This window comes from Carcharhinus amblyrhynchos, chromosome 4 (genome assembly GCF_965287045.1).
Source record: "Carcharhinus amblyrhynchos chromosome 4, sCarAmb.v2.hapA, whole genome shotgun sequence".
NCBI classification, from domain to species: domain Eukaryota; kingdom Metazoa; phylum Chordata; class Chondrichthyes; order Carcharhiniformes; family Carcharhinidae; genus Carcharhinus; species Carcharhinus amblyrhynchos.
This window is the reverse complement of record NC_137327.1, coordinates 15,153,577-15,280,920: the sequence shown is the minus strand read 5'-3', so window position 1 is coordinate 15,280,920 and position 127,344 is coordinate 15,153,577. Positions and strand designations below refer to the sequence as shown.

At 43.8% G+C, this 127,344-nt stretch overlaps 1 protein-coding gene across 1 annotated transcript; it reads right to left on the bottom strand.

Annotated features, from left to right (window-relative positions):
• Positions 1–12,221: 12,221 nt before the first annotated feature.
• LOC145341733 (rifampicin phosphotransferase-like) lies at positions 12,222–112,686 on the bottom strand. Its single transcript, XM_080186594.1, has 35 exons — positions 112,354–112,686; positions 110,554–110,688; positions 109,216–109,340; positions 105,299–105,367; positions 104,243–104,356; positions 99,208–99,323; positions 98,594–98,649; positions 93,764–93,813; positions 92,735–92,862; positions 88,004–88,160; positions 87,729–87,915; positions 85,861–85,967; positions 84,177–84,215; positions 78,510–78,705; positions 77,115–77,250; positions 75,309–75,385; positions 68,816–68,933; positions 67,980–68,080; positions 63,037–63,108; positions 57,082–57,188; positions 55,644–55,716; positions 53,944–54,039; positions 46,295–46,387; positions 44,233–44,361; positions 41,860–41,938; positions 40,305–40,393; positions 38,876–38,938; positions 37,117–37,212; positions 29,729–29,886; positions 29,514–29,649; positions 24,340–24,431; positions 22,839–22,975; positions 18,041–18,220; positions 16,183–16,257; positions 12,222–12,304 (listed from the first exon to the last, which is right to left on the bottom strand). The coding sequence occupies exons 1-35, from the start codon at positions 112,684–112,686 to the stop codon at positions 12,228–12,230; spliced, it is 3,996 nt and encodes a 1,331-aa protein (XP_080042720.1). The 3' UTR covers positions 12,222–12,227.
• Between the last annotated feature and the right edge of the window lie 14,658 nt (positions 112,687–127,344).

The window sequence follows — 127,344 nt, the reverse complement described above, 5'->3', positions numbered from 1 at the left end:
TTTTTTTCTCCAAAGATTTCCTGATCCTTCAGTAGGTCAAAAAGGGACGTAGACAACTTGGTGGAATTTATGGACAGATGAAGTTCGATGCAGAGAAATATTCTGCACTATTCTCCTTACAGTTTACATCCAAGCTCTGTTTCATTTGAAAAATTTGAAATTGTGCGTTGCACATCAAGTTCTAAGTTAAGGGTCCCAAAATTGACCTTTGGAGAACTCCACTACTCACCTTCCTCCAGTACAAGAAACATCCATTACAAACATTAACCACGACACTTTGCTCATGTTGCTACTGTTCCTTTTATTCCATAAACTACGACCATTTTCACAAGTCTGTTATGTGGCACTGTGTCAAATGCCTTTCGGAAGTCCAGGTACACCACATTGATGGCATTGACACATTCAACCCTCTCTGTTACCCCTTTAGAAAGCTCCAGCAAGTCAGTTAAACATGATTTTCTTTTAAGAACTCCATGCTGGCTTTCTTTAATTAACCTGCATTTGGTGATTGTGACTACAAACTTTGACCCGAATTATCATTTCAAGAAGTTTCCCCACCACTGAAATTAAACTGACTGGCTGGTAGGTGCTGAGTTGATCTGCATCCCTTGTTTTGAACTAAGGTGTAACATTTATCATTTTCAAGACCGTCAGGACCACCTCTGAGGAAGACTGAAAAATTGTGTGCCTCTGCAATTTTAACTTTCACTTCCCTCAGTATCTTTGGGTGCACTCATCCATCTGAGTGTCTTATCAACTCTTAAGTATTGAGAACCTATCAGTATCTCCTCCTTTCTAATTTTCAACCTATTTGGTGTCCGAATTACTTAATCTTTTACCATGGTCTGGTTAACATGGTCTTCCTTTGTAAAGACAGATACACAGCAAGAGATGAGAGTGATTGCCGTTGATGTCAAGGCAGGATTTGACTGAGTGTGATATCACGGAGCCCTGGTAAAATTGGAGTTAATGGGAATCAGGGGGAAATCTCTCCAGTGGTTGGAGTCACTCTTAGCACAAGGAAAATGGTTGTAGTGGTTGAAGGTCAATGACCTCAATTCTGGAACATGAGTGGAGGAGTTCCTTAGGGTAGTGTCTTAGGCCCAATCATCTTCACTTGCTTCATCAATGATCTTCCCTCCATCAAAAGGTCAGAAGTAGGAATGTTCACTGATGATGGCACAATTTTCAGCACAATTCCTCAGATACTAAAACAGTACATGTCCACATGTAGCAAGACGAGGACAATATTTAGGCTTGGGCTGACAAATGGCAAGTGACATTCGCAAGTGCCCGGCAATAACCATCCTCACTAAGGAAGGATCTAACTCTTGACAGTTTATTGCATGACTGTAGATTGAGTTATCACCAGATGACCTGATGGTGCAACTATAAAAAAGATCACCACCAGAATTCTGTCATTCCAGCTGCCTCAGAATTGGAGTGGACAAGGGATGGATAATGGAAATGTCCATTGACCATGGGCAGGAATTTCCGGTCTTGCTCAAGTGACACCGTAAAAACCGCCACACATGTCAGGAGTTCCCCTGAGACCACATGAAGGTGAGAGAAGGGTGGAAATTTGCACTTCATGCAAATAAAATATGTGGCTTTGGGTACCTGCATCGGCCCATTTATACCTGTGTCTTTGTGGGGGCATGTGGAACATTTCTTACTCCAGTCTTACTCAGGCCGTCTCCCACAACTCTTCCTTTGTTACATCAATGGCCATATCGATGATGCTTCATGCTCTCATCTGGACCTGAAAAATGTTATTGATTTTGCTTCCATTTCCACCCTCTTTCACCTTCACATGGTCCATCTCTGATACTTCCCTTCCTTGATCTTCCTGACCCTACTTTTGACAATGGACTGACCCCAATATTTATTAAAAACCCACCGATTCCTACAGCTACCTTCACTACAGCTCCTCACACCCTGCTCCCTGTAAGAACTCCATTCCCTTCTCCCAGTTTCTCCATCTACATTGTATCTGTTCCAATGATGCTACCTTGAAAACAGCACTTTGGACACGTCTGCCTTTATCCTCAACCGAGGATGACACCACCACCTCCGCCACCACCCCCCCCCCCCCCCCCCCCCCGCCACTCCCCCACCACCACCACCACTTTGTGTTTGACAAAGCACTCAACCATATTCGACCCATCTCCCGCACCTCTGCCCTCATCCCTTCCCCTCCCTCCCAAAACCTTACATAATCTCTCTTGTCCTCACTTTTCACCCCACCAGCCCTCACATTCAAAGGAGCATCTCCGCCATTTCTGCCAACTCCAGCATGATGATGCCATGAAACACATCTTCCCCTCAGCCCCTTTCAGTATTCCACAGGGGCCACTCCCTCCATAACACCTACCCACCTCTCCATCACCCAGAACCCTTCATCCCCTTCACACGGCACCTTCCATTGCAGTTGCAGAAGACGCAACACCTGCCCCTTTACTTCTCCCCTTCCTCTGTCCAAGGGCCCAAATATTCATTTCAGGTGCAACAGCGTTTCACCTGCACCTCCTTCAATTCAGTTTAATGTATTCATTGCTCCCAATGCGATCTTCTCTACGCTAGGGAGACTAAACACTGGCTGGGTGACAGCTTTGCAGAACACCATCATTCCATCCGCAAACATGACCCCAACCTTTCGGTTGATTGCTATTTTAACTCAGCACCTTATTCTCATGCTCACATGTCTGTCCTTTGCCTGCTGTAATGCTTCGCTGAAGCCCAGTGCCCAAATTGAAATCAGCTTGAATAATGTAATGGCGAGGAGGGTGTAGGATAGAGTTAAGAGAGAAATCAGAAGGGCTAAAAGGGAACACAAGATTGCTTTGGCAGATGAGGCAAAGGAGAATCCAAAGAGCTTCTACAAATACATAAAGGGCAAAAGAGTAACTACTGAGAGAGTAGGGCCTCTTAGGGATCAACAAGATCATCTATGTGTAGATCCAGAAGAGATAGGTGAGATCCTAAATGAATTTACTGTTGAGATAGGCTCACATGTTAGGGAACTTGGAGAAATAAATAGTGACGTCTTGAGGAGTGTACATATAACAGAGAAGGAGGTACTGGAAGTTTTGAAGTGCATCAAAGTAGATAAATTCCTGGGACCTTATAAAGTGTATCCCAGGATGTTGTGGGAGGCTAGGAAGGAAATTGCATGTCCACTAGCAGAGATACTTAAATCACCGACAGCCACAGATGAGGTACCTGAAGATTGGAGGATGGCAAATGTCATGTCTTTGTTTAAAGAGGGCTGCAGGAAAAAGCCTGGGAACTACAGGCTGTGAGTCTCACGTGTAGTGGGTAGGTTGTTTGAATGTATTCTGAGAGATAGGATCCACAGGCATTTAAAGAGGCAAGGACTGATTAGGAACAGTCAGCATGGCTTTGTGAATGGAAAACCATGTCTCACAAATTTGATTGAGTTTTTTGAAGGGGTAACCAAGAAGGTCGATGAGAAAAGTGTAGTTGTTGTTGTCGACATGGACTTTAGCAAGGCCTTTGACAAGGTATCGCACCATAGGTTGTTGCATAAAGTTAAATCTCATGGGATCCAGGGTGAGGTAATTGATACAAAATTGGTTGGATGACAGAAGACACAGGGTGGTTGTAGAGAGATGTTTTTCAAACTGGAGGCCTGTGATCAGCTGTGTGCCCCAGGGATCAGTGCTGGGTCCACTGTTACTTGTCATTTATATTAATGATTTGGATGAGAATTTAGGAGGCATGGTTAGTAAGTTTGCAGATGACACCAAGATTGGTGGCATAGTGGACAGTGAAGAAGATTATCAAGGATTGAAGTGGGATCTTGATCAATTAGGCCAGTGGGCTGACGAATGGCAGATGGAGTTTAATTTAGATAAATGCAAGGTAATGCATTTTGGTATGTTGAACCAGGGCAGGACTTAATCAGTTAATGGTAGGGCGTTGGAGAGAGTCATAGAGCAAAGAGGTCTAGGGGTACATGTTCATAGCTCCTTGAAAGTGGAGTCACATGTGGACAGAGTGGTGAAGAAGGCATTCAGCATGCTTGGTTTTATTGGTCAGGATGTGGATATGCCGGCGTTGGACTGGGGTAAACACAGTAAAAAGTCTGACAACACCAGGTTTCAGTCCAACCTACTTATTTGATAGTAAATTCACTAGCTTTTGGGTTAGCCCCTTCGTCACCTGACGAAGGGGCTAACCCGAAAGCTAGTGAATTTACTATCAAATAAATCGGTTGGACTGAAACCTGGCGTTGTCAGACTTTTTAATGTGTTTATTGGTCAGAACATTGAATGTAGGAGTTGGTACGTCTCGTTGAAATTGTACAAGACATTGGTAAGGCCACACTTGGAATACTATGTACAGCTCTGGTCACCCTGTTATAGAAAGGATATTATTAAACTAGAAAGAGTGCAGTAAAGATTTACTAGGATGCGATCAGGACTTGATGGTTTGAGCTATAAGGTGAGGCTGGATAGACTGGGACTTTTTTTCTCTGGAGCGTATGAGGCTTAGGGGTGATCTTATAGAGGTCTATAAAATAGTGAGGGGCATAGATTAACTTGACAGTCAATATCTTTTCCCAAAGGTAGGGGAGTCTAAAAGTAGAGGGCATAGGTTTAAGGTGAAAGGGGAGAGATTTAAAAATGTCCAGAGGGGCAATTCTTTCACACAGAGGGTGGTGAGTGTCTGGAACAAGCTGCCAGAGGTAGTCGTAGAGGCGGGTACAATTTGTCTTTTAAGAAGCATTTAGACTGTTACATGGGTAGGATGGCTGTCGAGGGATATGGACCAAACGCACACGGTTGGACCAGTTTAGTGGGCGGCATGGACAAGTTGGGCCAAAGGGCCTATTTTCGTGCTATAAACGTTTATGACTCTTTGAGGCAACCCACTCACCCGTTCCTCCAGGCACCATCTATCACTCTATCCGGGTGTTAGAGATGGAAAGGTGGTAGGACTGGAGGGTCTTAATAACATTACTGTTACTAGAGAGGCGGTGCTCGACAGACTGGAGGGGCTGATTGTGGACAAGTCGCCAGGACCGGATGGAATGCATCCGAGGGTTCTGAAAGAAATGGCGGAGGTGATAGTGGATGTCTTGGTGGTTATTTTCCAGACGTCGCTGGATTCCGGGGAAGTGCCAGAAGATTGGAAAACGGCTAATGTTACGCCGTTGTTTAAGAAGGGTGCCAGGCAAAAGGCAGGGAATTATAGGCCGGTTAGTTTAATGTCTGATGTAGGTAAAATGTTAGAATCCGTCATCAAGGAGGAAATAGCGAGGCATCTTGTGAGGAATTGCTTGATAGAGCAGACACAGCACGGTTTCGTTAAAGGGAAGTCGTGTCTGACAAATTTACTGGAGTTCTATGAGGATGTGTCTAGGGCGATGGATAGAGGAGAGCCGGTGGATGTGATCTTTCTTGATTTTCAGAAGGCGTTTGACAAGGTACCTCACAAGAGGTTATTGCAGAAGGTCAGGGGACATGGAGTTGGGGGTAGGGTGTTAGTGTGGATAGAGGATTGGTTGTCAAATAGGAGGCAGAGAGTGGGGGTCAATGGGTGCTATTCGGATTGGCGGATGGTGACTAGTGGAGTGCCCCAGGGATCGGTGCTGGGGCCTCAGCTATTTACCATTTATATAGATGATCTGGAGGAGGGAACCGAGTGTAGGGTGTCGAAATTTGCTGATGACACCAAGATTGGTGGAATGGCAAATTGTGCGGAGGGTGTGGAGAGTCTACAGAAGGATCTAGATAGGCTGGGCGAATGGGCCAGGAAATGGCAAATGGAATTTAATGTTGGCAAGTGCGAGGTGGTCCACTTTGGTAGGAATAATGGTAGGAAGGATTATTACTTACGTGGCGAAAAACTGCAGCAGGCGACGCTGCAGAGGGACCTCGGGGTCCTTGTGCATGAGTCGCAAAAACCCAGCTTGCAGGTGCAGCAGGTGGTCAGGAAGGTGAATGGGATGCTGGCCTTCATAGCGAGGGGGATTGAATATAAAAGTAGGGAGGTCTTGCTGCGGCTGTATTGGGCATTGGTGAGGCCGCAGCTGGAGTACTGTGTGCAGTTTTGGGCGCCGTACTTACGCAAGGATATTTTGGCCTTGGAGGGAGTGCAGAGGAGGTTTACTAGGCTGATGCTGGAGTTGAGGGGGTTGAGCTATGAGGAGAGGCTGAATAAACTAGGCTTGTACTCGTTGGCGTTTAGAAGAATGAGGGGAGATCTCATTGAGACGTATAAGATGATGAATGGGATGGATAGGATAGAGGTGGAGAGACTCTTCCTGCTCAGAAAGGATAGTAGGACTAGGGGGCACAGCCTCAAGATAAAGGGGGGGCGGTTTAGAACGGAGTTGAGGAGGAACTTCTTCACTCAAAGGTTGGTGAATCTCTGGAATTCTCTGCCCGTTGAAGTGGTGGAGGCTACCTCGCTAATATTTTTAAGACGAGGGTTGATGGGTTTTTGATAAGAGAGGGGATTAAGGGTTATGGGGAGAGGGCGGGAATGTGGAACTGAGCCACGACAGATCAGCCATGATCTTATTGAATGGCGGGGCAGGCTCGAAGGGCTAGATGGCCTACTCCTGCTCCTATTTCTTATGTTCTTATGTTCTTATGTTCACTCCTGTGACAGAGGCTTTGATTGTTCATTGGACTCCTCAGTCACCTGAGAACTCATTTTTAGTGTGAAAGCAAGTCATTCTCACCTCCGAGGGATTGCCTATGAAGTACATCAGCGCCAGAGCAAATGAACTGGTTGTTCATTTCATTGCTGCTGTTAGGACTTTGCCGAATATAGACTGGTTGCTAGATTTGTTGACAAAAGCAATATCTGGTTGCCACAATACCAGAAGGATATGGAGGCTTTGGAGTGGGTATAGAAAAGATTCACCAGGATGTTGCCTGGAATGGAGGGCATTAGCTATGTGGAGAGGTTGGAAAAACTTGATTTGTTCTCACTGGAATGATGGAGGTTGAGGGGCGACCTGACAGAAGTCTACAAGATTATGAGGAACATAGACAGAGTGGACAGTCAGAAGCTTTTTCCAGGGTGCAAGAGTCAATAATTAAGGTACGAGGGGCAAGCTTTAAAGGAGATTTACGAGGCAAGTTTTTTACACAGAGGGTGGTGCATGCCTAAACTCACAGCCAGGGGAGCTAGTGGAAGCAGATACAAGAGTGACTTTTAAGGGGCGTCTTGGCAAATACATGAACAGGATGGGGTCGAGGGAAATGGTCCCCCACAGGTTTGGGGGTTCTAGGTCAGACGGGCAGTATGGTCAGTGCAGGTGTGGACGGTTGAAGGGCCGGTTCTTGTGCTGTAAGTTTCTTTGTTCTTGTTCTTTTATCCCTATAGGAACCATGTGTCAGAGACTCAGCCACTACACAATACGATGACCCACTTAAGCCAACTCTTATGCTTTGCAGCCAAATCAATAAGGTTTCTTTGATGTAATTTTCAACAGAAATTGGTAAAGGCTCGTGCTTTGGTGCAAGTGCAGGAAATTGGACTTAGTATGCTGCAGACATCCAGGAAAAGTGAAATGGGAAATAATGGGAAAAGATATGCTCCTACACTGTCAGTGGTACAATATTTTGTACACAGAGTACTTCTCAAATTAGTCTTTCTTTATTAGTTATCAAAGGACACAAAAGCAAATGTGGCCAGATTCTCCCAGTTTCTCCACCTCCATCACACCTGTTCTAATGATGTAACCTTCCAAAATGGTCCTTCTGATATGTCTGCTCTTTTCCTTAACTGGGGTTTTCCTCCCATCTATGGTTAACAGGGCATTGAACTAGCTTCAACCCATTTCCCACACCTCTTCCCTCACCCCTTTCTCTACATCCCAGAACCATGATAGGGTCCCCTTTGTCCTCATTTTCCACCCCACTAACCTCCACATTCAAAGGGTCATCGTCTGCCATTTCCTTAAACTCCAGCACAACACTTCCATGAAACACATCTTCCCCTCACCCCCCTGTCAGTATTCCATAGGGACTGCTCCCTACGGGACACCATGGCCTACTCCTCCATCACATTCAATTTCCCATCCCTTTCCCACAGCGTTTTCCTATGCAATCGCAGAAGGTGCAACAGCTGTCCCTTTACCTCTTCCCTCCTCACCTTTCAAGCCCCCAAACACAGTTAAAGGTTCTTCACAAAAGGGAAGCAGTGATCAAGTGGACAGAAGCTGGTGTGGGTTTATAGAGAGTGGACAAAATTTTCCCATCCCACCCACCACGAGAATGGTACCGGACAGGACCATGGAAAGATCTTGGGCAGGATTTTCTGGTCTTGGAGTGAACGTGGATGGAAAGTCCCATCCAATGGGTGAAATCTTGCACTCTGTGCACAGGTTGCTGGCTGGGGTGAGAAAACTGGTGCGCAACTCTCCAGTGGCACAGCAAGGTTGGCTCTTCAAATACTCTGCACTCAGTATATTAAAAATATATTTAAATGAGGTAAGAGACGTCCTTAAGTCACTGGTGGGGAGTGGTGAAAATCAGAAGATTTCTGATTTGACTTGATTTGGTTTGATTTATTATTGTCACATGTATTAACATACAGTGTAAAGCATTGTTTCTTGCGCACTATACAGACAAAACATACCATTCATAGAGAAGGAAACGAGAGAGTGCAGAATGTAGAGTAACAGTTATAGCTAGGGTGTAGAGAAAGATCAACTTAATGCAAGGTAAGTCCATTCAGAAGTCTTACAGCAGCAAGAAAGAAGCTGTTCTTGAGTCGGTTGGTACATGACCATGGCTTTTGTTTCTTTTTCCCAACGGAGGAAGGTGGAAGAATGTCTGGGGTGCAAGGGGTCCTTAATTATGCTGGGTGCTTTTCCAAGGCAGCATGAAGTATAGACAGGGTCAATGGATGGAAGGCTGGTTTGCAAGTTTGCTGGCTGGTTTACTGGCTTCTAGCTAGCAAGAATCTTGTTTTCTGATTCTCGCGAGACTATTGCGTCTATGTCACTGTTTGCGCTCATAGCTCCATTTGTCTCCTACATTCAGTTTTCCGTACGGATCCTTTCACCACTTTTTTGATGAATTTCAATTGTCACGTGAGGGATGTATATAGCAGAATTCCTTATGGGTCTGTTAGGACCCAGTTTTTCCTGATATATATTGCTCGTATAAAATTGGGTGTTCAGGGCAAAATTTCATGTCTGAAAGATGGCATCTTTGATAGTGCAGTACCCATACTCAGTACTTGAAGCAACCAGCGTGGATTTGTGCTCAAGTCTCGAGAGTGACATATGCACAAACAAAGGAAAAGCTAACAAGAGAGCATTGGTCATCCAGTCCTGTTCCATTTTACAGCCTTGTTGTGCAGGGGCAGGACTGGAAAATTCTGCCGGCGTAAATTTCCGCCGCTATATGTTTTTATAATACCAGTCATAAGGTCCCCTAATTGCTACCTGTGACAAATGGCAACAGTACGTCCAAGAGGAACTCATTACCCAACTGAATAGGCTGCAAGGATATAGTTTCTTTGACCAATCAAATTTTCTGTGGAGTTCTTTGATTTGGTTTACAGTAGCTTTATTCAACTACAGGCTACTTGTCTAGGCATTGGTTAAAGTTTCAAACCATCTGTGATGCCTTCAAATTATGTGGAATTTTCTGGTAAATTATATGTAATTACAACCCTGCCGTTCCTTGTATTCATTAACGGGAATGGCTAGATGTGGAAACGATCTTTGTGCCAGTCTTAAGTGAAATTAGTCCAGACTAATTAGGCAGACTCAATGTAGTTCTTTGTGGCTCTTAATCAACAGCACTTTATTCTATGCTAAGCATCAATCTAGTTTGTTTGGGTTCCAAAAATAAGTACATAGAATGCTAAAGGCAAAACTAGTATTTATCCTTTTGTATCATGCCGTTGAAATGTTTCAAATTACTTCCCTTAATGAAACGTATGGGCACTGTCATCCCAGTTGAGATTGGCATTAAACTGGATCACTCCCCAGAGAGTGAAGACAAAAAAACTAACCCATTCACACTAATGTTCAAATTGACTTTGTTCAGGATTCACTTGATTTTAAATCTTTGCTTTCACAAAAAATGTGTTTAAAAAACAGGTCTGGGTTAGAATGTCCAAAGTATTGTGAAATAATTCGCCAGAAAGCCTATTCCAATGAATGGATTCAAGAGACGCATTTCTGCAAAGAGAGAAGGAACTGAGGGATTTGAGAATAAATGTCATGCCTGCTCACTGCTGATGCACTGGAAGGATATGTTGAGAAATTCTGTTGCATATTATTCTGTATTATTTTCCAAACAGCAGATCACAGGCTGCCAGTGGCTTTGTGGGAAGCTTGTTTTGTCTCCAGGGCTCAAAAGAGGAAAATCTACCCCCAGGATGGCCAACCATAACTTGTTCAAAAAAAGGAACGAATTTATTTCCCAGATTAAAAATCCAGTAAATTTAAGGAATGAAGGGTACCAATAAAACATGGCCTTACCGGCCCTGTACGCCTTAAAGTGAAACTGCAATAGTATGGACGCCAGCATTAATGATCCTTACTGGGATCGAACATTTTGAACTGGTCCCCTCCCCACAACTCCCAACACCCCTCCCCCACCCCAGCCCTCCTCCAATTGATTGATTTTTTTTCTGTTGCTACAATGAAAACATGAAGAGGTAAGGTTAATTTGCATTTAAATTTGTGGCTAAGGCCTCCAGAAACTGTTAATGTTTAATGGTTGTGATACAGGGCTTGTGATAGACATTCAATTCTGCAATGCAAACCTGCCTCATGCAGGGTTACCCCTTTCTTGAGTACAATTTACGTTTAAGTTTTACACTTATTTGTTGGTGTCACAAGTAGGTTTACATTAACACTGCAGTGAAGTTACTGCGAAATTCCCCTAGTCGCCACAGTCCGGCACTTGTTCGGCTACACTGAAAGAGAACTTAGCACGGCCAATGCACCTAACCAGCGAATCTTTCGGGCTGTGGGAGGAACCCAGAGCACCTGGAGGAAACCTATGCAGACATGGGGTGAATGTGCAGACTCCACACAGACAATGACTCAAGCTGGGAGTCGAACCTGGGTTTGTGGCGCTGTGAGGCAATAGTGCTAACCACTAACCGTGACACTGTGCCACCCCACTGAGTATCAGGATGATTTGTGCCAATTTAACTCAACTCACTGGACTCCCCCAGATTCCCACTTTATTCCATCATTAATGCTGGATTGCATCCAACCATGTCTTAACTACCCATTCATTGATATTAGGGTGGCCAAGCACATGCTAATCCATTTATCAAAAGACTGAAAGGGAATACAAAAAGTAGCCCAACATTAAATAATTTTTAAAATGTAATGCAGCAAGAGTGTAAGAAATTATAATAAGAATTATAAGAATGCAAATCTATTCACATTTCTTTTCCTGCTATTAAGTATTAAAATAAAATCATAGAAACCGCCAAAACTGTAATCTAATCATGAGTGGATTTATTTTAAAATCTCTTTTGGCATGATCATTATTGACACTTTATTAGGAATGACAGAAAATGCAAAGCTCTTTATTGAGTAAAACAGAGTTCCCTTTCATTTCATCTGAATTGAAGAATCATGAAATAAGGATCAGATTATAAGGACAGCGAGCTTCATGAATTAATTGGTGCGATTAGCCAAAGAACTGCTTTATATTATCCTTGCATATTCATTCAGATGTCATATCCACCTTCAACTAAAGAAGTCAAAAGAAAAATATTATTTAATTTATGAAGTATCTATAGTGGGGACTCTTACATCACATGAAGGAAGCTATTAAGCCTTTGCCAAATTGTTGAAAGATCTATCCAATTAGTTTCATTCTGCTGTTCTTTCCCAATACTCTGGCATTTTTTTACTTTTCAAATATATGTCCAATTCTCTTTAGAAAGCTACTAATGAATTTGCTTTCATCACCCTTTCATGTAGTCATTCCAGATCAATTATATACTGCAAAAAAGAAAAATCCTATCTTCCTCAGAGTTATAGCAATGTAATTATCCAAGTTACATGGGTAAGATGGGTATAGAGGGATATGGGCCAAATGCAGGCAACTGGAACTAGCTTAGGAGTTTAAAAAAAGGATGGTATGAGCAAGTTGGGCCAAAGGGTCTGTTTCCATGCTGTAAATCTCTATGACTCAATACTGATTTAATTGAAAATTGGTAGCACCCTTTGGAAACTGACCAAAGTGAGGCTACACCTTTTAGCCACAAGAAGCATTTTCAGATTCTTCGACTTTCTGCACTAATCCTTTTTCTGCGTTAAGAATCACAATGTCACCTGTAGAAAGGGAGAAAAATATTTTCATAACACACCAAAAAAGTCAATGTTATATGTCAGAATTCAACCCTTCATTTTTCAAGTTAGTCTCAAATTGAGATTTATTTTGAAATTCAAATTTAAAGTTTATTTTGTTTATTAGTCACAAGTAGGCTTACATCACACTGCAATGAAGTTACTATGAAAATGCAATTCAAATTATCTGTGGAGGTAAAAACAGAAAATGCTGGGAAAACCCAGCATATCTGGTAGCTGCTGTGAAGAGAGAAACAGTTAATGTTACAAGTCCAAATGGCTTTTCTTCAGAAGTGGAACAAAGTAGAAATGTGATGGAATGTACGCTGTGTAAAAGAGGGAGGGATAGATGGCTCAAAATAGAAAGTCAGGATAGGCTAGAGGATGGGAGAGATTAAATGTCAAAGGTGTCATAGAACACAAGACAAAGGGATGGGTAATGATGGTATAAAGACAAAAACTGTTTATAGCAGGATAAAGGTTAGCACTGTCTGAAAGCGAAACAGCAGAATGTGTTAATGGAGAGAAGCAAGTCAGCACTGCCCGAAAGCAAAAAAAGCAGAATATGTTAGCACCAGAGAAAGAGGTCAATGTTGGCTGAAAGCAAACACGAGAACAAGATATAAACTGGCAATGTGGGGATCAAAATCAAGGATAAAGTTTGTGGTCTGAGGTTGTTGTTGAACTCTTGAATCCAAAAGTCTTTAAAGTGTTTAATCAGAAGATCAGGTGCTATTCCTCCTAAGTGCCAGCATTTTCCGCTTTGAGTTCAGACTTCCAGCATCTTGCTTTTATTGTGTGTAAATGTATTTATTTTCTCTTTTATACTTGAAACAGAATGCCTTGACAGCACAAAGGAAGTATATTGGTCATTAGTGCGATTGGATGATTCTCTGACGCAGCCCAAGGCATAAAACCGTTTCAATATCTTTCAATATCAAAGGAAAGGATAAGTGGCCTTATTCCTTCAAATATGTGACTATTCACAAACAGTTTATTATAAATACATACAAATTGCTGGGGACGTAGATTTAAATGTTATTATGACTCCTGCAAAGGATCCATTGTGTATAACTGTGTGAGCCACAATGAGCCAATGACTAATACCCTTGTCATTCTAACAACAAAGACAACAGCTTGTAGTTATAAAACAATCCAAAGTGTTTCACAGGGATGATACAGAGAAGGATATGATCCTGAGCCCACATAAGGTAGTAGTAGGGCAGATGGTCAAAGATTTGGTCAAAGCAAAGAAGGAAAGAGAGGTCAAGAAATGGAGAGTTTATGGGGCCAGAGGTTGGTGGGAGAGGTGAAATTCCAAAACTTAGGAATAGGCAACTGAGTTTTAAAGCATTGCTACTAACAGTGGTCCCTGTAGTCCAACTGGCATGATTGAGGAAGTATTGTTAAATACACCTCATTCATACCACTAACCTGCATATCCACTTTCCTTGCGAGCTCCTGCCCCATCTGGTATCAATGGGTGCTATTCTGGTTGGTGGTTGGTGACTAGTGGAGTGCTGCAGGGATCGGTGCTGGGGCCTCAACTATTTACCATTTATAGACATGATCTGGAGGAGGGGGCTGAGCGTAGGGTGACAAAATTTGCTGATGACATGAAGCTGAGTGGAAAAGCAAATTGCATGGAGGGTGTGGAAAGTCTGCAGAGAGATCTGGATAGGGTGAGTGAGTGGGCGAGGACCTGGCAGATGGAGTACAATGTTAGCAAGTGTGAGGTTATCCACTTTGGCAGAAATAATAGTACGAGGGATTGTTATTTAAAAGGCAAAAAGCTGCAGCGTGCTACAGTGCAGAGGGACTTCGGGGTCCTTGTGCATGAGTCGCAAAAACCCAGTCTGCAGGTGCAGCAGATGATCAAGAAGGCGAATGGAATGTTGGCCTTTATAGTGAGGGGGATAGAATATAAAAGTAGGGAAGTCTTGCTGCAACTGTACAGGGCACTGGTGAGGCCACAGCTGGAGTACTGTGTGCAGTTTTGGTTGCCGCACTTGCGGAAGGATATATTGGCCTTGGAGGGAGTGCAGAGGAGGTTCATTCGGCTGATACCGGAGATGAGGGGGTTGGCCTATGAAGAGAGACTAAATAGACTGGGTTTGTACTCGTTGGAGTTTAGAAGGATGAGGGGGGATCTTATAGAGACGTATAAGATAATGAAGGGGATGGATAGGGTAGAGGTAGAGAGATTCTTCCCACTTAGAAAGGATAGCAGGACTAGAGGACACAGCCTCAAGATAAGTGGGGGGCAGTTTAGATCGGAGTTGAGGAGGAACTTCTTCACTCAAAGGGTGGTGAATCTCTGGAATTCTCTGCCTGTTGAAGTGGTGGAGGCTGCCTTACTAAATATATTTAAGTCACGGGTAGATAGGTTTTTGACAGACAGGGGAATTAAGGGTTATGGAGAGAAAGCAGGAAAGTGGAACTGATCCACTTCAGATCAGCCATGATCTTATTGAATGGCGGGGCAGGCTCGAAGGGCTAGATGGCTTACTCCTGCTCCTATTTTCTTATGTTCTTACGTTCATCTACAACTTTCCTTTCTTGTCCAAAGCATAGCCACCAACCATGGAGTGATAACAATCAGGGATTTTTAAAATGCAAGATTGAGATGAGCATAGATATCATGATGGTCTGTTGGGGTGGAGGAGATTACAGTGAAAAGAAGTGAGGTGAGGCAACAGGGGGACTAGAACACAATGATGAGAATTTTTAAATTGAGCCATTAGTTGAACAGCAGCCAACATAGAGCAAAGGTGATAGGTGAACTGAACTTAGAACAAGCAAGGACATGGGCAATAGCATTTTGGATGATGTCCAAGTGCAGTCCCAGCCAACCGGGATAATGATGGAGGAGTGGAAGAGGATGGTGTGGCCAACTATGTCAAGGACCACCGACAGCTTGAGAAGAATAAGGAGAAGTTTTCTGTTGAGTCAGTTACATTGGATGCAACTTATGACACTGTAAAGAGCTATTTCAGAACTGTGACAGAGGTGGAAACCTGATTGGAGGAATGCAAGCATGTAATTCTAGGAAAGATGGACATCTTTCTTGGGAAGTAAAAAGTAATGGATTTGAACAGGAAAGGAAGGTTGTAGATGGGGCAGTAGTTCAAAAGGAAAGTGGATAGGCAGGTTTGTGATATGAATCATAGAAACTCTACAGTGCAGAAGTGGCCCATCCAGTCTGCACCAACAACAATCCCATCTAGGTCCTATTCTCGTAACCTCACATATTTACCCCATTAAGCCCTCTAACTCACGCATCCCGGGACACTAAGGGGCAATTTAGCATGGCCAATGCACCTAACCCACACATCTTTGGACTGTGAGAGGAAACTGGAGCTCCCAGAGGAAACCCATGCAGACATGTGGCGAATGTGCAAACTTCACACAGACAGCGGCCCACGCCGGGAATTGAACACAGGTCCCTGGAGCTGTGAAGCAGCAGTGCCTCCCAATATTGAAAGGATTCCCAGGCTGATTTTCAGCCCACTGAAGCACATCATGAACATTCCTTCTGTGGCTAACGAGTCCTGTTGTGGGATTTGAACCTGGAGCTTCCAGCCCAGAAGCAGGGGCACTACCACTGCACCACAGGATGTCCTTTGAATGAGATCTATTTAACATTACTTCCTCAATTATGCCGGTCAAACTATAGGGACCACAGTCAGTAACAATGCTTTAAAACTCACTGCAGCATTGAGCACCTACAAGAACACCTTCACTGTGTCTAGTATATAGATTGGTTCTTTCAACCACCCACATTCACACTGCTCACAGTAATCTGTGGGGACAGTGTCATGCTGATAAGTAAACAGAACCATTCAATATTATACAATACTTACCTGATTTGAACAGGCTTGTTGCATGTGCACAGCTCACAATACATGGTAATCCATATTCTCGTGCAACTACAGCACCTGTGAAGAATAGAGCACGGTGATCAATGGAAACAGTTCTTTATGTATCTGCAATTCGAAATTAAATAACTACAAGCATTGCTTGGTCCGATTACAGAATTTCCATTGTGACTGGCTGATATTTTCCACATAATAGATGCTGTGAGTGTGTATGGCATAGGCTGACAACGACATTTTGGCATCAGTGTCTGAGTAAACTAAGACCATGAAAGTTATGCCACTTGTAAATTACTTTCACACCAAAGTTACACCTAAAGTTGAAATCCAGGTTAGATGAGCTGTGGCAATAGGTGTAATCAGTGACTTATGTAGCCTCAGGAAGTCCAAAAACATCAGCATGAAACTGAAAAATGCCAAGTGCAATCACTAGCGTGGAGTGTTGCACTCTCTGAATGTGGAAGCTGGACTCTGAAGAAAGGGGATGAGAGCTTTTGAAATGTGCCTTTAGTGGAGGATGCTCAGAATCAGCTGCATGGACAGAAGGACAAATGATCAAAAGTAGGGAATCAAAGAGTTGCTAAGTACAGTTAGAGAGAGAATGATTGCCAAGTACAGACATGGGAAGCAAAGAGCCAACAGTCTGGTCCTGGCAACAATTGAGGACAAAATCAAGGGTAAAAACAGAAGAGGAAGAATCAAAATAGGCTGGGTGAATAACCATGAGACATGGACTGAAATAAAATTGAAGAAGGTCAGAGGAGAAGCAAGCAATGCCAATGGCCCCTGTAAGGTTATGATAAAAACAGTACTTGGACATCATCCAGAATTCTGTTGCCCATATTCTTGCTAATTCCAAGTTCTGTTCACCCATTTCTTTTCTTCATAATTATGAATATTTACTATTTGGGATTAATATTTATTACTAAATTAATATAGTTCTATCTTCCACTTATTTGTCCAAGTGCTTCTTCTTGAAGACATTATCCGTTATGAGGGGATCAGGTTCCAGGTTCTATACGTACGCTGGTAACTCTTGGCTACTTGGTTATGACTTTGCAGCTGGGATTCTCTGGTTCCACAGCAATGGAAGAGATTTGGCAGAATGACAAATTCTTTGATATGATTATACTTGCTTGTTTTTATAAGTGATTAAATAGTTAAAGGAATTTAAATATAGTGAATGAGATTATCTTTTTTTAAAAAAAGTGAGTCATCAATTGACACTTGGAACTTTATTTCATCTCAGCATGTGTCCTGTTGTCTGCCTATGGTGGATACTAGGTGAGTTGACATGTAGGGTCTAAATACAAAGGATGGTGGGTGTAGACATGAGCTAGTATTAACTTGGCATAAGAGCTATTAGGGACCATGGAGATGAATGATAGGCAATAGGTTGGCATTGAAGCTGTGAAAGGCTGTAGGTTGGTGGGGTCATGGCATAAGGGGGAGTGGCATGGATTGGGTGTGGGGAGTGTGTGGCGAATGAAGGTTGGAGGGCTGGTTTTTGTTCCTAACGACAGCTGGGACAAAGGATTGGAGCACCTTTCAGACAGCCCATCTCCACACTCAGCAGCCTCTGTCGCTAACTTCACATTGTTACCGGGGTCGGTGGATCAGATTCCAGTTAACACCTTCCTCCTCCCTCAGGCCCCCCAGCCTGGAATGAAAATTGGACTATCTGTGATACATTCTTCCTAGTTGGGTTTGCGGATTAGGAATTTTTCCCACTCTACAGTTGGGAGGTAAAATTCAGAGCTTGGCGTCCATTTTCACTTTTTCAATCTATAAAATGTGATTTATTTTTGTCTTAACTAGTGAATAAAGCTTTGTTTATGCTTCTTACCATGTGAGATTAACCCTCCAACCTCAGTGACCAGTCCTCCTAGCAAGGGGAAGTATGGGCTCCAGCCAACGTCTGTGTTTAAAACAATTAAAATGTCCCCCTGACGGATGCAGTCGGCCTCCTGGATTGTTTCCAAAACTCGCGCTGTTCCCTTCACAATCCCCTGGCTCACGGTCAAACCTGTAACACAAATAATTCTACACTTACGTATTTGCAGATCTTCCCTTCTAGCTGATGCGTTTCTCAGATTAATGTAATTCTGGCTTTAAAAGAACTGAATAGGAAGTTCAAAACTTAAATGGTAAAGGGAAAAGCCATCAATCATTTACCTGAGATGGAGAAATGTGGCTTATGCCCTTGGCCACTGCTAAGAAAATAGCCTGATCCTGTTGGCATTTTTTTCTTCTCTTTTGTTTTATTCATTCATGGTGCGTGGACATCACCAGCAAAACTAGCATTTATTGCCCATCCTGAATTTGCTCTTGTAAAAGTTGTAGTCAGTTGCTTTCATCAGTGACTGCAATCTATATTGTAATGATACACCCGCAGTGCTGTTTGGTAAGGTTTGATCCAGTGACGATAAAGGATTGTTGATACAGTTCGAAGTCAAAATGGTGTGCGACTTGGAGAGGGACTTGTGGAGTTCCCACACATTGAGTCCTTGTCGTTCAAGGCAGTTGGTGTTTAGGTTTTGGAGGTGATGTCAAACAGGCTTGGTGATGAGGTGCATTGCATCTTGTAGAGTCAGTCTTTACAAACTGCAGTCACGGTGCCCATTGGTGGAGGGATTGAATATTTCAGGTAGTGGATTGTGTAACAGTCAAGTAGTCTGCTTTGTCCTACAAAGTGGTGAGCTTCTGGAGCGTTGTTGGAGCTGCACTCTTTCAGGCAAATGGAGAGTTTTCCAGACCCGCTGACTTGTACCTTGGAGATAGTGTAAAGGCTTTGGAGAGTCAGGAGATGATGATTCCTTTGCAGAAAATCCAACCTCTGAACTGCTCTTGAAGCTATAGTTTCTATATAGCTGGTTCAGCAATGATTCTGATAAATGGTAACCCCCAAGATACTGATTGTGGCAGATTTGGTAATGGTAATGCTGCTGAATGTCAAGTTGAGATGGTTAGATTCTTTTGTGTTGAAGGTGATCATTGTTTGGTATTTGTGAAGCACACATGTTACTTGTCATTTATCAACCCATGATGTGGAGATGAGGCTTTGGACTGAGGTGGGCACAGTAAGAAGTCTCACAACACCAGGTTAAAGTCCAACAGGTTTATTTGGAATCACGAGCTTTCAGACTTGCTGCTCCTTTATCAGGTGAGTGATGAAGAAGCAGCGCCTGATGAAGAAGCAGGGCTTCGAAAGCTCGTGATGTAAAATAAACACGTTGGACTTTAACCTGGTGTTGTGAGACTTCTTACTGTACTTATCAACCAAGATTCAAAGTCTTCCAGGTCTTTCTACATCTGAACATGGGTTGCTTCATTATTTGAGGAATTGTGAATGATGCTGACCATTGTGCCATTACTGAGTGAACATCCCCACTTTTGACCTTATGGTGAAAGGAAGTTCATTGGTGAAGCAGCACAAGAGGTTTGAGCCAAAGCCACTGCCCTGAGAAGCTCCTGCAGCAATGTCCTGGAGCTGAGATGACTGGCTTCCAACAAACACAACTATTTTCCTTTACGCTATCAGTCCAATCAGTGGAGGGCTTTTTTCCTTATTCCCACTGATTTCAAGTTAGCTGGGGCTCCTTGATGCCACACATGGTCAAAAGCTGCATTGATGTCAGGTAAATCACCCTCTTCTCATTTCTGGTATTCAACTATTTCATGCTAGAACCAAGGCTATAATGAGATTTGGAACTGAGTCTCGGAACCCAAACTAAACATCAATGGCATTGCTGCTGGACTAGTGATCCAGAGACCCAGGGCAATGCTCTGGGGGCCCAAGTTCTAATCCCACTACAGCAAATGGTAAAACATAAATCCAATAAAATCCAGAATTAAAAGTCCACAAAACCATTGCTGATTATTGTAAAAACCTATCTGGTTCAGCAATGTCCTTTAGGGAAGGAATCTGTCCTCCTCACATGTGGTATACATGTGACTCTAGACCATCAACAATGTGGTTGACTCGTAAATGCCTTCTGAAATGGCCAAGGGGTAACTATGGATGGGCAATAAATGCTGGCCCAACCAGAGGCACACACATTCCATAAAACTATTTTTTAAAAATCTGCAGACTGACAGGGACAAATTGAATTTGTCCTGCTTTGTTGGGTAGATCCAGTGTTACAGCTGTATTGGACAGTTTGGCTGGAAGTGTATTCATTCTGGAGCACCGGTCTTCAGAACTAAAGCTGGGATGTTGCTAGGGTCCATAGCCTTTGTTTTATTACACCGCACTCAGCCATTTCTTGATATCAGATAGGGTGAATTGAATTGGCTGAAGACTGGCTTCTATGAAGTTGGATAGTTCGAGAAAACAAGATGGATTCTCCAGCCAACACCATCCAGGACAAAGCAGCCCACTTAATTGACACCAAATCCACCACCCTTCAACGTTCATCACCTTCAAGATGCACTGCAGGAATTCAGTAGTGTTCTTTAGCCAGCACTTTCTAAACCCACACACCAATAGCATCAAGAAGAACAAAGGCAACAGATGCACGGGAACACCACCATCTGAAAATTCCCCTTCAAGTCACTCACCATCCTGACTTGGAAATATATTCAAGTTTATTTGTTAGTATCACAAGTAGGTTTACATAAATACTGCAATGAAGTTACTGTGAAAATGCCCCAGAAGCCACACTCCGGCACCTGTTTGGTTACACTAAGGGAGAATTTAGCACGGTCAATGCAGCGCATCTTTCAGATTGTGGGAAGAAACCAGAGCACCCGGAGGAAACTCATGCAGATATACTTGCCAGAATTCTATTTCCTCACCCGCCACAGAATCAGAGCAGGCAAAAGGCTGACAACAGAAATGTCCACTGACCCCGGGCAGGAATTCCTGGTCTCATTCAAAATCCTGGAATTTCCTCCCTCACTGCATTGTGGGCGCTCCTACACCACATGCACTGCAGCAGTTCAAGAAGTCAACTCACCATCACCTTTACAGGGGCAATTAGGAATGGGCAATAAATGCTGACCTAGCCAGTGATGCACACATCCCATAAATGAATTTTAAAAATTCTTGTAAGAATTCATTGTCACTTCTTAACTGGACCATCTGAAGGGCAACATGACAGCTCAATGACTATCACTGTTCGCCGTGCAGATACATGGAGTTGGGCCGGTGTCTGCGGGAGTTTGCACATTCTCCCCGTGACTGCGTGGGTTTTCCCCAGGTGCTCTGGTTTCCTCCCACACCCCAAAAAATGTGCTCTTAGGCTGACTGGTGTAACAAATTGCCCCTAAATTAGTCTTCCCTCAATCTCCCCCAATAGGTGTAGACAAAGGTTACAGGTAGAGGAAGGCACTCATAATGTTAAATAATGTTGTTGGGCCGAAGGGCCTGTTTCCCGTGCTGTATTGTTCTTTGTTCTTGATCTCGAACTCTAAATTTCTATTCATGAGAGGTGATAATTTTCTGACTGTTAGAGGATGTTATATTGATTTTATAGATTATTTGTTGATGTCTTTCCATCAAATGTAAACTCACATTCATTGTTTTTCTCTTTGCCTCAGGTTTAACTATGCAACATTCAATCTGCCTGTGATTCTGATCGCCTGTCTCGATCTCCCTGAACTCTTTGAAAGCCCTCAACATTTTTCAAGCCTCCGAGCTTCTCTTAGCAGCTAATATTCATATGGTTTTCCCTAAGTCCAAATTTAAATCATTTGTAAACATTGAAAACAGCAGTGAACCTAACATCTGATGAAAATTACTTTGAAGCTTTTTACAGTCTATAATGGGGTTTCCAAACTGCACATATAAACTTCTGTTTCTCATCTGTCAATGAATCCATGTTGCTCCTTTAAAATGTCTCAAACTTGTGTCTCATGACATCAGCTCATAAACTTGTAGAATGGGATAAAGGGCTCAAAAGCCTAAGTGCTTGTTTATCTTATTTTCCTATGAACATCATTTAATTTTCTTCTGAAAGCTCAACAGCATTCTGCCTATTGCATTCCTTACTCTGTCAATCAAGACTTTCACTGAACAGATACATGATGTTGTTAACCATTAACACATGTAGTTCCAAGTGCTTACTGATTTCAGTTTTGTCCTTCAATTTCCTCCTTCTGAAATGGAAACTTCTATAATAGAATCCATAGGATCTCTGCAGTGCAGAAGGAGACAATTTGGCCCGTTAAGTCTGTATGGATTCTCCGAAAGAGTAGCTTAGCCAGGCCCACCCACACTGCCTGTAAACCCGTGCATTTACCATGACTAATCCAACTAACATTTGGACACCAAGGGTGGGATTTTCCAGCTGCATTTGCCCCGAAACCAGGTTTTCATGGTTCTTCCCTTGTCCACTACGATTCTCGTGGTGGGCAGAATGAGAAATTTTGCCCCTAAGAGGCAATTTAGCATTACCAATCCACCTAACCTATACATCTTTGGACTTTAAGAGGCAGTTTAGAATTGCCAATCCACCTAAAATGCACATTTGTAGAGTGTGGGAGGAAACCAGAGCACCCAGAGGAAACTCATGCAGACACGGGGTGAATGTGCAAACTCCACACAGTAACACAAGGCCAAAATTGAAGCTGGATCCTTAGCATTATGAGGCGCCATTGCAAAATATTTACACTATTCATCATATTCGATGATATCTTCTTACCTGTCAGTTTGAGACCTGTTTCTCGGTCCCCATTGGTTCCATTATGATGACGGCCAATAGGAACAGGTTGGCCGCTGTTCACCTCCATAAATGTGAGAAGCATTTGCTTTCCCAGCAGCCTTTTTCGACGCTGAGCTCTGTATAAAGCATTAAAATTTAATAGGCAGCAGCTGCACTATTGTGGGATCTGATTTATACTTCCAGAAAGTTGATACTCGGTATAAACCCTTGCACTTCATAAAATATAAATGACATTTCGAAATTGGGGTCAAAATACATTTTGAAATTGTATTGGTTAGAAACAGAAATATAGACTATAGGAGCAGGAGGAGGCCATTTGGCTTTTCAAGCTTGCTCTGCCATTCGTCACGATCACAGCTGGTCGTCCAACTCAATAGCCTAATGCTGCTTCTTCCCCATAAGCTTTGATCCCATTCACCCCAGGTGCTATATCTAGCTGCCTCTTGAATACATTCAATGTTTTGGTATCAACTACTGCCTTCCCTATAATTCATGTGCGTGATCACAAATGTAAAATCTTCCATGAACTAGTGTAATTGGCAGCATGCTAGAACATAACTGTTTCATATTTTTTTCATTAAAAATTGTTCCTCGACATTTTTGAGCATGGGGTAACCTGTTTTTCTTTTCAAGCGTGTGCAGTAATTGCCAGGCAATAGCTTCTACAGTGGCTAAATGGAGTTCTAAGAGCCTTCCACTGAATATCGCCAGGGGTCAGTCTTCAATGATGTGAGCCATTGATTGGGGTGCACCATAGCTGCAGCCTGAGTTCCATGTAGATGACCTGGTGTTGTTTCTTTAAAATTGGATGAATCACTAAAGATAAAATCAGGATATCCAATCCTACATCTGTGAGTAAACTGCTCTAAGATTACTAAAAATTACTTCAAAAAATATACTAAACTATTTCATCCTTTTAGTGGTGTATGTAAAAATAATGAATAGGAAAAATACTTTACCTTTCTTTTTAATGGAGACAAAACTATAAGTCGGAAGTAATTTGTTTAAACAAAGCTCTCTCAGACCCTTTCAAAACTGTAAAGAGATGGGTGCCAAGAGAGGACTGTTTACATCAGAACAACTAATACAAATATAGATGCTGGAAATCTGATATATTCGCTGGAATTTTGCTGCCTCGCCCACCATGGGAATCGGAGCAGGTGAGGGGGAGAGCACGGGATTTTACAGTTTCAGACGAGTGAGGCCATAAAATTCCACCCACAGAGAGAGAACTTGCTGGAAGTATCCAGCAGATCAGGTAGCATCCATGAAGAAAACAGATGTAAGGAGCAGAATTTAACCAGCAGGAACCCTAAGTGGCCTCCACTGAGGAAGGCCTGTTGGAATTAATTACCCATCTGGCACATAACTGGCTAGCAGCGGGGTGGCCATCCTTGGGAATGAGCACCCTGGGACTGGAAATCTTGCCCCCCACCCTGTCTCCATTATAAGCAGAGTTCACATGCAGTGTGCCCCATACCTCAAGATTAAAGCAGGTGATCTGTGTAGAAGCACTTTTCCAATTTCTGAGTGAGTCAGGAAGAAAAGCAAGTCCTCATCAGGCAGAAAACCCTGAAATATTAATAGTTGGTGAGTGAATTCTTTATTTGATAACCAACTGATTTCCATTACAAACCAAAATTACTTATCACGTTTGAACAATTATTTAAAGTCACAGGATAACAATGGAGAATATGTAGGGATGGACATCATGGCTTCCCTCTGTCACCCACCAGGCCTGTTTTTGGTGGGGGGAGGGGGCAAATAAAATATGGTAGCTGGCTAGTCCATCCTGCCCATGTCCAACTTGATCCCAGTTATATATGAGATGGGTAAAATACCCATTGGCTCACCCACTCTTATGTCTATTAAGGCCCTGATGTGGCCAATCAATGGCCACTTAAGGACTCCGAACTGCCTGCATTGACATAATGTGCAGGGGGCTGGAAGGCAGGTGAGAGTGGAATGGCTGCTTTCTCAGCAAAGTTAATGAAAGGGCTGGGAAGGAAGAGGATATCACATTTTTGGAGTCCCTTGTGTGCATTGGAGGCACCCCTCCCCCCACCAAACATCATACTTTCTCTCTTTGTGCCTCCATGCTTGGCCTTCAAACTTTCCTCCCTTCCTGCACTTGCCTCCAGCATCTATGACAATGCCAGCCGTCTCCATTACTGAGTTCTGGTGTTGCTGGGACTGGCCAATCAGGTTGTCAAGAAAGGCATAACTTTCTTCCACTGAGGGTCAGAATTCTGACCCTGCAGCTTGTCACGGCCACCTGCAGCAGAACTCCACTTTTATTTAAAACCTTTGTCAGACTCAAAATAATCTGCTCCTGAAATTGATTCCCAGTCTGGTTGGGGCAGTAGGTCAGAGTGTAGATTTGCTTGACCGTCACTCCATCCAATTATTGACCAAGAACAACAGCCTCAGAGTATATATTGTGCCTGACCAGTAACCCTTCCAATTATACTTTCCACTGAATTCAGTGTAGATAAATATTCGGTAACTAATGTTCCAACTGAGGTTAAGATTCCCTCTGATACCTTTAGACACATAGCATTTTTCAGAGAAGTCCAGGCAAATCCACCATTACTTGTATACCTGATTGGACAGGTAATACAAGCCTCCCCTGTCCTGTTGAGCCACCATTCTGCCTCCTGTTTGTCTTTCTCAAGGCAGCACAAAGAGTGATTTTGTACAGAGATATCTAATGTTCCAAGGAGTAAATTGCTTGGAAAAATGAGCATAAGGAAAGTTCTTCAAAAACTTCATTCACCCACTGAGGTAACCACCAAAAAAATCCACCAAAATTTTAATGATACATGATTAATTAATAACAATGTGGTAAAGGATTCTTTTGCGGGGAAGCGATCATAACATGATAGGATTTCACATTCAGTTGGAGGGTGTGCAATATGGGCCGCAATTCTCCCATCGCGACCCGCAAGTTTTCTGGCAGGTTGCGGTGGGAGATGGGCACTGGCCTTGAACCGGGATTTGCGCATGCGCCAGGAATGCATGTGCATCTCCCAGAGCTGGCAAACAGTCACCGGTCAGACCATGATGGAAACCAACAGGAAGGCAGGTAAGTCATTTAAATCTTTTTAAAATGTATTTTAAATATGTTTATCAGTTCACTATCGGGAACTTTCAGGTCCCGATTGAATCTCCCACCCCACCAGGCGTACTTCATTCTGGCAGAGTTCAGATGCTCCCCACATTCGGGGAGCTAGCGGGACACCCCACTGGAATGAAGGGGGGGGTGCGGCAATTGGAGCCCCAGAAGATTGGATGGGGGGAGGTGGTGTCGCTGGGCATGGACACCCTGGCAATGCCAGCCTGTCAAGCTCTGGAATGAATAGGCTCCGCCGCCCCACTGGGTTTTTAATGAGATTCACGACTGGGACTTCTGCAGTGCACAGAGCGGGAAGATTCAGATGAGAAGCTGAACTGACAAAATGATCGGGATTTAAAATAGTTCTCCCCCCAGTTCAACACTTGTGGGAGAAATGCCCCATGGTTCTGAAATTGGTGTCTGAAACTTTAATAAAGGCAATCATAAGGATAGGAGGACAGAGTTGGCTAAAGTGGACTGGGAAAATAGGTTAAAAGATGGTGGAGAATGAGTGGCAGATTTTTAAGGAGGTATTTCATAACCCTCAGCAAAAATGTATGCCATTGAAAAAGAAAAGCCTGTGAGAAGGATACACTATCCGTGTCCAATTAAGAAAATACATACAATGTTGAAAAGTTTAATTGTAACCCAATGAATTGAAAACATTTTATAATTGAGAAAAATAGTAAAGTATGAGAGAAAAATAGCAAGAAATATAAAAACAGACAGTAAAAGCTTCTGCAAGTATATAAAAAGGAAAAGCGTTAGTAGCTAAAGTCAGCATTGGTCCTCCAGAGGGTGCTGCTGGGGAAGTAATTATGGGAAACAAAAAATGGCAGTGTCTTTGAATAATTATTTTGTTTCTGTTTTCACAATAGTAGGCACAAAAAGCATCTCAATAATAGTGGAAAAGTGGGTGTAGGGGAGCGATTGTTGGTAAGAGGGAAGAAATTAAAACAATCACATTCACCAGAGAAATGATACTAGAAAGATTAGTGGGACGAAAGGTTGACAAGCCCCTCGGACTAATGACCTGTAGCCTAGTGACTTAAAAAATCTTGCTGCAAAGACGTAGCTACATTGGCTGTAATCTTTCAAAACGCCCCACATTCTGGAAGGTACCAACTGATTGGAAAACCTCGATTGTAACACCTCTATTCAAGAAAGGAGGGAGAGAGAAAACAGGAAACAGTGGGTCAATTAGTATTTGGATTGAGGAGGTAGTAGCGGTACATTTAGGAAATCGCAGTACAATCAGACAAAGTCAATCTGGCTTTGTGAAAGGGAAATCATGTTTTTTAAATTCCATGAAAGAGTTTTTTGAGGAAGTAACATACAGGGTGGTTAAAGGGGAAGCCATAGGTATTGTGTATTTGGATTCCAACAGGCATTTGATAAGGTGCCAAGAAAAAAATTTGCTCCACAAGATAAGAGCTCATGGTAATAGTGTGATATAGCATGGAGAGAGGATTCACTAACAAACAAGAAGCAAAGAGTGTAGATAATGGATCATTTTCAAATTGGCAAATGGACCGGTTTGCTGGGGCCTCACTTAATTGCAATCTACATTCATGACTTGGATGAAGGGATCTATGCATTGTAGCCAAATTTGCTGATGATACAAAGTTAGGTGGAAGAAAAAATTGTGAGGAAGATACACAGAGTCTGCTAAGCGATATAGACAGTGGGAAAAATTGAAAGATGTAGTATGATGTGGGAAGATACGAGTCTCAGCAGTCTGGCAGCAAGAATAGAAAAATAGAATATTATTTAAATGGAAAGAGACTGCAGAATGCTGAGGTACGAAGCAATTTGGGTATTCTTATTCTTTGGGTATCCTATAAGTGTACAGGGTATTGGTGAATATCGTGTACAAAGAACAAAGAACAACACAGCACGGGAAACAGGCCCTTCGGCCCAACGAGCCCGCGCCGCCGTCCTACTATCTCAGTGACCTATTCATGATTTTAGTCTACGCCTAACATGCGAGGATCAGGGAGGTCCAATTTAGGGACAATTTTAGTACCCAATCAATCAGCCTAAAAGCACATCTTTGGGGGATGTGGGAGGAAACCGGAGCACCCGGAGGAAACCCACGCAACCACGGGGAGAACGTGCAAACTCCCACAGACACAGGCCCAAATCCATGTGTCCGCACAGCAACAGAGATAGTCTCTGAGCTGTCATGTTGCCCTCGAGATGGTGTACAGTTTTGGTCTCCTCACTTAGGGAAGGACATACTTTCATTGGAAGCAATTTTGAGAAACCTCACTGGGCTGATTCCTGAGAACAAGAATCAACATTAAAGCTTTGGTTATCCCAATGCCCAGCAACATCAAACATACTGGATATTTCATGGCTATCAATGTGGCTAAAAATCACAAAATGGCCAACCCAATACATTATTTTATTGCCAACTATTAACCCATGACCATGAGGTACAACAGCTATGAATATGCTTTCCCAACTAAGACTATTACTCATTCATTGTATTGAATCCTAGTAGTTAAGTATCAGAATGAAATGCCCATCCAACAGCACTTAAGAAGCTGGACTCCATCAGGACAAAGTAGGCCACCTGATTGACACCCACTTAAAAATTCACTCCCTTCATCAGTGGTTCATTATGGTTGCAGTATGTGCCATCTCCAGGATAAACTGCAGAAACCAAGTCAGGCATTGTCAACTGTGCATCTCAAACTTGCAGTCTCTACTGTCTAGATGGACAAAGGCAGCAGGCACATAGGAACATCACTATCTATATGTTCCCCACCAATTGTGTTCCCTATTCTAGAAAGGATAATATTAAACTTAGAAAGAGTGCAGAAAAGATTTTCTAGGATGCTACTGGGACTTGATGGTTTGAGTTATAAGGAGAGGGAATTCTCCAGGGAATTCTTTCCCTGGAGCGTAGCAGGCTTAGGAGTGATCTTACAGAGGTCTATAAAATAATGAAGGGCACAGATTAGATAGATAGTCAACATTTTTTTTCTCAAAGGTAGGAGAGTCTAAAACTAGAGGACATAGGTTTAAGGTGAGAGGGGAGAGATAAAAAAGTGCCCAGAGAGGCAATTTTTTTCACACAGAGGGTGGTAAGTGTCTGAAGCAAGCTGCCAGAGGTAGTAGTAGAGGTGGGTACAATTTTGTCTTTTCAAAAGCATTTAGACAGTTACATGAGTAAAATGGGTATTGAAGGACATGGGCCACATACAGGCAATTGGGACTAGCTCAGAGGTTAAACAAAAAGGGCAACATGGACAAGTTGGGCCCAAGGGCCTGTTTGCATGCTGTTAACCTTTATGACTCTAAGCCACTTGGAAATGTATCACCATTGCCATTTTTTCATTGTCATTGGATCAAAATCCTGGAACTTCCTAGCAAGATTGTGAGAATACCTTCACCATGTGGAATGCAATGGCTCAAGAAGGTGGCTCAACACCACTTCCTCAAGAGGGAAATTAGGGATAGGAAGAAATGCTGGCCTCGCCAGTGATGCCCACATCCCATGAAGAAATAAACAGGTAAACGTTAATACCCACCTCCTGTACCATTAAATTAGCCAGTTTCCAATAGGCTCTTTTAAAGACATCAGTCATTTTGATTCCCGTGGATTTTCCGAATTCTCTGGTGGCGACAGCTTTTCTTGCCTTTGGTAGTACAAAGGACAGGATAAGCCTGCAACAGAAAGAGAACTCTGTCACCATATCCCAATCATCTTTTACCCGAGTGAAACATGGATTATAGTTTTACATACTTCTGGATGTCTGAAAGTGGTGATTTGATGGAAGCAATTGCATCCCCCGTAGACATTTTTATCTTTCTGGCAACAGGCTGGTTGTTCCGTAAAGCTGCCTGGATGGCGGGAATGATTTTATTTGGGTCACTTGCCCATGATTTCTCATACAATTCAGCCTACCGGTGAGAAAGAAAGGGATTTTAGAAATTGTGAGATGATTGTCACAGAATCACAGAATACTACAGTGCAGAAGAGGCCCTTCGGCCCATCAAGTCTAGACTGACACATGAAAGGCCCTGACCTGCCTATCTGATCTCACTGAATGCTATGGTGTGCCAAGTACACATCCAGGTACTATTTAAAGGATGTGAGGCATCCTGCTTCCACTGTCCTCCCAGGCAGTGCATTCCAGACTGTCACCATTCTCTGGGTAAAACAGTTTTTTCTCAAATCCCTCCTAAACTTCTCACTGTGATCTTCTAATTAGAGCCAGAGAATGAAGCTTCAAAGCAGTTCAGATAGACCATAAATCCATAACACAAATGAGTAGATTAGGCCACTCAGCCCATCGAGTCTGCTCTGCCATTCAATCACGGCTGATATTTTTCTCGTCCCTATTCTCCTGCCTTTTCCCCATAACCCCTGATTCCCTTATTAACCAAGAACGTATCTATCTCTGTCCTAAAGAGACTCAATGACCTGGCCTCCACAGCCGTCTGGGCAAAGAATTCCACGGATTCACCACTCTCTGGCTGAAGAAATTCCTCCTCATCTCTGTTTTAAAGGATCATCCCTTTAACCTGAGGTTGTGCCCTCATAGAATTCCTACAGTACAGAAGGAGTCCCTTCAGCCCATCAAGTCCGTACGAAACACAATCTCACCCAAGCCCTATTCCGATAACCCCACACATTTATTCTGCTAATCCACCGACTCTAGGGTCAACTTAGCGTGGCCAATCAACCTACCCCGCACATCATTGGAGTGTAGGAGGAAACTGGAGCACCCAGAGGAAACCCACGCAGGGAGAATGTGCAAACTCCACACAGACGGTGACCCATAGCTGGAATTGAACCTGGGACCCTGGCACTGTGGGGCAGCAGTGCTAACCACTGTGCCACCATGCTGCCCTCAGGTTATAGTTTCTTGTGCTGGTGGAAACATCCTCTCCAGAGGGCTCTGAGGAGGTGGGGGGGGGGGTGGGTGGGTTGCAGAACTCGCACGGGGGCTTGAAGGCGGCCATTTGAGCTTATTGTAAAAGGTCTTCTTACGCAGGCTAAGTTCATGACTTTTCTAACAAGTTGTGAAACATGAGCCTTGAAAGACCTGGCTCATGAAAGACGTCTTTCCTCACACTCCTTCAGCCTTGGTGACATTCTACATTATGTCCATTGCTTCATCACCTGGAGATCTCTATGTTCCTTGTTTAAACTGGTCTTCTGACAGGAACACAGATTTGAAATTACCTTCCTTATTTTACTTCCTTATTCTTTCTAGGTATATCCAGCTACCTTTAAATTAAGAAAAAGAACTAACTTGCATTTACGAGGCACCTTTTAGATTATTGGTATGTTCCAAATCAGTTAGCAGAATTACACTGTAAATACAGCACAGACAAAGAGCAATTGGACTAATGAGTCCACGCCAGCCTTTATGCATCTCTTGACCCTCCTTCCCTATCAACACACTTCTGCATCAGATGTATATCTAGCTTCCACTATAAAGCACCAATACTCTTTGCCTCATTCTCTGGGTAAGTTGCTTCTTCTGAATTATTTATTTAGTTCCTTAGTGGCTATCTTATATTGATAGCCTTTAGTTTGATTTTCCCCACAAGTGGAAGCATTCTCTCTGAATCTACCATAAAAATGTCCGTTAGATCACTGCTCAGCCTTTGCTTTTCAAAAGAAAAGCCTAGCTTATTCATTCTTTTTTGATCGCTATTGAGTCACAATTTTGCCTTTATCCTTTACAATCTACTTTTTGCACCCTCTTCAGTGCCTCTATATATAAATATTTTATTTGTGCACACAGTGCTCCAAGTGATTGATTTTGTTTATTATTGTCACATGTATTAAGATGCAGTAAAAAGTATTGTTTCTTCCACAATATACGGAAAAAACATACCGTTCATTGGGGAGAAGGAAAGGAGAGGGTGTGGAATGTAGTTTTGCAGTTATGAATAAAATGAAGAGAAAGATCAGCTTAATATATAGGTGATATCCAACCATGGTTTGATGTAAGTTTGGCATAACTTGTACATTTCGCAGTCACTGAAGTAGTTTCAAAATACTGTCAATGTGGTAATGTTGACAAATTTTGAACAATTATGTTTGTACTGCCATAGTCTTGAATTAGTGAAAGTGTTCTTTCTAACTTCTGTTCGTATATCCTAATTTTTTTGCCTGAAACGCTGTTGTGTATATTTCCAGGAAAAAATAGTAAGCATGTTTCCTTAATAAAAATGTAAGTTTTAATCACCTGCATAACTCCAATGCCTAAATCATGACAGCCGATTAACTTATCCTGGTTATAACATTAAAAATTAAAAACAACACCTGCAACTTTTAATGTTATGCAGATGATATAAAATAGATGGTCTGTCTTTTCTATTACCTGGTGATATTAACAGATGTTTCACAATACTTTCATCTATCCACAATCGTAGCACAGGTTAAACCTTTGTTAACACTGGGACACTGTACTTATGTCTAGTAGGTGTTGATAGTTCCCCCAACATTATGATTTGCAACAGCACATAAAGCCCGTCTATCTTTTAGGTTGAATCACTCTATCAGACTGGAAGGAGCATTCGTGTTTTCTATTAATCTTCCTTCCAGTATTTCACCCTATTCTCCAGGGGAAGAGGACAGAAGTACAAAAATCAATAACACTCTGTCAGACAAAAAAAATTGAATTCAGCCCCAAAGAAGCAAGATCAAACATTCCTTTCAGTGAAAATTTCAGTGGCTTCAACACAGTTTCTACTAAAACAAAATTTCAGGCAATTTCCCACAGTAAAACCACAAGGAGTGGGTAAAATGGAAATCCGATGGTAGTGCACAATGTTACTTTTTGGAGTTGGTTGAATAAATCATCAATCTTCATCACCTCTAAAGGGCACTAGTGAGAGCATCTGGAGCACTCTGCACAGTTTTGGTCCCCTTATTTGAAGAAGAATGTAAATGCATTGGAGTGTTTAATTCTTCTAACATTTTTTGGGTGACTTTTGCAGTAACCTCGCTCCAAGCATCTGAGGTTTAAGATTTAAATTGTATTTTTGGATGGTTCCCAGTACAAGGCAACTCGGTCCACACATTTTTCAAGCATAGGAGAAATTATCAATGGATTTTTCAAAGCTTTTTTTTCACACAGTGTCCTTTGGTTCTAGAAAGCGTAAAATGAGTCAATGGGCATGCAAGTGCCAGAGCTTGCCATAGGGGGCATGAAGGGACATAGACGGTGAGTAAAAGGGCAGAGCTCAACATGGAGCCATGAGGGCTCTGAGGAGATGGTGGGGAAGTGGAGGGGAGGGGGGGTGTTGCAGAACTCGCACGGGGGCTTGAAGGCGACCATTTGAGCTTATTGTAAAAGGTCTTCTTATGCAGGCTAAGTTCATGACTTTTCTAACAAGTTGTGAAACATGAGCCTTGAAAGACCTGGCCTAATTCTATGAAAGTTGCAGGGGTGTAGGAAATGACTGGAACAAAGCCAGGTCAGGAGTGCTGAACACGAGACTTCTGACAGGAACCTGCTCACATCCTTTAAAGGAAATCCCCGAAATTATACAGCCCAGGAATATGGTCTGGAATCTGCCCGCTATTTGTAAAGGTCAACCCAAGTCAACCCAGCTTGGTGAAAATCCTAGCCTGAGTTTCCATAAAACAGCTTGGCCGGAATTCTTACATCCCACCCACCACAGGAATTATAGCGGGCGAGTTGCAGAGAATGAGGAACCACCATTGACAGTCGGACGGATTCTTCCAGCTTTTAGACCAGTGCGACTTTGTGTCCTTCACAAATGCAACATAGCTGTGACCAGTGTCTTTTGCTTAGCAAAAGTGTTCTTTTTAAAATGTTCATTATTTGCATATATATGTATACATACATATGTTAGTGCATCCAGCTGATATCTGTCCAGTCAGTGACATTATAAATTAATACTTTATACACATCTTCATAACAATAGTTTTGATGATTTGAAGTTGAAGGGAGGATCTTGTAGGGTGTAGGTTTCACAGCAGGTTGTGGGGTTTCTTGTGGTTGAATATCCAGAAATTGTTAAAACTGGAACAGGTCAAGTACTTTGGCAGCTTCATGACTAGTTTCAGAGTCTCCTTCTCACACTGGCCGACAACAGATGGCTCTTAAAAGGCAAATATGGCACAGTCTTTCTCTGTGGTTGTTGACTTTTTTGTCTTTTTCTCCATTTATCCAAGTTTTCTTCTGGATATTAGGTTAATAAAGGATCTCAGTATCAGAAGCCACTTTTGGTCACGTGGTCAACAGTTATGGTGCACTCCGCACGGCTTAAAGCTAAAAGCTCATTGATATATCACAGGAGATATCACAGTTTGTGGATAACTGGTCTCGTCAGCTTTCTTTTATTGATTTACAAGCCTGGATACATTGAGGCCCAAATTCGCCTCAATGTATCCATTGGCTCTGTGCTTTGAATAAGCTTTAAACAATGGCAGATGTGAATTCAACAGATGACATTAGTCTTGGTATGTGTATTCCAGGGGAAGGTCTCTATCCATGGCTATTTATATTAGATCTTTCTCAAAGTTTGGTTGTCTGTGTTGCTTAGCAAAGGTCATGACCCCTTGGCAGCAATCATAACATTTATCAGTATCCATGTTAGATAAATATAATACAGTGCCAGAAATTTCCATGCAATCTCATTCCATGTGTGAAGTTTTGACTAGAACACGCTTTTACTGTGCATGGCATTATATTAACTCAATGTTATTATAATGATTCATCTCTTCCTTTTCCTAGCTTGGTTGATGTTCTGTAACTCCAAAGGCTGAAAAAAAATCTTCATTAAATGCTTTCATCTCACTGAGGAGACTTCAGGACAATCCACATCCAACAGCTTGCCTGAAAACTCTACTCATACATTGACAGCTATGATAAATTCATAAGAACATAAGAACATAAGAAATAGGAGCAGGAGTAGGCCATCCAGCCCTTCGAGCCTGCCCCGCCATTCAATAAGATCATGGCTGATCTGTTGTAGCTCAGTTCCACTTTCCCGCCCTCTCCCCATAACCCTTAATCCCCTCTCTTATCAAGAACCCATCAACCCGCTTCTTAAAAATATTTAGCGAGGCAGCCTCCACCACTTCAACGGGCAGAGAATTCCAGAGATTCACCACCCTTTGAGTGAAGAAGTTCCTCCTCAACTCCGTTCTAAACCGCCTCCCCTTTATCTTGAGGCTGTGCCCCCTAGTCCTACTGTCTTTTTTGAGCGGGAAGAGTCTCTCCACCTCTATCCTATCCATCCCATTCATCATCTTATACGTCTCAATGAGATCTCCCCTCATTCTTCTAAACTCTAACGAGTACAAGCCTAGTTTATTCAGCCTCTCCTCATAGCTCAATCCCCTCAACTCCGGTATCAGCCTAGTAAACCTCCTCTGCACTCCCTCCAGGGCCAAAATATCCTTGCGCAGGTGCGGCGCCCAAAACTGCACACAGTACTCCAGCTGCGGCCTCACCAATGCCCTATACAGCTGCAGCAAGACCTCCCTACTTTTATATTCAATCCCCCTCGCTATGAAGGCCAGCATCCCATTTGCCTTCCTGACCACCTGCTGCACCTGCAAGCTGGGTTTTTGCGACTCATGCACAAGGACCCCGAGGTCCCTCTGCACCGTCGCCTGCTGCAGTTTTTCGCCACGTAAGTAATAGTCCTTCCTACCATTCTTCCTACCAAAGTGGACCACCTCACACTTGCCAACATTAAATTCCATTTGCCATTTCCTGGCCCATTCGCCCAGCCTATCTAGATCCTTCTGCAGACTCTCCACACCCTCCGCACAATTTGCCTTTCCCCCAGTCTTGGTGTCATCAGCAAATTTCGACACCCTGCACTCGGTTCCCTCCTCCAGATCATCTATATAAATGGTAAATAGCTGAGGCCCCAGCACCGACCCCTGGGGCACCCCACTAGTCACCAACCGCCAATCCGAATAGCACCCATTGACCCCCACTCTCTGCCTCCTATTTGACAACCAATCCTCTATCCACGCTAACACCCTACCCCCAACTCCATGTCCCCTGACCTTCTGCAATAACCTCTTGTGAGGTACCTTGTCAAACGCCTTCTGAAAATCCAGAAAGACCACATCCACCGGCTCTCCTCTATCCACTGCCCTAGACACATCCTCATAGAACTCCAGTAAATTTGTCAGACACGACTTCCCTTTAATGAAACCGTGTTGCGTCCGCCCTATCAAGCAATTCCCTTCAAGATGCCTCGCAATTTCCTCCTTAATGACGGATTCTAACATTTTACCTACCACAGACGTTAAACTAACCGGCCTATAATTCCCCGCCTTTTGCCTGGCACCCTTCTTAAACAACGGCGTAACATTAGCCGTTTTCCAATCATCCGGCACTTCCCCGGAATCCAGCGACGTCTGGAAAATAACCACCAAGGCATCCACTATCACCTTCACAACAGTTGATAGAATCCACAAAAATTTAACAAAACATTTGAGGAAAAACTACCTACAATATTCTGAAAGAAAAAAATACCAGAATACCTTTAAAAATACCAGAATCTAAATCAGCATTTGCACCAACAACTAATCAGTTCTTCCTCGGGCTGTACTCTATCTGTGTACTCAGTGTCATTGAAATCTATTTACTCATTTTTTGAGGTGTATTGTTAACAGCCAAATGGACAACCAGGCTAACAAAAGGGGCAAAAACATTTCTCTGCCCATCCTTCAGTGGTGGAGGTAATTAAACCTGAGCATAAAGTTAGGCACAGGACATGAAAATAAAATGGAATATTTATAGTCTGTGGTGGCACGTTGGCACAGTGGTTAGCACTACTGCCTCACAGTGCCAAAGGACCCGGGTTTGATTCCTGGCATGGGTTACTGTATGTGTGGAGTTTGCATGTTCTCCCCGTGACTGTGTGGGTTTCCTTAAGATGTGCAAGTTAGGTTGACTGGCCATGCCAAATTGTCACTGAGTGTCAGGAGGAACAGCAGGGTCAATACATGCTGCTATGGGGATAGGTGAGTGAGATTGTGATCAGTGCAGATTTGATGGGCTGAATGGCCTCTTTCTGCACTGTAGCAATTCTATGTATGTATTTATGATAATTTTTATTGAATATGCAGGCTATTGAAACATTTGCATGAACTGTATCAAAGACCAAGAAACTTACTTCTCTGAGACAGCGATAGCCATGCTTTTGCAGGAATTTTTGAAACTTCTGACCAATTGCTCCACTTTGTTGAGACAAAAGCCAGGATACTGCGCTCTGCTTAAGAAAACAGGTTCAAATATTTCACTCAGATTGCATTCAAAAATAATTCTGAATTTCAATACTGTTTCAATTAGCCAATTTGTGTGTAACATTGTACAGTAGTGATACATCACATTACTTCCTAAAATGTAAGCTGCAACGTAAGTGAATCAGTTTCACTGCCTTCTTCCAGACTTCTCTCCAAAGGTAGGTTATCATCCCAGAAACTATGGGCAGAATCTTCCGAAGTTTTTAGTGTTGGTTTCAACTAGTAAACCAGAGAGAATCCTGCTGTCATTGTCGGCGAGAAAAATTGCCGTATCTTCAGCCACTTTCAAAAAAGGTTTTCAGAAGTTTCTGCTCCTGATTCACTCACCTCATCATCACTTGAGCTCATCAATCGGGGGGATGGGGGGAACCTTATAAATGCCTCCCCAGCACTTGTTCCAAGCTCGATCAGGTGGAGGAGGGATGCGGTGGGCAACAGGAGGCCACTCCTGAGGTTTTCCGAGGGAGCCCTGACCAAGATGCTGGAAGGGGTGAAGCAGAGGCATGGCCTCCTCTATCCTCAAATAAGCAACAGCCTGTCAGCAAGGTGGCTGACCCCACATGGGAAGCAGTGGTGACACTATGGAGCACTAGTTCATTCCATAACAGGGTGGGAATCTACTGCTGATTAATGACCTTCTTCATGCAGTACACCTGCTCCTAGTTCTTATGTTCTTATGAATCCAGCCATGGCGCCAGTCTCATGTGGGCTATGTATCTGCAATCCTTATGCCTCTACCATGAACTTATGCAATCTTGCTTCCTTTGCAGGTCAATCAGTTGACCACCCTGCCCATTCTCTCAGCCTTTGGAGACAACAGACCCCAGCAGCTCTAAAGAAATTGTATCATTGAATCCATAGAATCACTGCAGTGTAGAAGGAGGCCATTCGGCTCATCCAGAGTGCACTGACCACACTTCCAGCCAGGTATGTGTCACCCCATGGCACATACCTCATACAACACAAACACTAAATTGCTCCCAGCATTGGCACCAGTGGGTTGGTGTGCCTCCAAGAGCATACATACGCTTGCATACATAGTTAATTGTCCTGGTCAGCTCCCGACAGTGGTCTGAAGGGCAATGAATCTAAAGTGTGCATTGCGATCCCTCCAGACATTCAAACTCAGCTTGGTCACACAGGCCAAACAACGCTTTCCACGTGCAGGACTCAGAGCAAACCACTTTTTGGGTACGCAAGACCAGTTTGGACCAATACTCTTATTTCCCAACTTTTACAGCTTTTTCCCCATTTGGGAAGATAATCCTGCATGTTTGTTTACAATTTAATCCTTCCTCCCACAGCAAACACCAGTAAAAAGTTGTGTGGGACATTTGCCAATCAGAGCAAAAGGAAATATAGAGACAGGAAAAATGGCAGGAGATATCTAACAATGTGGTGGCCATCAACAACTATACACTTCAGGGAATGCAGCATTGTCAGGATATTTAATGGTAGATGGTTACATGTCTCCTAATGTGTGAAAGGGAATGCAAATTCGTAAAATTAATCCAAAAAGTTATGTTGCCATTAGAAATGATCGTGACTCTGCAAAGGAAAGTGTTCAAATGCCAACTGGATTATTGTAAAGTCTTAGAAAAATGTTGTAACTACATGAATATCTCTCACCTGAGTATCCATCTCCAGAAATTTGTCTACCTTTCCGTGGGTTTTGATCAGTTCAACAATAGCCTATAATGAATACAATGAGACCAGAAAATGTTCAAATAAAATGATAAGAAAGGAATTGCAGCCTCAAAATCTATCCAAATCAAAATGCAGATAGATTCATACAGTGCCAAAGGAGGCCGTTAGGCCCATCGAGTCTGCACTGACCACAATGCCATCCAGGCCCTATCCTCATAACCCCATGCATTTACCCCAGCTGGTCCTCCTGACACTAAGGGGGAATTTAGCATGGCCAATCCACCTAACCTGCGCATCTTTGGACTGTGAGAGGAAACCAGGGCACATGGAGGAAACCCACGCAGATACAGGGAGAACATGCAAACTCGACACAGGCAGTGACCCAAGCCAGAAATTGAACTCGGGTCCCTGGCACTGTGAGGTAGCAGTGCTAAGATGGGAGGAGGAACATTTTCTCAGGTTCTTGGGCTCCGGTGGATAAGTTCAAATGTATTGTCCGCTAAAAATTCCAAACATCTTCCAACTGCAACGCAGCAGGCAGATCACCTACTCCTCAGACAAATTGGTTGGGGCTATTTTTCCTTGTGGAGAGCCTGGAACTTCTCTCTTGAAAAACTCTGATAAAACATGTGTCACAATTGTGGCCATTTGCCTACAACAGTCAGGATGACTGAATGTAGTTATCAGATTTTTATTTATTGGTGTCACAATTAGGTTTACGTTACACTGCAATGAAGTTATTGTGAAAATCCCCTAGTCACCACACTCCAGTGCCTGGTCAGGTACACTGAGGGAGAATTTAGCATGGCCAGTGCACCAACCAGCACATCTTTCAGACTGTGGGAGGAAACTGGAGCACCTGAGTAAACCCACAGAGACACAGGGAGAATGTGCAGGCTCCATACATACAGCGACCTAAGCTGGGAATTGAACCTGGGTCCCTAGCGCTGTGAGGCTGGAGTGCTAACCATTGTGCCACCATGCCATCCAGGTCAGGAAATATATTGGATTGCAACCCATTGATATTTTTCATGGAGTCTTATGATGAGAATCAAATACTTCAAATTCAGATATATTCGCTTGCATTTTCTGTTTGCATTTAAGATTTCCGCATTCACCGCTTTACTTTAAATCTGATATTAAGCATCTTGGCAGCTGTGTTTCAAAATTGGATATTAAGGCTCCTTGCAGACACTTTTCTCTCAATCTTTGTTCCTGCTGATATAATTGTGCTTATTTATAAGGGGGACTGTTCTTGTTCCGACCTCCACGGGAATTGTAGCACGCGAGGGGGGTCAGGGGAGTGGGGGGGGGGATGGTCGGACCATGCAAAGGTCCGTTGACCTTGGGTGGGGTTTCCTGGTTTTGGGGCGAGTGTAGCCCCAAAATCCTGCCTAGAGTTTCTTCTTACCTCCAGATATGTTGGGATATCAGCGGACACAACATCTGGGCATGTGCTGTAAAGCACAGCGAGATCCAACACCACTTCAGGGGTGTACACTGTGAAAGCATAATTCTCAGAAATTAATGTCATTGCATTTTCTAGACAAACCACTTTCATTACATGCAATGGTTTTAGATCATTATTCCTTTCTCTGATAGGATGTCAATTTTAAGGAATCTTTGGGTGGGTCTTTGGCACTGGGAGGTGATTGAGTAGAAGGCCGCAGTCAAAGGAGGAGACAATATGGTAGGGGGACAGCAATGGTCTTCAAGACTGCTATGGAGCTGCACAAAGCATTCCTACCCCTCTAACTCCATATTTAGGTCGGCATCTTTTCCCCAAGGGAACATTTTTACTGGATGCTGGTGCCAGTTGATTTTAGGACTGCCCAGTTTCAGGAGTTTAGATTGAAGACACTTGTCAGGCCCCCTGCATATGTTGAGGGTCTAATGCCATTCATACAAATAGCTGGACTTTACCAATATGATGGCTCACACAGTTCTGGTATGGATCAAGGTTTGTGTCTGTAAAACAGGCATAGCATTGACACATTTCGAAACCAGTATGCATTTGAGGCACATAAGACTTCCAAGTCACGATTTAAATCAACGATCATTGAGCTGAAACAAACTGGATGGAAATTGAAACTTTCCCTGAACTTGGTCAGTGTGGTTAAGTTGAAGAAACCTCAAAGATTTTCCTGGTTTAGATTGAAGTTGGTCAGTTCTTCTTTCGAGCAAGCTAGCTTATGAACAGATTTGATTCAGGAGTCAAGAATTATGATGTGAAGGCAAGATGGAAACATAATGCTCCCAGTGGTTCTGGGGCAATCTAGAACAAATAAAATTAAATGTAATGTAGGACAGGAACTAGAGCTAGTCATACAGCATGGTTTTAAGGCTGAAGAATATGCTCTCAGTTAATGAATGAACCGGTGACTATTCATTCCAACATTAGCCAAAATGGTTCTAGGAAAGAATATTAAAGGGGGTCTGGGAATAAAGTACTGGTAGCCATTTGTTAAGGTAGGATTGCACAGTTAAGGTACATTGTTCTAATTAATAATGTTGACAAAGACCCAGCCTTCAAAGCCAGAGATACAGATATAATGAGAGAAGCATGTGACAGTCATATAAAGAGTGAAAGAAGAATAATAGTGGAGTATAAATGTAAATATGTATAAACAGATATTTATATATATAATAGTGAGACAGAGATAGAGAGACAGAGGGAAATCAAGAAAGGGAAACAGCCAAAACTGCAATTGCAGGGAATGAAATGCTATCTGAAATGTTGCTGGGATTCTCCCACTCTCCTGCCCACTTTAGCAAATAATCGACCAGAAAATGACATAAAGGTCTGAAAATTAACATTTCAAACAATTCTCCAGGGTTTCCACCAAAGGTTCTGCCGAGAGAGGAAATTCTGCTATCTCTGAGCACAACTGCAAGAGATCCTTGCACATTGACAAAGTATTTCTTTGTATCTTACTATGTTTTCGTTGTAGGAAAAGGTGCATTACAATACTGGTCCAAATTGTAGACTTGGCTGATACCATGATCGCGGTCCTCCAACCCTGAGAAGAAATCAGAAATTTGCGCCTTCACAATCACAGAAATAGCAACAGAATATCAACGGAATTGTAATCAGTCTATAGTTATACAAAAGATAACTATATTTTGGTCTTGGGCAGAAGCATGGAATGAGTGATTGTGCATTGGCCGCTGCATGTTGGCTTTTAATGAGAAAGAAAATAAATGTAATTGATGTGAAGGTCTTTACAATCAGAAAGGAATTTATGAGGTGAGTGTAAATAAGCTGTTTCTACTCCTGAGGCAATCCAAAGCTTGGGGTCATAAATATAAGATAGTCAATATTTGATTTGATTTGTGTTATTATTGTCACATTACTGGGATATAGAATTGTTTCTCGCTATACAGACAAGACATACTGTTCATACAGTACATAGGGGAGAAAGAAGGGAGAAAGAAAGGAGGGGGTGCAGAATATAGTGTTGCAGTTACAGATAGGGTGAAGGGAAAGATCAACTAAGTATATGATATGTCCATTCAAAAGTCTGAGGGCAGCAGGGAAGAAACTGTTCTTGTGTTGGTTGGTATGTGTTCTCAGTCTCTTGAATCTTTTTCCCGATGGAAGAAGGTGGAAGAGAGTATGTCTGGGGTGCATGAATAAATCCAATAAGAAATTTAGGAGGAACTTTGTTATGCAGGGAATAGTGAAAATGTGGAATTTGCCATCACATGAAGCTAGTAGGAACATGAGAGGGAAATAGTAGAAAGATATCTTGATAGAGACATAAAGCAGAGTGGGAGGTGACTTTTGTGGAGCAGTAACATGGCAGAGACCTTAGGGGTCAAATGGCCTGTTTCAGTGCTGCAAATCCAATGTCTTTTCTAAATAAATGTGATGAGTCACAGTTTGTAGCAAGTTATCAATTCACTATTGCCTGTTTCATTTCATAATCAAAGACATGACCTGTGAAATTCGCTATTTTGAACCTACCTTGCATTTATTTGATCTTTCTCTACATCCTAACTATGACTGTAACACTACATTCTGCACCTTCTCCCCTACGTACTATTAGAACAGTACGCTTTGCCTGAATTGCCCTTAAGAATCAACACTTTTCACTGTATCCCAATACATGTGACAATAATAAATCAAATCAAATCATTCAGCATTGTTCAAGAAACCAAACTCAATAATTACTAAACCAGCTCCAATGACTTTGGGAAAACAAACCTTGAAGCTACGAAAAAGTTCCAGGGAGGATTAAAGGAAAAGCAAAGAAAAAGTGATGCAAAGAAAATAATTTTCTGGTTGTGTTTCCCTCAGACCAGAAATTCCCATTCCAGGTCAATGGACCTATCAAAGTTTCCGTCCCATCTGCAATAATTCCCATGGTGGGCAGGACAGGAAAACTTACCCCCAGATCTTTTAAAGAAAGAATGTAGGAAATAAGTGCAAGGAAAAATACATGGTAAGAATAGCCATAATAGCTCAGAAGGTCAAGGTCTGATTGTCAGAGGGTAGTACTTTGACGCAGTAGATGCAGAAAAAGGAAAAGCTACACAATGAGGTTTAACAAGCATAATTTTATTAAGAATCTTACGTCTGTATTTCCTGTCTCAAGCACGGCTGGCCCTATAATTTCACTTCACCTAAAAACCAAACTTTAAGGCCAGTTCTAATTCAGCCAGCCTTGCAGATACTTGTTGAGGAGGAAGTTGAGATGGCCACAGTTACACCCTCTGATCATGCTCTGGTTTCCTCCCACAGTCTAACGATGTGTGGGTTAAGCGGATTGGTCATGCTAAATTGCTCCTTAGATGTCCAGGTTAGGTAGATTAGCCGTGGTAAATGTGTGGGGTTGGAGTGATAGGTCTGGGGAGAGGGTCTGGGTCGAACGCTCTATCGGAGAGTTGATGCAGACACGATGGCCTGTTCTGCACTGGAGGAATTCTATGATTCTATGATTGATGCCCCTAAACTGCATTACCTCCAAAGTTATGGAAGGGATAGCCTGTAAAGAAATAGGCCTTCTGTCCCCCACATTTATCACAGTAACCTGATTCTGTCCCTTTATTCTTATGCTACTCAGCCCCTCATGCCTCCTTTGTCATTCAATTCCCTTTAATCCACTTTAGTTCCCTATCCCTTGATTTATCTCCCTAACTAGAATAATGTGCAAACTATGGTCAAATGTAATATTATATTACCAATGCGGGAAAAGTTAAATAAACAGGAAGATTTGTTTAGGCTTGAGTTTGCCAATGCCACTTGAATTATACTGCTTCATCAAATTGATGTACACCGTCTCTGCGAAACCTCCATCCCATAGTTTGTGGAATTTAGCTGAGAAATAATCTCTTACCTTATAAAACTCTGGGAGTTCTCGATCAATGTTCAAGTAAAGTAATTTGGCTGTGTTTGCAGACGGAACCTGATAAATCTTCAGTTTCTTCTCCAAAAATCTAACGTTTTTTTCACTGCTTACTGCAAGCTGGAAGTGATTCAAGGGGAGATACCGTGACGTTTACAACTTCAGTAACAACTGGTGAAAATGATGGGCAGAATTTATTGATTTCATAAAACAACTGATGGTATTTAACTTTAAATAATTGACTTTGTGATATATATAATCGCAGCTCAATGATAAAAATAAATGCAATATTCATAGTTTACTAGCATTTTAGAAAACAGCAGTAAACAATTACAGTTTTAGATCCATGAGATTCAGCATTTCCTGACTGGGATATTTTATTGCACACCATCTGATCTCTGGAGTATTTTGTGCAATTTGTGAATAAAATCTGTGGTCAGACAGTCATGGAGGTTTACAGCATGGAAACAGGCCCTTCGACCTAACTTGTCCATGCTGCCCAGTTTTTAACCATTAAGTTATTCCCAATTGCTTGTGTTTGGTCCATATCCCTCTAAACCCATCGTACCCATGTAACTGTCTAAATGCTTTTTAAAAGACAAACTTGTACCTGCCTCTACTAAAACGTCTGGCAGCTCATTCCAGACACTCACCACCCTCTATGCGAAAAAATTGGTCACTAAGATTCTTTTAACTGGGCAAAATTGCATGATATACAACATCTTATCTCTTCAGGCAAATCTGTGAAATTTCATCCTGACCACTGGGAGAGAAACTGGCCTCAGCTCCACTTATTTTTCAAACAGAAATTAGTGCAGCGGCTATGAACTTCGTAGCAGGATGGTCTTAATTTGCATAGATTTTGGCCCCATTGCTAATATTATGGGTCCCAACTTTAGCCATCAAGAGACCCTTTTGCAACTGTTAAGAGCCTGTTTTAGAACCACACCCTGAATGGGGGGTGGCTGCTCTGAATGCAGCTAGTGATTATTGCACTTAGCTCCTGTAGAAAGGCAAATCCAGGGAGTGTGGACTGCAGCAGGAGAGGAAAATATGGAAAGAGTTAAACACACAGCAGTGTAGAATCCACATTCACTGCAGGCAGATGCATGGTAAATTACAAATAACTATATCTTAGACAGCACTAGCAGTCACACCCCTGATGAGATCGTTCCGAAGTTACAGTGACAATGAGGGAATTGATATCACTCATCAAGGCTCCAAAAAGTCCAGAGGGACTATTGTGCCTCTGAAAACCTAATCAAGTATCCGGGAGATGGGACAATTAACACCCCACTGAAATCAGTTTGACTAACATGTATATTAACACATTTACGTACATATGGAATACACTCTAATGTGGCAGCAACAATGACAACTCCCCCATAGAGAAACCCCATGGTGGACTATTGATTCCGTGGTGAGTTAGCAGTTGACCAACAACTATAGCTTGGATATTCAACTGACAAGGAAATTACACCTCTGCTTAAGCACAGGGTCTTCATCGTTGACGACTCAAACACACCTTTCAGAAGGGCCATTTTTTGTAGCCTCCTAGGTCTTGCAACCTCTGCTGAGCCCACCTCACACCCTATACTTCCAGCATTGCCTTTTCCGACTTCTATTGCAGTCTGTTATCCCATAGACCGGAAATCAGAAGTTCAACTAGCCATTTTTAAGGATTGTGCTTGCGGAGCCAGGAAAAATCCAAGCCGTAGTTCCTGTTTTAATCATGATCCCATGCTGAGAATGGACCTTCAGTGTCATCAGATCCGAGAGCGCTGAACACTCATAATAGGAATCTGTAGACAGGCCTTCTGCAATGTTCCACCCATTACAGTGAATGATGGAAAATTTTGGGGGAATAGGCATCTGCTTTCTTCATAGGTAATTCCTGAAAAATAAGCTCAGCACAGGAATAATCCAGTGGTTCATTTGGCCATTTACTGTCACAGTTTACAATGAAAAATGGGCACTTGACTTGGGTATTAATGTGGATCTATTCTGTATACAGCACTAGGCACTGCTAAATATTATAACGTGTACATATTACCTTTAAAACCTTTAATGAATTAATTACTCTTCTCCAAAAGGATGTTTTCCCATGAATGAAAATAACATTATCCAAAGTAATTTCTTTCAGCGTCTAGTGAATGAAAATAATATTATATCAATTTCACAAGCAGCTGGTGAAAATAGCTTATTTAAAACAACATCTGTTAACAGTTCATTTATGAATCACACATCCAGTAATCAAATTTGCTCTCTCTCAGAGTAAATGTTTAACCTTACTTGGGAAGCTATTCATAGCTGTTGCCTGAATTTCTGATTCCGTGTAGGTTTTCCCCAAGTTTGAATGGAATAGTTGAATGGCATTTCATTATTGATGCCTTTGACAATTTGTGCTACAAATCCACTTCAGTTCATCAACAAGTGATTGTAAATATCAATTGTATTGGTTTTAAATACAATCATTCAAAACTTACTTCTCCCCGTATAGAAAAGTCAAAATCGCTCTTCTCCGTTAACAGATGACACTCTGTTGCTTTATAGATGGTCTATGGAACAAAACAAATTACCTTGGATTATATTTATAGAATCATAGGATCATACAGTGCAGAAGAGGACCGTCGGCCCATCGAGTCCACTCTGACACATTAGAAACACCTGAACTCCCACCTAATCCCACTAGCCAGCACTTGGCCCATAGCCTTGAGTGTTATGACATGCAAGTGCTCATGCAGGTACTTTTAAAGGAATGTGAGGCAACCTGGCTTCAGCACCCTCCCAGGCAGCGCAGTCCAGACCTTCGCCACTCTCTGGGTAAAAAGGTTTTTCCCCACATCCTCCCCCTTAACCTCGTGCCTCCTCACCTTGAACCTATGTCCCCTCGTGACTGGTCGTTCATTTGACCTTTATTGTGTATAAACAACGATTGCTATTGGATCTTGTGTGACATTGCAATTTTAAAGGCAACATTAAGATATATTAATGGGATGGTTCCGCCACTGCTTTTACACTGAAGTAAAACAACTACAAATACACATCACAACAAAACAAACAGAGAATTTGTGAGCACAAGTAACTTGAAGATACCAGGGCTGTGTAAGTGCTTATGGGAGGTAATCTTGAATTTTGCTTGCCCTACAGAGTATTTGTCATCAATGCTAGACCAAGTTTAAAAAGTCTTCGGCATTGCAGTGGATGAACGGGGAGATTTTCAACACATTGCTGGGAATTTACTTGGGAAATTCTTCCAATTAGCTGAAAAAGACCAATAGACATCTCAGTTACATCCAAGGCCTTCCACCAATCTTCTGCCAAAGTTATAGTGACCAATTCAGGGGCCATTAAGGGAAAATCCAAATGCTGAATTTCAATATATTACTGTTAATGATTATGCCAGTTCTATCCAAACTTAAAAGATAAGTGCCTGATAAATGGAGTAGACACGTGATAGCACAGAACTTGAATATTGCTGAAACGAGAGACACTGCTAAAGAGATTTGTCTTGCACTCATCAGGACAAAGGATGCTGATTAATTGTTAAATCAGCTCTGATTGACTGAAGCTTTGCCATGGAGAGAGCAACAGAACTATTAGCTAGTGCGTTGCCAGCTATGAAGGCTATAAATCTCAGTGACTGGCTATTCAAATTACAGAGCATGTCTGTTCTGTTGTTCATAACAGGAAAAGTACAGATCACACTCAACCAGCTGGCACTGGCAAAGCTAAAATCAAAACACCTACTGTTAGATGTGATTCCGTAATTGGGCAGCACTTGCTGAACAGCACTGAGTGTGCTAATAGCTACATGAACAACCTATTTAATACAACCAATTAACTCACAATGTGTGGCTCATTTACACTGGCTAGAAGTGACATACACAGGGGCCCATTCTGTGCAAATAAGAGAAATAATCTTAGCCATGCAGTATGTTTTGAAAATAATATGTGCCCTCTGCTTGGGACACCATATGATTATATGCAAAAGAGTCTGGGTAAATCTTTGGTCTGCAGTTGGCGTTCCTAAATTAGTGGAGGTCAAGGTTGAATTTCAGGACACGAACTGCCTGTGGCACCCTGTACGGACGCACCTTAACCACACTCCACTGAGCTATTGAAAATTGCACTGACTACAAGAGATAAAAATGATGAAATAGCTAAAGGATATTGACTGGAAACAGGAAATTAGAACCACAAATAAAGAACCATCAGTAAACGGACAGGCAGAATTAAAGCCCCAGGCCAGGCAAAGATAGACAATGACTCTACTCCTATATCTTATGAACTTAAGAACTATTTGATTATTTTTGCTATTGAAACTTGATTTTAATAATGTCAGCCGCTTATGAATAATTGTCGATTGGATTGATTTCCACTGAAGGTAGGGTGTCAAAAGACATTGCTCTGAATTTCCTCATCTTCCACATTTTGGCTGATGTTACACCATGTCATAATTATGAATACACGTTTTCATCAGTTTTTCGATAGTTCTAATCTTACATAATTGAAGTGGTCAGGCCTCACTTGCAAAGTTGCCCAAGTAGATGGATGTTTCCTAGATGGATTTTTTTTAGTGTACATTTCTGATGCAGTTGATTTAATTTTCCCCTCCTTTATACTTTTTTTTCTAAAGCTAAAGAGACAGAAGATTTTGCATGTGCAAGGATAAGTGAGGCTCAGGGTTATGCAGTGTAGCAATCATAATGGGAAAGCTGGAGTGAGAGATGTGAGGACTGCTAAGATGTAAATGTGGAGGAAGATGCTTTGGAGGTTGTCTGAGGCAGTTGGTGTGAGTTAAGAATATTATTGTCACCTTTACACAATATGTAATGTGGCAAATCAGTCGTGTGAATATTCTTTCAGAGATTAAAGAGTTCATTTTTGATTAATTTATAGGGTGTGGGCATCACTGGCTAGCTCAGCATTTACTGCCCATTCCTAGTTGCTTTTGAGACAGTGGTGGTGAGATGCCTTCTTGAACCGCTGCAGACCCTGAGGTGAAGGAGACCCACAGTGCTGTTAGGGAGAGAGTTCCAGGATTTTGACCCAATGGCAGTGAAGGAATGGCGATATATTTCCAAGACAGTGGTTTAGAAGGGAAATACCAGGTGGTGGTGTTCCAGGGTGGGTACAGAAGAGGGCATGTGGAGACATACCATCACTTCCTTCACTTGTGAAGTTTTTCACTTCTTTCTATACGGCTGGATCAGTTCTTCAAGATAGTTGTGAGCCAGATGCAATATTTATCACTTGGAAAGAACAAGAGTGAATAAGGAACCCAAATGTCATTTCAGTAATTTCAGAGGTAAGTTTTCAACTTGTCATTTCGATGGAAGTGAAATGTCAAGAGGCAACTGTAACACCCTGGTAGCAGGCTGAGAATCAAGTGAAATCTCACTAGCTATAATAAAGCAAAGGTGGCAAAATTTGTGTACGCTGGCAACCCAGTAAATAATGCATATTCCAAAAACGCTATTGTATAAGGTTTCGGTGCATATTTTATGCTGGATAAACTTGTGCGTTTGTAATTGAAAGTATTGTTGCAACTTGCACTAATTCCTGTTCAAACATTACCTTGTGCTTGCTGACATACATTAGCCCCCAACGCCTCGATTTTAAAAGTTCCTTTGCTGCTTTGAAACCTGCTCATGGCCTTCCCACCCACACCCCTCTCTTCATTTCTGTAAACTCCGTCTGCCACACAACGCACTGAGGCGTCTGCACTCCTCTAATCCAACCTGAGCATATCCCTGACTTCCAGCTTCCACGGCCATAAGCTTTGGAATTCCCTCCCTAAAGCTTTCTACCTCCATGCCCCCCTTTTCTCCTTGAAGTGGCTCATTAAAACCTAACACTCGGACCAAATGCCTGTCCAATTTTCCTTCATGTGGCTTTGTGTCAAATTTAATTTCATGAAACTCTTGAATTGCCTTGTGTGCAAAGTTAAAACAACTATATAAATACAAGTTTCTATAAGCCATTATGCCAATCAGAATCAAAAGCTTGAAGCTTCCTGGAACTCCCAATTATTTTAATGTGCCTACTCATGTGAGTGTCATTGTGGCTCTGGCACTTGGTGGAAATTACAGTGCGTCTCAAGCAGTGGTCTGGACATCTCCACTGTCGGAGTGAATATTTAAGAAGTTGAAACCATGGTGATCAGCAGTTGATAAATGAACAGAGAAAACAGATGTGGGCATGAGGAATGATAGTATAGGATGTGATTGTTCTGTTTATGATGCATCTCTTTGTGTCGTAGAGTAACTTGTTTGACCAGAGGAGGCAGTGGTTTTTTTCTCTGTAGTAGAAGAAAATCTGACAGTGGTTTGGGGAGAGCCAGACAAATAGCTTCACAGAATCATACAGTGCAGAAGGAGGCTATTTGACCCGTCAAGTCTGCACCAACCACAATCCCACTTAGGCCCTATCCTCACAACTCTATGCATTTACCCTAGCTAGTCCCTCTGACACTATGAGGCAATTTAGCATGGCCAATCCACCTAACCCGTACATCTTTGGACTGTGGAAGGAAACCAGAGCACCTCAAGGGAACCCACACAGACATAGGGAGAATGTGCAAACTCCACACAGACCATGACCCAAGCTGGGAATCGAACTTGGGTCCCTGGTGCTGACCACTGTGCCACCATGCCACCCCACGACTGATTACAGGGGAGGTCCCAGAGGATTGGAGAATAGCGAATGTTGTTCCTTTGTTTAAGAAGGATAGAAAGAATAATCCAGGTAATTACAGGCCAGAGCAATCAAAGCAATCAGCGTTAGGGAAACTATTGGAGAGGATTCTTTGAAACAGGATTTATTCCCACTTGGAAATAAGTAGACATATTAGTGAGAGGCAACATGGTTTTGTGAAGAGGAGGTCGTGTCTCATGAACTTGATGGACTTTTTCGAGGAAGCGACGAAGATGATTGATGAGGGTGAGGCAGTGGATGTTTTCTACAAGGACTCCAGTAAGGCTTTTGACAAGGTCCCTCATGGCAGACTGGTGCAGAAGGTAAGGTCGCATGAGATCAGAGGTGAGCTGGCAACGTGGATACAAAACTGGCTCAGTCAAAAAAGACAGAAGGTAGCAGTGGAGGGTGTGTTTCTGAATGGAGGGCTGTGACAAGTAGCATTCCTCAGGGATCAGTGCTGGGACTTTTGCTGTTTGTAATGTATATAAATGATTTGGAGGAAAATGTAACTGGATTGACCAGTAAGTTTGCGGACGACACAAAGGTTGGTGGATTTGCGGACAATGATGAGGACCATCGGAGGATACAGCAGGATATAGATCAGTTGGAGACTTATGCGAAGAGATGGCAGATGGAGATTAATCTGGACAAATGTGAAGTAATGCATTTTGGAAGGTCTAATACAGATAGGCAATATACAGTAAATGGCAGACCCCTTAAGAGTATTGATAGGCAAAGGGATCTGGGTGTACAGGTACACAGGTCACTGAAAGTGGCAATGCAGTTGGAGAAGGTAGTCAATCTAATGACCCTCTAACCTAAACATCCGTCCTATAGTTACCACCCCTTAATTTAAAGCTATGTCCCCTCATGTTAGCCATCACCATCTGAGGAAAAAGGCTCTCACTATCCACCCTATCTAACCCTCTGATCATCTTGTATGCCTCAATTAGGTCACCTCTTAACCTTCTTCTCTCTAACGAAAATAACCTCAAGTCCCTCGGCCTTTCCTCATAAGACCTTCCCACCATACCAGGCAACATCCTCTGCACCCTTTCCAATGCCTCCAAATCCTTCTTATAATGTGGTGACCAGAACTGTATGCAATACTCCAAGTGTAGCTGCACCAGAGTTTTGTACAGTTGCAACATGACCTCACGGCTCTGAAATTCAATCCCTCTACCAATAAAAACTAACACACTGTACGCCTTCTTAACAACCTTATCAACCTGGATGCCAACTTTCAGGGACCTATGCACATGTACCCTGAGATCTCTCTGCTCGTCAACACTACCAAGAGTCCTTCCATTAGCCCTATATTCTGTGCTCCTCTCACTCTTACCAAAGTGAATCACCTCACACTTTTCCGCATTAAACTCCATTCGCCACCTCTCGGCCCAGCTCTGCAGCTTATCTATGTCCCTCTGCAAACTGTAACATCCGTCCTCACTGTCTACAACTCCTCCGACTTTGGTGTTGTCAGCAAATTTATTAACCCATCCTTCTACACCCTCATCTAGGTCATTTATAAAAATGACAAACAGCAGTGCCCCCAAAACAGATCCCTGAGGTACACCACTTGTAACTGAACTCCAGGTTGAATATTTCCCATCAACCACCACCCTCTGTCTTCTATCAGCTAGCCAATTCCTGTTCCAAACTGCTAAATCACCCTCAATCCCATGCATCTGCATTTTCTGCAGTCGCCTACCATGGAGAACCTTATCAAATGCTTTGCTAAAATCCATATACACCATGACAACTGCCTTAACCTTATCCACTCTTTGGTCACCTTTTCAAAAAACTCGATAAGTTTTGTGAGGCGCGACCTACCCTTCACAAAACCGTGTTGACTATCCCTAATCAATTTATTTCTCTCTAGATGATTATAAATCCTATCTCTTATAATTCTTACCAAAACTTTGCCCACAACAGAAGTAAGGCTCACCGGACAGAGTGGGTAGTCAGAAGCTTTTTCCCAGGGTGGAAAAGTCAATTGATAGTGGGAAAGGTTTAAGATGTGAGGGGCGAGGTTTAAAGGAGATGTACGAGGCAGGTTTTTTTACACAGAGAATAATGGGTGCCTGGAACTCGTTCCCGGGGGAGATAGTGGAAGCTGATATGGTAATGACTTTTAAGGGGAGTGTTGACAAATACACGAATAGAATGGGAATTGAAGGATATGGTCCCTGTAAGGGTAGGGGGGTTTTAGTTCAGTTGGGCAGGGTCAGTGCTTGGAGGGCTGAAGGGCCTGTTCCTGTGCAGTAATTTGCTTTGTTCTTTGTCCTTTGACTGTGCCACCGGGCTGCCTCAGTGGCTATCAAACTTCTTGGTCTTCCTTCTCACCTGCCCCCAGGTAAGCAATACTATGAAAGGAAGGAAAATGGGTGACCCAGTTCTGAACACTGACCCTTTACACTACTTGTTTTCCTGAGCTTCTCCTTGCTCCTTCGAACACTTCACCATCATTCCTTGGAGTTTATCCCTGTTTCATCCAAACTGCAACACCTCATGCGTCTGTCTACCCAGAACACAGGTCAGAAGCTATTCAATGGTTTCCAAATCCCCCCCAACCTTTACATCATCAGCAGAATGTGCTCCTGACACCCAGATCCAAATCAATCCCCCGCCCCCCCATGGATAACAAATTCTGCTTTTACATCTGGGATAAACTACTCCGAACCCTTCTTCAGTCTGATCAACGTACGTTAACCCTAACCCGTTGCTTTGTGTTTGTAACTGCTGCCTTATCTCTCCAAACGTTCACGCTTATTTAGTATGCCTCCAGTCAGAAAATTCTGATCTGGAAACATTACAAAGAACTTTGATTCAATTAATTTTGATTTGGAAGTGAAATGACAAATGCTTCCGTTTGGGGAAAAAACGCAATTGAGGAATTCTTGTTAATTAATAATACTCCTCAATGACGAACATCAAAAATAAACGCATGGAATTGGACAGTCCCAGAACAATTTTACCCACTATCACTTTGAAACTTACCGATAGGTTCATGAACAAATGGCCACAGCAGGTATTTAAGGTAGAAGAACCATAAGGAAATACGTGGTGTACTACTCCGAGTTTGTTCATTAACTCCTAATTGAACAACACAGGGAAAATATCAGCGTTGTTACATTTTGTGACATATTTCTGGAGAAAATACTTTTTCTGTAACGGGGGGGGGGGGGACAATTAGGGATGAGCAATAAGCTTATCTCGCCAGCAACATCCACATTCCATGAAAGAATTTAAAATTAATATATATTCAAATTAATACAAATTAAAATTATATTTAAATTAATATATATTAAAATTAATTTATATTTAAAATTAGTACATATTAAAGTATATTCAAAAATTCTTGTACCAGAAAACATCAACACTATCCATATTTAATGGTCAGTTTATTTCCTGTTTCTCCTCCCATCTCGCTCCCCTTGTTGTGTGGGACACCTGCCCAATTTGACATCAAGCGGTGATTCTTCCAAGATAATTCGAAGTGTATAATTTGCGTAAAAAACTGGAGCAAATCCTACTTCTCTTTCAGCGGGAATTTCAAAATGAATCTCTCACACTCTGTGCACTGCAGAGTGCCTCAGCGTGAAATCAGTTCTAAAAGCGGGGTGCAGGGCCTATTCCTGCTGGAGAGGCCGGCAGCATAACGCTGAGTGGGCCACTGCGCATGTGCTGATCTGTCAGCACGGGGATCGGCACAATGTGTAGCGGTCACTGTCTACCAGCTTCCCAATTGCTGGCCAGCTCTGCAACCCACAATTGCTGCCCTCCCCGCCAAGCTGCTCACAGCCCGATTACTGGCCCCCCTCCAAACATGCCCAGGCTTTCCCCCACCGACCCAATCTCCTGATCCCCCCCTCACACCACTACTGTCAGACACAGTCCACCCCACACCCCAGCAGGCTGACTCTGCCCCCCATGCACCCCTTAGGCTTTAGCACTTTGCCCCTTGAGATTGTTGTCAGTGCAGGCTTGATGGGCCAAATGGCCTTCTTCTGTACTGTAGGAATTCTATTCTATGATATTCAGTCTATGCAATGAATTGCTTTGATTCTTAGAGAAGATTCAGTCTCTAAAATGGAAAGTACCTTTTAGTGTAGTGCAAGATTCAAGTGTTGGATCAAATTTCAATTCAAAGCACATGCAGATTTTTTCTGCAGCATGGATTAGAAATTATAGAAACCCTCCAGTGCAGAAGGAGGCCATTCAGCCCATCAAGTTTGCACCGACCACAATCCCACCCAGGCCATACTCCCATATCCCTACATATTTACTCACTAATCCCTCTAACCTACACCTCTCAGGACACTAAGGGACAAGTTGGCATAACCCGCAAATCTTTGGACTGTGGGAGGGAACCGGAATACCCAGAGGGAACCCACGCAGACACGAAGGGAATGTGCAGACTCCACACAGACAGTGACCCAAGCTGGCAATCGAACCCAGGTCCCTGGAGCTGTGAAGCAGTAGTGCTAACCACTGTGCTGCTGTGCTGCCCTATCGTTGGAGCAGGATCCCAAACTGTTATCTTCCAGCTCACAGAAGCAAGTGTCTAACATACTTCCAAACGCTTCAACTCAGTCAATACTTAACTGCGGCAGGTAATGGGTGTTCCTTGTTTTAATCAGGCCCTCCGATGCATTCAACTGAGCTTCTATTCTTTCACACACATCAGTAAAACTCACCTGTAGGGCATAGTCAGCAGCATGGACATAGGTGCTCAGAGTTAGAGGTGTAATAGCTCCTGGCAAAATTTCACTGCAACATCCAAAATGTTCAGACATCACTCAAATGTTTTAGAATCATAGAATCTCTGCAGTGCAGAAAGAGGCCATTCGGCCCATTGCGTCTGCGCATAAAACAATCCCACCCAGTCCATATCCCTGTAACCTCTCCTCTCCAATTTCTATAGGGAAATTGCTGCCTCACAGTGCTAGGGACCTGAGTTCGATTCCTGGCTTGGGTCACAGTCTGGGTTTCCTCCAGGTGCTCTGGTTTCCTCTCACTGTTTGAAAGACGTGCTGGTTAGGTGCATTGACCCAATTAGGTGCCAGAATGTGGCAACTAGGGGAATTTCGCAATAACTTCATTGCAATAATGTAAGTCTTACTTGTGACTAACAAATAAACTTTATTTATATCCTCCTGACATTAAGGATCAATTTAGCATGGCCAATCAACCTAAGTCACACATCTTTGGACTTTGTTACACTAAACATCAGAACAGTGTTTTACACTGTTTATTGAGGTGCAATTGTTACGTATTTCTATCTCAATATAGTAACATATGGCACTAATTAATCTTTTATGGTGTTGCTTTTGGTCAGCTTGGATTTATAGTTACAGGCCCTAAAAATTCACAACGCGTTCTCTTATTCCAATAAGATTATGAGGGGCATGGAGAGGATGGATAGAGAGCAGCTGTTCAACTGCTTAGTTGAAGGGTCAGCTACAAGGAGACACAAGTTAAAAGTGAGGGGATGAGAGGTTTAGGAGGGATTTGAGGAAAAGATTTTTTTTACCCAGAGGGTGGTGACAGTCTAGAGTGCGCTGCCTGGGATGGGGTGGAAGTGAAATGCCTCGCATCCTTTAACAAGTATCTGGATGAGTACTTGGCATGCCATGGCATTCAAGGTTATGGGCCAAGTGCTGGCGAGTGGGATTAGGTGGGCAGGTCAAGACCTTTCTCGTGTGGGTGCAGACCCGATGGGCTGAAGGGTCTCTTCTGCACTGTGGTAGCCTGTGGTTCTGTGAACCCTGTTGAAATATGCAGCATCAGCAGACGACTGACAAGAAATAGGTTTTTTGTCATCTAGGTACACCCCCCCCTCCAAACACTTTCCCCAGCCACTAAAGAGGCCAGAAATCTTGGTTGAAATAGCAGATTGGGGGGAAGCCAAAATGCGGTTCAATAATACATAGGAACTATTAGCCAGCAACCCCTGTTCATTTACTTATGATTCAAATTGAGCTTTACATTTTCAAGTAGATATTTACAAAGACTACCGCAGCTGGTCATTGAGGTTTCGATTTTCCACTTTGATGTTAACTTCCCCAGATTAAAATTACCACAATTAATTAAACAACAGAGGCTGAACAATAAAATGAAGAAGTAGCTACGTACCTGGTGTTCAAGGTCGTCAGGTAGATGTAGTCTGTGCACAATGCAGAGTCAAACTCATGCATCAGCTCAAATTCAGATTCAGCGTTAAGAGTCGTCACTGGCCTAGCCTGATTAAAATAAATAATAACGTGAAAATCATTTACTGACAGCGAATTTTGAATCGTGTCTGTAATGTCATCGTCATTCCACGAAAACAATTTCTTTGCATATTCAAACACTGAGATTGTGATCAGATTTCTCAGATAGATGATTAATATTGGAATAATTTTTTTAATTCATTCGTGGGATATGGGGTGTCACTGGCTGGCCAGCATTTATTGACCATCCCTAGTTGCCCAAGGGCAGTTGAAAGTCAACCACACGGCTCTAGAGTCACATGTAGGCCAGACCGGATAAGGATGGCAGATTTCCTTCCCTAAAGGACATTGGTGAACCAGATGAGATTTTTCGACAATCATAAGAACATAAGAACATAAGAAATAGGAGCAGGAGTAGGCCATCTAGCCCTTCGAGCCTGCCCCACCATTCAATAAGATCATGGCTGATCTGTCGTGGCTCAGTTCCACATTCCCGCCCTCTCCCCATAACCCTTAATCCCCTCTCTTATCAAAAACCCATCAACCCGCGTCTTAAAAATATTTAGCGAGGTAGCCTCCACCACTTCAACGGGCAGAGAATTCCAGAGATTCACCACCCTTTGAGTGAAGAAGTTCCTCCTCAACTCCGTTCTAAACCGCCCCCCCTTTATCTTGAGGCTGTGCCCCCTAGTCCTACTATCCTTTCTGAGCGGGAAGAGTCTCTCCACCTCTATCCTATCCATCCCATTCATCATCTTATACGTCTCAATGAGATCTCCCCTCATTCTTCTAAACTCTAACGAGTACAAGCCTAGTTTATTCAGCCTTTCCTCATAGCTCAACCCCCTCAACTCCGGTATCAGCCTAGTAAACCTCCTCTGCACTCCCTCCAAGGCCAAAATATCCTTGCGTAATTACGGCGCCCAAAACTGCACACAGTACTCAACAATCAACAATGGTTTCATGATCATCAGTGGATTCTTAATTCCAGATTTTGTTTGTTGAATTCAAATTCCACCATTTGCCATTGTGGGATTCGAAGCCAGGTCCCAGAACTTTAGTTGAGTTTCTGGATTAATAGTTTAGCGATAATACCAGTGAGCTATCACCAACCCTGGGAGAGAAGTTCTGTGTCAGAGGTAACCTTGTGATGTGTGTTGATTATTGTTGGGGAGGGAGAAGACACAACCTAGGGATAAAAGGAACATTCTTCGATTAAAAGGATGTGACAACCGGTGTCCCTCAGGGGCCTTAAAAAGACAAATTGGAATATCTTCTTAGTATTGAGATGGTTGGCAAGTTGGAGAAGCAAAAGGATTTGGATGTATATATGCATAAATCAATATAAATTAATGCTCAGGTAGAAAAAGTAATCAAATATACTAATGGAATGTTGGCCTTTATCTCAAGGGGATTGGGATTCAAAAATGAGAAAGTGATTCTTCAGTCATTCAGCTACTATAGATCCATTCTCAAACCCATCTCAAACACATTGTTCAATTTTGAATGTTGCACCATAGGAAAGAGATACTGTTGATATAGAGATGCCAGCGTTGGACTGGGGTAAACATGGTAAAAAGTCTCACAACACCAGGTTAGAGTCCAACCAACTTATTTGATAGTAATCTCACAAGCTCTCGGAAAAGGTGTTCCTTCATCATGTGCGTGGGAGGTTCTGATCAGAGAAGGGCATATAAAGACACACACAGTTTACAGAATACTGATTAGAATGCAAGTCTTTACAGCTAATCTGCTATTCAAGTCTTAAAGATGCAGACAATGTGAGTGGAGATAGCATTATCATAGGTTAAAGAAATGTGCATTGTTTCCAGACAGGACAATAAGTCAGGTTTTACAAGCCCAGGCAAGTCATGGGGATTACAGGTAGTGCGAGCAGATACTGGCCAGAGTTCTCCAATGTCATACACTCCGCCAACTGGCAGCAAGCACAGAGAATTTGGCACTCAACCAAATCTCGACCGCGATTCTCCCTTCCTGCTGCACTAGTTTTTAAGTGCAGGGGGTCGAGAGCTTCTCGGCTGATTTGCAGGGTTCACGTAAGCATCCACGCCCTGCTCGTGTCTCCCAGTGCCAGATTTCTGGCAGCATCCAGTCCACGCCAGGTATCAGCGGGGAGGCAAAAAGGCCATTTACATGGTCATTTAAATATAATTTAAATACAATTAGTGGGCCCAGGACTAAAGACTCTGGGCCCGCAAGCATCTCCCAGCCCATCAGAGTGTTTCACTCCAGTGGAGATTGCAGTAGCTGCCCACTTTTGGGGAACTAGCAGCCTGACTTTGGCATGGGGCAGTGCCAAGGGGGTGGGGCATATGAGGGCAGGGCATAGGGGTGGAGGGCCTAGGGGGAATGGCAGAGCGGGAAGCTGAGCCAATCAAGTGCAAAGGTGCATGGATTGGGGAGATACCTTATTTGAGGCAGGGTAGAGTGGAGAACAGCCATGTATTCAATTCTGTCAAACCCCTGTTTGTACGTATTTTTATTTACCATCGGGAATAAACCCATTAATAACTTCAAGCCACAACATGTCGCCTTCAAGTTATCACACAGGCTTTCCATGGATCTTTTGTGAAAATACAGAAAATAATTGATGCTGAAACATCCTACCCCTCAAAAACGTTAAATTCAAAGGATTAATAATCACATAAGCTGCAAGCTGAACCTCAATCACACAGGGAAAGCTATGTGTAAATAACAGGTTTGATAAGAGTGAAGGAGCATCTAATTGAACGATGTACAGCTGCAGTTCATGCCTGCCCATTAGAACAAGGAGCAATAGAAACGGAGCTTAAGCTAGCATTGGTCAGAGATATAGCTATCATTTCTTGGTGATATAATGTGCACAAGTTTTAATTAGATTTTATACCCTTATGTATGTATGATGTAACCTTAAAGTTTATTTATTAGTCACAAGTCACTCTCTTGGGGAGAGTGATCATTGTATGGTGGAGTTTCTGGTGCAGATGGAGGAGGAAAAAGTGGGTTCCCGGACACGCATCCTTTGTTTGAATAGAGGAGAGTACGGTAGGATGAGAGAAGAATTGGCGAATGTGGAATGGGGGAGCGCGTTGGAGGGAGGGTCTGTTGAGGAGCAGTGGAGGATCTTTAAGGAGATCTTTCTTGGTGCTCAGCGGAAATTTATTCCGATGGTCAAAAAGGACTGTAGGAGGAGAGGTAATAAGCCGTGGATAATGAAGGAGGTGAAGGAAAGTGTTAAATTAAAAGCGGAGGCGTTTAGAGTAGCTAAGAGTAGTGGGCGAGAAGAGGATTGGGAGAGGTTTAAATGTCAACAAAGATTGACAAAGAAGTTGATAAAGAAGGGTAGGAGAAACTATGAAGCTGGGCTAGCGCTTAATATAAAAAAGGATAGCAAGAGTTTTTATAAATATATAAAAAGGAAGAGGCTGGCTAGGGTGAATGTTGGTCCTTTAGTGGATGAGAAAGGGGACCTAGTGGTAGGGGATGGGGATATGGCTAAGGTATTGAATAACTTTTTTGTTTCTGTCTTCACGGAGGAGGACGTGAATAATTTGCCGGGTGTTAGCGATGGAAAGGTGGTAGGACTGGAGGGTCTTAATGACATTACTGTTACTAGAAAGGCGGTGCTCGACAGGCTGGAGGGGCTGATTGTGGACAAGTCCCCAGGACCGGATGGAATGCATCCGAGGGTTCTGAAAGAAATGGCAGAGGTGATAGTGGATGCCTTGTTGGTTATTTTCCAGACGTCGCTGGATTCCGGGGAAGTGCCGGATGATTGGAAAACGGCTAATGTTACGCCGTTGTTTAAGAAGGGTGCCAGGCAAAAGGCGGGGAATTATAGGCCGGTTAGTTTAATGTCTGTGGTAGGTAAAATGTTAGAATCTGTCATTAAGGAGGAAATTGCGAGGCATCTTGAAGGGAATTGCTTGATAGAGCAGACGCAGCACGGTTTCATGAAAGGGAAGTCGTGTCTGACAAATTTACTGGAGTTCTATGAGGATGTGTCTAGGGCGGTGGATAGAGGAGAGCCGGTGGATGTGGTCTTTCTAGATTTTCAGAAGGCGTTTGACAAAGTGCCTCACAAGAGATTATTGCAGAAAGTTGAGGGACATGGAGTTGGGGGTAGGGTGTTAGCGTGGATAGAGGATTGGTTGTCAAATAGGAGGCAGAGAGTGGGGGTCAACGGGTGCTATTCGGATTGGCGGATGGTGACTAGTGGAGTGCCCCAGGGGTCGGTGCTGGGGCCTCAGCTTTTTACCATTTATATAGATGATCTGGAGGAGGGAACCGAGTGTAGGGTGTCGAAATTTGCTGATGACGCCAAGATTGGGGGAAAGGCAAATTGTGCGGAGGGTGTGGAGAGTCTGCAGAAGGATCTAGATAGGCTGGGCGAATGGGCCAGGAAATGGCAAATGGAATTTAATGTTGGCAAGTGTGAGGTGGTCCACTTTGGTAGGAAGAATGGTAGGAAGGACTATTACTTACGGGGCGAAAAACTGCAGCAGGCGACGGTGCAGAAGGACCTCGGGGTCCTTGTGCATGAGTCACAAAAACCCAGCTTGCAGGTGCAGCAGGTGGTCAGGAAGGCGAATGGGATGCTGGCCTTCATAGCGAAGGGGATTGAATATAAAAGTAGGGAGGTCTTGCTGCGGCTATATAGGGCGTTGGTGAGGCCACAGCTGGAGTACTGTGTGCAGTTTTGGGCGCCGCACCTGCGCAAAGATATTTTGGCCTTGGAGGGAGTGCAGAGGAGGTTTACTAGGCTGATACCGGAGTTGACGGGGTTGAGCTATGAGGAGAGGCTGAATAAACTGGGCTTGTACTCTTTAGAGTTTAGAAGAATGAGGGGAGATCTCATTGAGACGTATAAGATGATGAATGGGAATGATAAGATAGAGGTGGAAAGACTCTTCCCGCTCAAAAAAGACAGTAGGACTAGGGGGCACAGCCTCAAGATAAAAGGGGGGCGGTTTAGAACGGAGTTGAGGAGGAACTTCTTCACTCAAAGGGTGGTGAATCTCTGGAATTCTCTGCCCGTTGAAGTGGTGGAGGCTGCCTCGCTAAATATTTTTAAGATGCGGGTTGATGGGTTTTTGATAGGAGAGGGGATTAAGGGTTATGGGGAGAGGGCGGGAAAGTGGAACTGAGCAGCGACAGATCAGCCATGATCTTATTGAATGGCGGGGCAGGCTCGAAGGGCTGGATGGCCTACTCCTGCTCCTATTTCTTATGTTCTTAAGTAGGCTTACATTAACACTGCAATGAAGTTACTGTGAAAATCCCCTAATCGCCACACTCCGGCACCTGTTCAGGTACGCTGAGGGAGAATTTAGCGTGGCTAATGCACCTAACCAGCACTTCTCTGGGACTGTGGGAGGAAACCAAAGCACCCAGAGGAAACCCACACAGACAAGTGGAAGATATGTAGATTCTGCACAGACAGCAACCCAAGCCAGGAATCAAATCTGGGTCCCTGGCGCTGTGCGGCAGCAATGCCAACGACTGTGCCACCATGCTGCCCTTTAGCTATGATCGGATAATAATAACTCCTATACATCTATTGGCATATGCTGATTACGTGTAATAAGACTTGAACCTATAATTGCCTATGTATTTCTGATTTTTTCTCTCTAAATGGTCTGAATGGCTTCATTCAGAGTCCTATAGTTATAGTCTTCTTTGAATAAATCATCTTGAAACCACTCTGTGACTTTGTCTGGCTGCTTGAGGGGGCCAATTGTTTCAAATACAACAAGAAAACCATCATAACAGTGCCATAGCATGAACAAATACATTTTGAAAATTATATGTATATGTAAGAAAAATAACATTGATTAGCCTTACTTAATTTCCATACATACACAGTATTTTTTTTTACCTGCAGTAAATAAATATCCATGTCTTTTATCGCCCATTCAATGTCTCTTGGGTTCCCATAAGCTTTCTGTATCTGGTGAACAACATTGTCTCAGTCAGAATGGCTCTTAATTGTTTCAAGAGATTAGGGTGGTCTGATTTAAAAATATGGCTAAGTTGATGTTCTGTTCATGCATACTTGCTCAAATCCAGTAATATTATTTTACAATTCAAGACAATTGACTTCAATAAAAATAAGCGTGTAAATTAAATGAATGGAAATCATGTTTTTGATTCTACAATATCGATACGATAGATGAATGCTGGGCCTTGCTAAACATTTTAAACATTGAAAAGTTATTGGGCTGGAATTAATCTGGCCTGTTGCAATGAGTGCATGATGGCTGGACCTACTTAATCATTGGAGATTCACCCAGAGATGATAAAACGTCACTTAATTAAATCAGAAAATAGAAGGTTCTGACATGGGATTCCTGTCCAGGGCAGCATGATATCAACTGGGCTCATTTATGAGCAAAATGACACCTATTATAGAACCATTGACATAATATAGCATAGAAGGAGGCCATTTGGCCCATCCTGACCATGCAGATCCAAAGATACCCAGGTGCCCTTTCTAATCCCATCTTCCTGAACCCGGCCCATAGCCCTGCAATTTACAGCACTTAAAAGTGCAGATCCAGTTACGTTTTAGGTGAGTTTAGGGTCTCTGCCCCCACCAACTCAAGCAGCAAATTCCAGAAGCCCACCACCCTCTGTGTTTTTCCTCAAGTCCCTTCTACACCTTCTGTCACTTCTCTTAAATCTGTGACACCTCCCCCCCCCCCCCCCCCACCCCCACCCTGGTTTTTGAGCTCACAGTCATGGGAAACAGGTTCCCCCTGTCTATTCCCTCCCTGCCCCTTACAAAAGTGTATACCTCAAGCATGTTGCCACAATTTAGTGGTTACCTATGGGTTGAACGGATGGCCCACAGTTTTCACTTGCCCTTGGATGACTGCCCAGCACACCTTGGGGGGGGGTCCATGTGGCTGGGCACAGATTGAGGGGCAGGACATCAGGAAGGTGAGGATGCCAGGAAACCGCTGAAAGCTAGTCTGCCCATCCTTGCCTCTGACTCACCTACAGCCCCCCTCTCCCCCTACATCATCCCACCTTCGTTCATTTTTAGTGTGGGGGTCTCTTGGTGATCTTTGACCTTTGCCACCAACTGTCCACCAACACTATTGGAAAGCTGCTGGTCTCTGATTTGCTGACAACTCTTGGCTGGTGGGTGATACCCCGTTGGCCAGACAGAAACCAAACCTCTAATTTTGTCCCTGATTGCTTCATCTACATAACCTCTGTTACTGGCAGAAACAGGCACTGCAGAACATAAGATTTTTTGCCTCTTTATTGTACCCTCTTTGCTTCAACTTCAAGAGACACAAAGGGCTTGATTGTAACTTAAAGTGGCTGGATTTAGAATGAATTAAACATTGAAAAAACAAAGTAGTTTTGGATGTATACTGGTCTGGAGTCCACGCCAGCGACAAAACTAAGCTTAGTTTTAAGTAGCTCAGCACTGCTCCAAAAGGAATTCAGTGGAGTTGCAAGTTCCTATAAAAACATTAGCCAGCACCTTTTTTCTAATTGACTATTTTTCATTAAGATGGCAAAGAAATTTCCAGAAATAACTGAACCAAGACAATGGGTGGAATTTTCTCATCTTTCCAGTAAGGGAATCATAGCTGGGGAGGGTGGGATACGGACCATGCAAAAGTCTATTGACCGCGGGCAGAAATTGCCGGTCTTGGGGCGAGCGTGGCTGGAAAATCCCACCCAATGGCCAGAATTTTACTGTCTCACCCGCCTTGGGAATTGGAGCAGGTGAGGGGTGGACCACAGAAAGGTCTGTTGATCTTGGGTGGGATTTTGCAGTTTTGGGACAAGCGAGGGGCCATTAAATCCCGCCCAAAGTGTCCTGTGCAACATTTAGCAAAAGCTGACCTAGACTATAACTTCCACTCCAGTGACTAAAAATGTAAACTTAAAAAAACCAATTCAATTTTCATTCTGGCATTATAGGCAACATTCATAGTGGCCTTCCCTGGCATTGTCTTGGCTATTTTCACCCATAGCCTTTCTATAACCTTAACATCCTGTATAAACTGCATGGAATACTCTAATCTTTTCCTAACGAGTTCACACTTAACAGAACAGGGCATGGTCTTTCTATTGATAAATTCTAATTGTAGATTTAAATGGGAGACAGTGTGCAATATTTCGACTGCCAATTTAAAGACATTGTGAGACCATACATGAGGTATTATGTCACTATGCCATTTTAGAACAACAAAGCTTCAGAAGCATAGAAGGAAACCATTCAGCCCATCACACATGTGATGCCTTTCTGAAAGAACTATCCCTACTCTCTCTCCTTACTATAAAATCAAAGAATCCTACAGTGCAGAAGGAGGCCATTTGGCCCATCGAGTCTGCACCGGCCACAATCCCACCAGGCCCCATCCCCACAACCCCATACATTTACCCCAGTCAGTCCTCTTGACGCTAAGTGGCAATTTAGCACGGCCAATCCTAACTCGCAATCTTTGGACTGTAGGAGGAAACCGGAACACAAGGAGGAAATCCGTGCAGACACGGAGAGAATGTGCAAACTTCCCACAGACTGTGACCCATACTGGGAATCAAACACAGGCCCCTGGCACTGTGCGGTAGCAGTACTAATCACTGTGCCCTGTGCCACCTTTCTATATTTTCCTTTTTTAGATATGACACTTCTCCTTTTAAGTCAATTATACATAATGTTCCTGGTCAGGTATTCAGGTCCTTAACGACCTTTTGAATGAGAAAGAAAATATTCTAATCACTTCCTTCATTCTTTTGGTGATGATCTTAAACTGACGCCCTTACATTGCCAGCTCACTGACTGGGAGTTGTTGTTATTTTCTCTATTTGGGGAGAAGTTAATCTTATTTTATCCAAACCCTTTATAATTTTGTGCCCATAAGATCTCTTAATCTACTCTAATGAAAGGCGCACCAGTTTCTGCTCTCAAAACTAAACCAACTAAAACCTCTCATCCCTGGCATCACCTGGGCAATTTTTATCTGTAGCCTTCATATGACCTTAATATCCTATATAAATTACACAACCTAAAATGCTTTAATCTTTTCCTCACTCGTAAAAGTTCAGCCTTGCCATTTGCCTTTGTCTGCTACAGCCCTATTTATAAAAACGAATGCACCATATACATTTAATCCTATCTCAACTGCTTTTTTTTCAATATCTGGTGCCCGCAAGGTGGTCTTGCTTCTGAGGTGCCCCTTCCCCCCACCCGCTGACCTCTCAGTACAGCATTATTACTGGTTTAACAAAACAAGTTTGCTTTGTTCTCTAATTACATTTGTCCAAGCGTAAAAACAGGCAGGAAGTTCCACTCCACAGATCTTACATACTGCATTCCCTTCAGTCTAATTTTGGCTACTTAAACTAAACAATAAATCCCTGTTGTCACTACATCCTTTGGTAAGTTGCCTTCGTAGCTATATCATGATTTCTGCAGCTTGGCTGATAATAACATGCCTCCAGCAAATTAACAGTTCCCTTGCTTCCCCTGGTCCAATTTTGCATCATTGTCTGTCTCAAATCATTGAAGGTATCGAATGTATTCGAGAGGTAGCTGGATATAGCATTGGGGCGAATGGGATCAAAGGTATGGGGAAAAACAGGATTAGGCGATTGAGTTGGATGATCAGCCATGATCGTAATGAATGGTGGAGCAGGAGGGGCCTCCTCCTGCTCCAACTTCTATGTTTATCTGTTTCTATATTTCAACCCTATCTTGTGGTACTGCGATGGAAACTGGGATCAACATTACTTCAGCACCTCCCTCCTCCCCTAATTAATCATTCCTGAATGTTCTGTAATCAGGAACATTTATCCCTTAGATTTGCCACATTTCTGCCAACACTGATTTTCCTAATTTGATGGATGGCCATGCATTTCCCTTCCTCACTGACATGGGGTGGGATTTTCTGGCCACATTTGTCCCAAGGCTTGGAAATCCTGCCCAAAGTCAATGAACCTTTGTGTGTTCTGTGTCCCACCCGCTATGATTCCCGAGGCAGGCCGGATGGGAAAATTCCACCCGTGGTCTTTCAGTGAGCTCTGTAGGTGTCCTTTAGGCTCAAGTGGCCTAAGATTGACCACAGACTGCTGTAGGCAGTCCTTGTGAGTGTAGTATCATGATATATCCTGAACGTTCTACACCAAACAAATACTTCACCTTGCAACCCAACACCTGAATTTCTAATAGTGTCACTCCTCACTCCATTTAATTTTTCCAGTAGCGGAGGTGGCTCACCATTGGCTGCTGGTGGGATCTTCCTGTCCCTGCCGATGGCTACAACGATTTGCATAGCTTGTCCATCCCACCATCGGGTGAGTCATCATGGGAGGTCACTTTAGAGTTATAGAGTCATAGAGGTTTACAGCATGGAAACAGGCCCTTTGGCCCAACTTGTCCATGCCACCTCTTTATTTTTAACCACCAAGCTAGTGCCAATTGCCAGCGTTTGGCCCATATCCCTCTGTAGCCATCTTACCCATGTAACTATCTAAACACGTTTTAAAAGACAAAATTGTACGTGCCTCTACTACTGCCTTTGGCAGCTTGTCCCAGACACTCCCCACCTTCTGTGTGAAATGATTGCCTCCCTGGACACTTTTGTATCCCTACCCTTTCACCTCAAAACTATGCCCTTTAGTTTTAGACTCCCCTTCAGAGGGACTGTAGCGGGAAGGGCTGGAAAATGCCATCCTGTGTATTTTTTTTCATAGTATTCCAATCTAAGTTACAATGTGAATTTTCCAAATACTTACCACTTTACACAAGGAGATCAAGAAAAGTTCAAGAACCAATAAACGGAATGAAATACAAACCTGAAGGGCCACTTGTGCTAAGCGCAGAATCATATCATCGTTAATGCAGCACTGTGCAGCCTGCGATGTTAAAATATCTTCATACACAATTCCACCTTCATCTGGAATTAAAGCAAAATTACATTGCAGATTTTAGACTTATATAAAACAACATTACTAAAAGGGCAATCAATTTTCCCCCAATGTGATACCTCTGAGGCTGCATCAGGCTCTGCTCAGACCCCATTTGAAGTATTGTGAGCAGTTTTGGGCCTTGTATCTAAGGAAGGATGAGCTGACCTTGGAAAGGATCCAGAGGAAGTTCGCAAGAATGATCCCTGGAATGAAGAGCTTGTCATATAAGGAACGGCTGAGGACTCCAGGTATGTACTCGTTAGAGTTCAGAAAGATGAGGGGGGATCTTATTGAAATTTATAGGATATCACGAGGCCTGGATACAGTAGACATGGAGGGGTTGTTTCCACCAGTAAGAAAAATTAGAACCCAGAGGGCACAACCTCAGGCTGAAGGGATGATCATTTAAAACCGAGATGAGGAGGAATTTCTTTAGGCAGGGAGTGGCGAATCTGTTGAACTCTTTGCCGCAGAAGGCTGTGGAGGCCAGGTCATTGAACGTCTTTAAGACTGAGATATATAGGTTCTTGATTAATAAGGGGACCAAGAGTTATGGGGAAAAAGCAGGAGATTGGAGATGAGAAAAAAGTCAGCCATGATTGAATGGCGGAGCAGACTCGTTGGGCCGAGTGGCCTATTTCTGTTGCTATGTCTTATGGTCTTATGGTGCAGACTCACAGCTCTTGGGGGTCAGCAGTGGTCGCTCCCATACTTTTACTCACCTGCTTGCTTTACCTGCTGCTTCTTAGTTCCCATTTCTTTTTTGATGATCTGGCATAGTCCTTTACGACTGTGAGAGAGAGTGATTGTGTCTGGCATTACATTACCACTCACCACAGACTAGAATAGGAAAAATAAAATATAGTCAATCATCTATTGGGAAATATCCTTTTTTAAGAGGTTAGCGTGCAATATTAAAGTGCATGGGATTGGGGGTAATATATTGGCATGGATTGAGAATTGGTTGGCAGCCAGGAAACAGAGCGTAGGAATAAATGGGTCTATTCTGGAAAAGAAGGCAGTGATTAGTGGAGTACTGCAGGGATCAGTGCCTGGGCCCCAGCTATTTGCAATATACAGCAATGATCGGGATGAAGAAATCGAATGTAATATTTCCACCTTTGCTGATGATACAGCAAGTGGAATTGTGTTTGGTGAGGATGAAGTAAAGAGGCTTCACAGTGATTTAGGCAGGCTAACTAAATGGGCAACTACATGGCAGATACATTATAATGTAGATAAGTGTGAAGTTACCACTTCAGTAGGGAAAATAGAATGGCGGAGTATTGTTTAAATGGAGATTGATTCGGAAATATTGAATGACAAAGGGACCTGTGTCCTTGTACACCAGTTAATGAAGGCAAGCATGCAGGTGCAGCAAGCAGCAAGAAGCTAAATGGAATTTTGACCATCATTGCAAGAGGATTTGTGTAGAGGACCAAGAATGTCATACTGCAGCTGTACAGAGCCTTGGTCAGACCACACCTGGAGGAGTGTGTGCAATTTGCTCTCCAAATCTAAGAAAGGATATACTTGCCACAGAGGAGTGCAGTGAATGTTCACCAGACTGATTCCTGGAACGGCAGGATTGTTGTATGAGTTGTCTAGATCGGCATTCACTGGAGTTTAGAAGAATATGTTGAAACCTACAACATTCTGGCAAAGTTGTACAGACCATGTGCAAGGATAATGTTTTCTCTGGCTGAGGTGGGGGGGAAGCAGCAAGAGAAGGGGTTACAGTCACATTATCAAATGGTCACAGTCTCAGGATATGATGTAGGCCATTTAGGACTGAGATGAGAAGAAATGTCTTCACTGAGAGAGTAGTGAACCTGTGGAATTCTCTATTGCATAAGGCTGTGGAGGCCAAGTCACTGAATGTATTTACAAAGAAAATAGATAGATTTGTAGACACAAAAGGCATCTGGAGGTATGGGAAGAGCACTCGAGTATGGCATTGAGATAGAAGATCAGCCATAGAGTCATAGAATCCCTACAGTGAAGAAAGAGACCATTTGGTCTATTGAGTTTGCACCAACTCTCCGAAAGAGCCTCCCATCCAGGCCAACTCCCCTGCTCTATTCACCATAACCCCACACATTTTACCATGCTTAATCTGTCTAACCTTCACATCTTTAGACACTAAGGGGTAATTCAGCATGGCCAATCCACATAACCTACACACCTTTGGACTGTGGGAGTAAACTGGAGCACGTGAAGGAAACCCATGCAGACACTGGGAGAACATACAAACTCCACACAGTCAATTGAAGTTGGAATCAAACCTGGGTTGCTGGTGCTGTGAGGCAGCACTGCTAACCACTGTGTCACCGTGCCATCCTGTGACATGATCATCTTGAATGGTAGAGCAGGCTTAAAGGGCCAAATGGCCCACTCCTGCTCCTATTTTCTATGTTTCTACTATTTTAAGTAACTACATTTGTAACATATTTTGTTCATTGCGTCTTCTTTCTCCCCCCAAAATCACCAACTGCCCCGCCAGTAGAGAGGTGTTAGAAAAATGGTAATGTTTATGTGGTGAGGTGGGAGGGAGCATGTTGAAGTGTGGTTTGAGTTAGGACCATCATCAATGGATTGTTTTATCTCAGATAAATCTGACATTTTCAGGTGAGATGAGATTCTGAGTCACAAGTCACAGCAGCATGTTGGGATTGAGGCCAGCTAAGAATGGCTCTTAATTCAAACATAATTCTTGGATTGAACAATTCAAATCCAGGGATAATTTTCCACTAAGCATACAATCAGTCAATAACACATTTGGAATACAATCCAACTGCATATCCAAATTTAATAAACTCTTCCAGATACCTTTCCAACATTGAGTGACTCAGCAGAGTGTACACATCTGGAAGTATTTTTTAAATTTCTGGAATGTCCCATTCAATTATTATGACTTTGGGGTGAGGACTCAAATTGGCAAGGAATAAGAACATAAGAACATAAGAAATAGGAGCAGGAGTAGGCCATCTGGCCCTTCGAGCCTGCCCCGCCATTCAATAAGATCATGGCTGATCTGTCGTGGCTCAGTTCCACTTTCCCGCCCTCTCCCCATAACCCTTAATCCCCTCTCTTATCAAAAACCCATCAACCCGCTTCTTAAAAATATTTAGCGAGGCAGCCTCCACCACTTCAACGGGCAGAGAATTCCAGAGATTCACCACCCTTTGAGTGAAGAAGTTCCTCCTCAACTCCGTTCTGAACCGCCCCCCCTTTATCTTGAGGCTGTGCCCCCTAGTCCTACTGTCTTTTTTGAGCGGGAAGAGTCTTTCCACCTCTATCCTATCCATCCCATTCATCATCTTATACGTCTCAATGAGATCTCCCCTCATTCTTCTAAACTCTAACGAGTACAAGCCTAGTTTATTCAGCCTCTCCTCATAGCTCAACCCCCTCAACTCCGGTATCAGCCTAGTAAACCTCCTCTGCACTCCCTCCAAGGCCAAAATATCCTTGCGCAGGTGCGGCGCCCAAAACTGCACACAGTACTCCAGCTGCGGCCTCACCAATGCCCTATACAGCTGCAGCAAGACCTCCCTACTTTTATATTCAATCCCCCTCGCTATGAAGGCCAGCATCCCATTCGCCTTCCTGACCACCTGCTGCACCTGCAGGCTGGGTTTTTGCGACTCATGCACAAGGACCCCGAGGTCCCTCTGCACCGTCGCCTGCTGCAGTTTTTCGCCACGTAAGTAATAGTCCTTCCTACCATTCTTCCTACCAAAGTGGACCACCTCACACTTGCCAACATTAAATTCCATTTGCCATTTCCTGGCCCATTCGCCCAGCCTATCTAGATCCTTCTGCAGACTCTCCACACCCTCCACACAATTTGCCTTTCCCCCAATCTTGGTGTCATCAGCAAATTTCGACACCCTACACTCGGTTCCCTCCTCCAGATCATCTATATAAATGGTAAATAGCTGAGGCCCCAGCACCGACCCCTGGGGCACCCCACTAGTCACCAACCGCCAATCCGAATAGCACCCATTGACCCCCACTCTCTGCCTCCTATTTGACAACCAATCCTCTATCCACGCTAACACCCTACCCCCAACTCCATGTCCTCTGACCTTCTGCAGTAACCTCTTGTGAGGTACCTTATCAAACGCCTTCTGAAAATCCAGAAAGACCACATCCACCGGCTCTCCTCTATCCACCGCCCTAGACACATCCTCATAGAACTCCAGTAAATTTGTCAGACACGACTTCCCTTTAATGAAACCGTGTTGCGTCCGCCCTATCAAGCAATTCCCTTCAAGATGCCTCGCAATTCCCTCCTTAATGACGGATTCTAACATTTTACCTACCACAGACGTTAAACTAACCGGCCTGTAATTCCCCGCCTTTTGCCTGGCACCCTTCTTAAACAACGGCGTAACATTAGCCGTTTTCCAATCCTCCGGCACTTCCCCGGAATCCAGCGACGTCTGGAAAATAACCACCAAGGCATCCACTATCACCTCCGCCATTTCTTTCAGAACCCTCGGATGCATTCCATCCGGTCCTGGGGTCTTGTCCACAATCAGCCCCTCCAGTCTGTCGCGCACCACCTCTCTAGTAACAGTAATGTCATTAAGACCCTCCAGTCCTACCACCTTTCCATCGCTAACACCCGGCAAATTATTCACGTCCTCCTCCGTGAAGACAGAAACAAAAAAGTTATTCAAGACCTCCGCCATATCCCCATCCCCTACCACTAGGTCCCCTTTCTCATCCGCTAAGGGACCAACGTTCACCCTAGCCAGCCTCTTCCTTTTTATATATTTATAAAAACTCTTGCTATCCTTTTTTATATTAAGTGCTAGCCCAGCTTCATAGCTTCTTCTACCCTCCTTTATCAACTTTTTTGTCAATCTTTGTTGACATTTAAACCTTTCCCAATCCTCTTCTCGCCCACTGCTCTTAGCTACTCTAAATTCCTCCGCTTTTAATTTAACACTTTCCTTCACCTCCTTCGTTATCCACGGCTTATTACCTCTCTTCCTACTGTCCTTTTTAACCATCGGAATAAATTTCTGCTGAGCACCAAGAAAGATCTCCTTAAAGATCCTCCACTGCTCCTCAGCAGACCTACCTTCCAACGCGCTCCCCCATTCCACATTCGCCAATTCTTCTCTCATCCTACCATACTCCTCTCTATTCAAACAAAGGACACGTGTCCGGGATTATCAAATGATTATCAAAGTCTGAACTACAGCCTGTAATCCAGTAAAGTGGAAAAATGCAGCTGAAATTTTGACTAACTAGTGAATCTTTGAATGTAAATTCTGATTTTGTAGACTTTAATTCAGCAAATATGTGATTAATAATAACCCTTTCACAACTTTAGTTACACAAATAAATTTGAAATTCCTCCAAGATCTGGCTATTGTCCGGTTCTCGTTGGGTAGTTGATAGGATTATTCAATATAGAGGCACTTTCGTATGGTATATGATCTTCCGCACTGTCCTGTGACAAGTACAATTGACAATAATATTTATTCACTTTTTAAAAATCATTCATAGGATGAAGGAATAGTGGTGGCACGGTGGCACAGTGGCCAGCACTGCTGCCTCACAGCACCATGGGCCTGTGTTCATTTCTGATCTTGGGTTACTGTCCATGTGGAGTTTGCATGTTCTCCCTGTGTCTGCGTGGGTATCCTCCGGGTGCTCTGATTTCCTCCCACACTCCAAAGATATGTGAGTTAGGTTGATTAGCCTGAATTGCCCCTTAGTATGAGGGGGATTAGTAGGATAAATACCTGGGGCCTGGGTGGGATTGTTGTCAGTGCAGGCTTGATTGGCTGAATAGCCTCCTTCAGCACTGTTGGGATTCCATGATTCCATGAGAGCCTCATTAGACAGGCCAGCGTTTATTACTCATCCCTAATTGCCCTTCAGAAAGTTGTGGTGAGCTGCCTGCTTGAACCCTTTCAGCTCATGTGGTGTAGGTACACTTACAGTGCTGTTTGGGAGTGAGTTTCAGGATTTTGACCCAGTGACAGTGAAGGAAACAGTGATATATTTCCAAGTCAGGATGGTGTGTGACCTGGAGGGGAACTTGCAGATGCTGGTGTTTCCATGTGGCTGCTGTCCTTGTCGTTCTAGGTGGTAGAGGTTGAGGGTACAGAAGGTTCTGTTGAAGGAGCCTTGGTGAGTTCCCCTGAACCAACCAGGTGGTGGTGAGACTGGGAGTGGGCCTTCCCCTGGAATCAAGAACCCATGGATGGAAATCTCTCCCACTAAGATCCGCCATCCAGTCAGAGGCCGTATGCCCAGCAAGGCTGTGGCTACTGCCAGAAGGACAGGTGCTGGGGCCTGTAAACAGGGAGAGATAATTTTATAATTTTAAACTGGGACCCCAGCACCTGTCCTTTTGGCAGTAGCCCTGGAGTGATGTATTGCGAGGGGTGGGGGGAAGGGGCTGCACTTTGAAACAGGGGGAGACAATTTTATAATTTTCTAAGTTTACTTGTTAGTGTCACAGTCAGGCTTACATCAATACTACAATGAATTTACAGTGAAAATCCCTGAGTCAGCACTACCTGGTGCAGGCTTGGTGTCAGCAGCATAGTTGGGAGGTGGCTTTCAGTGGACCCCTCCCTTTCCAGTCCAGTCTAGTCCTTCAATTAGACACTGAGTACCTTTATTACAGGTAGGAGATGACAAGCTGGCCACACATTTATAGAGATATGTGTACGTCACATGGCGAGAGGCCCATCTTCAGCTGGGCTAATACCAGCAGCGGCAGGGTAAGGCCTTTAACGATCGTTACTTGGCCACTAAAGGGTCTCAGTAGGCTGGGGAAGGCCAACCATGGACCTTCCCAATCAGAAATTAATTCAGACAGAGGCAGGAAGGTCTCCATACGTCACCACTCAGCTTAAGTATGTGCCATTCCTGCTTCAAGTTCACCACTAAGAAGAAAACAAGATTTCTCCTAAAATGTGAAAATTGTCTTAACTGGGGACATAGGTTTCTGAATTTAGTTTATACACATCAGAGTGTGAACTGCAGAAAGGGGTAAAAGGGACTCAGTAGGGACATACAGATGAATCAATAGACAGTAGCATGTTCTTAGTTATAAATACATGTACAGAACTGGGTGCTAACTGTCCGGATTTACAGAAAGAGCTCTGGGTCATGCTGCTTATCCCTGAATTTGAATTACATTGAGTTTTAAAGCTAGAACATTTGGTTGCAGTGTCTCACCTCTCCCAGCCCATAGTTTGCATTGATAATCAGCCTTCCTGGGTGGCCAGTGAGGGGATCACAGGTAAACAATACACCTGTAACAATATTGTGGAGAAAGCATTTAAAATAAATATATCACACTGCTGGTGTAAAACATGGGCCGCAATTTTCCAATGCTCTGCCACGTTGTCAGCGAGAATGGAGAATTTGGCGCTTAGCGAAATCTCCATTTACCACAGCGGGACTGGAGAATCCCAGCCACAGGTGAGTTCGGAGAATTCCGGCATTATGTTTTATGGAAAAAGCCTCGCTTAGAACACCAGTACATTACTTGATACCATTACAATCGTAGGACTTGTAGAGATGAGAGATTGTAGATGACTGAGCCCCATCAGGATGCTATGCTTAAACCAGGTAGTGATTTAACTCGAATTAACAACATTGACATGTGCCAAATGTAACCTCACGCAATGTAGCAACAGAAGAAAGCATGGATAAGTTTAGCTACTGGATCTCTTTAAGTTTGGTCCTTCCACAGAGGGAGAGATGATGGCCTAGTGATATTATTACTAGACTATTAATACAGAAAATCAGCTAATATTCTGGGGACCTGGGTTTGAATGCCGCTACGGCAGGTGCTAGAATCTGAATTCAATAAAAAATACCTGGAATTAAAATATACTGATGACCATGAAAACATTGTCGTTTGTTGGAAAACCCATCTGGTTCACTAATGTTCTTTAGGGAAGGAAATCTGCCTTCTTTTACTGGTCTGGCCTACATGACAACTAGGAATGGGCAATAAATGCTGGCCAGCCAACTAGCAATGTCCATATCCCACAAATGAATTTAAAAAAAAGATTAGCAAGAACTGTACATATCCTAATCTTAGAAACACATTTAGGAAAATCCTTTACAGTAGCAAATTTTCATTATCCCTCAGTTTTATCATTGACTCTAATTGCTGAAATGAAATGCTCCCAGGTCCTCAAATAATGAAGTTAAAACTCTAGAATATTTGTCCATCTGCAGATTTCTATGATTCACCTGACCTTCCGATCTCCACCCTCACATTTATTCTGCTGGTTCAAAGAGCAAATCAAAATAGCTTTAACTGCCATTTGCTTAGTCAAATGCATCTTAAAACAATGGAGGCTGTGGGAGAAATATTTTTATTCTTTATCTTTGCTTAAGGCTCATTTACCCCTGTCCTCTAATCAGGCATTAAGATTGTTCATGTCTATATAATCAGTGCCTCTCAGCATTTTAAAGAATCTTAATGAAAGTAACATCCAATTTAAAGGCACTAAGTCCTAACTGGGTAAAAACATAGAATCACTACACGCAGAAGGAGGCCATTTGGCCCATTGAACCTGCACAACTCGCCAATCATTTTAACTGGCCCACCCACTGCCCTATCTCTGTAATCCCTCGCATCCACACCACTAATATCCCCAATCTACACATCCCAGGGCAATAAGGGGCAATCTAGTGTGGCCAATCCACCTAACCTGCACATCTTCGGATTGTGGGAGGAAACCGCAGTAGCTGGAGGAAACCCATGCAGACATGGGGAAAATGTGCAAATTTCACACAGTCACACAAGGCTGGAATTGAACCAAGGTCCATGGCACTGTGAGGCAGCAGTGCCAATGTGCCACCCTTAATATGACGTATTTTGTGGCTAACTCTCACCTTCATCCCCCGAGACATAAAGAGGCGTAATTTTTGGACGCATATTGTATGAATGATCTGTTCTGTCAGCTTGTCACCTAAAGTTGCTACAACTCCAGTGTCCTCCTGAGGAGGTTTGGCAAACCCTACCTGCTGCCTGAGCAGATACCATCTGCTGGATTACCACACCCATGCTTGATGACACAGGTTGTCCCCTTTGGTGGCGATATTGCAGTGCCTGGAATGAGTAGAGAGAGGCCCAGCACTCTTGCACAGCGTCATTTACCTGTGGAAGCAAACGTTCATCCGTGATCATGAAAGTTATAGACAAAGCCTACATTGTCACTGTCTCCAAACCAGAAAGACATTAGTCTGGACGTTGTAGTGGCAATGTTGATGGAAGATTGCTGAGGCCATTCAAATAGCAGAGTCTGTCACTCAAGGAGAGGCTGGGACTTTTTTCCCCTAGAGCGTAGGAGGCTTAGGAGTGATCTTATAGACGTCTATAGAGTAATGAGGGGCATAGATCAGTTAGATAATCAACATCCTTCCCCAAAGGTCGGGGAGTCTAAAGATAGAGGTCATAGGTTTAAGATGAGAAGGGAGAGATACAAAAGGATCCAGAGAAACAATTTTTTTCACCCAGAGAGTGGTGAGTATCTGGAACAAGGTGCCAGAGGTGCTGGAGGTGAATACAATTTTGTCTTTTAAAAAACATTTAGACAATTACATGAGTAAGATGGGTACAGAGGAATATGTGCCAAATGTGAACAATTGGGACTAGCTTCGTGGTTTAAAAAAAAAGGTGGCATGGACAAGTTGAGCTGAAGGGCCTGTTTCCAAGCTGTAAACCTCAATGACTCAATCGTGACATTATGGACTGGGATGTTAGGGTGACCTGCTCGTAAATCCTCTTCCTTAGAAGAGATTTGCCAATCTTTAATAGGAGGACTAAATGCACAGTACTGAAGTAAGCCATCCCAGGAGAGATAGATCTTACTATTCTGTTCAAATGCCAGGTTTTGTACACAAAACAAGGTGCTGCCTTGTGCCTGTTGGGCAGTGCCAGGGTGCTCGGTGAACAGTGCCAGGCTGGCACTGCCCAAAGGGCACTATTCCCCCTGGTCCCGACCACCCAAGAGGCTTCAGTGTTGTCCGGCCCTGACACTGAGGCCATCACATCAGGTCCCTTTGCCGGGGACCATACCTGATCCTCGGTGATGAGGATTAAAGCAAGTGAACCTGGGCGATGCCATCCTGGGCTCAATAATAATATTTAAATTGAGATTTAAATTGAGATTTAAATATTATAATCAGGCTCACACCCTTCCTGGGCATGAGGCTGATCATACCGCCTTCACAGGGCCAGTGGTATCGCCAGAAGCGCCAAGCCATTTTGCCACATCTCCTGTGATATCACCTACTTGCCAAGACAATCGGCTGGTGTTAAGAGCTGGTAAGATCACCCCTAAAGATTATAGTAAGAGGAAGATTTCACCCATAATTTCTCCATATGGTTCTCTTTTTTTTTCACCTCACACTTACTTGTTCAAAACCTTTCAGTCCCAGTTTTGTCTCGAGTAGCCCTGCAGCAGATGCATCCTCTGTGTCCTCCCAGTCTGCACTGGACCTGACGGCCAATCGTTCCTTTGCCCCCAGAAGCCTCAGTTCTGCCAGCTGATCATGAATGGCATTTTCTATCTCTGGAACCAGTTTGGTTTTCCTGAACAACTCAACACATCTGGAGAAGATTAAAAAGTCGTTCATGTGCCAAACACCACAACAATTTACAATACATTGTTGAGGCATTCCATGGTGGGTTTTTGGTTTTTTAAAAAATCTTTTGGATAATAAACCTTCCTTGCAGAAATATGTTTACTAAGAATGATTCATTTTGGCATTGTTTGGTGGCATTATTTTTGATCTATTGTATTGTTAGGAACCAGGTCAGAAACTCTAAGGTATATTGTGAAGTTTGACTAGACCCCAACATTTTTGATTTTGGCATTAGTGGGAGGATATGATGCTTCACTTCTATTGACACACTAGGAAGATTTTCTGAAATCAAACTTTGTTTTAACAATATAGTTCAACTATAACAAATGAATTAGCTTAAGTTTTAACAACTGAAGTACTTAAACACGACACAATACAATTCTTAACTGCTAATCGGTTGAATCTATATCTGTGAGTTCCAATTTAAGCAATATTCCTCATAGATTTAAAATTAGTTAGCAAACAACACAGACTCACATGTTGGTACATGGGCTGCCAGTTCTCAAGCCTTTGAACATTTCTGGAGGGAGAAGCCTATTTTCTAGCAGGTCCCAAACAATGGACTCCAGAGAAGAGATCAAAGGCATCCTGCTCCTTGCAGACCCAAACTGAAAAACTTAACCTGTTTTTCCCTAACTCCTCCCATTAGCATATGACTCTTTATCTTGTCAACCAAGCTATGTAAACCTGATTCTGATACACTAGGAGAAAAAAATAAACAAAAGCGCTTTTGCTCAGATTAAAACAAACAGCAGGTGGCAATTGTGGCATAGTGGTTAGCACTGCTGCTTCATAACATCAGGGACCCAGGTTTGATTCCCAGCTTGGGTCATAAACTTCTGTTAAATTCTCCCTTGATGTACCCGAACAGGTGCTGGAGTGTGGTGGCTTCGGAATTTTCACAGTAACGTAATTGCAGTGTTAATGTTAAGTCTACTTGTGACACTAAAAACTTTAACTGAGGGGACAGGCCAGTTAATTTATGGTCAGATCATTGTTATCATTGGGATTGGAATGCCCTGCCTGCTGCAGTTGTAAATGCGCCTAGTCTGGGGGCGTTTAAGAGGTCTATAGATAGGTTTATGGACGAAAAGGGATTGGTTTAGGTTAGTGGGTCATTGTTGTTGTTTTTTTTTAACTGGTCGGCGCAACATCGTGGGCCGAAGGGCCTGTTCTGCGCTGTAATGTTCTATGTTCTATGTTCTATCATTCAGGGCTATGGGCCAAGTGCTGTCAGGTGGGGTAAGGTGGAAGTTCAGGTGTTTCTAATGTATCAGTGCACACTTGATGGGCCAAAGGGCCTCTCCTCCGCTGTATGATTCTACAATTCTACCCCATTATTTAGGATACATTACTCTTCTGGATTCTCAGTACGTGGGCTGCCTGAAGCAGACAAAGCGGTACCACAAAATCAAAGCTGAATTCTGAACATCTCCTTCACAAAAAAATGATAAAAATACATTTCTTAAAGGCACAGTGTCATCACAGTATGGAATCTCACTCTCCTTTTTTCTATGCTGAACCATAGTTCTCAATTTAATCTGTCCCATATCCAATTTCTATACATTGTCTGAAGATATTTTATGATGGATTGTATAGCCGATTAAGCCACTAATATCAATGACCAGAGTATCTGCATACACTGTAGCTATTCCAATCTCTTATGCCTGGTCTTCCAACTTGCCTGGTCTTACAACTTCCAGCCTCCATAACTTTGAACTCATCCAAAATCCTCATTGCTCATATCCTAGTCCATTCAAATTCAAGCTTACATTGGCTCTGAAGAAGAATAATATGGACTAGAAATGTAAACCCAGTTTATCTCTCCACAAATGCTAGCAGGCCTGCTGTGTTTTTCCAACACTTCCTGTTTTTATTCCAGATTTCCAGCATCCACAGTATTTTGCTTTTATTTTATATTATTGATTTGTATTAGCTCACTGACAATTTGATTTCAAAATTATTTTTGATGTGGAAATGCCAGCGTTGGACTGGGGTAGGCACAGTAAGCAGTCTCACAACACTAACTTAAAGTCCGACAGGTTTATTTGGTAGCACTCCCCTGAGGAAGGAGTGGTACTCCAAAAGCTCATGCCACTCAATAAACCTGAACTTTAACCTAAACTTTAACCTGATGTTCTGAGACCTCTTAAAATTATTTTTTGACAGTTTGATGATGGGAGAAACCCTCCTGGACCCACCCCTCCCTATCTCAGTCACCTTATGTGAGGAAAGGTGAAGGGAGCTGGGGCTTTTCTCTTTGGAGCGGAGGAGGATGAGACGCGACTAAGTAGAGGCTTATAAGATGATGAGGGGGATAGAGTGGATGTTCCGAGACTATTTCCTCAGGTGAATGTAGCTGTTACTAGGGGGCATAACCATAAGGTTCATGGTGGGAGATATAGGAGGGATGTCCAAGGTAGATTCTTTACTGAGAGAGTGGTTGGGGTGTGGAATGCACTGCCTGCTGTGATAGTGGAGTCGGACACTTTTGGAACTTTCAAGCAGCTATTGGATAGGCACATGGAGCATACCAGAATTATAAGGAGGGGATAGCTTGATCTTGGGATTGGACATAGCTCGGCACAACATTGAGGACCGAAGGGCCTGTACTGTGCTGTAATGTTTTATGTTCTATGTTCAACCGTCTCTTGCATCCTTCAAGAATTCTTTTGAATCACCTGCTCCCTTTTCATCAGGATTAACAGTGGGGACTTTCTCAATCCATGTATATGATTGATCAGCTATTTTTAGCTAACAAACTCTTGGAAACAAGTCACAGAAGGCCTCGCCTATCAAATTAGTTGAATGATGTAAATGTGAGGGGTGGAATTTTATGCAGTCTATCATCATGAGCACTGTGGTAGCCAGGCCCACTTAATCTTGGGAATGCCCCCACCCACCCCTCAGTCTCCAGGTGGTGCCAAAACCTCTGGAAGGCGGATGGCAGAATGGGCTGGTGTAGGATTCCTGGCTGCCAGTTGTGGGATGTCACTTCCGTTTATTATGGAGCCAGTGTCCATCGCAAAGTGATTTAAGGATTAAATGGAAGTCACATGCTGTTATGTATAAGGTCTAATCTGGACTAATTGAAGGGTATGAGGTCAGGGGGAGTAAACTGACTGGAATTGCTTGATAGAGCAGACGCAGCACGGTTTCATTAAAGGGAAGTCGTGTCTGACAAATTTACTGGAGTTCTATGAGGATGTGTCTAGGGCGGTGGATAGAGGAGAGGCGGTGGATGTGGTCTTTCTGGATTTTCAGAAGGCGTTTGACAAAGTACCTCACAAGAGGTTATTGCAGAAGGTCGAGGGACATGGAGTTGGGGGTAGGGTGTTAGCGTGGATAGAGGATTGGTTGTCAAATAGGAGGCAGAGAGTGGGGGTCAACGGGTGCTATTCGGATTGGCAGTTGGTGACTAGTGGAGTGCCCCAGGGGTCGGTGCTGGGGCCTCAGCTTTTTACCATTTATATAGATGATCTGGAGGAGGGAACCGAGTGTAGGGTGTCGAAATTTGCTGATGACACCAAGATTGGGGGAACGGCAAATTGTGCGGAGGGTGTGGAGAGCCTGCAGAAGGATCTAGATAGGCTGGGCGAATGGGCCAGGAAATGGCAAATGGAATTTAATGTTGGCAAGTGTGGGGTGGTCCACTTTGGTAGGAATAATGGTAGGAAGGACTATTACTTACGGGGCGAAAAACTGCAGCAGGCGACGGTGCAGAGGGACCTCGGGGTCCTTGTGCATGAGTCGCAAAAACCCAGCTTGCAGGTGCAGCAGGTGGTCAGGAAGGCGAATGGGATGCTGGCCTTCATAGCGAGGGGGATTGAATATAAAAGCAGGGAGGTCTTGCTGCAGCTGTATAGGGCATTGGTGAGGCCGCAGCTGGAGTACTGTGTGAAGTTTTGGGCGCCGCACTTACGCAAGGATATTTTGGCCTTGGAGGGAGTGCAGAGGAGGTTTACTAGGCTGATACCGGAGTTGAGGGGGTTGAGCTATGAGGAGAGGCTGAATAAACTAGGCTTGTACTTGTTAGAGTTTAGAAGAATGAGGGGAGATCTCATTGAGACGTATAAGATGATGAATGGGATGGATAGGATAGAAGAGGTGGAGAGACTCTTCCCGCTCAAAAAAGACAGTAGGACTAGGGGGCACAGCCTCAAGATAAAGGGGGGCGCAGTTTAGAACGGAGTTGAGGAGGAACTTCTTCACTCAAAGGGTGGTGAATCTCTGGAATTCTCTGCCCGTTGAAGTGGTGGAGGCTACCTCGCTAAATATTTTTAAGACGCGGGTTGATGGGTTTTTGATAAGAGAGGAGATTAAGGGTTCTGGGGAGAGGGCGGGAAAGTGGAACTGAGCAGCGACAGATCAGCCATGATCTTATTGAATGGCGGGGCAGGCTCGAAGGGCTAGATGGCCTACTCCTGCTCCTATTTCTTATGTTCTTATGTTCTTATGGAACAATTTATTGTTGCATCTACTCTCTAGCATGGTCAACACAAGTCTGCTTGGCAAGCCAGTGTGACATGACCTCACCTGACCTATTCTCTTAAAGGGGCATGCCCCAACATGTGTAACACATGGGCGTTCCCAAAGGCTGGCTGACAAAGCCTGTCCGTTTTCCCATCATCCTCCTAGGGGGTTCCCTTGCCAGCAGGCAGTCTGTGCTCAGTTGTCTTCAGGAGAGGGTGGTGAAAGCCATTTCTCTGCCCTTTTGCCTCTGACCGCATCCACCACAACCCCTTCCCTCACTCACCTGTGACCCCCCCTGCCTCCCCGCCCACCCAGTGGCCCCCTTCCCATTCTTTCTAACCTTTGGCCTGGGAGTCCATCAGCAATCCTGGTCGGTGCGAGGCTAATAGCTGTCACCGCACACACGCTGACACTGACAGCAATGAGGAGGTGTCGATTTGCTGGCAGTTTCCAGTGAGTGTGACGTCCACCACCTGAATCCTGGGGTAACCCCTGAGGGTGGTCACTTAAGTGCCTAGAGGGCACTTCAAACTGTTGGGCCTCCCGCTCAGGACTGACTGGCCTCCCCACCAGTTCTCCAAGTTGTCCAGACCCACACTGGGCCGATTAAATACTTGACCAAGGTTTTGTGGAGTTGTTAAATTAATGATTTCATTTTGTTAACTTAAAAGCAATCATGAGTCTTGAAAGTTACTTTGTGGCAGCATTTACAGAATTGTCATGTCCCCTGGATTGAAACCAGGATCCCAGTGGGAAGGAAAATATTTTGATTTTGATCGTAACAGTTGCCCATCACTTACTTTGCTGCTTCTAAAGACATCTATTTACAGAAATGTTTGTAGGTGGCAGGAAATAAGATCTGGTGCAAATTAACATGCAAACAAATTCCGAAGATACATTTTCTGTTACGGAAACAGCTGCAAAATAAACTGTGAACGCACAGTCAAACTTTGTTTTATTTACCTTTTGCAAAGTTCCTGAAGATTTCCTTCCTTTCTTCTGCTGTTGAAATACAGAAAATGGAATAAATGTTAAATCTCTGATGCTGCTGGAACAGAAAACATTCCTCTTCCTGACATCTCATACTGTTTTGCATTTCCCACTCTTATCCTTCTGCACCTTTTCCCATTATCTCAACTTTTTTCATATTCATCAACCAACATAATGTTCGATAGATTAAGCTGTCATCTGAAGCTTGTAAGCCCTAGGTCTACGTAAATTGGCTGTTGGGATTCCAGATAACAATTGCAGTCTGTTCCTCATCAGTAACATCATCTATGTGTGCTTTGAGATGTCAGAACATTAAAACTAGGAGCAGGGGTTAGTCATAAGGCCCATGAACCAGTTGCACCACTCAATCAGGTCCTTGCTGACCTTCTACCCTATCTCTACTTTTCCAGTCTGATATTCTTAAGACTCCAAAAACCATCAATCTTATCTTGGATGCACTCAATGACTGAGCCTCCAGACTGAGTCAGGGTAGAGAATTCCAGAGATGGTGATTTATATTTCTCCTTTGTCCCTATTGCTAACCCTTTATCCTGAGGTTAGCCACTTGTTGTCACAGAATCACAGAAGTGCAACAACGTAGATGAAGCCCATTCAGCCCATTATGTCTGCACTAGCTCTCTAAATCAGCATTGCGATTTTGTGCCATTCTCCTGCTTTTTCCCTGCACCCTTACAATTATTTTGAGTCGAATAATAATCTAATGCCCTCTTGAATGCCTCAGGAACTGTGAATAAGTACTCCAAAATCCATCTGTTCCTCTGAGCTTCCCAGTGTCCTGGCCATTCATTAAATACACCCTTGTCTTGTTTCTGACACCTATCAGGGTTAAATAATATCTGCCACTGCTCTGCGCATCTGATCAACCCATCTTCCTGTAACCTACCACCATTGACCATCATACCAATCTTGATGTCATCTGCAAAATTGCTTATCATTTCCCCCCCCTCCAACGTTTATGTTTTAATGAGGTCACCAACCCCCATTCTTCTAAACTCCAAAGTGTATAGTACCATTCTACTCAATCTCTCTCCGCAGGATAACCCTCTCATCCTCAGAGTCAATCTCATGAGACTCCAGCGTAACTCTCCTAAGGTGAGTGTATCCCTCCTCAGCTGTGAGTGGTGCGATGGAAACATGATGGAACACAAAGTAAAATGGAACGCAGATGGTGGAAATGGGAACCGAGCAGAGATGGTGAAAACACTGAGCAGGTCAGCCAGTTCCGCTGTGTGAACAGACGTTCATGGAGGTGAACTTCAGTTTCAATGGGAATGCACAAACAGTGTGAACAAGATGGCTGCCATATTATCCAGTTCAATTTTCCTCGTATTGACCTCTGTCTAGATGCCAGATCTGCTCCCACTTGCATTGCACAACTTGTGATGTTAATTTTCACCCATATGAAAGACCCTTCTACGTTGACAACAGGGGGAATTTTCCCTTCCTGCCCTCCACGGGAACTGTAGTATGTGGGAAGCGGACCATGCAAAGGTCTGTTGACCTCGGGCGAGATTTTCCGATTTTGGATTGGGCACGGTTGGAAAATCCCGCCCAGATTGCCTGGCTGACTGCTTCCAGACTCCTCTGTTTTTTTTTGCTATACAAGTTTCTTCTTGCGGTAAAACAGTCACAATACCAGGCCACATCGTTCAGCTCCGCCACCATTTCCTGAAGGCCGACGTTCATTTTCATCTGGTATTTCAGAGCTGCAATGGTGACACAGAGGCCAGTAGGTACAGAAAACTGGAAGACAAACCAACAAGATATCATTTCATATGGTGGGCACTGGTTTTCAATACTCTCACTCTTTTGTACAGCACTTCTTTCCTCAGGAATTGGTCCAGGTGGCTGCCTTAACCTCGACAGAATATTGACGGATAGGTGAGTACTTGGGAAAATTTGGAAAAGTGCACGGAACATTTCTGGGGATATGATTAAGCAGTGGATAGCCTCATAGACTGGGAGTTTCCACCCCCACGTTTGTGGGAATGATGGTGGGGTGGAGAATTCAATGAGAGTCCCCCAAATGGTTTTTACTCCATTGGGATTTTCTGTCCTGATTGTCCCAACCCCCAGCCAATGATGTAATGGGGTTTCCACCATAAAAGGTTGGGAATCCCATTACTGTACATTTTAATATTAATAGGAAGCTTTCCCACTCTATTTCTCCCCCATGTTTGGACCCCATCACATTGGCATGGTTTAAGAAGATCTGGTGAAGAGAACCTACGGGGAGTGCACAGGTATGTACAGCTCCCAGGGGGACATGTTTGGGTAATGCCCAATGACAGTGTCACGCTGGGGCACTGTCAGGAGCAGAGTCAGGGAGAGGATTCCTGTTGGGGGTGTATGTGCATGTGTGTTTGAGGATATGGGGGGGGGGGGAGCAATGGGATGTTCACATGTCCATGGGGAGGAATATCTCTTATTTATATTTTGCTTGGATTGAGGTGGGGTGGGGAAATTCTTGTGCAGGACCTGCCTCAGGATTGTTTTGACCAAATCTCAAAGAATATGGTGGGAAAGGCTGGCCCTGGAATTGGTGGGCCCTTCACCGCTTTTCCTGCCTGAGTCGAAGCTTTGTCAAGGAAACGGAAAGTCCTAACCATCCTTACCAGTTCAGTTGGTGCAGACGCTGTAAGTAGAGACTGGAGCTCTGTCTCTCAGTCTTGGGTCACCCAACAGGGTCTCTCTGTAGTTTGTGGGTGGCTGGCTCCTTCATGGTGGGTTATTGGATCACACTGAGTCAATTACCCAACTGGCTGGTTTAATCTTGTTATGAAACCTACCAGTGTGCCAGGTGGTGGTGGCAGTACATCCTCTCTTCAGGATATGCCACACTGAGCATCAGAGGAAAATGGATACTGTAGTAGCTGCCTCCTATAAAGGGTGGACATTGGGAGGGTCATATATATCCAATATCCTATCATCCAATGGAGAATGAGTGTGGGATTCTTAATGTAGAGCGTGGGCTTTTGTAGCGGAACTGGCTCTGGAGGTGAAAGTGTTACCATTGTGAAAGTACTCTGTTAAAGTTAGCTGCTTGTAAATAAACTGTTATATTTCCTTACGATGGGTGGCACATTGGCACAGTGGTTCACACTGCTGCCTCATAGCACCAGGAACCTGGGTTCAATTCCGGCCTTGCGTGACTGTCTGGGTGGAGTTTGCATGTTCTCCCTGTGTCTGAGTGGGTTTCTTCCAGGTGCTCTCCAAAGATATGCAGGTTAGGTTGATTGGACGTGCTAAATTATCCCTTAGTGTCAAGGGGATCAGGAGGGTAAATACGTGGGATTACAGGGATAGTTGGGTGGGATCGGTATTTGATGGGCTGATTGGCCTGCTTCTGCACTGTAGTGATTCTATGACTCTTATGCTAACTGGTCACCAAGCCTTGCAATTACTACAGGTACCCTACTGTGAATTTTTAAGCGGTTTCCGGCTAACACCTTGGAAGGTATTTTCATCATAAGTTGAAACAGAGAGTTTTATTTCATTGCTTACCTGATTCCCGAGGCGTTTCCGCATTTCTGTTAGCTGTGCCAGCTGAGCTCCTTTACCGCCCACCACTGCAGCGCACTGGCACACCTCATCAGAGAGCGCCAACACCAGCTTTGGGCACTCTGGTACCGCAGGCTCCTGGAACCCTTCGGCTGGTATGACGTCTGGAATCTTCCGGCCACTTGTATTCCTAACCCAGAAAATAATAAACATTCAGAAGTGGTGAATTACATTTGCAGGAAACTGCAGATAGCTTGTGGTTCACTGAAATAACTTACCTGTAATATAGCTGAATTAAACCCCAGCCTCGGTTGGTGAAGTTCAAATGATATTTGGCCGCACAGCTAAAGGTTTTGCTTTCCCAGTGCAATCCATTGTACAGCAAAGGACAAGCACTCTTGTCAGGTGTTACTGTCAGATTAAAGCACCTTCCACCTGTAACAGGAACAGAAACATGGTCATTTTTGTGCATGAACACTCAAGTTTCAAAGCCTGACAGATGCATTGCACTTTCAAATTGTAAGAATGTATTTTCACATTCTAACCAGACATTCTGGGCCCTATTTTACCATTTTGACTCTCAGTGCCAGGCGGACTTGAACCTGAGATTGTTTCAATTCCGACTTTTAGACCCGTTCTCCGGCGCCCCCTCTACCTGCAAAAATATCAGCGATTCTGAATCACCCTGCAGAAGCCTGTGGCTGGGGCTTAACCCGAAACACTGCAGCTCTGAGCGGCACCTCCAACTGCGCAGAGAAAAAAAGATAGAATGTTGTTCCCCTGCCACATCCCTCCCGGGCCAGATGATGCCTCCCCTTAGCCCCTACAGACATTACTGATCCCCTCAGCTACCCCCATCCCCTGCTACCCAGACTGATTGCAAGCCCCTTCCCCATCCCCCCCCACCCCCACTCCCTGCCCAGGTAAAGTGGCAGCAGACCCCCCCCCCCCCCACCCCACCTTACTGACTTCAGGCAAAGTGGCAGCAGACCCCCACCCAACCCCCTCCTTCCCCTCCACTGATCTCAGGCAGAGTGGCAGCGGACCCCTACCCCCGCCACTGATCTCAAGCAGAGAGCAATTGGACGCTCGGCACCTACCTCCTCCCAAAGCCGAGCGCCCAAATCGCACTTTTATGGAGCATGTCTGTTTCACACCGATTCTGGATGGGTGAACGTGGTGGTAAAAGGGAGGTGCTGGTAAAGTTAGGTGTGCAGCCCATTAAGTCAATTTAAGTAAATGCAAATACTTTTAAATGACCGTCGCACCATTTCGGGCGCAGTCCCGTCTGCTGACATTTTTGGGCCTTGATAAAGGGGGAACCAGTGCAGAGATGGGCATGGATCGCGCTACTTGCCTCATACCCAGCTTTACCAAGTTTTTGCACCCAAAAAGGGGCACAACGCAATGGTACAATCCAGCTCTCTGGTAGAGGTTGCTGGTTTGGAAAATGCTGTTGTGACAGCATTGGTGAGTTGCTTTAGTGCATCTTATATATGGTACACACGGCTGCCACTGTGCATCGGTGGTAGAGGGAGTGGATGTTTAAGGTGGTGGATTGGGTGCTAATCAACGGGTTGGTTTGTCTTGAATGGTGTCAACATCTTTGAGTGTTGTTGGAGCTGCACTCATGCAAGAAAGTGGGGAGTATTCCATTACAGTCCTGATGTGTGCCTTGTAGATGGTGAGAAGCCTGACAACACCAGGTTTAAGTCCAACCGATTTATTTGATAGTAAACTCACAACTTGATAAAACAATTTGATAGTAAACTCACAACTGTCAGACTTCTTACTGTGTTTATCCCAGTCCAACACCGGCATCTCCACATCATGACTTGTAGATGGTGGACAGGCTTTGGGGAGTCGGGAAGTGAGTTACTCATCAAGAATTCCCGGTCCCTGGCTTGTTCTTGTGCAATGCCACCAAGTGTCAAGGAGAAACGGTTGGATTTTCTCTTACTTGGCACTTGTGTGTTGTGAATCTAACTTGCTACTTATCTGTCAAGTGGCCTCTTAAACGTTGCTACTGTATCTGCTCCTGCCACCTCCTCTGGTGTGGAGATGCCGGCATTGGACTGGGATGGTCACGGTAAGAAATTTCACAACACCAGGTTAAAATCCAACAGGTTTATTTGGAATCATGAGCTTTTGGAGCACTGCTCCTTCCTCATGTGATGAAGGATCAGGGCTCCGAGCATCAGATGAAGGAGCAGCGCTCCGAAAGTTTGTGATTCTAAATAAACATGTTGGATTTTAACCTGGTGAAGTGAGACTTCTTACCATGCCCACCTCCTCTGGCAGTGCATTCCAGGCATGTGCCACCCTCCACACAAAAAACTCACCACTCACATCTTCTTTAAACTTTCCCCCTTTTACCTTGAAGCTACGTGCCCGAGTAATTGACACTTCTACCCTGCGAAAAGAACTCCGACTATCCATTCTATCCACCTCTGCCGTAATTTTGTAAACTTCTATCAGATTGCCCCTCAGCCTCTAACATTCAACCGACAGCAAACCGAATTTGTCCAATCTCTCCTCATAGCTAACGCCCTCCAAAAGAGGAAATCATCCCGAGGGGGGCAGGCAAGAGAATGGGTCTTAAAGTCTGTGTGAAAAGCTGACCCCCTCTCTCCACCTCATCCCCTCTTCCCTTCCTACTAACCGGCACTTCCTTCCCACCACCCCCCTCCACCACCCCTTTACCAGCCCACCAGCCTGCCATGGAAGGTTACCTCTTCCCAATCTTTGAGTCTTCCAAACTCCAGCTGCTGAATTCAATCAAAAGCTGGTTTATCTTCTATCCTTGCTACTTATGTAATCGAGAGAAATGATGAAATTAGGAAGAACACCTAACCGTTTTTAAAATGTTCCTGTGTTTTTTTTCTCTATGGCCAGGAGTGTGTCTCACCCTGATGGATGCAGCAGGCCAGCTATTTTGCCATTTGCTGCACTGAGGATAGGAATTTCCCACCAGGCAAGAGATACCATAAAACTGTCGTCCATGTTTTACAGACAACAGTACAGGAGATACGCCTTGAATTCCTAGAGATTCCGAGATGGTTGGCACACTTGAGGACAGCACAGCAAACAGGTGGGGTGGGAGTGGGGCGGAAGAAGGCGTAGTCAGGAAAATGCGGGCTGACTGCAATTCCAGTTGGCCTCAAATGCGAGATCTGAAATGGCCACTGAATCGCCTTAATTAGCAGCTGCTGATTGCGTGAGCCCTTTTGGGCGGCACAGTGGTTAGCACTGCTGCCTCACAGTGCCAGGTTTGATTCCCAGCTTGGGTCACTGTCTGTGCAGAGTCTGCACGTTCTCCCCGTGTCTGCGAGGGTTTCCTCTGGGTGCTCAGGATTCCTCGCACAGTCTGAAAGACATGCTGGTTAGGTGCATTGGCCATGCTAAATTCTCCCGCAGTGAACCCAAACAGATGCTGGAGTGTGGGACTAGGGGATTTTCACAGTAACTTCATTGCAGTGTTAATGTAAGCCTACTTGTGACATAATAGAATAAACTTAAATTTAACCTTCCCTGGGAAAGTGATCTAGCGCTGTCCTCCGCATATGGGGCTGAAAATACTGCCCCAATTCTCACTGTTTTGTGTTTAATCCAGAGAAATTAAAACCAGTTGTTGCCCAACCCACCGGCTGGCTGGCTGACTGAGACCCGGCAGGGCACTAATCCAAAACCATCAACTCTTAGATTCCATCTTTACCCACCAGACTATCAGAAAAACAATCCTTTTTAATTGATAATATCCTGGTCAAAATGGGATGGAAAATAAATGGATATCTCCGTCAGCCTGGTTACTTAACAAAATTATTATTTTCCTGGACATTTGCCGGGCTTGCGGTGTGCTAGCTTCTGGAAGTTTCTGTGCAGTTTGCAGGTTGACAATGGCTAACACCACACACTCCTTGCATTGCACAGGGGACGCAGTGGCATTGTAGTATTGTCACTGAATTAGTAATCTAGAGATCAGTGCCATTTCTCTGGGGATCTGGGGTTTGAGCCCCACCATGACAGATGATGAAACTTGAGTCTAATAAAATCTGGAATTAGAAGTCAAATGATGACTATGAAGCCACTGTCAATTATCATAAAAACTCATCTGGTTCATTAATGTCCCTTAGTTGTCTGAATACCTTTAATTAGCAAGCTGTTGGAAGTTATAGGCTGTCACTGTCTGAAGAGAAACAATAGCTCCAGGCCACCTGCACAATCTACTATCCCACTTCACCAGAAAGAACTCCTGAAAACTGTGAACTATTGGAATATTAGAACTTGTGCCTTCGAGACTGATTCAACTCTTCGTGCCTTCTCCCTGAAATCTCATTTCTGGAAAGACAAATCAGTCTGGGCAAATGTATTTGCCCAGGGGTGAGGCTTTACTGCCTCGCTCAACCTGAGACTGGAAAATCCCACCTATAGTCAATGGACATTTCCATTGTCCGCCCCTCACCCACTCCGATTGCATGGTGGGGGGGTGGGGGGTGTTAGTATTCTGGCGCAGGTGATTATCCTTGGACAACAGGATGTTAATATTGTTTTGATCCTCTCCAATGTGAGTATGCGTTTTGCCCTGTGCTTAGATTTCCTGTTTTGCTCCTAATGTATGGATTAATGGTTCCTAGAAGCTGGGAAAGGCCAAGGTTTTGCTGTCCTGTCAAAGTTAATGGACTGGCGGTGAAACCTGTCACACCTGGACCAGAAACTTCCGGCCATGAACTGCCCAGAATATCAGAAGCGGGTGAGGTGAAAAAATATCTTCCTGAGCATCAGAACATTCCAAATTCAAGAGCAGGAACTCTCAGTTCATTGAAACCTGAATTTCACAGTAAATGTCAACTCACATTAATCCAATCACAGTAAACTAAAGATAACACAATGTGGTAAAAGAAAGAGGTGACAGAGACATCAGCAGGTCTCAGAAAAACGAATTCTGAATTGTCAACGATGCTTTTCCATTGTTTGAAATCACAGGTGAATGTAGAATTGCCTCATCTTACCTGCTGTAAATTTGAATCTGTACAGGTCAGCAATGATCCCGTCATCAGCAATATCCGCTAAAGAAGCATCTGACCAGTCAATCGCAACCTTGCTCCCATTTGGAAACATCACATAACCTATAACCATACTGGAAAGACATCATTAAGCATTTACAAATCATATGAGCTCAATCCCCTTTTGATGTTTATCTGCACTATAAAAGAAATGCAAGTCATTACATAGATAGAAATCTGCATTGTTACAAAAAAATCAGAAGGATTTCATGATTGCTGTGACACATTAGTCACCATAAAGTATACTGAGACGAGGAAAAGGAATGTCAACTGAAATTTGGGATTGGATTTTCCAGCCATTGCCACCGGGGAATCTTCCAGTCCTGCCGGAATCCAACCCACGTGACGAGTTCCCCAACAGTGGGACAGGCGAACCACACAAGATGCCATACACAATGATGAGGCTGGAAAATCCCACCTCCAGCCACTGGCGAGCTGCCTCTGTAAGACACACCATGGGTGGGTGGGGTGCTGGAAAATCCCATCCTCAGTTTTGGAAACAAGTGCCTCTTCCTCAGGATCAGAGCCCAAAATAAAAGGCAGCCTCACTGAAACAAAGGGCAAACTTAAACGTAACGAAATTCAAATGGGACCAATCAGACCATCCATATAACAACTTCCCCCTGCAGGCGGACAGAAGGTTATCCTTCCAGCTGTGATCTACCTTAGGTGGACACTGATGCCAAATCCTGGGAATGTCAGATTGCCACTCCCTAACACATTCCTTCCGCCTCAGAGTGCGAGAAGATGGAAACGTCAAAAGAAATTGGTCGAATCAAAATTGGTTTTGAAAATAAGTCAAGTCAAAGAGTAGAAATGGAGAATTGACCTGTTCTATCTTCACAAATGTCAAAATATCACTGTCGACAGGGGTAACAGCTGTAAGACGAGCTTTCAAATTCCATTCGCTGCTCCCAATTCGATGGCTGAGGCAGACCCTTGAAGTGAATTACAAGATGCTTGCGCAATACTTACTGTGTGATGGCTTGAAAGGAGACGCACAACAAATTCACTGCTATCCCATTCTGTTGAGAGAAAAAAAAATCTCAGGTTCCTGAGTGAAGGGGCACAGAATATAATGCAGGACACCACCAGGTTAATGAACAGCAGGAAGGAAGACAAGATAAATTGAGGAGCAGTGGTTAAGGGCGACACGGTGGCACAGTGCTTAGCACTACTTCCTCACAGGGACCTGGGATCGATTCCTGGCTTGGATCACTGTCGGTGTGGAGTCTGCACGCTCTGCCAAGGTCTACGTGGGTTTCCTCCAGGCACTCCAGTTTTTCCCCCACACTCCAAAGATGTGCAAGTTAGGTGGATTGGCCATGCTAAATTGCCCCTTAGTGTTAGGGGCACTAGCTAGGGTAAATGCATGGGGTTATGGGGATAGGGCCTGGGTGGGAGTGTGGTTGGTGCAGAATGGCCTCTTTCTGCACTGTAGGATTCTACGATTCTATGAAGTGATGACAAGATTTTCATAAGAATGTTGAAGAAAAGAGATACTGAGATGCTGTTTTGAAGGAAAGTTAAATAATTGGAATTACATTCTGCTGTTGGAAAGGTAAAATGAGTACACGCTTCAAACACTTTGCACTTTTTTGGAAGGGCTTGAGCTTTGAAATTATGTTGTCTGTAAATAACGCCTGATTGCCTAATTCACTCGCATAGAATCTCATTCCCTAATATGTACTTAAACATTGGTGTTAACCTGTTTATTTTAAATTGTTAAACATTTTCATTGAAAGAAATGAATTGCTTATGAAGTTATTCGGCAAGGTAACCTTCCGACAGTTTAAGTTCAAGAATTTGAATTACTGTCTTGGGGGAAAACACAGTGAGGAACAATCCATTGGCAGAGTCTGAAGCATCATTGGTGGATGGGATGAGTGAAACAGGAAGAAGATTCTTGAGATCTTCCTTTCCTTCTCGATGAATGGTATGCTTTGTATAGCACGCAAGAAACAACCATACTTTTCGCTGTGTAGTAGTACATGTGACAATAATAAATCAAATCTAATTGAATCAGATTAGCAGGACTAACTGGGTGGGAAGGACAGCGAGAGAGGAGGAGTTGCTGCTTGTACAGAGGAAGCAATGGATGTCTTGAAGATCCCTTTTAAACATTCTGAGAGAGGTCCAAGGGGAACTCAAGCTCAGCTGGTGACTGGGGAAAGCAAAGGCCAAGGAACAGAAACCAAAAGAGAAAATGCTGGAAACCCTCAGCAGGTCTAACAGCATCAGTAAGGAGAGAGAAAAGGAACAGGGCTGAGGAACAGAGCTGGGTTGGTATCGGAATTTGTGATGCAAATTCCCAAAGAGGAGAAAAATGAACGGATGATAAGAGGAGTGAATCGTTAGGAGGGAAGGACAATGAGACACTTGTAGGGAAAAAGTGAATCTCAAACACACTCGAGGTGAAGCACATTTGGGGTCGGATTTTCCAGCCTTTCCCCAAAATCCCGCCAGATTTCAACAGAACTTTGCATGGTCTGGTCCCCACCTGCTATGATTCCCATGGTGGGTGGGACAGGAAAATTCCCCTCCCTGGTATTGGAGGGTGTCCAGTTGAAACAGACAGCCAGTGAGAAATGGAGAGTTGACCATGAATCAGCAGAGTTTGGTATAGACGGCTACTAGAGATCTGTGGTAGCCTTAGGTAGTAACAGTGGAGATGCAGTCTACCAGTGAAAGAACAAGAAGCCAGAGAGAATGAGAGGGAAATCTACAGAGTCAACAAAGGCACACAAGATTTGTGTATTTTTGTTTTTTATTTATTTATGGGATATGGGCATTGCTGGCTAGGCCAGCATTTATTGCCCATCCCTAATCGCTGCAGTCCACGTGGTGTAAGTTTATAAATACCGCTGATTGAATGATAAAACCCCATATCAACTGTGCACTTCTTGCAGATTAGAGGTTTACAGCATGGAAACAGGCCCTTCAGCTCAACGTGTCCATGCCACCCTGTCTTTTAAACCACAAAGCTAGTCCCAATTGTTTACATTTGACCCATATCGCTCTGTACCCATCCTACCCATGTAATTGTCTCAATGATTTATAAAACACAAAATTGTACCCACGTCTCATCACCCTCTGTGTGAGAAAATTGCCCCTCTAGACCCTTTTGTATTTCTCCCCTCTCACCTTGAACTGATGTCCTCTAGTTTTAGACTCCCCTATCTTTGATTGTAGACAATAAGACCACAAATTAAACAGGAGGGCGAGTCTGGGCAACACTCAATGTTCTTTTGTTTTTTCAGGCTCTAACTGCATGTCTCCCAGTCATGGAGATATTTCAGACAATCGTCCTGGAATTAACGAGTGTATGAATACTCCAACAGCACCAACACATCGAAATTCTTGGGGGAGTCTCGATCCAGGGTCAAGGTTTAAAAATAAAAGGTCTTCCATTAAAGATGTAGATGAGGGGTAACTTCTTCTTACTTAGATGGTTTGTCTTTGGACTTCTTTCCCACAGATAGCAGTGTTGCTTGTGTAATTAAATCTATTCACGGTGGAATTGGACAGATTTTTGATTGGTAAGGGAGTGAAGGGTTATGGGGAAAGGCATGAAAATGGAGTAAAGGTCACAATCAGATCAGCCACTTTATTATTGAATGATGGAATGTGTTTGAGGGGCCAAATGGCCTATTCATATTTCCTATGAGTTTTATTCATTAATTTATGGGATGTGTCCATTGCTGGCTCGACCAGATTTATTGCCCATCCCCAGTTGCCCTTGAGAAGGCGCTATGTTCACCCACAACGCTGTTCAGGATGGAGTTCAACGATTTTGACTCAGTGACAGTGAAGGAACAGTGATATATTTCAAAGTCAAGATGGTACTTGGCTTGGAAGGGGACATCCAAGTGGTGGTGTTCCCATGTATCTGCTATCCTTGGTGCGATCTAAACGGTAGCAGTCGTGGATTTGGAAGGTGACATCTGGGGAACCTTGGTGAGTTCCTGCAGTGCATCCAGTAGATGGTACCCACAACTTCTCCTGTCATCGATGGTGGAAACACAGTAAAAAGTCTGACAACACCAGGTTTTAGTCCAACCGATTTATTTGATAATATACTCGCAAGCTTTCGGGGTTAGCCCCTTCGTCAGGTGAATGGAGAGTTCTGGCCTCAGACAGAGCATATAAAGCACAGACAGTTTAGAGATTACTGATTAGAATGCGAATCCTTACACCTAACCTGCTGTTCAAGACCTGAAGTGGCTGATAATGTGAGTGGAAGGAGCACTGATCACAGTTTAAAGAGATGTGTATTGTCTCCAGACAGTACAGTAAGTGAGGTTTTGCAAACCCAGGCAAGTCACGGGGGTTACAGATAGTGCGACATGAACCCAAGATCCCTGTTGAGACCGTCCTCATGTGTGCGGAACTTGGCTATCAGTCTCTGTTCAGCGACTCTGCGCTGTCGTGTGTCGTGAAGGCCGCCTTGGAGAATGCTTACCCGAAGGTCAGAGGCTGAATGCCCGTGACCACTGAAGTGTTCGCCAACAGGAAGGGAACAGTCTTGCCTGGTGGTGGGTCTCAACAGGGATCTTGGGTCCATGTCACACTATCTGTAACCCCCGTGACTTGCCTGGGTTTGCAAAACCTCACTTACTGTACTGTCTGGAGACAATACACATCTCTTTAAACTGTGATCAGTGCTCCTTCCACTCACATTATCAGCCACTTCAGGTCTTGAACAGCAGGTTAGGTGTAAGGATTCGCATTCTAATCAGTAATCTCTAAACTGTCTGTGCTTTATATGCTCTGTCTGAGGCCAGAACTCTCCATTCACCTGACGAAGGGGCTAACCCCGAAAGCTTGCGAGTATATTATCAAATAAATCGGTTGGACTAAAACCTGGTGTTGTCAGACTTTTTACTGTGTTTACGCCAGTCCAACGCCGGCATACCCACATCGATGGTGGAAGCAGTGCAGCAATTGCAGTTTGAGAAGCCAGTCCACCCCCAATTAATGGAGAGTGGAACAGTGGTTCCCAAGGATGAATGGAGCCAGCAATAATTGGAAGTAAGAGAAAAGCAGCAAAGCAGATAACACAAATTTCAACACAAACTACCTTAAGACTTCAGCTCAATGGTACAAAATCTTGTGGTTAACAGAGGTGTGAAACTGTTTATATTTTCCTGATTTGTCACCCAGCACTACATTAGGTGAGCAATGTAACTGAATTCATTTCTTCAACATTAGGGGGAACTTCAATGAAGTTCAATGAGGGTAGCTCTTCAATGAAGTCAAGGTTATTATTGCTACGTTGTCATTTTGTTCTTGTTAAAAATCAGTATTAAATTGTACCATTAATGTCTCAAAGTATCCCTATGATGTCTACGTCTACGTCCAGTTAATTTTCTACTTTAAGTAGTTTTACTGCTTAAGTGTGAGTGATAGCATTGGGCTGGTATAACATCAGGAAGGTATCTGCACTTCCTGGGAGGAATAATAGCCATGATGTGGAGATGCCGGCATTGGACTGGGGTAAGAACAGTAAGAAGCCTCACAGCCTTTAACCTGTATTGTAGGAATAATAGTCTCAGAGGAATCCATACAATAAGGACAGTTATTTTAAAGTAGTTACTAACCTGCTTCCATAAATAAGTAATTGACCATTTAAATTACGCACACCAGAGTATAATATTAATGTGTTAAGCAAAGCACAGGTAATGCTGAGAGAGATTTGAACCCAAGCATTCTTTACACAAGAGCAGAAATTAAACTCGACATTAAAATGAGAGTCAGCACTTCAAATTATCTCAAACCAGCCATTAAAAAATTATAATCTCTTACCTCAAAGTGTGCAATAAATGCAGTGTAGCGATAGATATCAGCCCAATTCCAAATACCTAAGACATATTGACAGAAAACATTTCCTTAAGATAATCAGAGAATCGAATTTTAAAATAAAATTTTGGCGCAATATAAATAATCCAAACACAATGTTGGCATGATCACAGATAACAGCATAGAATCACAGTGCAGAAGGAGGCCACTTGGCCCATTGAGTCTGTGCTGATCACAATCCCACCCAGGCCCCCATCCCCAGTACCCTATGCATTTACCCTAGCTAGTCCCCCTGACATTGAGGGGCAATTTAGCATGGCCAAGCTATCTAACCCACAGATCTTTAGACTGTGGGAGGAAACCTATGCCAACACAGGGAGAATGTGTAAATGCCACACAGACAGTGATCCAAGCCCGAAATCGAACTGGGTCCTTGGCGCTGTGAGGCAGCAGTGCTAAACCACTGCGCGGCACAGAGTAAGATTTTTTACATTTATATGACATACTTTTCCAATAAAATTGCAGAGCATATTAATGCAATTCAGCAGATTTCAAACCACAGACACGGTTTGTTAAAATGTTGACTCTGAAATGTTAGATGATGAGTTTACTTTTCTTACCATAAGAATCGCTCCTCAGCCCTCTCAGCAGAAGTTCCTTTCTTTCATGCCCCTCAATGTTCAGCTCCCCCACAAACTGACCCCACTGTTCACGGTGTGACAGTTGTTGGCAGCACCTAAATGCATATAGAGTGATAGAAATGAGAGCACAGCCACTTAACCCATCGCATGTGCCTTGGTGCTGCTCCTTGAACCCTTCTAACCCTGTTTCCTGGTCACTGCCGCAAAACTTATTGTATCACAGAAAATCTGAGAGGTGATTACATGACTCACAAATCTGAAATCTGGTTTACAAGTAGCTCAGTGGCAGTAGACGTCTGACTGGAGAGGAAGGGAAGATGCAGAATTTGTGAATTTCCCTCAGGGGGAAATATATCCATTGGTGCTTTTTAAAAAGTTAATTCATGGGACGTGGGCATTTATTGCCACCCCCAATTACCCTTCAACTGAATGGCTTGCTGGGCCAATTCAGAGGGCAGTTGAGAATCAACCACATTGCTGTGACTCTGGAATCGCATGCCGACCAGACCAGGTAAAGACTTCCTCCCCGAAAGGACATTAGTGAACCAGATGGGTATTTACAACAATGCTTTTATGGCCAACATTAGATTCCTAATTCCAGATATTTTATTGAATTCAAATACCACCATCTGGCATGGCAGGAATCGAACCCAGATCCCTAGAGCATCAGCTGAATTTCTGGATTAATAGTCTAGCGATAATACCACTGGGCCATCGCCTCCCAGACGCATAAGGAAAACGGATGCCAAGTTAGTAGACAATTTAGGAAGAGTGACGTTGTCTGAAGAGATGGATCTGAAGGAGCAGAAGGCATTGGGGAAATGGAGGGTTTTAGAGTGGAGTTGAGAGAATAGGCGCTTGGTATAGGATACACATAAGGGACCCAATTCTTCTTAAAAAAAAGTTCTAAGTGCTGAATTTGCAGGAATACTGGTGTAAATCATGATTGGTTTTTCAGTGGGTGTTCAGACTCGAATCTCCCACAACCTGTGCAATGCAAAAGTCACAATTTGGAATATCACTAAAAGCTTGGGGGGTGGGGGGGGGGGTTCCTATTCACATCGGAGTCTGACAGTTCTGGGCGTCCGCGCATATGTGGAGCACCCTGATCTCCAGCCCCCCTCTCTCCAGCAATGATAATCCCCCCCAACACCCCCCATCACCTGACACCTGGGAAGCCCCGATTGCCCCTCCTTCTCACTAGTCCCTCGCTAGTTCCCTAAAATTGGGGGGGGTAGTCTGAACCCCGCTGGAGTGAGATTGCACTAACAGGGCGGGAGGTGCTAGTGGGCCTGGAGACTTCACTAATGACATTTAAATAACATTAAAGTGAGATTAAAATAACTTACCTGTTGTTCCCGCCGGTTTTCGGCACGGCTCAGAACGCACTGGTTATCTGACACTTGGAGATGCGTGTGCGAAGGGAACGCACACACGAATCCCATGAACCGGCACACACACGATTCTCCCAGCCTGATTCGCCAAGAAATTAGCTTGTCAGGTTGGAGAACCGCCCCCAAATATTTACGTATGACTGTTACAAGTAATCTGAAGTTTATGAATCATGTGGCTCAGGCAGTGCATCTGACAGAAAATGCTTTACGAGCTCTGAGTGTATCCTAAACTCTGTAAGCAGCTGTTTTGGCCACATCTGGAGTCCCCATGTTCAGAGACATATACAATTTTCACTCTGTCTATAAATTGAATATGTCTCTGACCATGGGGACTCCATGTGTACTCCAGATGTGGCCAAAACAGCTGCTTACAGAGTTTAGGATACACTCAGAGCTCGTAAAGCATTTTCTGTCAGATGCACTGCCTGAGCCACATGATTCATAAACTTCAGATTACTTGTAGCAGTCATACTTAAACATTTGGGGGCGGTTCTCCAACCTGACAAGCTAATTTCTTGGCGAATCAGGCTGGGAGAATCGTGTGTGTGCCGGTTCATGGGATTCGTGTGTGCGTTCCCTTCGCACACGCATCTCCAAGTGTCAGATAACCAGTGCGTTCTGAGCCGTGCTGAAAACCGGCGGGAACAACAGGTAAGTTATTTTAATCTCACTTTAATGTTATTTAAATGTCATTAGTGAAGTCTCCAGGCCCACTAGCATCTCCCGCCCTGTTAGTGCAATCTCACTCCAGCGGGGTTCAGACTACCTCCCCAAAGGGGTGTGTTTCATGCCATTATACAGTGGGCGGGGGCCTAAACATGCCAGCAAAACCCAACTGCACGGTGATCAGGGCGCCATTTTTAAAGATGTCACTCTGTTCATAATCTGTATAACCATCCCCCTCAGCCCACCATGGAGGTCTCAAGTGCTCCCGTCCCCACCTCCTCCCCATCGGACTCATCCCTTTCTCCACCCCCGACACATTGCAATCATTAGCCCAATCTCTCTCACCCCCAATCAACGGCCCTTTTACCCTCTCCCCCTCACCCTGATCACCAGCTTCCTTCTCCTTACCCCACACAAATCATTGCAGTCAAGGGGGTGGGGGATATCCAAAATCACATTCTCGCAGGCGACTACTGCGACTTGCGAATCTTGAAACCGGCATTCGCACAGACTGAGAACATGGATTCAATATCACCCCCATAGTACGTCTGTACCATCTGACGTTGTCAATGATTTTGTTTTTAATACTGCATCCCTGTGCCTTGTACAGCGTGACAATAAAGATAAATAAAGTTCAAGTTAATGAAACAAATTATGGGGAATTCACTGGGTTGGAGAATGTTTCGAAACTGACACTGGGAAATGACATGGAATTTAAGCACAGAAGTGAATGTTCTGAAGTTGAGTCTTTGTGGAGTGTGGGACGGGGTGGGGGCAGGGGGGGAGGGAGGTGGTTGTTGGGGTCTCCATTCATCAGTGAGGACAGATGTCTTGGGCACGTTTTTCCCCGTCACTGTATTAAAGATACGGAAATAACCGCAGACAGAAGAGACACAGCAACAGCAATTTGGATGAGATGAAGTCTATGAAGAAAGAGGCTGGGGATCTCCAAGAGATCATTTGAACAATTGAACCTGGAAGTGATTAAGGCAGAAATGAGGGCTAATGTAGCACTTGCGCAGTATGAAAGTGGGCAATGGTCTGGAAGGGAAATGTGTGTGAAGGGAGGTCACAGAATGTCTAATTCAGCTTGCATCACTGAAATGGATGAGAGATGGACAAGGATATGGAGGTAAAATGGAATAAAGGACAAAGAAAAATACAGTGCAGGAATAAGCCCTTTGACCCTCCAAGCTTGATGCCTGAACTAAACTAAAAAAATCCTTCTACCCTTATTCGTGAGGGGTGACGGTGAAGAAAATAGATTTGATCAAGAAAGATGAGGAGAAATGATGTATTGTGAATCCAGTCAGTACTTGCAGCAAATTATAAAGTAGCATAGCATGTTACAGTAAAAATGTAAGGAGTTTATAAACAATGGTCAAATAAAATGGTTCCTATTACAATTAAATGTCCATTATTGTGAGAAATTGTCTCACGTAGATTCGGCTGGAGGCTTTTAAGTATTTTAGCCTTGAAACTCAGTTTATAAAGCTGGAAGTACTGGAAGCACAAAATAACCAGCAGCTTCTGGATAGAGAAAACAGCCCGAATTCTCTGATGTCATACGCCCCGCCACCGCTCAGTCAAATCTCCATTCATAACAGCGCGACCGGAGATTCCCAGCTGCAGACAAGGTTGGAGAATCCCGGCCAGGATAGCTAACTACGGCGGCATGATGGCACAGTGCTTAGCACTACTGCCTCACAATGCCAGAGACTCGGGTTCAATTACCCGCTCGGTTCACTATCTGTGTGGAGTTTGCACATTCTCTCTGTATCTGTGTGGATTCCCTCTGGGTGCTCCGGTTTCCTCCCACAATCTGAAACATGTGCTGGTTAGGTGCATTGGCCATGCTAAAATTCTCCCTCAATGTGGCGACTAGGGGGTTTTCACAGTAACTTCATTGCAGTGTTAATGTAAGCCGCCTTGTGACACTAAAAAATAAACTTTAAGGAAACTCTAAACATGTCAGAGAATTCACCATTTCAGTCTATGACCAACATGTCAACTTGCTGTTCCATTTCTCAGAGCCTGACACACGTGGTGGATATTTTCAGCAGTGTCCATTTTTAAAAATTTAGTAACACATTCCAACCTGCTTCACGGGGGTGTTGGAAAAAAAATGGACATTAAGCCAAAGAGAACTGATGGAGAAAGATTTCAGGAGCATCCTAAAGGTTAGAGGTAAAAGGCAAAAAGATTAAGGGAGGGAATTCCAGAGCTTAATGCCCAAGCGGCTGAAGGCATTCTCAAATGTTCCTCGTGCAGTGAGCAGTTTGGCTGAGGTTAGCAAACCCCAGTAGTATTTTATCTAGTCCAGCCAGACCTGTTGATGAATGTCAGAGAGTTTTACAGCGTAAAAAGAGGCACTTTGGCCCATTGTGTCTGCATTGGCCATCAAGAGCCTATCTATTCTAATCCCATTTTCCAGCACTTGGTCCATAGCCTTGTATGCTTATGGCAAGACCAATTATTCACTACCGACATTTCTTGAACCTGAAGAATTGGAGACGAGGACATGGCAAGGGGACAACCAGAGAAAGGAAGATTAATGTCTTTAGTGCGGTCAAGGGCATCATAAGGGGAAGTGAGGGTTGACTGAATAGATCAGTAACTATAGAAATATCATGGTAACTGGGGCATCTTTAGCTAGCCAGTTCAGAATGTGGAAGTACAGTTCGAAGTGATGTGACTGTGTTTTCTCCTGGCACAAATACAAAATGAAGTGGGCATCAGTTGGGCAAAGAGGAACAGAAATGGTAAAAAATTTAAAAAAAAGTGATGGGGATGACTTGATCTACTTTTGATATGACAGAATTAGATAGACCATGTGAAATAGTAAATTTAGGATGGGGCTGTGAACATGGGTAGGGGAATTTACATGAATAATCATTTAACATATAAAGGGTTGATTGATTGGTGTTAAGATACTTCTAATAATCTGTACTCACATATTCATGTTTATAAAGAATCTTCTGTCCCATTTCTCCTTTGCAATGCCCCGAGCAAGTGCCCAAGGATGGATGTCAGTGTCAAAATCAAACACGCAGGTAAAAGCTGACCAGCTGAGGGGAAAAGGAGTAATATTAATTAGTCAAATGATCCAGCACACTGGGTGTTGCAGCTTTCATTACCATGTTTTACAAATCAATATTAACAGCTGTAGATGGAGAGTTAACTGGTAAATTGTCAGGTATAGTTTAGAAGAAAAAGCTAAGGTGATGCAAAGTATGTCTGTGTTAAGCAAAGAATATTATTATTACCATGACAACATTATCTGATCCTCCCCATGGATATCACAAGTTGCTTTTAAACATTTCATGAGCATATTGAGGATGACTTTTGTCTCATTACTTTCTCAGTTTAAACAGTGAAGTGGACAGAGGAAATGGCATGGAGGTTTAACTCAACAACTTACTCTTGGATTACAGGTGATCTAGACTATCATGTAGACCTGGATTTAAATCGTACGCACTCTGGAAATGAGCAAGAGTGTTCTTCATACGTGCAAATTTAAGCAAAAGACTCTTGTCCAAGTTGGTTTGCTAGTTCTTGAAGTCATGTAGTCAGGAGACTCTCATTCCCAGTGATGTTTAAGAAATTCTAGATGCTTCCTGGGCAATGAGCTCTCGAGGGAGCTCTTTGCTCTTCTATTCTTAGCCAGGCTCTAACAATACATTGCCCTTGTGAGGCAGCAGTGCTAACTACTGTGCCACTGTGCCACCCATACAGATTAATAGCTGCAGTACAGAAGGAGCACCACTGACACTATCCTTGCAAAATTTTTCGTGCTACATTTATTGCTAAATTGTGGTTGCAATCTTCTGGTCCAAAAGTTTTAAACTCCAATTCCACATTAATAAGCATGAATGCCCTCAATCAACCTCATTCTAAAATAAAGTAATGGAGACCAGGTTTCAAGCTCAGAAAGGCCATGCACGTTTATTATCATACAGAAATGAAAAACTGCTCTTTAAATTACTTTTTTCATAATTTATTTAACATACATAAATACAAACTTGACATGGAGAGGTTCCCCTTCCTCTTCACTCCACTCATATCTGCATGACCCCTTTCTGTAGAACAAAAATATAAAATTACATAAACAGAACAACAGAAATTTGTTAACACCACTCCCAAACTTTAGACCTGTTGACCACATTTCCTGTGAGTGCTGTAGATGACAGCTAAATATATATAATTTCTGACATATTAGTGCCACAAGTAGGCTTACATTAACACTGCAATGAAGTTATTGTGATAAAACAAAGAGAACAAAGAACAACCCAGCACGGGAAACAGGCCCTTCGGCCCAACGAGCCCGCGCCGCCGCATCGCCCTACACCTATTCTACCCTGCATGTCTACGAATGGGACCCTACTCAGTCAGATTCAGGGAAGAAATAGTGTCAATTTGGTGGAAACCGATTAGCCTAAGAGCACATCTTTGGGGTGTGGGAGGAAACCGGAGCGCCCGGAGGAAACCCACGCAACCACAGGGAGAATGCGCAAACTCCCACAGACACAGGCCCAAATCCATGTATCTGCACAGCTAGCAGTGCTAGTCACTGAGCTGTTGTGGAGCCCGTCTATCGGTCCAGGATCAAGCACACACACCGACATGAAGTACTAGGCCACTCCTGGACTTCCAAGAGCAGCCCACGCACAACCTGCCGTGTGCATGCCCCTCGCTTGACACGAGGTGGACCTCCACCTGTGGAATAAAGACAAAACATATTAGTTATACAGCCTGCCCTTCCGGTGTCTCCCGAGGTTTACCCTATTTAATAGCCCCTACCATATCCCTCCATTCCCGTTTCACTCATATGCCTATCTAACTGCATCTTAAACGAGTCCAACGTGCCTGCCTCCACCACCCTACTCGGTAGCGCATTCCAGACCCCCACAACTCTCTGTGTAAAGAACCTTCCTCTTACCTCCAAATTATACCTCCCCCCCCTCACCCTTAAGTGATGACCTCTTGTGTTCGTACCCAGTCTAGGGAGCAGTCTCTCACTATTAACTCTATCTATTCCCTTCAGTATCTTATATACCTCTATCATGTCCCCTCTCAATCTCCTTCTTTCCAAGGAGAATAGCCCCAGTCTCTTCAGTCTCTCCTCGTAACCCAGTCCCCCCATGCCAGGCAACATCCTGGTAAACCTCCTCTGCACCCTTTCCAGAGACTCCACGTCCTTCCGGTAATAAGGTGACCAGAACTGGACGCAGTACTCCAAATGCGGTCTAACCAACGTTCTGTATAACTGAAGCATTAGACGGCAGCTTTTATACTCTAAGCCCCTTCCTATAAAGGCTAACATCCCATAAGCCTTCCTAACAACGTTCTCCACTTGTGACACAACCTTCATGGATTTGTGGACCTGCACTCCCAGGTCTCTCTGTACATCTATACTCCTAATCGGCCTACCTTTTATCACATAACTCCTCTCTGCATTATTCCTTCCAAAATGCATCACCTCGCATTTGTCAGGATTAAATGCCATCTGCCACCTATCTGCCCACTGCACCAACCTATCTATATCCTGTTGTATCACCTGACAATCCAGTTCTGTACCCGCCAACCCTGCCATCTTGGTGTCATCAGCAAACTTGCTGATCACACCACCTACTCCCTCTTCTAAGTCATTTATGTAGACTACAAAGAGGAGAGGTCCCAGTACCGAGCCCTGCGGCACACCACTGGTCACTGGCCTCCAGCCCGACAAGGTACCCTCCACAACTACCCTCTGTCTCCTATTTCCCAACCAGTTCTCAATCCACCTAACTGCCTGGCCTCGTATCCCATGCGCCTTAACCTTTTCTACCAGCCTACCGTGAGGGACTTTGTCAAACGCCTTACTGAAATCCATGTAGATGACATCAACGGCTCTCCCATCGTCAACCGTTTTTGTCACCTCCTCAAAGAATTCCACCAGATTCGTAAGGCAAGACCTCCCTCTAACAAAGCCATGTTGCGTATCCCTAATCAGATCGCAACGCTCCAAATGCTCATACATCCTACCCCTAAGTATTTTTTCCATTAACTTCCCTACCACCGACGTCAAACTCACTGGCCTATAATTCCCAGGGTTATCCCTACTACCTTTTTTGAACAACGGGACCACATTTGCTACCCTCCAGTCTTCTGGGACCTCACCTGTGTCCAAAGAAGAGACAAAGATGTGCGCCAGAGGCCCAGCAATTTCATCTTTCGCCTCCCTAAGCAGCCTGGGATAAATACCATCAGGCCCCGGAGCTTTATCCGTCCTTACGCTACCTAAAAGCCCTAGCACTTCCTCTCTCGTAATAACTATATCCTGCAACTGAACCTCCGCTCCCTCCAAGAGACCGCACGATTCCGAACCCCTCTCCTTCGTGAATACCGACGCAAAGTATTCATTCAGGAGCTCCCCCATTCCCTCCGACTCAATACACAACTCTCCACTCTTGTCCCTAAGAGGACCAATTTTCCCTCTAACTACTCTCTTGCCTCTAATATAGGAATAAAATGCCTTAGGATTATCCTTAATCCTACCGGCCAAAGCCATCTCATGCCCTCTCTTCGCCCTTCTAATTCCCCTTTTTAGCTCCCTCCTACTCTCTCTATATTCCTCCAGCGCACACTCCGTACCCATTTGTTTTGACCTATCATACGCCTCCCTCTTCTTCCTAACCAAGTCTTCAATATCCCCCGTAATCCACGGCTCTCTAATCCTACCTTTCCCATCCTTTCGCTTAACCGGAACAAACCTCCCCTGCAACCATTTCATTTTGTCCCTAAAAGCCTCCCACTTGCCAACCGTGGACTTGCCAGCTAACAGTCCCTCCCAGTCAGTTTGCTGCAGCTCCCTCCTAATCCTGCCATAGCTCGCCTTTCCCCAGTTCAGCACACTCCCGCTTGGACGGCACTCGTCCCTTTCCATTTTTATCCTAAAGTAGACGGACTTGTGGTCACTGTTCGCCACATGTTCGCCTACCTCTACCTCACCCACCTGCCCTGGCTCGTTTCCCAACACTAAATCCAGTATAGCCCCTCCCCTAGTCGGGCAAGTTACATACTGTTCTAGCGACCCTTCCATTTCACAAACTCCTCTCCCTCCGTACCCCCAGCTCTAGGCCCCCTCCAATTCACTCCGGGAAAATTAAAATCACCCACTACAACCACTCTATTCTTTCTGCACCTGTCCAAAATGCCCCTGCAAATTCCCTCCTCCACTGACTTTGGGCTGTTGGGTGGCCTATAGTACACCCCTAGCAGTGTGATCTCTCCCTTTTTATTCCTCAACTCCACCCACAGCGACTCAATCCCTATCTCTTCCATATCGCCCTCCCTCTGCACTACTGTGATGTTTTCCTTGACTAACAGTGCCACCCCTCCACCTCTCTTCAACCCTCCTCTGTCACACCTAAAACACCTGTACCCAGGAACATTCAGCTGCCAGTCCTGCCCTTCCCGTAACCACGTCTCCGTTACAGCCACCACATCCAACTGCCTCACAAACATCAAGGCCCTAAGCTCATCCATGATAATTCCCTAGTCGCCGCACTCCGGCACCTGTTCAGATACATTGAGGGAGGATTCACCATGGCCAACACCTCTAACCAGCATGTCTTTTAGACTGTGGGAGGAAACCAGAGCACCCAAAGGAAACCCACGCAGACACGGGGAGAAAATACCGTTTCCGCACAGACAGTGACTCAAGACGGGAATGTAACCCAGATCCCTGGCACTGTTAGCAATACTAACCACTGTGCCATCATGCCGCCCAGCTATGAATAGTAAAAGCACACAAGTTTTTTTTTCAAATCCACCCTTTCCGGCCTGCTTGTTGAGTTGGATGTAAAAGATCCTCTTTGAATATCTCTTACAACGTGAGTAATATCATATTACTATCAGAGACTGCTAGGTTTTAACCAGGACTGACCTCAGAAGCCCATTAAAGGAAATTCGCCACTGTTGATTTGGTTCAAGACATTCCAGTTTTAGACCACCTCCACTCCAGCATTTCTCACTTTCTGCACGGACGATTGCATCTGGGTGGACAGGATGCTGAAAGGTTGAGAGCTTTACTATTACCATAGTCTTCACAAAGATAGTGAGACATTGCATCAGTGTAGGAACTTATTATGCAAATAACCTGGTTGAGGGTTACAGTATAGGGTAACTTTTGAAGGCCCTCACAAAATGTATCTTGACCACAAGTTGGCATGTCAATTTTTGTTAATTTTTCTTTTTGTTTTGCCTTTAGCCCATGTGTCTCTTTTGAATTCCCTAAACCAGCAAATTTTTGAAAGTTCAGTATCCTCTGAATAAATTAAAACCCAAATTAGTGACAAATTCCATTAACATCCTTTACATATTTAAGCTTGAAGTATTTAAGCTGATGCACAGGACACAATTTGACTGTATGCTTGGGAGTGTATTGTTTCTGCCTCTAATATCCTTAAAAATATATACTTAATATGATAGAGTGGAATTATATTGTTCGTTGCTTGCTCTTGCAAGTTTACTCCATGAGTGTCGTCAATTCGCCCAATTGGTGCTACTGTCATTTCTGAACCATGGTAGTGAATTAATCCCCATGATGATTGCAGCATGCATTTCAGGCTGACAATATTATCCTGAGTAAGTATTACAATGTAGGAACTACCATGAAACCATGACAACATCTGCCTGTTCAGGCGAATATTGAAGATATAATTTCATCACGCGAAGAACAATGGGAGGTTCCTGGTTTCCAGGCCAACATTCTGCCCTCAATCATCACCACCAGAATGAAAGATCATCTAGTAATTGAAATTCTTTCCAGGTTGTCAGGATTCTGCTACGCACTGATGTTTATGGTATTTGACCATTTACCACTTCAAAAGAAATTCATTGCTTGCAAGTGCTACAAAAATCCTATTTTTAAAAATTGTTTGGTGAAATTAAAGGAAAGAAGCTCGGTTCTTTTTGTAACCATGTGGTTTGGTCTGTTATCAATGAAATGAACATTTAGCAGTAACAAAACATTTACAATAACAGGATTAGGTATATTGTGTTTGGTATTGTGCATCAATGTTGAAAGTATTAACGAGATATAACAAATAAATGAATAATCAGTACAATAATGACATGCATATTGTCAAAGAGTATATTAAGTTCCATGTTCTGCAATTACATGCAATTATTAATGCAAAATTGCATCGTTTAACAAATGTGAATTATTGCAGCAAGATACATAATGCCATTGTTATCTATAGCTAGAACCAAAAATCTTTACCTCAAAGTTTCCAATCCCTTCAACTCGAAGGAATAACCAGATTTCACACAAGCCATTTGGTCTTCTGCAGAGACGGAGTACAAGTAAGGTTTTATCTGTTTCTGTGAATCCTATGAAGTCAACTGAGTTGATAGCCTGGACAAATATAGAGTAGAAAGAGGTGAATCATTATGTGCTAAATTTGAAGCCATTCATTTACATTAATACAATGATTTAACGGAAAATGATGCTACATCCTTCCACTTCTTTCCTCTCCATGTACTTGTTTAGCTATCACTTAAATGTCAGTTGCTTCAATGGCTCCAATATTCCAACACCATCCCCTTTAAATGAGGAAGACTTGAACATACTGTCTCTGAATTTCTTTTAAATAAACATTTATCATAACAACATTGGTCACAATACAATGCTGAAGATTGAGGACACAACTATACAATGCATGAACATGATGGACTAAACAGTCTCCTTTTGGGCCATAAATGTTTCTATGTTGCATTTAAGACCACGTATGTGATCTGATTAAGCATAGTTTATTTCCTTATTATGATCTTGGACTGAAAAACCAACCACATTTGTCTACAGAATTTCCAAGCAAAGTGTGTTTATTCTAGGTCTAACTCTCCAACAGATGCTAATAGCTATCATTATTTAATGTCTGAAGGCAATAAGCATAAACTATTGACAACTAAAATCAAAACTTTGTTTCTAGTGTGTATTCACTTTCCAAATTAACCTTTTGCCATTTTTTTCAATCCTAAAAATAGACTCGTGTCTTATTATGCAACACTAACATTTTATAACTTGCAATTTGCTTAAATCATTCTCAGTCTCTTGCTTGTAGAAGACAATCATTGTCATTTAAGTTGATAAGGTATTTAGATTCTGTTCTGTAGGATCATCTAATTACAGGGGGATGTAAGTACAGGACAGTATAAAAATTGGGAGAACAGAAACCACAAATAGTGTAATTACTGGAATGTATTTCTGTGGAGAGTGTAGGTATGGGATAATGGAACTGGAAAATGTTGGATATGGGCAAGAGTAACTTTGGAGACTACCAGTATGAAAGCTGAAGCTGATCTCCAGTGACATTTTACTGTGGAATTATAAGTCCAAGATTTTTTAAAAATTCAATTTATGGGACATGGGTATCGCTGGCTGTCCAGCATTTATTGCCCATCCCCAGTTTTCCTTGAGAAGGTGATGGTGAGCTGCCTTCTTGAATAAATATATGGCTTGCTAAGCCAGTTCAGAGTTAAGAGATAGCACATTGCTCTGGAGCCATATGATGGCTAGATTAGATAAGGGCAGCAGATATCCTTCCCTAAAGAACATTAGTGAACCAGATGGGTTTTTCCTGACAATCAACAATGGTTTCATGGTCAACAGTAGATTCTTAATTCCATATATTTCTTATTGAACTCAGATACCATCATTTGCATGGAGGGATTCAAATCCAGGTCCCCAGAACATTAGCTGAGTTTCTGGATTTCTAGCCTAGGGATAATACCATTAGGCCATTGCCCCCCTTCCCCAAGTACCAATTAACCAATGGTTTATCAAAGCTTAAGCATGTCTAACCTATCATTCAGTTGACTTTTAGAACTATGACCAATTGTGTAAAACTGTTCCCATAAAACTTGTGAAATTGAAGACTCCCGCAATCTCTGCAAAAGAGAAGCATTATTCTTTAGAAGATAAAGTACACAGTCTGTTTAGAAATATTGTATGAGGTAAATAAAGGTTCAGAGAGTAGGCTGCTTCAAATAATGTGACGCTCACTAAAAGAAATAACCTTACCTGAGGGTGGTTTAATAACTTTGGAACACATGCCATTTCTTCAAAGGAAAATCCCACATATGTTCCAGTCTCTCTACTTTTAGTTCCATCTTTTCCAAAGCCAAATTCTTCTCTGTTGCGACCCAACCCCATCTTCTGTCTGTCCTGGTCAGTTTTAGAACTGGTCCCATTTTTCCTCCGGTTAATGTGGAACAGGATTACAAAAAATAATTCTTTCAATGCATGCCATCTCCCTGGAATGGAATATCTTCCATTTAATCGTTCTGGGTCTCCCAGATTCTTTGCTACATAGATGCAAAGGAAAGCTGTCACGAGCAACAAAACACTGATCATTTTGGCCAGAGTGTGTAACAGCCTTTCCGTGCAGTGTCTAATATATGGTAATGATTGCTTAATGATATGCACGAGTGTATTGAAATGTTGAGCTGGTTCCTTCTGCTCAGTGCAATGTTCCACTCAACATCTGATATGTGAAGGAGGAGATATTTCACCAGGGGAAAGGGGCAAGTTGCTTCATTTTTTTTACAGTTTCTACCTATCCGGGAAACCCTGAAATTGACCGTAATAGCTCGTAACTTTGAACGAAAAACACTTTTATGTCAAATTATGAACCACGCTCATTTTTATTGTTTCCACTGTAATAAATAGACTTGCAATGTAAGCCTACTTGAAGCATCTTAAATCTCTAGGAATTGCATATATTTCTATCCATTTAAATCACCAGAGGTTACACACATCCACACACACACCCAAACACACAGTATATTATTTCTTAGAAGGTACAGAAAATGTAAGCAACACACCACGCTGCCCAGTATTTCTGTGCTGAGGTTTATGTTTCAGACCCACGTCCTCCGATTTCTTTTCACAAAGTCGATCAGTATAATCTTCGGATAATAACAACACTGATCAAGCACAGTCCACAACTCAATGGCCATAAGCCAGATATACAATACCATAGAAACATAGAAGATAGGATCAGGAGGAGGCCATTTGGCCCTTTGAGCCTGCTCTGTCATTCATTACAATCATGGCTGATCATCCAACTCAATAGCCTAATCCTACCTTTTCCCCAAAACCTTTGATCCCATCCACCCCAAGTGCTATATCCAGCCGCCTCTTGAATACATTCAATGTTTTGGCATCAACTACTTCCTGTGGTAATGAATTCCACAAGTTCACCACTCTTTGGGTGCAGAAATGTTTCCTTACCTCTGTCTTAAACGATTTACCCTGAATCCTCAGATCTCCTCTCCTTTCCCAGGCTATTCCAACAACAATACAAATCCATAATGTTGATGTTATTTTCCTGCCTTTCTATAAACAGACAAGATCTGAACAAAGTTTAGTGCAATAAGGCAGAATCAAGCATGACTGTTCCAGGCTTCATGCTTGATCAATATAATACCTTTCCTCCTATCAGTTCACCTCTTGAATTGCTATTTTAAGGAATACAAAATTCATTCCTGACTTCGGGCTGCGTATTATCAACTCTAAAACCCTAAGTTCCACTTCTGGGCATTCTTCTCAGGATGGGTATCCTATACTGTACTGTGGAGATATCACAATAGTCTTGCTCCACAGTCATTGCTTGAAACATCAATTCTACAGGGAGATGGTGGCAAAATGGTAATGTCACTAGACTAATCCAACAGGTCTGGGCTGGTATTTGTGGGAGATGGGTTCAAATCCTCCCACTGCAGCTGGTAAAATTTAAAAGTGAATTAATGAATCTGTTGAAAGCTAATCTCAATAATAATTACTTTGAAACTATCAATAATTGTTGTAAAGTCCAACCTAGTCTGTTACTTTCCTTTAGGGAATGAAATCTACCTGACTCCTAACACATAGAAATATGGTTGGTTCTGAAATGATCTAACAAGCTATTCAGTTCCAGGGGCAGGGCAAATAAGGTGGGTGATAAGTGCTGGCCTTACCACACCCTATAAATTATTTTGTGGTTAACATGTTATCTAGGGTAGATTGTTGTTCACAGTTGTCTAATTAATGTGTGGATGTGGAGATGCCAGCATTGGACTGGGGTAAACACAGTAAGAAGTCTCACAACACCAGGTTAAAGTCCAACAAGTTTATTTGATTGTAAACCCACAAGCTTTCGGAAACACTGTTCCTTCACCAGGTGTGTGGAAAGTTCTCCACACACCTGACGAAGGGACAGCAGAGAACTTTCCACACATCTGACGGAGGAACAATGTTTATTTCCTTCTCTAGTTTCTCCCCTATTTCTCTTCATGTACTTATCTTGTCCACGAGACCCACTTCTTGATCTCTTTCAACATTATTCCCAGTAAACTCTTAATGTCACTTCCTGGCTCCCATGTCTCCCAACATTGTAAATAACTGTCTCTTCAGGTTATGCCCCCCTCCCCTTCAAATTCAGTCTCATAATCCACCGCTTAGAAACAAAGCAGTTCTTGCTGTGTCTGTTTTTCCAAATTACCACTCCATCCCCAATCTCCCTTTCCTCCGAAAAATCCTTGAACATGTTGCTAATTCTCAAAATCAAGCACATTTTCCCAAGAACTCCATATTTAAATCATTCCAATTAGTTTCCACCTTTGCCATAGTACCAAAATGGTTCTTATAAAAGTTACAAATGATATCCACTGTGACAAAGGTAAACTATCCTTCCTCATCCTTCTCGAGCAACTATTGACACAATTTTATCTTCCTCCAACTCCTCTCCACTGTCATCCAACTGGGTGGGATTGGATCTTCTGGTTCTGTTCTTATCAATCTACTCATAGCCGGAGAGTCATTATCAACGGCTTCTCTTCATAATCCTACACAGTTACCTCTGTTGTCCCCCAGCCAAGGGTTTATCCTTGGACCCCTTCTTCTTCTCATCGACATACTGCACCAAAGTGACATCATCTAAAAGCACAACATCGGTTTGTACATATGCGCTGATGACATCCAACTGTCTCTCACTATCACTTATCTCCCCTGTCCAACCATCTCGATGTTGTCAGGCCGACATCCTGCATTGCACGATCAGAAACTTCCTCCAATTAAACGTTGGGAAGACTGAAGCCATTGTTTTTAGTTCATGCTGCAAACTTGTCTCCCTCACCACCAATTCCATCATTCTACTTGACAAATGTCTGTGATGAATCAGGTTGTTTGCAACCTCAGTGTTCCGTCAGGAAAGAGATACGAAAGTCTGAGGTCATGTGCCAACCCAGTCAAGAACAGCTTCTCTGCTGCTGTCAGACTTTTGAATGGATCAACCTCGCATTAAGTTGATCTTTCTCTACACCTTAGCTTTGACTGTAACACTACATTCTGCACTCGCTCCTTTCCTTCTCTATGAATGGTATGTTTTGTCTGGATAATTTGCAAGAAACAATGCTTTTCACTGTATCCCAATTCATGTGACAATAATAAATCAACTCAAATTAAATATAAGCTTTCAAAGCACACATATCTGAGCTGGGGTCGGGGGCGTGGATTAGGGAGGATGCCGGTTCGTTGAGGGTGTCATTCAGGTTGGGGGGGTGTACAGGGCACTGGTGAGGCCGCAGCTGGAGTACTGTGTGCGGTTTTGGTTGCCGCACTTGCGGAAGGATATATTGGCCTTGGAGGGAGTGCAGAGGAGGTTCGCTGGGCTGATACCGGAGATGAGGGGGTTGGCCTATGAAGAGAGACTAAATAGACTAGGTCTGTACAACTGGGCAACACGACAGCTCAGTGACTATCACTATTTGCTGTGCAGACACATGGATTTGGGCCAGTGTCTGTGGGAGTTTGCGCATTCTCCCCGTGCTTGAGTGGGTTCTCTCCGGGTGCTCCGGTTTCCTCCCACACCCCAAAGATGTGCTATTAGGCTGATTGGAGGTAATAAATTGTCCCTAAATTAGCTTTCCCTCAATGTGGAATGCCATAAGCATAGATAAGGGTCATGGGTGGAGGGGGGACTCGTAATGTTAAAATGGCGGTGCAGGCTCGTTGGGCCGAAGGGCCTGTTTCCCGGGCTGTTTTTGTTCTTTGTTCTTTTGTTCTTTGTTCTCCTTTGTACTCATTGGAGTTTAGAAGGCTGAGGGGGAATCTTATAAAGACGTATAAGATAATGAAGGGGACGGGTAGGGTAGAGGTAGAGAGATTCTTCCTGCTTAGAAAGGATAGTAGGACTAGAGGGCACAGCTTCAAGATAAAGTGGGGACAGTTTAGATCAGAGTTGAGGAGGAACTTCTTCACTCAAAGGGTGGTGAATCTCTGGAATTCTCTGCCCGTTGAAGTGGTGGAGGCTGCCTCGCTAAATATATTTAAGTCATGGGTAGATAGATTTCTGATAGACAAGGGGATTAAGGGTTATGGGGAGAAAGCGGGAAAGTGGAACTGATCCACTTCAGATCAGCCATGATCTTATTGAATGGCGGGGCAGGCTCGAAGGGCTAGATGGCCTACTCCTGCTCCTATTTCTTATGTTCTTATGTTCTTATATCCTTTGGGTCGGGGAGTGTCGTTCAAATCAGCGGGGTTGTGATCAGGTTGTCGGGAGGGGTGAGGGAAGAAATCCTGTGTGGGTGGAGAATATCATGGGGAGGTTGTTTAGTGGGGGGGTGGGGTGAGCGGGGTGGTCCCCTGGCATTTTGGGAATGTGTGGGTGCACCATGCGGGGTTCGTTTTGGATGTTTAAATAGTTACTCTGAAATGAGAAGCACTTTTTTCCTTCTAACTTTTTCGGAGTAACTTTGGGGGTAAAACTAGCAGAACCAACTGCACAATCACTCCTCTGGGAACACTGACCCTCATCTGTGTGACTTCCTGGAGATTTACTACCTGGAAGAACAAGTGAAGATGATCAAGAAGCTTGGAGATCACATCACCGACCTGAAGAGACTGGGAGCCCCTGAGAATGGTATGGGAGAGTACCTGTTTGACAGGCTCACCCAGAACTGATTGAATGGGAGTGAAGTTTGATCCGATTCTGACCATTTTTGTGCTTCATTTCTGAGCTCTTGCTTTATTTTGAAATAAAAGTTTATTGTTGGATAGATTTATTGTTGGGTCATCTGACAAAGTGAATTAATGTGTCAGATGATTCCCAGTGCAGAGCAATTATATATTGAATTATAGAATAACAATGGTGCAGAACGAGGCCACTCAGCCCATCAAGTCTACACTGACCACGATCCCAGACAATTATCCAGAGGAAATTAATACTTCTGGACCATTCCTGGGTAAACCTTGAGGCGGTAACTCCCTAGAAATATTCCCTAGTGCTCCTTTGGCTCGTGTATTCCAAATGCTGGGGAACCAGGAAGCCCAAAGCCTTTGTGAAGCATCTTGGAACATTTTATGACATGATAGGTGCTGCATAAATACAAGTTGTTGTGAAATAAAGCAACATGAGGGCAACTTATGAATGGTATAATATTCAACCCAAGAAAAACACTCCAACCACTGTGAAGATTCTTAAATGCACTAGTTACTTTGGCTAGATGAAATGTTAATATTGAAATCAAAAATCGCAAGCAAGCTCAACAGTGTAATGTTATTCTGTATCTTTGGGTGGTGCTATGGCTACAACAAGAGGAAAAAGTTGTTTTGAAATCATATTGACTCGAAACATTAACTCCGTGTATCTCTCCACTGGTGTTACCAACTGTGATTAAATGTGTTCATGAGGGTTTCGTTACATGACTTGCCCCCATGCCCCAGACACTTTTTTTGGCCAACACATCCATTCTTGCTGGAACGGTGGCACAGAGGTTAGCACTGCTTCCTGACAGCACCAGGGACCTGAGTTCGATTCCCAACTTGGGTCACTGCCTGTATGGAGTTTGCGCATTCTCCCTGTGTCTGTGTGGATTTTCCCAGGTGCTCCGGTTTCCTCCCACAGTTCAAGGATGTGTGGGTTAGGTGGATTGGCCGTGCCAAATTGCCCCTTAGTGTCAGGGGGACTAGCTAGGGTAAATGCACGGGGTTATGGGGGCAGAGCCTGGGTGGGATTGTGGTTGGTGCAGATTCGATGGGCCGAATGGCCTCCTTCTGTGCTGTAGGATTTTATCATTCTTGTGATGCATTGCCTTCAATGCCAATTGGAAAACAAAAAATTGCTTTATCTAATTGGATGATTACTTCCATCATTTTATGGGATGTGAATATTGCTGGCTCGATCAGCATTTGCTGCCCTTCCCTGGTTGCCCTTCAGTAGGTAGTGGTGAACCACCTTCTTGTACCGCTGCAGAACATGTGGTTTGAATATACTCACAGTGCCGTGAGGGAGGGACTTCCTAGATTTTGACCCAGCGATGGTGAAGTAATATATTTCCAAGTCAGGATGGTAAGTGACTTGGAGGGGAACCAGTCCTCTGGCATCTGTTGCTCTTATCCTTCTAGATGGTAGTGGTTGTGGGTTTGGAAAGTGCTACATAAGGAACCTTGGTGAGTTCCTGCACTTGTAGAAATTAAATGGTGCTGGGGTGAGGCGACTTCTTGCGAGCTGTCCCCAGCATACCTTTTAATGCCATCTTTTACTCTTGCTCTATGTTCTTAAAACTTAGTTCTTACTCCTTTAAACTGTCTCTGATCTTTCTCTATACCCTATCTGTAAGTGCAACACTATTCCACACCCTCCCCTTTTCTTCTGCCCCCATGTACTCTACGAACGATATGTTTTTGTCTGTATAGTGCACAAGAAACAATACTTTTCACTGCACCTCAATACATGTGACAAGAATAAATCAAATCAAATCAAATCAAGATGTCAAGGGCAGTCACTCTCACTGCACTTCTGGCATTCAGCTCTTTTGTCCATGTTTGAACCAAAGCTGCAATGAGGTCAGAATTTGATTGATCCTGGAGGAATCCAAACTGAAGATCCGTAGAACAATAGAATTCCTGCAGTGCAGAAAGAGGCCATTTGGCCCGTCAAGACTTCACCAACTCTCTGAAAGGCCATCCCACCCAGCAACTTCCCTCTGTCCTATCCCCATAACCCCATTCATTTACCATGGCTAATCCACCTAACCTACACACATTTGGAGCAATTTACCATGGCCAATTTATCGAGCACATCTTTGGAGCAGGTCATTGCTGCTCGATAGCACTGTTGATGAACATTTCCATCAATTTACTGATGATGGAGAGTAGATTGATGGGTCGGTAATTGGGTAATGGGTTGGATTTGTCCTGTTTCTTGTGCACACAACATACCTGGGCAATTTTCCACGGTGCTGGGTGGATGCCAGTGTTGTAGCTGTAGTGGAACTGGTCAGGAACCTGATTGAGGCTGGTGCAGTGGGCATGGAGACTCACCATAGGTTTGATGCATGGAAAGAATCCCGTTTTTGCCCTAACGCCTGGTTTAATGAGCCGCAATAATGCCGAGCAGGGTCCAGCTGCCCTGTAAAATTCCTCCCTGTATGCTTTCAAGAGGAGGTTAGATGTAACTTTGACAGCTAAAAAGATCATAGGATACGGGGGAAAACAGGAACAGGTTACTGAGTTAGATGTTCAGCATGATCATAATGAATGGCAGAGCAAGCCCGAAGGGCCTAATAGCTTACTCCTGTTCCTATCTTTGTTTCTATCTGTGTTTCGAGCAGTTCAGAACAAAGAACAAAAAAAACAGCCCGGGGAACAGGCCCTTCGGCCCAATGAGCCCGCGTTGCCATTTTAACATTACCAGTCCCCCCCTCCACCCATGACCCTTATCTATTGTTTATGGCATTCCGCATTGAGGTTCCAACTTGATTCTAGGCCTGTTTTGTGAAATAACATGAAATAAATGATTTACTGCAGCTTGATTCAGTTGTTTGCAGGTTTAAATGATCCACTGCCTTTTGAGATGACCTCAATGAGTGTTAACATCCGGCAAGTGGTGCCCTGTGACATCTGAAGCTTGCCAGTTCAACAGAGTCCTTTGACAAACACATCATCATAGCCGCGAGGAAGACACTTGCGATTAGTGTTTCCCTTTTATTTTGAATTCTGTCCCGTTATCAGCTGGACTCAACTTTTCCCCTTTCTTATGAGATACTATCAGAAAAAAAACCTTTGGTGTTTAAATAGCATTCTTTAAAGCTTCTTAAAGCAGGATATTCAATGGATTGAAAACTATTCATTCAAACAAATGAAAGCCTATTTCAATATTCATCATGTTCTGGCAGCAGGAACCAGAAATTCTATTTTAATGTGTGCACATCTCATCTGTGCTGTTGTTATTATCATTGATGCGTTTGTGAGTGATCGTCCATTCTGCATTACAGCAGCTCCCAAATACAGATTGAGATATTTGTACTATAGAGTGACCTCCATGAGATTATCATAACTAAGAACGAGTGTGTTGACCGACAGTTTAAGTCTTGTGACTTGCCCCCAGTGTATTATCCATTAAACACCTGGGCAGTTTCGTGCGTGAGAGGAACTTACTCAAATAATGAGTAAGTCCAAATTTGCTCCCACTGCATCAGTTGTTCTGGAATCCCAAAGCTGTCTCAGCTGTCACCACACACTGGCCTTTCCCATAACAGGGCATGAGGTAGAGAGATTCTTTCCGCTCAGAAAGGACAGCAGGACTAGAGGGCACAGCCTCAAGATAAGGGGGGGGGGGGGAGCGCAGTTTAGAACGGAGTTGAGGAGGAACTTCTTCACTCAAAGGGTGGTGAATCTCTGGAATTCTCTGCCCGTTGAAGTGGTGGAGGCTACCTCGCTAAATATATTTAAGACGCGGGTAGATAGGTTTCTGATAGACAGGGGAACTAAGGGTTATGGGGAGAAAGCGGGAAAGTGGAACTGATCCACTTCAGATCAGCCATGATCTTATTGAATGGCGGGGCAGGCTCGAAGGGCTAGGTGGCCTACTCCTGCTCTTACTTCTTATGTTCTTATGTAGGACATCACATTAAAGGAATTGTTGCTTTGATTTGAATTGATTTATTATTGTCACATGTATTAACATACAGTGAAAAGTATTGCTTCTTGCACCATATACAGACAAAGCATGCCATTCATAGAAAAGGAAAGGAGAGCATGCAGGATGTAGTGTCACAGTCATAGCTAGGGTGCAGAGGAAGATCAGCTTAACGCAAGGTAAGTCCATTCAGAAGTCTGACAGTGGTAGGGAAGCAGCCAGTCCTGAGTCAGTTGGTACGTGACCTCAGACTTTTGTATATTTTTCCCAATGGAAGAAGGTGGAAGAGGGAATGTCCAGGGTGCGCGGGATTCTTGATTATGCTGGCTGCTTTTGCCGAGGCGACAGGAAGTATAGACAGAGGGCCCAATTTTACCATTTTGATTCTAAGTGCCGATTTTGGGCATAGTACAGATCCAATTCAGAAATCCGCCTTCAGGTACCCCCATATGCTCTCAGTCATCTCCAGTCCAGTTTGCGCTGTGGATGGGTCTGAGTGCCGCCAGAACGATCGGAGCTCTGAACAGCGCGTGCGCAGTTAGAAAAAAATTGGAAAAAGTGCGCCCGTGTCGGATTGCTCCCAAGCTGCAGAAAACGGAGAAAGCGGCCCAGAAGTGAAAAGTGGGAGCAAGGGTGTATCTCTTAGTGGAGGGGGGACAGGCAGGTAAGATGTATCTTGGGGGGGGGGGGGGCAGATGGATCTCTGGGGGGGGTGGTGGGGAGACAGGGGGGTCCGCCGCCACTCTGCGGGCGATCGGTGGAGGAGGCGGAGGGGGGCAGGGGTGGTGATCGGCCTGGGTAGTGGGGGAGTGGATGAGGGAGGCGGTGGCGTGTGTGGGTAATGGGGGGGAGGAAAAGGGGGGCGCTACCCAGCCCAATCGCCACCCCTGCCCCCCTTCACCCCCCACCCCCACTGATCACCCACAGGGTGGCAGCGGACCCCCTTGCGCTCCCCCACCAGAAATCCATCTGACCTCACTCCCCTCCTCCCCCTCTACCAGACAGCGATCTGACGTCACTCCCCTCCTCCATCTCCACCAGACAGCGATCTGACGTCACTCCCCCCCATCAGACAGCAATCCGACCTCACTCCCCTCCTTCCCCCTCCAGCTAGAGAATGATCTGATCTGCCTCAACCCCCACCACCACTGATCTGACTCAGAGAGCTGTTTGAAACAGTGAAGGCCCTCTTCAGAGGCTGGAGCACCCAACTTAGACTTTTGTTTAGCAGGTCTGTAACGGCGCGGCCCTGGATCGGTGAAAACAGCGGTAAAGGGGGAAATGCTAATAGAGTTGGGAGGGCAGCTCATTAATTCAATTCAGGTGCATTCAAAAGCATTTAAATCGTCGTTGCACCCGATTTGGGCGCGGAATGAATCCACGCCGTTCATGTGTCTTAGTAAAGTTGCAATCTGCTCAGGCCTGTGTGCAGATCGCGATAAAGGCCTCACACCCGATTGTACCATGATTTCATGCCCGAAAACGGGAGCAAATTGTTGGTAAAATCAGACCCAGAGTCAATGGATGGGAGGCAGGTTTGCAAGATGAATTGGGCTATATTCATGACTCATTGTAGTTTGTTGCAGTTTTGGGCAGAGCAGGAGCCATGCCAAGCTGTGATACATAAGAACATAAGAACATAAGAAATAGGAGCAGGAGTAGGCCATCTAGCCCTTCGAGCCTGCCCCGCCATTCAATAAGATCATGGCTGATCTGTTGTGGCTCAGTTCCACTTTCCCGCCCTCTCCCCATAACCCTTAATCCCCTCTCTTATCAAAAACCCATCAACCCACTTCTTAAAAATATTTAGCGAGGCAGCCTCCACCACTTCAACGGGCAGAGAATTCCAGAGATTCACCACCCTTTGAGTGAAGAAGTTCCTCCTCAACTCCGTTCTAAACCGCCTACAACCAGAAAGAATGCTTTCTATGATGTATTGTAAAAGATGGTGAGACTCGTAGCTGACATGCCAAATTTCCTTACAATGTTTAAACTGTTTCATGGTCTTTCATCAGCATTTCACGGTCTGTCCACCAACTCACGCACCTGCCACTGGAAATCTTCCAGTGATGAGCTGTTCCAAGTGACACACGCTTCCTGGTTTAATCCATCAAATGTGTGGGGAATGTCACAAAATATTACTACTTTTCAACTCGCATGCCAGAACACATCCCAGAGAATGGTGAAGAATGTAGCATTGTGTAGCAGCATATTCAATCATTTATAGAATTCCATTACCAAATCATAAGAACATAAGAAATAGGAGCAGGAGTAGGCCATCTAGCCCTTCGAGCCTGCCCCGCCATTCAATAAGATCATGGCTGATCTGTCATGGCTCAGTTCCACTTTCCCGCCCTCTCCCCATAACCCTTAATCCCCTTGCCTATCAAAAACCTATCTTCCCGCGTCTTAAATATATTTAGCGAGGCAGCCTCCACCACTTCAATGGGCAGAGAATTCCAGAGATTCACCACCCTTTGAGCGAAGAAGTTCCTCCTCAACTCCGTTCTAAACCACCCCCCCTTTATCTTGAGGCTGTGCCCTCTAGTTCTACTGTCCTTTCTGAGTGGGAAGAGCGTCTCCACCTCTATCCTATCCATCCCATTCATCATCTTATATGTCTCAATGAGATCTCCCCTCATTCTTCTAAACTCTAACGAGTACAAGCCTAGTTTATTCAGCCTCTCCTCATAGTTCAACCCCCTCAACTCCAGTATCAGCCTAGTAAACCTCCTCTGCACTCCCTCCAAGGCCAAAATATCCCTGCGTAAGTGCGGCGACCAAAACTGCACATAGTACTCCAGCTGCGGCCTCACCAGTGCCCTGTACAGTTGCAGCAAGACCTCCCTACTTTTATATTTAATCCCCCTCGCTATGAAGGCCAGCATCCCATTCGCCTTCCTGGCCACCTGCTGCACCTGCAAGCTGGGTTTTTGCGACTCATGCACAAGGACCCCGAGGTCCCTCTGCACCGTCGCCTGCTGCAGTTTTTCTCCACGTAAGTAATAATCCTTCCTACCATTATTCCTACCAAAGTGGACCACCTTGCACTTGCCAACATTAAATTCCATTTGCCAGTTCCTGGTCCATTCGCCCAGCCTATCTAGATCCTTCTGCAGACTCTCCACACCCTCCGCGCAATTTGCCGTTCCACCAATCTTGGTGTCATCAGCAAATTTCGACACCATTCACTCGGTTCCCTCCTCCAGATCATCTATGAGGCTCCAGCACCGACCCCTAGGGCACTCCACTAGTCACCAACCGCCAATCTGAATAGCACCCATTGACCCCCATTCTCTGCCTCCTATTTGACAGCCAATCCCCTATCCACGCTAACACCCTACCCCCAACTCCATGCCCTCTAACCTTCTGTAATAACCTCTTGTGCGGCACCTTATCAAACACCTTCTGAAAATCAAGAAACACCACATCCACCGGCTCTCCTCTATCCACCGCCCTAGACACATCCTCATAGAACTCCAATAAATTCATCAGACACGACTTCCCCTTAACGAAACCGTGCTGCGTCTGCTCTATCAAACAATTCTCCTCAAGATGCCTCGCTATTTTCTCCTTGATCACGGATTCTAACATTTTACCTACAACAGACGTTAAACTAACAGGCCTATAATTCCCTGCTTTTTGCCTGCCACCCTTCTTAAACAACGGGGTAACATTAGCTGTTTTCCAATCTTCTGGCACTTCCCCGGAATCCAGCGATGTTTGGAAAATAATCACCAACGCATCCACTATCACCTCCGCCATTTCTTTCAGAACCCTTGGATGCATTCCATCCGGTCCTGGGGACTTGTCTATAATCAGTCCTTCCAGTCTGTCGAGCACCGCCTCTCTAGCAACAATAATGTCATTCAGGCCCTCCACTCCTACCATCTTTCCATCGCTAACACCCGGCAAATTATTCACGTCCTCCTCCGTGAAGACCGAAACAAAAAAGTTATTCAAGGCCTCAGCCATTTCCCCATCCCCTACCACTAAGTCCCCCCTCTCATCTCTAAGGGTCCAACATTCACCCTATTCAGCCTCTTCCTTTTTATATATTTATAAAAACTCTATCCTTTTTTATATTAAGCGCTAGCCCAGCTTCATAGTTTATCCTACCCTTCTTTATCAACTTCTTCGTCATTCTTTGTTGATATTTAAACCTCTCCCAATCCTCTTCTCGCCCACTACTCTTAGCTACTGTAAATGCACCCGCTTTTAATTTAACACTTTCCTTTACCTCCTTCGTTATCCACGGAGGAGCTCTGTATTTGTAATTACTTCACTCCTGGGTCGTCATGCCTTTGGTTTCACTGAGTTCCAAAGTCTAGAATTCCTTCCTTACACCTCTCTGACTTTCTAGCTCGCTTTCCTCCATTGAAACCTACACTTTTGACCAAGCCTTTAATCAGTTGACACAATGGGTGGAATTTTTCCGTCCCACCTGTCGCGGGAATTTTTGTAACGGGTGGGACACAAACCATGCAAAGATCCGTTGACCTTGGGTGGGATTTTTCGGTTTTGGGACGAACATGGCCAGGAAATCCTGCCCGTGGATGGTTTGGTGTCATACTCTGTTTTATAATCCTCCTATGAAGATCCTTCAGACATTTCATTATGTTAAAAGGCGCTATATAAAAATAAGTAGTTGTTTTAGAGAATAATGTTCTTGCTTGACTGGCTTGTTTAGCTATTTAGATCCAGGCAAATGTATAATGTGCTATTTTTTTTTAGGTACGTCTACCATCGAACTATTTATCAGGCTGATAAATAGTTTGATTCTTTATCAGTGAATGCCAAGTCCCTAAGTTAAGCAGTTTCTCCCAGTCCTGCAGTGTTGAGTGTGGATAAGCCTTTGCTGAGTCAGTAGAGTGAACACTTTTCTATGATGTGGTGCACATTTTGCTGTCTCCCACAGACATATAGGGGACTAGCATTAATGCCAACCTCTGTGGAGATTGGCCAAGCTGGGGCCACGAGTGGTCCTGAACCTGTTGAGGGTGGACCACTCTTTCCTTGGAAGGCTGAAACCAGGCAGCTGTTCGGTTCGCTTTGAGACCAGGTGCTTGTTTGTCATATCGAATAATTCTCATTCATTGGTCCACGTGGAACTTGCATTGAATTCTTGTGTGGAAGGGTTTTTTCTTGATGGGAGTTGTACCTTGGGTGGGCTGAATAGATCAGAATGAAGCGGCAGGTGGGAGACATTGCAAACATTTTGTGGGTTGCTGCAAGTCGGAAGACATGTGGAGGAGTGATATTTGTCAGGACAGGGAGCCAAAAGAATGGAGGTGAGCATAATGGTTATTCACGAAGGCCCAAACTCCAAACCCTACCTTGTGTGTGTGTGTGTGTCTGTTTGTGTGTGTGTGTGTGTCTGTGTGTGTGTGTGTGTGTGTGTGTGTGTGATGATCTTGCCCAAACAGGGGTGCAGTATTCTGCTACTGAACATGTGAATGCGAATGCTGAGGTTTGGAGGATGGCAGGAGCTGGACCCCATACTGATCCGGCTATTTGTCAATCAAGTTGTTTGTAGATTTGATCCTGGCTGTGGCTATTTTTAGATTTCCCAGAAGGTCACTAGGGTCACTGAAGTATGTTGGAGTTGGGTGATGCTTTAACTGATAGCTGTTCACTTGAATGTTGAGCTGTGTATTGGCTCTTGCACTGTGAAGATGGAATAAGCTGGATACGGTTGTCACAGGGCTTGGCTTGATTTGCCACGTGGTGCAGCATTGTTCAAGTTTTGACAAGTCCTTGTTTAGGGTCCTATCCTAGTTGTCAAAGTCGGGGGCTTGAGTTGCAAGGAAGATGTCATCAGCTTATATGAATTTTTGAGAGGTAGTTTTTTTGGAAGATCATTTGTGTCCAAGTTGAACAGAGCTGGAATCAGTTCTGCGTCTCAGGGAGTCCACTGGTGTGCCTACTCCACGTACTTTTTCCCTGTCTAAGGTAAACTCTGAACCTTCGATTGTTCAAAATTATCCTGATGCTTTTAGTCGCCCAAGGGGGGTGGGGGTGGTCCTGTGACAGCTTTGGGAGGAGACCAGTATGAAAGCTGCTTTCAATGTAGGTGATTAGAGTCAGTACCTGTTCCCCTTTGCTGTGGT

Coding starts and splice junctions, on each gene's coding strand:
- LOC145341733 (XM_080186594.1), bottom strand. CDS start 112,686: ATGATCAGTGTTTTGTTGCTCGTGACAGCTTTCCTTTGCATCTATGTA. Junction 99,324..104,242: donor TTCTTTATAAACATGAATAT/GTGAGTACAGAT, acceptor ATATGCATTTAG/GTGCTGCCAACAACTGTCAC. Junction 16,258..18,040: donor TGGAGGGTTAATCTCACATG/GTAAGAAGCATA, acceptor TATTCTTCACAG/GTGCTGTAGTTGCACGAGAA.